Consider the following 144,179-nt stretch of genomic DNA (forward strand, 5'->3'; position numbering starts at 1 on the left):
TGATCTATTTAATTGTTAATTTATCTAGGTTATACATAAGTATAAAAGGCAGTTTGTGTTTTTCATGATTGATTTCTGATTATTCTCAAAAGTTTTGTAGGGGTTTAATGCGCAATGTCTTTTATATATATATATATATTATCATTTTATGTTTTATTTGCAGATGTAATTTGAGTTGATTTTAGATTCATTATGCTTCTATGGGATAGGATTTATTAAAATAGTTGTAATTAAAATAATTTAGTTGTTTAATTACTGTTTTTGCAACTAGAGATACAGACGTCTCTATATCTTGAAACTGAATTTTATTAGTTTAACTTTGCATTTCTGATTATTCTCAAAAGTTTTGTATGGGTTTAATGCGCACTGTCTTTTATATATATATATATATATATTATCATTTTATGTTTTATTTGCAGATGTAATTTGAGTTGATTTTAGATTCATTATGCTTCTATGGGATAGGATTTATTAAAATAGTTGTAATTAAAATAATTTAGTTGTTTAATTACTGTTTTTGCAACTAGAGATACAGACGTCTCTATATCTTGAAACTGAATTTTATTAGTTTAACTTTGCATTTTTAGATTAATATTGCATTTATGTTTTTAAAATAATTTAAGCTTAAATAAGATCTCCTTTGGGAGTGAATTTTTAAGTGGCTAAAGGAGTCATAAAATCCGTCAGGGGCAGCTATCCCAAATAGCTTGGGTTATTAAAGAACCCCAGACCAGGTTGCTCCCTATTGTTGTTGACAAGTGGGTCACATATGCCAGCCAATAGTGCCAAAATATCTTTTATGGTTATTGTTATTCATGTATGAATTTTGGTCATAAGGTTGTAGATTGTAGAGCCTATATTAGAAATTTTCAAATCAGAAATAAAAGTAAATAATGAATCTTTTCAGTCAATAAGATATAGAAATAGGATATTTGTAAATCCACACAAGAATGATTCTAGATATAGAAATCATTTTGCCCTTAATTTGATTATACCGAATGTTATAACTATCATAATTATGGACATAAAGCAACAAATTGTAGAACCAGTAAAATCATATAGCTTCTCATATCAAGCAAGCACAAGAAGAACCCAAGACATGGAAGAAGAAAAAGGCAGAAAGGAAAGAAAAATGTGGCATTGTCTTATATGCCCAAAACCAAGGCAACCATTGGTATGTGGACAGTGGATGCTTCAAACATATGATTGGTGATAAGAGTAAATTCTTATCACTATGAGAAGATAAGACAAGTAGCATTACCTTTGGGACTAATGCTCCAAGAAAGATCATAGGCAAACGTGCAATTAGCCTGGACAATGGGAGAGGCAAGGCTAGTAATGTTATTTTTGTGGATTGACTAAAACACAATTTGTTAAGTGTGATTTAAATGTGTGATCAAGGGTATGATGTTACTTTTCACTCAAAAGGTTGTGAGACAAAGATAGCAAACACAAGCAAGGTAGTAGCAAAGGTTGTGAGAACTTCGAATAATGTGGACATACTCAATGAAGAAAACAAGAAGTGTTATTTGGGGAAACTTGATGAGAATTGGTTGTGGCACAGAAGTTTGAGACACATAAAATTTGATCATATAGTGAAACTCGGCAAAAAGCAAGTTGTAAGGGACTTGCCAAAGATTTCAAATCCAAGCAATACAATTTGCAAATCATATCAAATTCGAAAACAAATTTGAGTACCCTTTAAGACCAAGGAAAACTCATGAACCAGACCTCTATAGCTAGTTCATATAGACTTATTTGGACCTTCAAGAATTGAAACCCCTAGTGGATAACGATGTTTTACCTTGATTATTAATGATTATACTAGGTTAAATTGGGTTTCATTTTTAAAAGAGAAATCTTAAGCATTTGATAAGTTCAAAGTTTTCAAAGCCCTTGTTGAAAACAAAACAGATTGTAATTGAAATGCCTAAGGTCTGATAGAGGTGGGAAGTTTACCTCAAGAGAGTTTGATGATTTTTGTGAAGAACATGGAATAAGAAGACAATTCTCAATTGCAAACACCCCACAACAAAATAGTGTGGTGGAGAGGTAAAACATATCAGAACAATAAATGGCACACCTTTTGGGCTGAAGTTGTTCATACAACATTTCATATTTTAAACAAAGCACAACTCAAGCCAAATAGTGACAAGACTCCCTACAAGTTGTGGTATGGAAAACCAACCTCAATCAAGCACTTCAAAATTATTGGCACTAAGTGCTACATCAAGATGAATGATGACAATTTGGGTAAATTTGATGTCAACGTTGATGGGGGCATATTTCTATGATATCCAACTAAGAGCAAAGGTTATAGATGTTATAGAAAACGATTATATGAAATTTTTGATAGCATTGATGTGAAGGTCGATGAAACTTTACCTTTCAAAGAGAAACAACCAAGATATATCAATCCAACTAACCAAATCAGCAATGAGAATGAGGATGAATAGCATGAGTAATTATAAGTAGAAGAAAAAGAAGAGGCAACGTACTCTCACTCAAAAACTCCTTCAAGGTATGTACAAAAGAATCATCCCGAAAACCAAATTGTTGGTAATAAGGAAGTAGGAGTTCAAACTAGAAGAAAGTTGATAGGTACTTCTAGTCCAGCACACATTACAAACTCAAAAAAAATTAGTGAAATCCCTCTCTTCTCTACCAAAGAACCCCATTATCCACCATTGTGCAAAATTTTATAGGGATAATTAGCTCACTAGGAGTAGTTGGAAGGCTAAGCATCTCCAACTCTTCAACATACCAACTCCAATGCTCTTCCTATCATATTTTTGTTAGCAATGTTCTATTCCATGGTTCCTTTGTTCTAGAATGTTCTAAAGTTGGAATGTTGGGTTGAAACACTTCCATAGGGTAAATATTGACTTTATATTCAAAATTTTAACTTTACAAGTACATTGGAGGAAAAGAGTTGAGGGGCCTCTCTTTGGGTCATCTTCAACGGTACAAAAAGAATCATAAGCACAAAGAGAGAGATTTTGATATTTTGAATAATTAGGTAATGGTTTGTTAAGCACCCAATGACCATATATCTTGTATATCAAAGTCATAGGATTAAAGGGCTAAGAAATTGAAGTGGAATATTCAATTGGTAGGGGGCACTAATTAGCTAAAAGCTTAGACATAGGTGAGAGAGTACGAGAAGCAAATCAAGGCAACAAGAATCCATTAAAGTGCAAGTCTTCACGCTAATGTCAATCACTCTTTGTGTAATATCTTTAAAATTGTGTGCATACAAAATTGGAAAATGTAATTATACTTATGAGTGAGGAATTATATACATGTTTATTCATAAATGAAACCGTAAATCCTTGAGTAAGAAATTTAAATCAAGATCCAGCACAAGTTAAAACGACTTATATGGGAAATGACAAAAGGTTTTTGAATTCTACTTACCTAACTAATTAGTGCAAAAAGATTTAAAGAGAGGGAATTTATTGTAATGTTGAGAAGCAATTTTGTTTACAAATCATATGAGAATTGACAATGGACACTAAGGAATCAACACATTTGAATGCAACATGCAACTCCAAAGGTGACATATTGTTGACAAAGATGCACTAGAGGTTAATTAACCATTTATTATGGACACGAGGAGAATGAGGCTTTTCATTTTGAACTCTAAAGATTTTAAATATAAGAGAGCCTTTAAAGAGCTTATGGCTTTTGGGAATATGTAATGCAAGTTGATCAAGAACAAGAAACTCCTAATAATAGCCTGGTTATTGTGAGTAAAATGTACAATTAACAATTGCAACAAAAAAATTTATTAGGCACTTACAGATATGTTTGTAGTCGCAATAACATCACATGATCTTCTCTAATACGTTAATTTGAAGAGTTTATTATACCAAGGATAGACATGATATCATATTTTCAAATCTAATGCACTCAATTTTTAAATGGGACACATTGAACCAATTGCTTCAATCATCATATTGGTAGTTTCTTGTACTTCTAACTACTTAAAACTATAAGTTTGCATTTTATAATTTATTTTCTACATTGATCAAATATTGTTTAGAACTACTAGGTTTTTCTGAGTTTTTTTTTTAAGATATTAAATACTCATTATGATCTAACTTAATTTAATATCTTAATTTTAAAGATTGTAGTATAATTTAAGATATTGGTCATACATTATATAATTTAATTACATAATTGTACTAAGAGATGCTCTACAACTCATTATGGGGAAGATGTTGTAGTCATTGTAAATGAGTATAAACATTTAAATGTTAGCTCAATACGGAAGAGATGTTGTAGTGTATCAAAATAAATAATAATAAAAATAATAAACCAATTTGTCATATTGTACTTTGTTTTTATTTATAAAATTACAAACAATATTTTCAAAAACAAATAGATAAATAAATTCATAAAATGCATATCACATTAAAATAAATTTAAAAAATAATGATCCATATACGTAAAATTGATAAAATGCATATCCCATTAAAATAAATCTAAATATTAATAATTCATGTACGTAATCATGATATTTTAGAACAAGCAATAAATATATAAAAACTTGGTAAATTTATTTAATAAATGTATCATTAAATAAAAAAAATTATAAAATTATAAATATAGAAATGAGAAATATATATAGAATATTAGTAGTTATAAATTCCCCAGATGAAGTGCACATGCATTGAGAAGGTGGGGACATGGTGGCATCATCCCACCAACCCACACATCAGTAGCATGTGGCAACACACCCTCATAGTGTTCCTCATTATGACATACAATATACATGTGAAGTTGCTTCAATCTACAACCTGGTAGTTTTGTTTGGCATTCGTTACAAAGTTTAGTGAATTGATGGATGGGAAACTCAAGTAGGTTCTTAACAGGAATTCAAGGTAGATTGTACTATTCTCAAGGGCAAGCCAAACCATCATTGTCTCTTCATCCACTTGGAATTCATTAAGCTACATTCAATGGGATTTTACCCATGGATGTTGGCCTTGGGGGAGGGAACCACTTCATTTTTCCTAGTTCGCGATGGAGAACAACTATATAACTTAGGGCATGAGAGGTTTCTAACTCCTGGGAATTTTTATCTTTTTCATTCTTAGTTGTCAGAGACAGACATTTATCCCCCTCGTTTCAACCTAGTTTGATGGAGTTTCAGTTGGTAACACTGGAGAGCCTCCTGAAAGTGTAGGCAAGAAAAATCGACCTAGCCAGGTTGTTTCCTTAGCCCTCATTGTGGTCTGCATCCCCTTTCAACACTTCTATCCTCTCATGGATTCATGTATCTGACCCTGGAGGAATCTACCTTATCCTCTCAACTAGTAAACACCTCAAGCCATTCATAGCCTTCTAGGGAAGCTGCCTCCATGGCCTGGTTGATCAAGGTGGCCTAGGTATGCTCTATTTTTCCTATTCTGCGTTTTCAATCCTAACATTTTATTTGCACTAGAAGCTACCATCATCGTTGCCTCAAAAAACCCTAACACTCTTGTTCCTCTCATAATGTGTTGGCTTCTGGGGTAGTGTCAGAGCTCCACAACCACTCTAGCATTCCTTGTTTTCAATCCTGAGTTTTTCTTTGCACCAGAAGTTGTGATCATCATTGCCTCAAACAACCTTGACGCTCTTTCTCCTCTCATAGTGTGTTGGCTTTTGAGGAAGCGTCGAAGCTCCACCACCACTCTAGCATTCCTCGCTTGGCACTCCTCTTGCTTCGCTCAAACTTTTGGCTCCAACACTCTAACCTGTCATTGATTGCAAGGGTCATCCACTCAACTCATAACCTTTTTCTTCATCTGGTTTCTCATCATGCCCAAGCAACGAGTGTGCAGGAGCATCACCTATTACCAAGAATGAGACTGCTCCAGAGCTAAGATATGAGCTAAAATCTTGGCCACAATGTACAAATTTTTTACTCCCAATCCAGTTCAGGAAGAAATTACAGGTGTAAAGGGAACTAACCAGTCAAAGATAAACACTTATGGAAACAGAGGTTCTTGTGGGAATGATAGACTTGGATCCTGACGTGGGTCAGGATAGACATCGTTATAATTAATACATGTACACCATGGGCATCTACTGGCATTTTAAGTTCACCTTGGGTAGAGTGGTTGTAGACAATAATGAAATCAAGGAAGATATTATTTTGGCCCTAAATCAAATACAGTGTCATATGATAGCAATGAATCACTAGCACGAGAGCCTGGAGAAGCACATGGGCATACCTCTTGATCCTAGTTTCTCCCCAAGCAACAACAAGGAACCCATCCCTATTGAAGCTATTAATTCGAATAAATCAACCTAAATGTCTCTTTGTTTATTTTCATTTAGTTTTTTTAAGATTTCAATTAAATAGTTTTCTAGTTGGGAATGGCCCTAGTGGCCTAACAGTTAGAATCTATGTTTTGTTTTTTATAACTTTGAACATTCTCTTATCTTTTGATATATTTTGAAACAATCGAAGTTTTGTATCTAGTCTGGTTTCCCCAGTGGAAGACCAGAACAGGCTTAAATAGCCATAGATGTACACCTCTAATTTCATGAAATGAAAGTTTACTTCGCAAACAAAAAATAGTATCTATAAATTAACATCCATTTGACCACATAAATTAAAATAATGATTCATGTTTGTAACTATTATATTTCAAAACTTCATATTTAAATTTAATTAATAAGCATATAAAATTCAATATTTAAATATAACATTTTTTCTAAGTATAAAAAGAACAAATTATAAGAAAAATAAGTTGAAAAAATTTATAAATCATGTGAACACTATGTAATATTAGAGTTTTAATAAAATTAAAAATAAAAATATTTCTATATATAAAGACAAATTTATATAGATATAAATAATATTTAACTATACGTATTATCAAAATTTTAATATATATATATATAAGAACTAGCTTGAATCCTTCTCAACACTGGGTAGATTTGGAGTAAAGACGAATCTATGTTGATTTTATGTATTTAGCTTTAGTGTGTTGCAGAGCTAAAATGAATCTATGTTGGTTTTATGTATTTAGCTTTAGTGTGTTGCAACAACATAAGTTAAAAAAATATAATCACACAATCTTTGACAATAAATGAAAGAGTGCTCAATAAGCTCTCTCTTTTTCTGCAAAATGAACATTCTAACATCACTCCAACACCATTATTTGTGGTTTTTTCTTCTTAGTTAAGATATGTTTGAAAGTATCCTTGATGGGGGTGAACCCACTTAGCCAAAACCCATGCCTAACAGGAGAATGCCACAAGGATTGGAAATATTAAATATGTACTCCACTCCTGCCACTTATTTGTTGAAAATCAACGCATGGCACCCACTGGAACTGAGGCCTCTGAGTCGCCCCACCCAGTCCCATCACTATAAATGTGATCGCCCAGTAGGTGTTACGGGGAAGTACAAGGGTATATTTGTTTTCAGTGTCTCTCAAGCAAGAGTAATGGCATCCATAATACTAGACTGATTGGAGCAATCTCTCGGGATTTCTCACCTCACATTATTCCAATTCATTAATGAATGCATGATGACTGAATGGTTGAAAGGTTTTTAAGTGTGTTTCGGGCATGCCAAATGTCTATTCGGCGACCCAAAAATCACCACAAACACTTCCCTGGTGCTGGTAATCATGTATTCACATCTAACCTTTAAATTTGCATGGGTATCTCTCCTCAGTAGTAAATTGTTTACGACAATTGGGGTGGAAAAGGTGGTCTCACCAACTTATGTGATCTCTGGTATATACTATATACTTATCCTATTTCGTTGACTAATTGTCTCTTTTATGGTTCCTCTTTGGTCATGGTGTTTGATGTTTCAGTCAAATTAACCTTCGCATCGACTGATTTTGTTAGCTCCATAATACCTTCCGTGGGTCAATATTCTTTGTATTGTTCCTCCATAACACAAGAACGGGGTCCTCCTTCGAATTGGTGGCAGTATTGTCACCTTCGTCACTCCAAAGCTCTGAACCCACTGGTGTATCCTTTAATTGCTCTGTCTTGGTCTGTGGGGTTTGGTATCCGAGCTCCTTCTCCATCTGGTTCTAAGAGGGTGGGTTGGGTGTTGGCACTTATTGCTTCTCCCTTCCAAGTTTTTTTCCTCAAGGTTAAGTGTTCAATTTTGGCCGCGCACTCTGCCCAGGTCAAGTTTTTTAGGGCTCTCCCAGCTTCCCAATTGATTTTAACATCCTTGTTGCTAGTTACACCTAATTTCATTTACCTTCTGGGGTGATACTCTTCTTCTTTGAGGTCAGGTTCTCCCACTTCTTATTGGAGGTCTCCCCAGTCACCATTTGCATTTAGTTTTGGGTCACTCAATTCTCCTAGTTATGGGGGCCACCTCTACTTTCATGGCTCCTCGACAACGTCGGCCTAGTTGGAGGGTTGTATGGACAAGTTCCCCCCCATCCACATGCAGGCTCTTTGTTGAAGGAAATGTAACTAGGTTCGGTCTTCATAAATGTAATTTTGACATTTGTATTTATTCAAGAAAAGAGAAATTATTTTTATATTATTTGTCAATGAGTTTATTTCTCATTGAAGTAGGTCAAGCACATGTTTAAGTGCTCCTAGGAAGTAAAAACATCAATGTATTTATGTAAGACCCTTAGAGGGCATGTTACACTATGTATAAGGTTAAAGGAATACCTCCAAGACAAGTGAAAGTCCTCTCCATGCAGCAATGTCCTCCAAAAGAAGCAAAACAATGAAAATAATGAAGATATGGTGAAGTCGGCCTAAAGACAAAATGTCGGCCTAATGTCAGCCTAGAGGATGGACAGTCCTCTATATATAGAGGTTGTCCACTCCCTCATAAAGTCAACGAAGCAAGCTCTGAAATTATCGAAGAGATAAGATGAGAAAAGGAAGGAGAAGAAGTCTAAAGGGTCCCCAAAAGTGCAGTGAAGGAAGGAGAAATCTCAGCGAAGGTAGAGGATTGTTTCTAGGGCTAGAAACAGTCACACATGCGAAGAGGAGGAAATATTGTGGGTACAATAGCAGTAGTATCACAGTTAAAGTTTTGTTGGTGTTTGGGCTAGTTACTAGGCCTACAATACCTCTCACGTCAAGTGAAGAAGTCCCTCTCTCTATCGAAGATAAAAATATCCTTATTCTCGAAGGGAACCATCCACACGTGGGAAAATTAGGGTTGTTGTACAGTCACTTTAGTGTGAAGACATATCTCAAGAAGTATCTTGTTGAATCAAGAGAAGGGTGTCTCCTTAAGTAGAGAACATCTCTAAGAGAAGAAGAAACATATCTCATCAAGAAGCTCACATAAGCAAGGTCTATCTCTAGACAAGCAGCAAAGAAGGAGGACAAAGTGCTGGGGAGCAAAGTGTCGGAAGGAGGAATTCTATGTGCTGGGGATTAAATTACATAATAGAGGAAGGACTTGACTTGTGCTTGGAGGACATTCTAGTCCAGGGTCTAGGGTTTGGCATTGATCAATAATAAGCTTCAATAAGAGAAACTTATTGAAGGTTTTTCCTCTCTGAGAGAGGTTTTGGCCCTAGCAGAGAGCCAACATCTGTGTTCTTGTCTTTATGGTTTTGGTAGCAGTTTGATTAAACACACATACTAATAAGAAGAAGATCAAGCTAAGATAATTGTAAAAGTGCTTCACAAATTGTTATCAAGTAGAGAAGAATCACAATATACATACTAGCCCTCGATTCTTCAACATGGTATCAGAGCTAAGGTGACACATCCAGGTAAGGGCATCTCAAGAACACTCATCAAGGAAGGACATCTACAAAAGTTGAAGCATCTATCCAAGAAGTCTCAATCACTTCAAGGACAAGAAGGTCTACCATCTATCATTAATCAAGGAAGACTACAAAGCAACAAGAAGAGCCTTACCCAAAGGCACCTACAAGAAGAGAATCAAAGAAGGACCTACATCAAGCTACAAGTCATCAAGAAAATCTCATCATCAAGTCAAGTCCACTTGGAGAAAGCAACTTGAAGAACATCAAGATCTAATGAAGGCAAGCCATCAAGTCTTCAAGGAGAAAGCAAGTCTACTACATCTTAAAATCTATCAACTAAGTATATGTCCCCTTCTGAATATTCATCAATGTATTTTTGCAAGGAAAGCAATAAATTGGTAGGTACCAATAACTTTCTTGCATGGAAGAAGAGGACTAATTTACTTCTCAATGATAATTAACTCCTAGAACACATCCAAGGGAATGTTACTATTCCTGCTAAGGAAAAAAGACAAGAACTAAAAGGATTATAATAGAATTCATCATGACTCTCTCGTTCCTTATGTATCCAAACTTGAAACATCAAAAGAAATCTATGATAAACTAGTAGAGCTATTCTCGGTAACCACAGCTGGAGAAGTGATATCTCTATGAAATGAATTGTACAAGATGAAGATATCAAAGGAAGGAATGGGAAGGAATAGATCCCTACTTCATGAAGATCTCTAAGATGAGGGATCAATTTCTGTTGAAAATAATACTGAGAGGGGGGGTGAATCAGTATTATCAAGTTCTTTTAACAAATCTTCCTTATTTACACTTTGAATTATTTTTGCATATCAGTACCATAAAATAATGAGCATGAACAAGAAAAACAGATAGTCACACCAAAGAACACCAGATATAAAGTGGAAACCCAATGTGGGTGAAAACCACCTGCTGCAATATGTCTCTATCTTCTTTCAAATTAAAAACTCATGTTACAATGATTTTGTACTGGTGCAGTCCTTTACCAGTACGCAGGCTGCAACCTGCAGAGAGCTACAACTCTCTATCGTTTTCCAGTCTCTCCTGGAAGGGAGCTACAACCCCCTACTTCTTTTCTTTCAAGGACCACTTTTCATAAATTTTCAAACTGGATCCAACAACAACATTGAAGCTCATAATCAAACAACCTTCTGAATCACCCAATCACCAGATTCATACATATACAATGATATTATGAGAGTTATCAACCAGATCTAGTACATAAAGATAAGTCATTAATCATGATGTTATCTGAACTCAATACCAGTAACCAAACATCAGTTATGCACCCAAAACCCTGCAGAATAGTCAAAGGCAGTTAAAACAAATTTTAAGCAGGGATCGCAACTTCACTGGTATAGATCTGCGGATATCTGTACTACCTCCGCACCTGCGCCTTCTGTGGCGCCGCGACCACCGCACCTGCGCCTTCTGTGGCGCCGCAACCACCGCACCTGCGCCTTCTGTGGCGCCTCCGCACTGCGCCTTCTGTGGCGCCTCTGTGGCATCTCCACACTGCACCTTCTGTGGCGCCTCCGCACTGCGCCTTCTGTGGCGCCTCTGTGGCGTCTCCACACTGCGCCTTCTATGGCGCCTCTGTGGCGTCTCTGCACTGCGCCTTCTGTGGCGCCTCCGCACTACGCCTTCTGTGGTGCCTCCGCACTTCCGCAGCTGCAGTGCTCGAGAGATCACCCTTCACAGATTCGCTTTCAACTTCCCTTTCATAGATCAAACTTTTAAAACAATAACCCAATATTTCAGATCTTAAGATATTCGATTTGCAAGAATGAATTAGCCAAGTGATCTCCTTTGCTTTATATAGGCAAGCTTCTTCCTAAAATCATGGATCAATACCATAGATAACCAATACAAGGGGCCCAAAAACATGGGGCTCAATAATACCAAGGACTAACCACCATGGACCAAAGGTAAGTTCTCCAACATATACACACTTTTGACGAGGTACCATGGTCCAAAACCATAGGTTCAAATACCAAGGACTAACTACCATGGACCAAAGGTAAGTTCTCCAACATGAAAGTGCGTGAACTTTTTCTCTACATGAAATAAACTTTTCTCTACATAAAATAAACTTTTCTCTGCATAAAAGTGCGTGAACTTTTCTCTACATGAAATAAACTTTTCTCTGCATATAAGTGCGTGAACTTTTCTCTACATAGAATAAGTTTTTCTCTGCATATAAGTGCGTGAACTTTTCTGCACTATAATTTATCATCTGAGATGAGTGGGTTGCCATCAAGTACAACATATGTATCATAAAGCCATACCAGAATCATAATGCCAACAATCTCCCCCTTTGGACTTGATGGCAACCTCAAGATCTTCAGCTCATTCTCCCCCTTTGACATCAAGGGCAAAGGGTTATGCTCCCCCTAAGAGCATGCTCCCCCTGAATATGAACCAGATCTGTAAAGAAGAAACATAATCCACCAAACACCATAAATGACCATGAAAGAGATAGAGACATATTGCAGTAATATTCAGATCAGCATCCATGATCGCCTTCTGTACATCCTCCATAATGCCAACAATGCATTATAAGCTCCCCCTGAACCAGTGCTATTTGATCTTCAACCAATCCGCAACCCAGCACATGTACGCATATTCCCATACAACCAACAATCAGAAGAGATTCAACAACAAGATGATGCATCAACAACCCCCAGCTTTTGCCTGAGGTATTCAAAAGTCTCCCTGGGCAATGGTTTGGTGAATATATCAGCAACTTGTTCCTTAGAAGGAACATACTCCAACTTGACCTTCTGTTCAAGCACTTGTTCCCGAAGAAAATGATACTTGATTGGTATGTGCTTGGTTTTTGAATGCATGACTGGGTTCTTTGAGATGCTGATTGCACTTGTGTTATCACATAAGATGGAGATAGGTGGTGTACAAGTGATTTAAAAATCCTGCAAGGTCTGCATCATCCAAAGGAGTTGAGTGCAGCAAGATGCAGCAGCAACATATTCTGCTTCAGCTGTAGATAAGGCAATCGAACTCTGTTTCTTGCTGAACCAAGATACTAGTTTGGAACCCATAAAGAATGTGCCACCACTTGTGCTCTTCCTGTCATCCACGCTTCCGGCCCAATCGGCATCTGTATAAGCATGAAGTGTGAGATTTGTATCTCTAGGATACCATAAACCATAATTTTGAGTCCCTTGAAGATATTTGAAAATTCTCTTCACTGCCTGAAGATGAGTCTCCTTCGGATTTGCCTGAAATCTTCCAACTATTCCAACTGCATGCATGATGTCCGGTCGGGTACCTGTCAGATAAAGTAGACTTCCAATCATAGATCTGTAGGTTGGTTGATGTACTGCTGTAGATTCATCATTTGCACTGAGGCTACATCCTGTGACCATGGGTGTACATACTGGTTTTGCATCTTCCATGCCATATTTCTTCAAAATCTGTTTGAGATACTTGGTTTGAGACAAAAATATTCCTCCTTCCTTTTGTTGGATTTGCAAACCAAGGAAATATGTCAGTTCTCCCAGCAAGGACATTTCAAATTCTTTCTGCATGACCAAGGCAAAGCTTTGACTCATAGCTTCTTCATTGCTGCCAAAGATAATGTCATCTACATACACAACAAGTATTAGCAATTTGTCATTTTCAACTTTTATATAAAGATTGCTATCTGCTGATCCTTTTGAAAAACCTTGTTGATGAAGATATTTGTCCAAACGATAGTACCAAGCCCTTGGAGCTTGTTTGAAACCATAGAGAGCCTTTTTCAATCTGCATACAAGATTTGGATCATTTCCAAGAATGAAACCATCTGGCTGCTCAATATATACTTCTTCTTCTAAGTCTCCATTCAGAAAAGCTGATTTCACGTCCATTTGAAATACTTTGAAGTTTTGAAAGCTTGAGAGAGCAAGGAACATTCGGATGGCCTCAAGTCTTGCAACAGGAGCAAAGGTTTCTTCAAAATCTATTCCTTCTTGCTGCGCATACCCTTTACAAACAAGTCTGGCCTTGTTTCTAATTACTTCTCCATTTTCATTCAATTTATTTTTGAAGACCCATTTTGTTCCTATAACATTCTTATCTTTTGGTCTAGGAACCAACTCCCAAGTGTTGTTCTTTTCGATCTGCTCAAGTTCTTCATCCATTGCTTTGACCCAACATTCATCTTTGCATGCCTCTTTCACATTTTGTGGTTCAGTGGAAAAGAGTAATGCCAAATAGCTTGAAGCTTCTGCAATTGTTCTTCTTGTTTGTACACCTGCTTCTTTCTGCCCCATAATCTGAGATTCTGGATGATTCTTCTGAACATATCTGGATGGAGTCTTCTCTTCTATTCTTGTCTGCTCCTCTGGTTCTTCTTGAGGTTCTTCTTCTTCATCATTCTGTCTTTGAGGATAGCCTTCATCTTCTTCGATGTCTTCATGATGTACTTGCCTAGGAATGTATCCCTTCTCATCAACCACTACATCAATGCTGTCAACAATTCTGCCAAGTCTTTTATTGTAGCACTTGTATGCTTTGCTATGTGGAGAATAACCAAGAAGAATGCCTTCATCTGCTCTAGGTTCAAGTTTGTCAAGTTGCTCATCAGTATTCTTAATATAACATTTGCTCCCAAAGATTTTGAAGTGCTTCACCGAAGGAGTCTCACCACACCAGAGCTCATGAGGGGTTTGAGTGCTGTTAACACAGACATTTGTTTTGTTGAGAATAACAACCGCAGCATGTGCAGCTTCACCCCAGAAATTTGCGAGAGTACCCGACTCATCAAGCATAGCACGAGCCATTTGTTGGACTGTTCTGTTCATTCTTTCCACAACTCCATTTTGCTGAGGAGTTCTAGCTGTAGAGAATTCTCTTCTTATCCCATGTTCTTCACAGAAATTGAAAAATTCAAGGTAAACTCCCCACCTCTGTCAGATCTGAGGCACTCAATTTTGTATCCTGATTCATTTTCAACCAAGGCTTTGAAGGATTTGAATTTTTCGAATGCTTCATCTTTGTGCTTCATTAGTCCTAACCAGACAAACCTGGAGAAATCGTCAATGAATAATATCAAGTATTCTTCTCCTTGAGGTGTTCTTTTTCTGAATGGACCACATGTATCTGTATGTACTAGCTCAAGAGGCATGCTAGCTGATCCTTCCTTCTCTGGAAAATTAGTTCTGGTTTGCTTTCCAAACTGACATGATTTGCATATGGTGTTGTCTGGAATTTTGATATCTGGAAGATCGCGAACTGCCTGATATTTGCATGCTTTCCTTATTTGTGAAAAGCTTAGATGCCCCAACCTCCAATGCCATAGCCAGTGTTCATCATCCTTGCTTAGATAGCATTGTTGTTGTCCTTCTTCAAATACGTATAGATTATTTGGAGTTCTTTTACCTATGATCACCGTTTTACCTGTATCAAGATCACGAACAAGACATCCATTTGTTCTAAATATCACCTCGGTTCCTTGATCACACATCTGGCTGACACTTAGAAGATTATGTTTCAATCCATCAACATACAAAACATTTCCAGCCTTGACCTTTTCTTTTAACTGAGCAGTGCCTTTTCCTTTTATAGTTGCAGGAGTATCATTTCCAAAAGAAACTTTCTTTCCCTTTTCTAGAGCAGAATAGGACTCAAGTTTTTCTTTATCACCTGTCATATGCTTCGAACATCCACTGTCAATGTACCATAGATTTTCCTGTCCCTCTGCATAGAATGCTATCCCACATCTTTCTGTTTGTGGTTCCTTTATTCTCCATGTTTTGGTGTTTGAGGCTTGTTCCTTTGTCTGTTGAAACCTGCTCCTGCATTCAGAATCTTCATGACCAAAGTTATTGCAAATAGAACATTCAACTTCATTTTCAAGAGCCGAAAAGTTGTTATAAGTCCTTTTTGTAATCCTGATCATACTTCTTTGTTTTTGAGCTTCTCTAGTCATGATTGTTTTATATGCAACACATTGAGCTGCTTTGTGACCAAAGTTATGGCAAGAGAAACATTGTCCATTAAAGAAATTTCTGCGGTTATCAAATCTACCGGCCAAATGATTGTAATTTCTATTGTCATCCATTCTTGAACTAAATTGAGAAGATTTTACCTGTGGCTGGTTGTAGCTTTTGTTCACCCTTAAAACGGATTGCCCTTGATAGTCTTTGTTTGCAATTCGTCCCTGCCTTGCCTGATGGTCTTCATTGTGCTTTTGCTCATTCCTTCTTGCTGCATCAAGATAACTTTTTGAAGTGGTTGCTTGAGAAGTTTCTCCATTATAGCCCAGACCTGTCTTGTTTAGTGGAGAACGTTGTACATTGATAATCTCATCCAAAGTTTCAGATCCTTTGACAAACTTAAGATTAATAGTTTTTGTTTTCTCAATCTCTTTTCTAAGACCAACAATTTCACCTTCTAATTTTTCAAGATGTTTTTCCTTTTCATCAATTTGAAATTGTAGAGTATCAATGATCATATTCTTTTCTTCTATACATCTCTTGAGTCTAGTAATTTCTTCAAAAAGGCTATCCACATCTATAGCATCCATATAATCATCATCTTCAAATGCCATTAACAGTTTATAGTCATTACCTTGTTCATCTTCATCACTAATCGATAGACCATCACTATCTTCATGAGTGTAGTAACTTTTCTTGTTTGCACTCTGTTTCTTGTTCCATCTAGCAGGTTCCTTTCCTTTATCCTTATAAGGACATTTTGCAGCACAATGACCTACTCTTCCACAAGCAAAACATGTAAAAGGTAACTTACCTCTGAACCTTCCAGAACCCCTTTGAAGATTTCTGACAAAATTTGATTCTTCTTCTTCTTCTTCTGGCACGTGACTTGCTTCATAGTAATCTCCTTTGCCTGAAGCCTTGAAATCCGCTTCTCTTCTGTCTGATGGACCTCCCTTTCTCATTTCATAAGCAGTTAGAATTCCATGTAGTTGAGACATGGTGAGAGTTTGTAGATTTTCTTTTTCCTCTATAGCGGACACTTTAGATTCAAACTTGGGGGACAAGGATCTTAGGACTTTTTCAACCACAATAGCCTCTTTTATTTCTTCACCCAAGTTTTTCATGCAGATAACAATTTCATCTACCCTAAGGAAATAGTTAGCCACACTTTCATCATTATACATTCTGAGATTCTCATACTGAATCCTGAAAGTTTGAAGTTTAGCACGCTTTACCTGTTCGTCTCCTTCATAGCTCGTGACAATTTTGTCCCATATTTCTTTTGCGGATTTATAGTGCATTACCTTCACGAATTCTGATTGGGATAAGCATCCCAATAGATTATTGACTGCTTTCGCATTTTTTTCATATTTCTTCTTCTCGGCCGAATCTGTAGGAGTAGCTGAAGGAAAAGTGTAGCCTGTCTCTATGATATCCCAAACTTCTGTACCAAGAGATTGAAGATAGGCAGTAACTCTTATCTTCAAATAATTGAAGTTCGTCCCATCAAAAATTGGTGGCCTGATTGATGCTTCTCTCTCGTAGTTGCTCATGATGAATGATCTACCTTCAAGTGATCAAGCTTCTCTGAAGGACCTGCTCTAATACCAATTGTTGAAAATAATACTGAGAGGGGGGGGGGTGAATCAGTATTATCAAGTTCTTTTAACAAATCTTCCTTATTTACACTTTGAATTATTTTTGCATATCAGTACCATAAAATAATGAGCATGAACAAGAAAAACAGATAGTCACACCAAAGAACACCAGATATAAGGTGGAAACCCAATGTGGGTGAAAACCACATGCTGCAATATGTCTCTATCTTCTTTCAAATTAGAAACTCCTGTTACAATGATTTTGTACTGGTGCAGTCCTTTACCAGTACGCAGGCTGCAACCTGCAGAGAGCTACAACTCTCTCTCGTTTTCCAGTCTCTCCTGGAAGGGAGCTACAACCCCCTACTTCTTTTCTTTCAAGGACCACTTTTCATAAATTTTCAAACTGGATCCAACAACAACATTGAAGCTCATAATCAAACAACCTTCTGAATCACCCAATCACCAGATCCATACATATACAATGATATTATGAGAGTTATCAACCAGATCTAGTACATAAAGATAAGTCATTAATCATGCTGTTATCTGAACTCAATACCAGTAACCAAACATCAGTTATGCACCCAAAACCCTGCAGAATAGTCAAAGGCAGTTAAAACAAATTTTAAGCAGGGATCGCAACTTCACTGGTATAGATCTGCGGATATCTGTACTACCTCCGCACCTGCGCCTTCTGTGGCGCCTCCGCACTGCGCCCTCTGTGGCGCCTCCGCACTGCGCCTTCTGTGGCGCCTCTGCACTGTGCCTTTTGTGGCGCCTCCGCACTGCGCCTTCTGTGGCGTCTCCGCACTGCGTCTTCTATGGCGCCTCCGCACTGCGCCTTCTGTGGCGCCTCCGCACTGCGCCTCTGTGGCGTCTCCGCACTGCGCCTTCTGTGGCGCCTCCGCACTGCGCCTTCTGTGGCGCCTCCGCACTGCGCCTTCTATGGCGCCTCTGTGGCGTCTCCACACTGCGCCTTCTGTGGCGCCTCTGTGGCGTCTCCGCACTGCGCCTTCTGTGGCGCCTCCGCACTTCTGCAGCTGCAGCGCTCGAGAGATCACCCTTCACAGATTCGCTTTCAACTTCCCTTTCATAGATCAAACTTTTAAAACAATAACCCAATATTTCAGATCTTAAGATATTCGATTTGCAAGAATGAATTAGCCAAGTGATCTCCTTTGCTTTATATAGGCAAGCTTCTTCCTAAAATCATGGATCAATACCATAGATAACCAATACAAGGGGCCCAAAAACATGGGGCTCAATAATACCAAGGACTAACCACCATGGACCAAAGGTAAGTTCTCCAACATATACACACTTTTGACGAGGTACCATGGTCCAAAACCATAGGTTCAAATACCAAGGACTAACTACCATGGACCAAAGGTAAGTTCTCCAACATGAAAGTGCGTGAACTTTTTCTCTACATGAAATAAACTTTTCTCTACATGAAATAAACTTTTCTCTGCATAAAAGTGCGTGAACTTTTCTCTACATGAAATAAACTTTTCTCTGCATATAAGTGCGTGAACTTTTCTCTACATAAAATAAGTTTTTCTCTGCATATAAGTGTGTGAACTTTTCTGCACTATAATTTATCGTCTAAGATGAGTGGGTTGCCATCAAGTACAACATATGTATCATAAAGCCATACCAGAATCATAATGCCAACAATTTCAAGAGATAGGGGAAGTCACGTTTGACAAAGAAATTACAATTGTAGTACTCAATGCTCTACCTGAGGATTGGGGCAACTTCACATCAAACATATATGCCAAGAAGGAAGCCACCCCACTAAGTGAAATGTGGTCTCTATGCGAGATAGAGGAAACAAGACTTAAAGCAAAGGAAGATGTGGGATCAAAGGAGCAAGCATTTTCTACCATGGCCAAGAGAAAGGGAAAATTTGGAAAATTTGGTCCATGAAGAACAAACAACAAAGATATGTCCAAAATCCAATCCTATGGATGCCAAGAATACAGACACTACAAGAGGAATTGTCCTAAACTAAAGAAGGACAACATCAACAAAAGAAAAAGGGAAGAAGCTCATGTGACTCAAGAAATGAAAGAAGACAAGAAGCAAAAGAAGGAAGACCCTCCAGATCTCTGCTATGACTAAGTCTACTTTGTTACTTAAGGTCTTCTTTCAAATTTTTGAGTAGTATAGGAGCATGTAGGAATAGAATAAAATTGCATGGCTAGAAACATCTTCTAGAATCTAGAAGCATGATGTACATAGAGTTCTAAACACTCATGTAGAAAAAGAATTTATAAATAAGAACAAAATGCATGGTTAGAAATATATTCTAGAATATAGGAGCATGGTAGATATAGCTCAAGATATTCATGTAGGAGCATACCTAGAATAGGACCTCATCCACAATGAAAGAAAATTGATTCTAGTTAAGAATCTTAGAAGGCCTCCATCATCAAAAGGAAAGAAACATTTGTAGGGTAAGGGTCTTTAAGATCCCATGATGGAATCTTCAAAAGAAGATTCATAAACAAAAGCAGATATCTCATTGGGAATCCCATTCATGGGATTCAATAAAAAGATGATATGCAGGCAAGCTAAGATGAAGCAAGAAGGGCCACACCAAGGACAACCAAATGAAGCTAAGATGATCAAAGGAGAATCAAGATGAGGTAAGTATGCATCAAAGTTTATTCATGTTATCATTTGTATATTATTGAGTCATGGGAATAACTATTCTATAACATGATCAAGTAGGAATATCTTTCACCAATGACATGATCGAAGGCATGCACTACAATGCAATGAAGGTAAACAAAAAGAAATACTCACACAAGGAGTATAAGATTGCTGACTAAGAAGCAAGTAAAGAAGAAATGTTGACTAGTCCTAGAAGCAAGCAATGAAGAAGTGCTCTCACAAGGAGCAGAAAGTGGTTGACCAATCTATCCAAGAAGAAGCAAATGAAGAAAGAGATCAAGCATGTGAAGAGAACCATGATCACAAAGAATCACTATCTGAAAAAGATCCATTGAAGACATCTCTCGAAAGAAGGCAAGACAACTCTGACTAAGAAAGGAAAAGATCAAAGGACCCTTGACACCTATGAAGGCCTTGGAGATATGAAAGGTGCAGATAATTGATTCTACTCTACGAAGATGTCATGATGAAGAATCCATCCAGCAAAAGCACCATTTAATGTTGAAGCAATATCAGGATGAAGTCATGAAGGACTACTAGATCAAAGCATGCGAACAAGCAAGTACAAAGAAGCATCTATGTGAAGAGTAGTCTAAAGCATAGACAAGATGACAAGGAATAAGCAGATAACAAGAGAAACTGATATGTGACAAGAAGGCCACTTTCCACGAAGGAAGCAATGACATGACAAAGAAGGAAGGAAAGTGATCAATGGATGGTGCCCTTCAAGAAGAAGTTCGAACAAAGACTTCATGACATCAAAGGAAGGAAGGAGATCAAGTAGCTGGAGGGCCCACAAAGAAGAAGTTGTTAATGAATGGACAAGTCCCTAACTAAGATGGAGTTATAACAAGTTCCCAATTACAAAGGAACTTGGACAAGTACCTTGTCAGAGGATACTTGGGCATGTCTTCCTCAATTGAGAGAAAGTGATAGACACAACATCCCTATCTTCATTTGGGAAGAAAGAATGGGAGGATTGGGTAATCATCTAGCTTTTGATACTCTTTGAGGATGTGTAGGGCATCCAAGGCAAGAGTAGGCAAGAGGACCGATATTCTTTGAGGGCTGGGAACCCAAGATAAGAATAGTCCTAGAAGGTCACACTCAATGAACACGCAGGTGGGAATGTACCTTGAGAGACAATGACTAAGGTGTCTATAAGTCATTGGTCTCGCCAACATTGTGCTCTGATCTATTGAGAGATAGAGTTGTCAGTCAAGCCCTTGTTGTGGAAACAACGTTGGTTATTATGATGCTATAACATACGCATTGCAAATCTGGTTTCTCTTATGTGAATTCTTCAAGATTGAAACATAGCCACACCTTGAAATGTTATATGAATACCTCCCTAGTTAAGAGGGAGTGTTGAAGGAAATGTAACTACGTTCGGTCTTCATAAATGTAATTTTGACATCTGTATTTATTCAAGAAAAGATAAATTATTTTTATATTATTTGTCAATGAGTTTCTTTCTCATTGAAGTAGGTCAAGAACATGTTTAAGTGCTTCTAGGAAGTCAAAAGCTCAATGTATTTATGTAAGACCCTTAGAGGGCATGTTACACTATGTATAAGGTCGACGGAATACCTCCAAGACAAGTGCAAGTCCTCTCCATGCAGCAATGTCCTCCAAAAGAAGAAAAATGATGAAAATAATGAAGATATGGTCAAGTCATCCTAAAGACAGAATGTCGGCCTAATGTCGACCTAGAGGAGGGACAACCCTCCATATATAGAGGTTGTCCACTCCCTCATAAAGTCAATGAAGCAAGCTCTAAAATTAGCGAAGAGATAAGCCGAGAAAAGGAAGGAGAAGCAAGTCTAAAGGGTCCCCAAAAGTGCAGCGAAGGAAGGAGGAAGCTCAGCGAAGGTAGAGGATTGTTTCTAGGGCTAGAAACAGTCACACGTGCGAAGAGAAGGAGGACAGATTGCAAGTACAACAGCAATAGTATCATAGTTCAAGTTTCGTTGGTGTTTGGGCTAGTTACTAGGCCTACAAGGCCTCTCAAGTCAAGTGAAGAAGTCCCTCTCTCTATCGAAGATAAAAAGATCCTTATTCTCCAAGGGAACCATCCACACGTGGGAAAATTAGGGCTGATGTACAGCCACTTCAGTGTGAAGACATATCTCAAGAAGTATCAAGTTGAATCAAAAGAAGGGTGTCTCCTTAAGTAGAGAACATCTCTAAGAGAAGAAGAAACACATCTCATCAAGAAGCTCACATAAGTAAGGTCTATCTCTAGACAAGCAGCAAAGAAGGAGGATGAAGCGCTGGGGAGAAAAGTGTTGGAAGGAGGAAGTCTATGTGCAGGGATTAAAGTACAGAATAGAGGAAGGACTTGACTTGTTCTTAGAGGACATCCTAGTCAAGGGTCTAGGATTTGGCATTGATCAATAAGAAGTTTCAATAAAAGAAACTTACCGAAGGGTTTTCCTCTCTAAGAGAGAGAGGTTTTGGCCCTGGCAGAGAGCCAACATTTGTCTTCTTGCCTTTATGGTTTTGGTAGCAGTTTGATGAAACACACACACTAATAATAAGAAGAAAATCAAGCTAAGATAATTGTAAAAATGCTTCAAAAATTGTTATCAAGTAGAGAAGAATCCTAATATACATACTAGCCCTTGATTCTTCAATGCTCTTTGGATGGGAATATGTGGTGAATTTTTTTTACTTCGTTCCTCCAGAAGTCAGAAGAGAGATTCTTCCACTAGAGTTGAAAGAGTTTGGAGGGAGATCTTATTTTTCTGATTTCGAAATCTTAGGACACAGGTGCAATTGGGCTCTGGATCCAGGGCATTTCAAGAAACGTCGCCTACACTTTCTTCATTCTATCAATCCGCACCAACAACTTGGCATCCTACTACAAATAGTTATAAAGGACAATCAAATCGACAATTATAAGTTGTTTGCGGGTCAGGAAGACATCAAAAGGATGCTACGAAATCTTCGCTTCAACGTTGATGATATTGATACCAGAATGGCTAGAGTGGAGAAATACATAGTCTCTAGATAGGAATGCTGAATTAGTGGAGGATCATGAGGCTCCCACTGTTATTAATGATGTGCCTTTCACTGTAGAACCCCCGATTGCTACCTCGCCTCAGCGAAACTCAACGCCACTCTCATTGATTCTCATCTCCCACTGATCTCCTTGGAATGGACTTCTCCTACAAATGATGTGATGGCGCTGGTATGGTTGGCTTAGTTTCTGTTTGCACTCTTGGCTCTTGTTGTCCTTGCTCTCACCGGCACTCCTTGTGAAAATTCGGAATCCCCAAATGACCACTGCAGCAACTGATTAAGTTTCTTCTATTTGTTAAATAATTGAACAAATTATTTACTATGTTCTATGATAAATATCAAAACCAATACACTGCAACCTTCACTATTTAAATAATATGTGGAAACAAGAACTAAGCAAGAAGGAAATAGCACACACAAGTGACATCATTGTTTTTGGACAAATGTCCCCGGAAAAATCCAATGCGGGAAAATGGGTGCAACCACTGAGGGTTTGTATTATTATGCATTAGTTTATGAATACAATCTTTGGATGCCTCACTGGCTATCCAATACAGAGAATCTAACTGGCAGAGAAATTAGTGAGAAATACCTCACACTATCACTGGCGAACCGACACTGATCCAGGCCCTGGATGGTTGGCCCCACGCTGGCTCTGCGACAGCGTACGCAGATCTGTGTCAACCTATCTGGGGTCTGCGTCACCTCTTCCATGGATCTTTTTTTGTCTGGAACTTCGTTCCTCTGGCCCTCCGATCTCACACCCCGGCTTCTGGCTCAGGAACTCGACTTCCCAGTGGAATCTCAGACTCTCTCTGAAGCTCTGCGTTGTCTCTATGTGGCACTGCGATGCCTCTTATGAATCTCTCTCTGCGTTCTCTGCAATGTATCCCCGGATAAGGAAACTCTTCAACCAGAAAACTATCTCTACCCCTCACTGCAAGAAATATCCTCGATGCCTTCTCCAGCCACTATTGCGTTGCTCTCTTGAGAAATCGATCTCTTGATCTCACTCGATGTGTCTTCCAAATGCCCGTCAAGCTTCTTCTTATAATTCTCCATTTGAGTAATCAACGGCCCAGATTAGATTCTAATCAATGGCTCGGATCATTTCGACTTGATCCTCGCCTTCTTCTAGAAGTTTCACCCTCAGTTTAATTAATACCCTTTAATTATTTTAATTTCCTAAGTTTAGACTTAGGCACGCATTAAAAATAATTAATTATTTTAATAAAATTGTCTCTAGGTGGAATTTCCCAAAACTATTTCTGGGTATTCTGGAATACATGTGTCCTAGCCTCCCTGCAAATTTTGAGGCTTAGAGCATATCCGATGCTACCAGAAATCAACACTCCCTCTTAGAAAGGAATGTGCTCTATTAATGCAACATGATGAAGCATCACCCCGACTCTGTAACATCTCCCTCTACGTTGTTGATGTCTGACATCACTGCCCACCAACCATTGCGCAAATGTTGCATCTATGCTATTGTTGGCCCTGTCACTGCGAACCCTACATCTACACTGCAACCCTCACAAATTCTAGATTTGTGTTGTTGTTGGCCCTGCCACTGCCAACACTGCATCTACACTGCAACCTTCTCCAATTTTTGTTGATACTGCAACAGCAACAGAAAAGCATCCAAAATCGTTGAACAGATGTTCGGCATGATGCATCTATCGCTAGAGTTCTGACTATTGCTAGTCTCTACGCTGACCCTTTGAAGCCTCTGCATTGTTGTTGACTCTACACTATGTGAACTGCACAACTGCCAACTGTACTCTGCGCTACTCAGTTTTTGGCGCTCCTAGCCACTGCAACTATCACTCTGGCACTCCTCTGCACTAACTGACATTGGTCCATCCTGTTGCCTCTGATATGGGCTCCCGTAGCAAGGTATTGATCTAAGATGTGGACTCCTCAAGGATCCTTCCCATATGCAGTTTTTTCGAACTATAGTACTAGATCACCCCACCTCTCCCCTGGAAGTATCTGGGAAACCATGGAAAACTCCTCCTCAATCTTTGCAGTTGCAGCCTTTGGATCATATTTCTCGTCTTTGTCCTTCTTCTTTAGAGGATAGTGTATAGTGTAGTGACCAAATTCACCACACTGGAAACATTTGATCTTCGAGACGTCCTTCTTCCACTTCTATTGCTCTTGTTGCCCCTTTGATGCAAGGGCTTTGTTCTCTTCCTCCTCCTTGGACTTGTCCCACTGCTACCACTGCCATCAAGTTCGCACTTGACTAAGTCTCGTCTCATCTCTTCTTGTTAAAGAGCAGCCCACATCCCTTCCCAATCTGACAATCTCTCTATGCCCGGGATACGTTGGACAAACACTTGCCATTCTTCTGACACTGAATTCAGGGCCAACCTCACCATCTCGGTAGGTTGAGGCGTTGATCCTACAACTGCCAACGAATCTCAGACCTCCTGAAGATTTGCTAGGAATAGATCAATGCGTTCCCCCTTCAGCATCCTTGTGGATCTCATCTTCTCCTCCAAGTACATCTTCCGCTGCTCGAAAGATCCCTGATATAACGTAGCGAAGGCATCCCACATCTCCTTGGTTGTCCCTTTGCCAGCAACGTGAGATACAACGTGATCCCTTACTCCATCGAGGATCAACTGCTTGGTCTTTGCCATTTCAGCCTTGTACTTCTTGAGTGGATCTGCATTTGCAAGTTCAGTGACCACACTATCGACATAGGCCTTGAGATTATGCTCATCCAGAAGATAGGAAATCCTAGTCTTCTAGATCACATAGTTGGATTCCTCGTCCAACCGATCTTGATCTCTCAGCCCATTAGCTAGCATCTCTGCCAACAAGATGTCGAACTACCTCCTCTCTCCTCTGTGCAGATGCTAGGATGGCCTACGCACTCCCTACGAGATTTAGTATATCTACTCCTCTTTGTTGTTGCTCATCACTTATGAAATCGAATTCCCTGGGTAGGAATTCTCTGAGGAAAAAATTCCCTCAATAGTGTCTCCTTCCTTCTTCTGATGTTTTTCTGCCCCAGCAACTGCGCCAGAAAACTGTGTCTCACCTGAATACTGCTCTATGCTAAAGCTTCTACTACGTTGCTCCCTTTGCCACTGACAAATCTCGATCTGGATATCTAACCTCTCTGTCAACTCACTCAGAGAGACTTTCCTCAAGAATTTTTCCCTCCTAGCCTGGATTGCGCAATCCCTCTGGGGATTGATTTGCTACCTATGCAGCACTTCAATCTCCCTCCTCTTCAGCGCTGGGCTCTTCCAGTCTGCACTCTAATACCATGTGAGAATTGGGAATCCCTAAATCACTACTGCATCAACTAATTAAGTTTCTTCTATTTGTTAAATAATTAAACAAATTATTCACTGTGTTCTACGGTAAATATCAAAACCAATACACTGTGACCTTCATTATTTAAATAATATGTGGAAACAAACACTGAGCAAGAAGGAAATAACACACACAAGTGACACCGTTGTTTTTGGACAAATGTCCCCGGAAAAACCCGATGCGGGAAAACTGGTGCAGCAGTGGAGGGTTTGTATTATTATGCGTTAGTTTCTAAATACAATCTTTGGATGCTTTACTGGCTATCTAATACAGAGAATCTAATTGGCAGAGAAATTAGTGAGAAATACCTCACACTATCACTGGTGAACCGACACTGATCCAGGCCCTGGATGGCTGGCCCCACGCTGGCTCTGCGGCAACCTACGCAGATCTGCATCAACCTCTCTGGGGTTTGCGTCACCTCTTCCATGGATCTTTTGTTGTCTGGAACTTCGTTCCTCTGGCCCTTCGGTCTCACACCCCGACTTCTGGCTCTGGAACTCGACTTCCCAACTGAATCTCAAACTCCCTCTAAAGCTTTGTGTTGCTTCTGCATGGCACTGCGCTGCCTCTTCTAGATCTCTCTCTGCCTTCTCTGCAATGTATCCCTGGATCAGGAAACTCTCCAACCGAAAAACTATCCATGCCCCTCACTGCAAGAAATCTCCTTGATGACTTCTCCGGCAATTGTTGCGCTGCTCTCTTGAGAAATTGATCCCTTGATCTCACTCGATGTGTTTTACAAATGCCCATCAAGCTTTTTCTTATAATCCTCCATTTGAGTAATCAATAGCGCAAATTAAATTCTAATCAATGACTCGGATCATTTCGACTTGATCCTCGTTTTCTTCTAAAAGTGCTCTCTTGAGAAATTGATCCCTTGATCTCACTCGATGTGTTTTACAAATGCCCATCAAGCTTCTTCTTATAATCCTCCATTTGAGTAATCAATAGCGCAAATTAAATTCTAATCAATGACTCGGATCATTTCGACTTGATCCTCGTTTTCTTCTAAAAGTTTCAACCCCAGTTTACTTAATACCCTTTAATTACTTTAATTTCCTAAGTTTAGACTTAGACACCCATTAAAAATAATTAATTATTTTAATAAAACTGTCTCTGAGTGTAATTTCCCAAAACGATTTTTGGGTATTCTGGAATAGGTGTCATAACCTCCCTACAAATTTTGAGGCTTAGAGCACATCCGATGCTACCAGAAATCAACACTCTTGGCTCTCGTTTTTGTTGCACTCTTGGATTGGTTTATGATGCATTCATGGCATCATCAATTTTGTAGTTCCTTGCTTCTTGTTTTTGAATACAATCATCAAGCATGCAATTCATTATTCTGTATGTGGTGACTACAGTTTTGAATAGCTATAGGGAGTCTCACTTTGATTCTTTGCTCTCAATTACAAATATTGTAACTCTCTTTTGTTTATAGTCCCTTCAACTGAATAGCATTGATATGTCTTTGTGAAGGGAGTACATGACTATAGACCAATTATCTTGAGTTGTGGACTGATCTAGTTTATTGGCAAGACAGGCTTGTCTAGAACAGCTCTCAATGTAATACTTTTTCATTATAATAAAAATCATTTGCAAGAATTCACGAAACACCAAAACAAAAAAAAGATAAGTAGAAAGTCTCTTTTTATTCACAAGGACCTAGAATATCATAATGGTATCTTTATATTTGAGTTAATACAAAAACATGTTAATTAAAAAAGTAGGAAATATATATAAACAATGAATGTGTTATTAATTTTTGAATTTCATTCAATTTTATTGAAAACCCATACTTGAACAAGTCAATAAAACACAAGTACCCGCTACGATTTAGTCTTTAGGTGAGAATTGAACTTTAATTACAAGAAAATTCTCCACTAAAAGCGAACGTGACATGAGCATTCTTTCACCGCAAAATTTATAAATTATATTTGTAGTTTTTGAAATTTTGAAATTAATAACATCAAAATTACGTAAATTGTGATGATAAAATTACAAATCACTAACATATCTTTAGATAACAAAGAAAATATTTCAAAGACTCAATTCTCTATCTTATTTCTTTTTCAAAATTTTGAAATAAAGACACATTACAATTATAACATTACCAATCACTTGCAAAGGTTACACATGAAGACATTTTGAAAAACACAAATTCAGAAGGTAAGGTATTCTTATAAGCTAAGTTTATATAGGCGAAGTAATAATAATCATTATAAGGTACTGCCATTTCTGATTTTTCAAATATTTATGGTATTGCCATTTCTGATAACATTAATCATAAAGAATCAACACTAACCATGTTTTGTTAAAAAAAATCAACTTTAATAAATTGGTATTTCCAAAATAACCTTATTTTACAAGACATTCAGAGATAATTCCATACTCATTTAGTGTTAGAAAATACCAATCTCTTCCGTTACAAGCACAACATAGCCACTCTTCAAAGCCTATATATATTTAGATTCTGGATTAATCACAACGAATTGACATTTTCAAAAACAACCACATTTTTCCAGTGATGCTAAACCTAACAACATATTCACCTAACAATGCATCTGCAAACCATTCTTCAAAGTCATATAGGATGTTTATATTCGATTTACACGAGATGCAAAAAGCTTAACAAAGAGTCAATACGACAACACTAACATAATTAAAAATTCCAATAAAATGTCTAGTATCTTTAACTTGTGGTTATTATATTATTGCTATATCCTGTGTTAAAATTCTATTTACATTTAATATTCTCCTCTCCTCTCCTCGCCCTAATCATTAAAGGGACTTTCATGCTCCTCATGGTAATCTCTTTCCATCTTCAATAAACTGTTGTTGCAAGATAATCCTCAAACATGGGTACCCCTTTCCTTGCATGATGTTGTCACAGAATCATCCTCAATTATAAGTTGTTACAAAACCATCGTCAATTATGACTATCCAAACCTTTATTTCTATGATTGACTCTAGACCAAAGGGCTTGCCCTTTCATTCTTCAAAATACATCTTTAATGTATAAAGCCCTTCCATAAAACGTTGTTGCAAGATCATCCTCGATGGGTGTCCCTTTCCTTGCATGATGTTATCGTCACAGAATCATCCTCGATTATAAAGTTGTTACAAAATCATCGTCAATTATGACTATCCAAAACTTTATTTCTATGATTGACTGACTTCATCTGGCCCAAAAGGCTTGCCCTTTCATTCTTCAAAATACATCTTTAATGTATAATGCTCTTATAAGCATATATTTACATTAGTCCACGATATCGGCAGCCCTCTCATTCAAAACAAAAAAAATACATTGTTAACCACTTATGCTCTTTTAAAAAGAGATATTTAATTGTTAAACCTCTTTTAAGGATATATTTAAATTGGCACAACATGTTCATGGTCCAGTGGCAAAGTGAAAAATTGGTTAACTGCGCATCTTAAGATCAATACTTGTCAACAACACTCTTGCAGTTCGCTAAGTTGATCATGCGTTTGTAATAGACAGTTGCTCTTATGCCCTAAAGGGCAAAATAGGCAATATCCACACAAGCTAGCATTCAATTTTTTACAGACCCTACTCTCTAACTGCGTGCTGGCCATCATTTGCAACAGGCAATTAGGCAAAATCCACAAGCTAGCGTTCAAATTTGTGTACTTTGTAGTTTCTTGTTCACGAAAAAGTTGGTCATCATTTGCGGTGGCCTGTAGTTTCTTGTTCAAGAAAGTTACCATTTGCAGTAGTCGGTCGCCTACTTGGCTATCATTTGCAGTAGCCAGTCGCTCTTATGCCTATAAAGGGCAATAGGTAATATCCACACAAGCTAGCAGTCAATAATTTTACAGATTACTATATACCGTTCCATCGTAGTTTCTTGTTCGAGAAAGTAGGCTATCTGCTCTGTATTTCGTGGTTTCCTGGTCAAGAAAGTCGGTATCTACTATGTACTTTGTAGTTTCCTGTTCAAGAAAGTTGATTATCATTTGTAGCAGCCAGTCGCTAAGTTGGCTATCATTTAGATCTTATGCCGAAAGGGAAAAATGCAATATCCACACTAACAAGCATTCAATTTTTTTACAGGCTCTACTATCTACTGCGTACTTCGTTGGTTTTTGTTCAAGGAACCCATATCTGCAACATCAGTATCACTCATTTACACATGCCATCCCAATAATGAAATTGACAAGTCCATAACATGACAAACAAATTAAAGCCAGAAATGGATTTCACATGTCCACAATACGACAAGCAAATTAATTACATTTACAAAGTGCAATCAAAGCGTTCTAATAATAATAAGCCACTTTCTAATATGAAATGTGATTACTGTCTGGACCTGCTGGCTAGTGTGGCAGGTAACATCAATATTAATGCCCGAAAATATCATCCTTTCAGAGGTTACTGTAGTTGGGCCAAATTTCGTTCATATTCTCAACATAGTGTCTACTACATAGTAATAAAAGCTTTCAATTTTAAATGGATACCAATCTATACCCAAATATCTACAATGAAATTTTATAATTTGCGGCTAATAAACTGCCAACAGTTTCAGAATGAATCTCATTCACTTTGATTTGTTTTCTAGTTTTTAACATTCACAAAACCATTTCAACCAAGCCACAACAAGAACTTCGTGTAAAATAATGGTTGGAAGAATTTAAGAGACAACCTTAACATCTCTTTTATACTTGCAACATTTCAAAGTTTTCATTATGTCAATAAAGTTCAGAACAATCCAATGTATATCCTACAACTTTAGATGCTCAGAACTAGGGTAATTACAGCGAACATCATCTAACAAGTACTCAGAAATCAAATTGAAACCCAAAAGAAATCCTGTCATTTAATAACTACCTACATTTAATCGGATGGAGCCAAGTTGACCAATCTTTGGCCCAGCCACTCAAATGAATGGACCTTTTTTCTATGCAGCTAATGCAGTGGCTGACGGCCCTACTGTGCCAGTCTTCCCATTCAACACAGTAACATTTCCTTCGCTATCCACGTCAACTATAGCTGAATCCCCCTCTTTGATCTCACCAGCAAGCATTTTTTCAGCCAGGCTATCCTCTAATAACCTCATAATTGCCCTACGGAGTGGCCTTGCGCCATAGCTGGGACTATAACCTTCATCTACAACTCGGTCTGTGAACCGCTCTGTTACTTGAAGATCAATTTCTTTTGTTTTAAGACGTTCAAAGACCTCTTTCAGCATTATATGTGCAATCTCCTTCACCTCTGTCTTTGTGAGCTGTCTAAACACAATCATCTCATCTAGTCGATTCAGGAACTCAGGTCGAAAATATTGCTTCAGCTCTTCATTGACAAGACTTTTGATCCTTGTGTAGCTGCTGTCTTTCTCATCGTAATCAAGCTGGAAACCAATTCCACGGCCTCCCTTCTCAATCACACTACTCCCGACATTAGAAGTCATGATCAAAAGGGTATTCTTAAAGTCCACAGTCCGTCCTTTACTATCTGTCAGTCTTCCATCTTCAAGAATTTGAAGCATCATATTGAAGACATCTGGATGAGCCTTTTCAATTTCATCAAAAAGGACCACTGTATAAGGGCGTCTCCTAACAGCTTCAGTTAGTTGCCCTCCTTCAGTGTAGCCTACATATCCTGGGGGTGAACCAATCAACTTGGAAACAGTGTGCCTTTCCATGAATTCACTCATATCTAGCCTTATCATTGCCTCCTCTGAACCAAAATAGTACGCAGCCAATGCCTTGGCAAGCTCCGATTTGCCAACACCTGTAGGTCCTGAGAAAATGAAGCTAGCAATTGGCCTGTTTGGATTCTTAAGGCCAACTCTTGCACGGCGAATAGCTCGACTGATAGCTTTAACTGCCTCATCTTGCCCAATGATGCGTTGGTGGAGTGTTTCTTCCATTTTCAGAAGTTTGTCAGACTCGTCAGTTGACACTTTTTCAACTGGAATGCCTGTCCATGCACATACAATTTGCTGAATATCTACCTCAGTTACTAATGGGCTAGCATCTCCTGCTTCACTCTCAGCCTTTGATTTCTCTTTTCCTTTCTCTGTTAAAGCTGAAATTTGTGCCTTAAGTTCCATCTCACGATCACGTAGCTCTCCAGCCTTTCAGCACACAACACATCCCCACCAAAAATAAAGAAGTTTATTTTGAATATAAATCACTACAAATTTCGGCAGTGATCAACTTTATAGATTTTACAAAAGATACGATGATTTAACCAAATGAGAAATTTACCAATCAAAGTAACATACCTTTTCAAAGTCCTGGCCTCGAACAGCTTCATTCTTTTCTTTTGTAATCTGTCTGAGTTCTTTGTCAAGTTCTCTAGCCTCTTCAGGAAGCTGCTTAATAGAAAATTAGCACTAGAAAGATTTAATAGACATCTAAAAATAATGTGACCTAAAGAATCCTTTTACAGAATGCAATACTATCAATTATAATGATATATGACTATGAAGGTTAAATCACCTGTGCATGGCGAAGGCGTACTCGAGAACCAGCCTCATCAATCAGATCAATTGCTTTGTCAGGAAGGAAACGATCACTGCATGAAATGTAAACAAATAAGATGCACTATACATAGCCTAATATATTTACATACACATCAGCAAACAGTAGAATCAAAGAACAAACTTTTATACTATTCCTGACATAGTTGACTAGATAAATAAAACTCTATCACCAAAATGTAGTTGTGAAAAATCACATATCCCTCATACCTCACGAACTATCAAAATGCACATGGAAACTAACACATGTGAACACTAAATGTGGAGTATATACCTGATATATTGATACGACAACTTTGCAGCAGCCACCAAAGACTCATCAGTATAACGAAGCTTGTGATGAATCTCATATCGCTCACGTAAACCTTTCAGTATCTGTATCGTCTCATCAACAGTTGGCTCTGGCACTTGTACTGGTTGGAATCTCCTCTCTAGCGCTGGGTCCTTCTCAATGTGTTTCCTGTATTCATCCAAGGTGGTGGCTCCAATACACTGCAATAATAACATTATTTATTTTTTGAAGGATAATACCCATATTAAAACATTAGAAAATCCCTGTAGCAGGATTTTTTGGTAAGTCGAGAAATAGGCAAGATAGTTATGATATCCAATTTTTCAACAATTGAATCCAGCAGAATTACCTGAAGTTCACCTCGTGCAAGAGATGGTTTCAGAATATTGGCTGCATCAATTGCACCTTCTGCTGCACCTGCTCCAATCAAAGTATGAACTTCGTCTATGAAGAGTATAATCTCATCACTCTGTTTGATTTCCTCCATCAATTTCTTCAATCTTTCTTCAAACTCTCCACGATACTTGGTACCAGCAACAAGTAACCCCATATCTAAAGTGATGACCTGGAAAAAATATGTTTGTTTTGTATCAGTAATTCCCTACTCTAGGCAGAACAAAATTGAAAGAGTTTACTGCTTCATGACCCCATCACAGCCAGAATAGTTAAGAACCTGTATGTCACATTTCAAGACATCACTCTGAATGCTAAGCATGTAAAACAAAGTTTTAAACAGTATAGCCAAGTAAACTATACCTTTTTACCCTCGATTGTCTCTGGAACATCTCCAGAAGCTATTCGCTGTGCAAGTCCCTCAGCAATAGCTGTTTTTCCTACACCAGGCTCACCAATAAGACAAGGATTATTTTTTGTACGGCGTCCCAGTATTTGAGTAACACGTTCTATTTGTGGCTGCCTTCCAACCACTGGATCAAGCTTGCCCTGAATGCAAAGCAATATGTCCGTACTTAGCAATGGCTTACACTATTAGTATATAGTAAACGAAGAACCATGCCAAATTCCAATGTGTACCTCCTCTGCCAGTTTTGTCAAATTCGTCCCATATTCCTCAAGAGTCGGCATCTTGTTGCTGCTGCTACCGCCTCCAACTCCAGCACCAACAGCTTCTGTACTTTCTCCAACCATCCGAATTACCTGTTGATAATTACAACAGCAAAGAGTACATAAATGATTGATGACGATGGAGTGAAATCTCAATCACCTCCAGGAACCAATATCATTATAGAATCCCTTCAGTTGTTCATCACCCAGGTGATAACAACATCTTTGAGAAAAATACCTGCGTACGAATATTGCTGGGGTCAGCTCCAAGATTCTCAAGCACACGAGCTGCAACACCTTCACCTTCCCTCAACAACCCTAAAAGCAAGTGCTCAGATCCTATGTAGTTGTGTCCTGCACTATTCATAAAATAATGTGATTTTAGAGAATTGAAACATTGAGAATAGCTCGCCGTTCATTAATAAATGTTGTAACAACAATTTGACAGTTTCGAGTTTCTATGTTTAGTTCCCTATGGGGCAGGCTCATATATATTCTTTCCAAGGAATATAAAGATTTTTCCTTGGAAAAGGAACAGATGAATAAAATAAAAAAAATAAAAAATAATATTGTTGTTTCAAAAATAGAGATTGTAAGGCCATAATAACAAACCAAGTTGTCGAGCTTCCTCAAGTGAAAGTTCCAACACACGCTTTGCTCTTGGAGTGAACGGAATCTCCACAGCAACAAACCCACTGCCTCTGCCAATGATTTTCTCAACCTCTACACGAGCCTCCTTGAGATTGATTCCCATGGATTTTAGGACCTTTGCTGCAATACCAGTCCCTTCACCAATAAGACCTAAGAGAATCTGCTCTGTACCTACAAAATTGTGTCCAAGGCGTCGTGCTTCCTCTTGAGCAAGCATAATTACCTTGATGGCCTTCTCAGTAAAACGCTCAAACATAGCTACAACCACCCCTCTATTGCCTCTCCCCACTGGGAGACAAACTGAAGCTGCTACTGCTGCATGAAAGTCTTTTAAAGGACTTCCAACCTTATCTATGCATGTTTCTTGGCGCAATCCAGTGAAACTTCGCATGCTAAAGGATCGTGAATGCACCTTACCAATCATCTTTGGAACTCCTTTTCCTCTTTTAGAGCTCTGAATTTGACCATACTTTGTACTGATTATTCCACCAGGAAGAATTGCAGATTGTGCTAGTGCTCCAGCCATCTTACCTAGATGAGAGAGATTGCTTAATATGCTTGATCAGGTAAAGAAATCCTGCAAAACAAACAAAATATCAGAAAGAAAGTTACGCACAACTTCGAGATTTGACAGACTGCTTTTATGTGGCATTCAACATTTTGTGTGTGTGACTATAAATATAACTACATATGTAAAAGCATTTCCTTGCCAACTCATCTGATAATGTGCACAAATTACTTGTATTTGTGTCCAAGATCGCACCTATCCTCTATAACAATGACTTACATGTAATTAATTTATGCTACCATTAATGACGTGAAAATACACACACATACCAAAACAAACAAAAAGAATTACACACACACACATATATATACCTAGACATACTAAAAGAACAATGTGGGCCCATCTACCAACTAATTTGTAGTGCTTGCAGAATTTGCACATACTACACAAAGACAAACATATACTAAACATTTGCATACATTTAGGTATTTTATCACATCATTATTTACACTGGTTTATGCTACTGTCTACTTATCAATAAGCATCTATATTTATCTATCTATCTACATGCATACTTTTTGGTAAGTAAATGACAGCTTTCAATTAAACAAGATATTCACATAATTGCATCTGCATACTTCAGAGAGTATATATGTATTTAAACTTTATTTTGGGCCTGTTTTTCTGAGTTTTTTAGCCCCTCTACCAGATACAAAAAGATGAAGTTTGACAGCCACTTTAGACTGGGATCTGAACACCCATGATTCATTATTTTCCAAAACAGATCTCCTATAACCACATATATTAGACAGGTCATTTAGACTAGTGTGATAGACAGGAGCCAAAAATAAGTAGGTGCTCCTCCAAGCCTATTTGAGAGGGCATCGTCTCAGTGGATATGAAAGGTCTGGTCAAAGTTACCAGGGTATGGATAAGGATCTGCCAGATTTTTGAAAAGCCAGGATCTGGAAATGGCAGGGAAACAGAAAGTACAAGAAAAATATAAAAATATTTTTATAATAACAGAAAAAGAAAATAGAGATAAGAATCAAAACCATTCAGGAATTGCAACAATAGAACTACAAGTTATAACCAAAAAAGGTGTTCCCATGCATATTACTATTAGCCATATGTTACCCCTCGTATTGTATGATGCCTTACATTCATGATTGTTGTCACAATCCAGTTCTTGTGATTTTCATCACATGTCAGAGGCTTGCAGTATGATATTGGTGGGACATTCAATGGACACAAGGCATTGTTACTGGTGCATATACACTCTCCTCGACACTTCTGAAATTATCAACCACTACCATCAGTGGGCGCTGAGTTGTCCTGAGGAGAGTTGTTCTTATGCACACTTGCTTGCCTATTATTGTTGTCCCCTAAAGCACGTCACCATGGTGTGATTGTTTTTCATGGATTATTAATGGTATACTATGGTTAGATGATGTGCATTGTCTTCCTAGTTGGCATCATCATCTCTTGTTTGGAGGCTTAGACATATTGTGGTTGAACTTTGACGGGTGTTTGAGGGTCCTACGTAACATTGTTGACACATTTGATTGACCCTTAGCACATTTATGGAGAGGGATACCCATCAACTAAGAGTTTTCAGCACTGAGTTGTCTTGAGGAGAGTTGTTCTTATGCACACCTGCTTACATATTAATGTTGCCCCCTAGAGCACGTCACCAAAGAAGGATTGTTTTTTGACAGTTTATTAGTGGTATATTATGGTTAGATGATGTGCATTTTCTTCTTAGTTGGCATCATCATCTCTTGTTTGGAGGCTTGCACATGTGGCGTTTGAGGCTCATACATATCATTGTTCATGCATTTGATTGACCTTTAGTTGTACTAAGGATTTCCCAAAGTGTTATTGGTTAATCCTTGCTACTTGATGTGATGGATTGATTACTTGGTATCTTTTGCATGATTTCCTAACATTTCACTTGGATTAGTGATGCATTATTTTTATTCGTGGAACTTGAGATTATTGATCGGATCGGATCATTATATTGTTTGCCATCCATCTCGATGCATTCAGAGTGGAAAAATTAAGGGAATCAGCACATGGGACTGTTTTTTACAGGTGGGAACCAGTTTGGCAAAACAGGGTCCGAAACCTTCCGGGAGCATTTTGAGGTATCAAACGATATTTTTTGGGGGTAAAACTTTGCCGCTTTAATGCTGCACCATTTCATGGTGTTCTACACAGAGATCTTTCCAATGGAACAAGAAGCGCTTCAATCGGACTCTGTATGCAAAAGTTATGTCACTTAGAAGTTGACCTTCCTGTTTTCACACCTATAATTCGGGAGGATGTCGTGTCAACCCCCATTATTCATGGAAAAGGGGCTAGCCACGTGTTTGTGATGTAAAAGACTCTAGAAGAGTCTATATTGTAACTGTAGTTAAGAGTTGATGTAGTCAAAATTAACCACTAGTACGCTATCGGGTTGTGTTATAACCGGGCCACTAGGAGGAAGGGGCATTTCATTCTTTCGAGAGCATTTTGTTCCATAGCTGAGCAAAGATAGCCAGGAGAGATAGGAGGTAGAGCAAACACAGAGGATTTGTGCATTGTAACAACCCACGGGCCACATGCATTACTTCTTTGTACCTACAGCCATATTTCTAGACAGAGAAAGAGAGCGAAGCGGCCTCACCTTCCAGCTGGGTTTTCTCCCGAAAGGGTTTCCCAAAGAGCATATCTTGTGTATTATGTGTGTGTGACCTTATTTTGTCGTTCTCTAATTTTGTGCATAATTTCTATTTGCATGAAAGCACTAATTACAATTAAGTTTACATACCTTAAAGTTTACTAACACTGTAATGGTGTAGAAATTCAGAATTTTAATATATAAGACATTGTTGTGACGAACTGTCTAGTGAAATATCCACGGCAATTTACGGATCATTTGGCATCAGAGCAGGTTTCTTTGGGTATTTTGTAGAGATTGCAGGGATCTAGATCAGCAGGGCCGAAAATCATAAAACCCTAATCATGGGCGACGAATCTGTAAACGAACCTCGTGATCCTGCAAACACAAGGTTTACGCAGTTGGAACAAGAAGTCGCGGATATCAACTGCAATGTAAGCCTCCTCGTTGAAGCCTTCGATAGCAAGCTGGGGATATTTGGAGAAGATGGGGGGTTCGAACGCAGAGGACAAATCAGAACGGGAATCAAAATATCGGGGAGAACGGAGAACCAATGGAAGAAAAGACCTAAAAAATATCAACCCAATTTGAGTGTCGTGAACCAATCATAGACCCTGTTTAAAATGGAAGCTAAAGTCGATATCAAGTCGTACCACGACGAGATCAACACTCTGAAGCTAAACCACTGGTTGTAGCAACTAGAAGTTTATTTCAGTGTTTATCAAATCGAGGAAGGGCAAAAGATCTCATTTGCTGGACTGAAATTAGAGGGCCATGCACTGACTTGGTGGGAGAGCCATGCAGAAACCCTGAGGTTGGAGGGAGAACCTCCAATGACTAAGTGGGAGGATTTCAAAACCCTCATTAAGTCACAGTTTTATCCCATTGGGTACATGGAGGACCAGTGGATCCGGTGGCATTACTTCAAGCAAAAATTCGGGCCAAAGCGTGCAGGAGTACACCACGAAATTCAGGAAGATGGCTATAATGTTGGGTATTTCTCCAAAGAACCCAGATGTACTCCTCAAGTATTTGGGGGGTCTGCACTGCCATCTGCATGAGCAAGTGATGTTGTTCAAGCCCAAATCGATGGACGAGGCTTGTGTACAGGCACAGTGCCTGGAGAACATAGGCTTGAAGTGAGCGCAATCAAGTGGATCGAAGCAAAAGGAGCAACAAGAAGCTTCTAAGGACGGGAAGAAGAAGCAAAAAGGACAATAGCCACAGCACACAAATGCAAAGATCCTAGCAACCACTACAACCACTACAACATTGATGGCCATACAGAGGACAAGTGTTGGAAGTTGCATCAAGAGCAAAACCCGAAGAACAAGAAGAAAAGTAACAAGAAGAATCTTGTGGCCACTGATTTGAGCAACTAAGTTGAAAGCAACTCGGATGTAGATGAGAAGACCGTTTGTACGTCAGTACAGAAGGAGGTGAATCTGAGTAGCCTTCAGCACCAGGAAGAGAAAGAGATGACCAAACTCTTCCATATAAAGGTACAGGTCAAGAAGACAAAGATTAATGCTCTATTTAACTCAGGATCGCAGGCAAATCTCATTGCAGCAGAGTTGGTCAAGAAGTTGGGGCAGGAAGTTTGTGATCATCCAAAACCCATATCCATTGGGATGGGTAAATAAGGATGCAGAGGTGAAGGTAACAAAACAGGGCAAAATAATATTTGCTATCAATGTTGATTATATTGATGAAGTATACCTGGATGTGGTTCCCCTTGATGTATGTGGAGTCGTGTTTGAGAGTCCATACATGTACATGCATGATGCAATATTCATGAGGAGAGCTAACCAGTACCGGTTCATCAAGGATGGAAAATCGTTCATCATCAATGCGCACAAAGGCAAGTCGAAAATTTCACTAGTAAGTGCCAACCAAACCAAGAAATTGATCATTTCCAACAAGAGATATGTTCTATTGTTTTTAAGAGAAAGTCAATCTAAAGAGTAGTCAATAAGATGCAATGCATCAATGGACGGGTGTACTAAGAAACAAAAACAACAATTGGAGTTGTTACAAGCATACAAGGATGTGTTTCGAAAGCCTAAAGGGTTACCACCTAGGAGAGAAATGGAGCATGAGATCCAGCAATTGTCAGACTCCCCATTGTCGAATATTGGGTGGTACAAGCAGTCTATTATAGAAGCAAGTGAGGTGAAGAAACAGTAGCAGCAACTGCTGGAACAGGGTGTCATTCAACCAAGTACATCACCATGTGGGTCACCCATCATCATTGTGCCAAAGAAGGATAGGACTTGGCAGATGTGTATAGATTACAGGGCATTGAACAAAATCACGCTCAAGAACAAATACCCCCTACCCAGGATAGATGATCTGCTAGATCAGTTGCAGCAAGCAAAGTACTTCACCAAGTTGGACTTGAAGTCTGGATATCACCAGGTTTGAATCAAAGAAGAAGATATATGGAATACCGCCTTCAAAACCAGGCAAGCTTTATATGAGTGGTTAGTCATGCCATTTGGCCTATGTAATGTACCAACTACATTTATGAGATTAATGAATGATGCATTGCACCCTTTTATAGATTCATTTGTTATTGTCTATTTGGATGATATACTAGTATATAGTGCTACCTGGGAGGAGCATATGTCACATTTGACACAGGTGCTGGAAACATTGAAGAAGCACCAACTGCTAGCAAATCTCAAGAAGTGCGAGTTTGCGCAGCAGTGTTTGGTATATCTAGGGTATGTGATCGGTGGAGGAGAACTGAAGATAGATCCTTCCATCTTGCGCAACAGTGTTTGGTATATCTAGGATATGTGATCGGTGGAGGAGAACTGAAGATAGATCCTTCCAAGATGGAGGCCATCATGAAATGGTTGGTGCCTACTAATGTTTCTGAGGTCGGGAGTTTCATTGGGGTAGCACAATACTTGAGGAAGTTCATAGCCTCATTTTCAGTGGTAACAACACTGCTCCATGCCATGACAGCAAGTGGCAAGAGTTTCCAGTAGGGAAAAGGTCAACAAAGGGCTTTCGGAGAGCTAAAGAAGAAGATCAACCAAGCAGCAGTTCTAGCATACCAAAGTTGCAGCGACCCTTTAAAGTGGACACAGATGTGAGTGGGTATGCTATGGGAGTTGTCTTTATGCAGGGAGGAAGGCCTGTATGCTACCATTCTGAAGTATTTCATGGGGCAGTCTATGCCATGGTGAAAGTTGGGAAGAAGTGGAAGCACTATCTGATGGGAAAGGAGACAGTAATCCACAAGTAAGCTACAGCACACAAGTGGATGGGGTTTTTATAGCAATTTCATTTGGTGATCAAGTATAAGAAGGGAAGCACAAACAAGTTGGTCGACATGCTTTCAAGGCCACCCACATCAAAGATCACAGCTTTGGGGACTCTTATGCACATGGAGCCATTCACCCATGATGCATACAGAGAGGCATATTCAGAAGATGAGGACTTCAAGGAGGTGTATCAGCAGTTGCAAAGTCAGAGTCATGTGCACGATGGCGATAGCATGATTGACTACCATCTCCAGTATGAGTTACTCTACGGGCTAAATAACTTGTGTTCCTAAAGGTGAGCGATTGCAGCTGATCAGAGAGGCTCACACCTCCAAGGTTGCAGGGCACTTTGGTGTAGGAAAGATCGTGGCTAACTTGCAAAGGTATGTGTATTGGCCCAAGATACAAGAGGAGGTAGCTAGGTTCATAAGAAGATGCATGCTTTGTTGTACCAACAAACCTAGCAACAGGAACCAGGGTCTATATCATCTCTTACCTATACCTACTCGTCCTTGGGAAAGCGTCTCCATGGACTTTGCGGGAGGTTTACCGACAACCAAGAAGGGACATGACTACTTATTCGTGGTAGTTGACAGGTTCAACAAGATGTGTATTCTTATGCCCTGTAAAAAGACCATCAGCGGGCAAGAAGCAGCAAACTTGTTCTTTGGACAAGTTTGGGTGCACTTTAGGATACCAAGGAGCATCATTTCTTATAGGGATACAAGATTTCTCAGTGCATTATGGACTACATTGTGGGAGAAAATGGACACAAAGTTGAAAAGATATACAACATTCCATTCATAGACAGATGGACAGACAGAAGTAGTCAATAGAACTTTGGTGCAGCTTCTGAGGGGATACAACCAGAAGCATTTGAAGACCTGGGATGAAAATCTGGTATATATACAACATTCTTACAAGAGAGCAGTCCACACTTCTACAAGAAAGTCTACATTTGAAACTTGTTTTGGGTATTTGCCACCTTCACCTTTGGATATTGCATATGGGCAGTAAGGAGGAGTGACGGAAGATCTTATAGGAGATGTTGTGAGGGTTGAAAAAATTATAGAGAAGATCAGGCAGATCCATTTACAGGGACAAGAAACACTACAGAAGTCACAACATAAATATAAGGCCAGGCATGATCAACATAGAACAGAGAAATCATTCAAGGTGGGAGACAGAGTATGGCTACAGTTGAACAAGGAGGGGTTGCAAGGGCCTGGTAAGAAAATCAAGGCCCTGAGGTATGGTCCCTTTGAGATACTGGAAAAGGTGGGTGATAATGCCTATCGACTCAGTTTACCACCGTATATGGGCATTTACTCAGTCGTGTATGTAGAGAATTTGAAACTCTATGAGCCTTCCATGCTAGATCAAGAAGAGGAACAGGTCCTACGTTCTGTGGAGGATTTGGCAGCAGATGCTTAGGCAGAGTTGACAAAAGATACAATTTGGCAGAAGAGATCCAAAACTACAAGACAGGGGTATTAAAATTTGGGTACCAGAAGACAAGTGGCTCCCTAGGGCTTTGATCTTTGGCCTAGGGAAAAGTGTCCAAATTTATTTTTTTACTTTTCTCCTAAAGTGGCTTTATAAGTGGTAAAGTCAATTTAATTTAAAAGTGACTTTATAAGTGGTAAAGTTACATTCTAATTTAAAAGTGACTATATAAGTGGTAAAGTTACATTCTAATTTAAAGGTGACTTTATTAAAGTCAATGAAGAATTAGAAAGTGAAAAAGTGACTATGGAAATAAAATGCTAGGTGGGTCTTTATTTAAGTGGGTGAGTTAAAAAATAGAAAGTGAGAATTAAATGCACATTTATTCTCATCCCTAGATCTAAATGAATCTCAGCCATTAGATCTTAGGGTAACCCAAAAGGTCATTTAGAGAATAAAAAGAGAAGAGAAGAGGAAAAGATCAATTCATTCTTTCATGAGCATTTGAGAGAAAGAGAAGAGAGAGCAAGGAGAAAATTTATGAGCAGTGAAGAAGTGAAAGAGAGCAACAAGAAAACATTTCAGCAAATCTGAGCAGCAACATTTATTGGCACGCATCCCAAGGCAAAACCGTACAGTAGAAGAAAGGCATAGATATCGAAGAAGAGGGACAGCACAAAAATAGAGAAAGAGGGACAGCAGCAAGGGCACGAATTTCAAGGCATATTTGGGCACGAATTTCGAGGCAGTCATACTGTTGAAATTCATACAATCCATACATCAAGTTCTAGGCACATTTTATGAGGCAGGTTGTACAACATTTAATGTTTTTTATTGCTAGAAAATTCTGTTTTGGTTGTTCACTGATTGGCACAATTTTCGAGGGGGAGTACAAGCACCAAAATCGAGATAAGTTGTAATTTGTGGTTGCTGGAATTTTTACTGTGTATTTCAGTTTCTCTGTAAAAACATTTTCAGAAATAAAGAAGAGCTCTCAAACTGGCTTTCCCCAAGAGTTGTAGGGGTTTTTCCACGGTCACATTGACCAAAAATCACTGTGTTATTTTCTATGTGGCTGTCATAATTTTGCTGTGTTCTATTTCTGCAATTTCAACAGTTATGAAATCTCTAAATTTGTGTTTTCAAAAAAGTCATTTCCAGATTTTAGAATTTTTTATCATGCTTGGATTTAAAACTAAATGGATGGAGTGATAAGGAAAATTGATAACCGGAGTGGGGGTTGAAATTTCTTCAAGGGGTAGCATGACCTTTGGTAGATTGGATTGAAGGGAGTTGGGACAACTTCCAGTGAAAGCTAAATGGTACACCAGAGAGAAGGTGGAGGAAAAATTTCCTCACCTCATTCAGTAGAAGCTTTTGGGGACCAAAAGCCTCCCAAAATGGGGAGTTGTGACCCGAATTGGATCATTTTGTTGTTTGTCATCCATCTCAACGCATTCAGAGTGGAAAAATTGGAGGACTCAACTCATGGGACCGTTTTTATCGTCAAGACCCAGTTTGGCAAAACGGGGTCTGAAAACTTTTGGGAGCATTTTGAGGCATCAAACGACGTTTTTTGGGGGCAAAAATTTGTCGCTTTAAAGCAGGACCATTACATGTGCTACACACATATATCTTTCCAGCGGCGCAAGAAGTGCATCAATCAAAGTCTGTATGCAAAAGTTATGCCACTCAGAAGTTGATCTTCTTATTTTCACACCTATAATTCAGAAGGATGTCGTTTCAGCCCCCCTTATTCATGGAAAAGGGGCTAGCCACGTGTTTGTGATGTAAAAAACTCTAGAAGAGTTTGTATATTGTCACTGTAGTTAAGAGTTGATGTAGACAAAATTAACCACTAGTAGGCTATCGGGTTGTATTATAACCAAGCCACTAGGGGGAAGAGGCATTCCATTCTTTCGAGAGCATTTTGTTCCATAGCTGAGCAAAGATAGCCAGGAGAGATAGGAGGTAGAGCACACAGAGAGGATCTATGCACTGTAGCAGCCCACAAGCCACGAGATTACTTCTTTGTACCTACAACCATATATCTAGATAGAGAAAGACAACGAAGCGGCCTCACCTTCCAATTGGGTTTTCTCTCAAAAGGGTTTCCCAAAGAGCATATCTTGTGTATTATGTGTGTGTGAGCTTATTTTATCGTTCTCTACTTTTCTACATATTTTCTATTCGCATGCAAGCATTAATTACAGTTAAGTTTACAAATCTTGAAGTTTAATAACACTGTAATAGTGTATAGATTCAGAATTTTAATATATATTATTATCAAATCCGTTGTGACGAACTGTCCAGTGGAATATCCACGGTAGTTTAGGGATCACTTATTATCCCTATTGCTTGAATGCCCACGAAGATATTGTAGTGTGGCATTGGTGTGGCATCATTTGAGTGTTTGAATACTTGGTGCAGTTGGGAGCTCCACATATTTGGCATCTTTTCACACATCTAGAGGCATAGGCACACATTCTTTGAGGTCGCTCCACTTGGAGAGGTGATTATAATAGTTATTTGCACATATTTGTATGGACTCCTCACAAGGGATGAGTCGGTTATCCTTGGAGAGTGCACCCCAACCAATTTCTTCTATTTTGGGCATGTATTTGGCATCTCTACATGGAATCTTCTATTTTGGGCATGTATTTGGCATCTCTACATGGAATAATTCCTTAGTTGAGGAGCACCCCAGCTGGTAGAGCTATTATTAGCATGGGATGGACACTTAAAGTGGTTAGCTTCATTATCTTGTAGAGCACTCCCCTCCTTCAAAGTATATTACACATTCTTATGAGGGCATAACTACTTGACACATTTCTCTAGGGCACATCCTTCATTGCCTATTTTATATCATTCATGCTTGGTCAGTGTGGTCCCATAGCAACTACCTTGCACATCTCTCTAGTGCACACTTCTTATGGAGGTGGTTTGTCACATCTATTGAGGAGATCTAACTATTATTAGCACACTCTTCAAGGGCACAACACTATGTCATTTGTGGAGTTGGTTGGTGCATTGAAGAGAGATATTTTTGGCATGAGTTAGATGCACATTAATGAGGCAGCATAAGCACTTTGAACTATTACTAGGGTGCACCTCCTCAAGGGCTATATTATATTATCTCACTTGATCAATGTGGTATTATTGGCATGCTTCTGAAGGGGGCACCTCTCATGGACTATTATATATTGTTTTGGCATGCTCAAAGTGTTCCCTATTATCCATCCATAATCATGGGCAATCCTAGGAGAAAATTTTCCTCCTATGATGTAGCTCGACAACCAGAAGCCCCTACTATGATCTAGAGATAGCCAGCCTTGGATGTTTCTTGCCCATTCTCCAATCAGTGCAATCATTTGTCTAGCCCACTCATCCAATGACGATGAGGTCATCTACTGTGAGAAGATACAATTAATATATGGACCAATATCCCTCAAGGAAATATATGAAGCAATAACTACAATATATTTGGGATTCTCGAGTGGATACAAGGGTGTCCATTTTTTATGGATGGAAAGACCAAATAAACCACCCACTAATTAATGCAATTGCAATGCACCCTGTTGACTCAAAATCTAGCAGGGCTTGCGAGAAGCATCACAAGGCAAGGGCTAAACCAAGATACAACAATGAGGTAGAGACCACTATCACCTCAACACTCCACCTCCTAATCTTTAGTGGACTTTAACCACAAGGGAGGCTTCTAAGTATTAGTTACTGTGAAAATTCCTAAGCTGGAATCCTTATTGCAGCGAACTGATGTTACTTCTCCTACTTGATTAAATCATACAAGTTATTCATTGTCTTCTACGGTAAATTTCGAAGTAAATACCTCTGCGGCCTTCACTTAATTTACATATATGCGGAAACAAAACACTGAGCAAGAAAGAAAAATACAACACATAGGACACAGTTATTTTTGGACAAATAGTCCTTGGAAAAACCCAATGCGGGAAAACCGGTGCAACAACTCTGAGGGTTTATTATTATGCAGGAGAAAATTCTGAGTACAATTCTAGGATGCTCAACTAGCAATCCATTACAGAGAGAATATTGAACAAAAGACTGGTGAAATGATCTCACCCTATCATTGGAGAATCAGTGACTGATCCTTCAGCTCTGGAGGCTCTACGTCACCCTCTGTGTCGCTTTTGCGCAGAATTGCGTCACCCTAGGCAGCTTATGTGTCACCCCTCCGGGGCATTACGCTTGCCTCTCTTCTGGATCCTCTTCTCGCTGAGAAATCGACTTTTCTGCCTCCCAGACTCACACCCTGGCTTCCAGCAACTGAACTTCGACTTCCCTCAGCAGGAACTCAACTTCCCCTCCCTAACTGTGTTGTCTTTGCGTCAGCACTGCATAGGCCGATGTCAGCCTTTCTCTAGACGTCTTTCTGTCCTCTCTCTGCCTTGTACTCTCCAGAAATTCCTTATCCGGATTCTCACTGCCCCTCTCTTGCAAGATCTCCTCAATTGATTTTCCTCCTGAGAACTTCTCACTTTAGAAAATCGATTTTCTCAATCTCTCTGTGTGTTTTCCAAATGACCCTCAAGCCCTTTCTTATATCTTCCTGTTGGACAACCAACAGCCTAGATTAAAACATAATCAAAGGCTCAAATCATTTTGGCTTGATCCATGGCATTTTCTAGATGTTTCACCCCTGATTAGATTAATACCCATTAATATTTTAATTTTCCCAAGTTTAGACTTAGGAACCCCATTACAAATATTAATTATTTTAATAAAATCACTTCTGGGTGGAAATTCCCAAAATGCTTTTTGGGTTCTTTGGAATACATGTGCCCATGCCTCCCTGCAAAATTTGAGGCCTTGAGCACATCCAATGCTACCCCAAATCAACAATCACCTAATAGATATTCTAAGGTATAAGCTCAAAGGTGACAGCTTTAGTAGGCCAAGGAAGGTCACTCAAACTAGGAACAAGGCTCAATCCAATAAGACAAGGAATAGTGTGCCCTCCAAGGAACCTACTAAGAATGCTTATAGCCTAGGGTTTGAACAATATGTTATACTAGTGGCACACCTAGGCATACAAGACCAAGGAAAAGGCTTGCAAGATAGGTATGATCAACAAAAAGGGATCACATGCCTTCAACAAGCCCTAAGTGGAAGCCTAAATGCTAGATTAGGGTTTCCTAGGGAAAAATTATTTAGGGTTTGTGATGTCAACACTAGGGAGGCTATTCCAACCTTGCAAAAACCAAAAGTTTTGATGCTACAAGGTCCAACCTACAAGAATAACCTCAAAACAAGGCAACACATCTACCCTAGTTGAATTCGGCCATATGCCCTAGCCCTAGCAGCTTGCCTTGGAGGGCTGAAAATTGGTTATGAAAGAGAAATAATGAAGTGTAATAATGTTTGATCATCTATGTGGAAGCCAATGCCTACTTCTTGGGTGATGGAGTCTATGGAAAAAATTACTCTAGAGATATCAAACCCTAGAAAAGAGTAATGAGGACAAACCATAGTTTTCCTCTTTCAAAACCCTAGCTAGCACTCAATACGGGGATAAAAACATGAGAAAATCTCTCTAGGAGGTTCTTAAGGTATGTTCAAGATTCTTAAATTAACGCATACAACATTCTGCCAAAAATTCATAAAAAAGATACGCAATTAGAAAAGAACATAGGAACCCTAGCAAAATATATTCCATGCAATAACTAGAAAAGATGTTCAACAATATATTACAAAACAAATAAAAACCAAAAAAAAAAACTCACAAGATATCCAAGAACAATCCATCATTATCCCAAAGTGGGGTCTCCACAACAAGGACTAGTCTCCAATAGCAAAAATATCCACAAAGATCAAATCTCCATAAAAGTAGCAAGCTACAAGAGCTAGGCTGAAATCTCTAGGAGGATTGAGGTAATCCAAAAGTGATGATGAAATGTAAGAGTGACGTGACCTTTATTTATACGATGTCTACTTCACCTAATTTTATTCTATGAAGGCCCTAAACAAGTATGATAATGAGTAAACATAAAATAATCCTTGGGTTACAAGCCAACCCACTAGCTCAATGCGCAAACATGTCAAAAAGGCCAACACGTGTGAGCTGCAAGCCTCTAAACAATGACATCATGCCCTTTTCAGGCTCCAAATCGTATATAATGGTGAGATGAAGGTTGAAGGTGTCTCCATGCATCACGATCATCCATCATTTGAGGAATATTCCTCTAATCCAACCTTAAAGCAACTTAGGGGTCCCAAATCTAGCGAAGGTGCCATCATGTTGTCTCCATGGGTCTCTAATGGTCAACGTAGTGCCTCCTCTCTCCAACATTAGGGCTCCATCGGAGGAAACAAGTCCTACCTAGTCATCTCATGGAAGACCATCCTCATATGGGCTCTGAATCATGGCCTGCAAATCAGGTAGTGCCAAGGCCAACTTAAGGCATGCTAGGTATAGTGGTACAATCATCAAGAATCCTCTGTTTTGGACCAAAGAATATCAACATCCTAGGTGTTCGTGGTATTCTGGGATGTGCATCAACTAGTCAAGTCATCATATTGCCCAATGCTCTAATGTAAGTGGGCAACGCTACATCTGTGAAGTCATCAACCTATCTTAAAGGCCTTGGTACTTATGGAGGCCCGAGCTGTTGTGGACCACCTAGCAAGACCAACTTAAACACAATTGAAAGCAACTATTCATTAGAGACTAAGATCATATAAGCTTCTAAGTGGACCAAACTTATAAGTTAAGGGCATGTTAATACTTCAAACTGGGATCACCTTCCAATATCTAACTAGACGAAGTCCCATAAAGGCATTCCCTGCCTTGGTAAGGGTGGCTAATAGTCAACCCTATTAAGTGCTTCTAACCCCAAGGGGAGGTGGCATTTCCAAGGTCAATTGTTTAATCAATAAGTGTTGGTGTCAATAAATGGCAATGGAGGGGAAATGCTTCATGGCCAAGTGCCATGGTCAATGGGACTAGCTAATGGGGGGTCCACATTCTGAGTGTGTATATGTAATGGAGGGAGCAATCGTGGAGGCATGAGTTACCCGTGCTCGGTCTGCTTATTCAACCCCTCTAGTCCGCCTTTTACTTCTTCATAATAGTTTTTTATTTTAGGTGCACAACAGAAGGGTTAGAGCTTGGTCTTTATGATGTAGCATTCAATTTTACCCCTTAAGATGAGACAGTTTATTGCTCATCAAGGTTGGGATGTGCAAGGGTTCCTTGTAATGAGATGGGACATCAAGTGCTTAGGAACCAAGTGATGGCTAATGAGGAGGGTAGAGTTCATGCTAGGCTTTTGCCCACATGCTAACTTATGTCCCAACCATATTTTGCATTTTGACTTTCGTTTTCTTTCATTGATGCCACATTATGCTTTTCCATTCTTTTAGTTGCATCATGTTTTCCCGACCCTTCTCAAGGATGTGGATAAGGAGGGTGCCAAATCCCAATGAACAAACAACAAGTTAGACCACAAGAATGGAGATGATATACATAAAGGGCTTATAATTTCATATGGAAAGTGTTAAGTATGGTGTATGGGAGAATGAACATGCTATTTCAATCCAAGATTCCCAAGTGTCCCTCCTATAACCCTAAGACCGTAAGGCAAGCCCCGCTAGACTAGGGCTAAAGATTAACCCCCTAGTAAGCTGAGAGAACAAATTTATAGTCAAGATCGAACAATTTTCCAATCACCCCTTTATCCATACTAAATGCCCAAAACAACAAGTATAAGCACCCAATTGCAAAATAATCAAAGTACCCATTGAGTAGTAGCCCACCTTCACTCAAGAGGCAATGATGAATGTTGAGAAGTGTATGGTTGATGTAGATGGAGGAGGCATATGGCATATCATCGTCAAGAGGTGGAATGTTAAGGATTGTTGGCTAACTAGTTAGTTGTCCAATGTAGGAGAAAAAATTTGTCCTAGGGGGTTACACATTTTGGTGGGTAACACACCCCCAAAGGGCAATGTTGTTCAAGGTTATCAATTGTGGAGAAATGGAGATCGAAAATTTTCAAATTTCATTTCACGCATTCTTATTAAGGTAATAAAGTCAGTGGGGCCACACAACATTGCCCAAGTCATCACAAACAAGGAACAGGTTTGTCAAACTATAAGCCTAAATATGGAGGGGCCAATATGATCACATCTTTTGGACTCCATGTGCTATACATTCATTAAACATTTTGCTTGCGAGGATGAACAAGATTGATTGAATCAACAATGTTTGAGGCAGAGGTCATCCAAATGCTCACTGCCCACCATCACATTTCCTAAGCACTATATCAGTTGTTTACAAAGTTAGCACTCATGAAAGAACCCTACATCTTTTTATTTATATTTACAAATTTTAACTATTTAATTGACCATGTCAACAAAGACTAGTGCAACTCACCTAAAGGGATTATAACCAAGCATCAATGGACATGAAATTAGCCAAATGAGTACCAACGTTAGGCACAATTGGTTGAGCTAATGCCTTGGGATTAATATTAATTTATTTAATGTCAAGTTTATCCTCATTTTATATTTTTTTATTTATTTGAATCTTATGTTTCAAAACATGTAGGTTTTTGAGACTCATTTTCCCTCCCACACTTTGGTTTGAAGAGGCTTATGGAGGTGAAAGCCATCATATTGAATGGTCACCTACAATGTTTGGGATGTGGTGTCAATTTGATTCTAATAGAGGACTACTAATAAAGAATCTCATTTTGGATGATAATTGGTGACCTATAGGCAATACATTTTAGCATTTTTAAAGCAATAATATGCTGAATCCATATTTTTTATTAGGATACACATTTCTTTGGTGAGTAATAGAGGGAGGAGTAGAGAGAACCTTTCAAATTATTTGATTCGTTTTCCCAACTATCTTATTTGGGCATATGGAGGAAATTACTATTCACTTAATATTCCTATGATTAGAAAGAATTAAATGACTAACGTAATAGAATGTTATAACAAATTCATTGTATTACAAAGTGTGCTTTCAAACGTCAATTGTACTAGATATGACCATTATTATATATCTACTTTATAACCTTCCTTTAATGGCCATGCTAGCCACAACAACTTGTCCCAAAACATAACCAACTTATCTAAACTAAACATCGTGTAGAAACTATATGTAGAAAATATTTTACTAGCATTACCGGTCAACAACAAAGTACAATGCACGACTTCTCATTCTATTGTCTTTTCTATGCACCACACACCTCTCTTTGGCACTTACCACGACACAAGATAAAGTTACTATAAAACCTATATCCAACATGGTTGGCATACCAACTTCCAAGTCATCAATCATCTAATCATCCCCTAACTCATTAGTCAAATTGGAGTTGATGATTTCAATTCATCTACCATTTATGCAAAAATTTGTTTTTCAACAAACTTACATTTTTCTTCCTATTGGTATCATAATAAATGCTTCTTGCAATACCAGCGCTTTTGAGCCTATCATCACCAATAAAGAGTTCAACCTATTCATTGCACCTCTTCTAGTTGGACTTCACAACTCTTTACATTGTCTTTGTTACTCCACCAACCAAACTAAATTCCAATGGTTGTCTTTAAAAAGTCCTACTTCACTATAGAAATAAATTTTCCTTCACCCTTTGTGAGTGCTTTCTTCCACTCATTCTTTCAACAGTATGATGTTCTAATGAGTTTACTGCAACAACAAATAAACACACTTCCATAGCTTACTTTTCTTTGAAGGTCTGTCGCTTGGCCACACTCCATTCAATTTTGGAGAATAGAGGAATTACAAGAAAGATAAAAATAGACTCTCAGAAATTATAGGATTTTATTACAATGGTATCAGTCAATACAATGGGGTTGATAGCATTTTTTTAACGAGTTTACTACAACACCAGATGAACAATATCCTAGTGCTTACCTTTCCTCATAGGTCTCCCGCTTCACCACTCCCTGTTGAATATTTTAGCACACAAGAATGATGGGAGAAAGACAAAAATGAACTCACATGAAATATATGTTTGTATTACAATGGAGTCAACTGATACAATGTGGTTGATCCCATCTATCTCACTCACTTAGATAGTTGTAACTTACAGCACCTAACTTCCTTAATAAGTAATAAGTCAACATCATTTATTGAAGTCATTATTAAACTATAATATAAGCTCCTATATTATTGAGTGTTACTTATTCTAACACCCCCCTTAACACAAAATACAGCTTTTTATTTCCCTTGAATACAAATTTCATAATAATTGAAGATTGATTGCAAATTATGAAGGACAACTTTGTTCAATCCTTAATGATGCAACATTGCACCAATTTTGAGAATTTTGTAGATGCTCAACTTTATTTTCATCACCCTCTCTTTGAAGGTAGATTTTATCACAATCTTTGTTTCACACACTGGGGAAATTCCAGCAAACTTACACTAATTTATAAAATATATTTTGAGGTTCCTAACAATGTTGATTTAATATGCTGTGTAAAAATATTTATGTTTTGTAATTGAGGATATATTCTAACAATGTGTATTTCCCCTTTTATTTGTACAAAAAAATATTTTTTGAGAGAATAAACACTTTCGAAAATAGTGTCTCTATTCCTTAAAATAGGGATTTATCTTCTATTCCTCGAAAATCAATACAGAAATTGGTGCACCCTATGCTACAATGGAGCGCCCCCCCCCCCCCCCCCCCCAAACTCAACACTTGGAGAATTCAAGAAGCACCATAGGGAGCACACTTCATGAACACTCCCTTCTATGAGTGGGCTCCCTTCCAAAAAAAATGCTCCCTACCTATTTATGGAGCACTGCTCCCCAAGTGCTCCTAGAACACTCTCGACAACTCAAAAAATGCTCCCTTCAACACTCTCATGTGAGAGGGAGAAATTGACTTTTCCTTTTGCTTGTGGGAACCAAGACAAGGTTCCAAAATCTTGGTTTAAGATTGGTTAGGGTTCTTTGATGTATTAAAACACCCTCACTCCATTTGCTCTTATCCTATAGCTCATATTACTCATCTTAGTTAGGGTTTTGAGTGGGTAGTTTGCTAGTTGTTAAGGAGCAAATATGTGAGAAATTGGAAAAGCGACTAAAGGCTACAATTTGGGAGAGCTTACAAGGGAGATTGCACATTGCCATAGTTACGTTCAAGCACCACTTGAGCACTAAAGAGGTAGGGTCTAAATGCCACTTTTGTTTGTTTTTAATTTTTTTTCCATGTGTTGTAAACTAGAATATTTACTATGTTGAATGCTTGAATGTTCTCTTCTCCTACTCTTTCTCATTTCTCCTTCCCCATCATTCTATTGTAGGCAACAAGTTATTCTCAAGATTCAAAAAGCAGCAAGTTGTTGTCAAGATTAAACAAGCACAATGTGTATGTCAATGTGGTTTGTCCTTTCGGTTCCAATTTTTATTATGATGGCGGTGTTGGGACGTTGAAATATCAATGATGATGAGGAAGAACTAGAAGTAGGTAGCACATACCATGGAAAGGAGGAAGAAATGAAAGGGGATTCATAATAAAACTAATAGTGATGATGGACAAAAACCCAAAGAGAGCTCAACCCCCATGTGGAAGTATGTGACAAAGCTAGGGGGAAGGAAATGGGGTTGGAACCACAAAATTTATATGCCCCCATCGACATACAACTTACACATGTTCATATACCTATGTCAAAAAGCATCTCTATGGGAATATGCCTTGAGATGAATGTAACACAATAGGAGACAAAAATTGTGAGCATGTGCCAATCAAAGATAGAAACAAATACAAGAAGGAAGAGGATGCCATATAAAACAAATATAAACAATCAAAAGTTGAATTTGAGAGTCAAACCTCAGGCTCATAAAGAATGTTTAGTGTTCAATCCCCATCCCCCCATACTAATGGATTCCCGTTTGTGCATTTAAAGTGTACAACAATATTAAACTTCCTTGACCCAAGGTTGTAGGGATGATGTGGATGCAAAATTTTCCAAATTTCTCTATGCATAAGGTGTACCATTCAATGTTCTTCACTTAGCCAATTCGCATGAAATGGTATGAGCCAAGCCAACAGTGGTGCCTGTTGCCACAAAATCCAGCAAGCCTTGGAGAGGGGTACCCTACAAAGCTATTACTAGACTAAGTGACAACAACGGGGTAATGGCCTCCCATTGTCACTACAACCAAAACCCCTTGCTCTCTATAAGGGATACTCTAGGTGTAAGGTCACCTATAAGGAATACTCTAGGTAGGAAGGTGGCCTTAGAGAGGGGTACCCTACAAAGCTATTACTACACTAAGTGACAACAACGGGGTAATGGCCTCCCATTGTCACTACAACCAAAACCCCTTGCTCTCCATGGACTTTCACCTATGGGAGGAGTCTCGGTGTAAGGTCACCTATAAGGGATACTCTAGGTATGAAGGTACTTGGGTGACAAAGAGGCTTCTAACCTCTAAGGGAAAGACTCAACTTAAGAACAAGGCTCCAATCAATGAATGAAGGCAATTCGTTTTCCTTAGAGAGGTCAATTTTGTATAGCACAAGACCTAGGGCTTGATTAGTAGGTTGAGAGTTGGGATGGCCAAAGGTCAAGGTAAGGAGAAAGGGTTTCCCACAATGTATTTCAACAAGGACAAGGCACATGAAACCCTCAAAAATCCCCCAAGTTGAAGCTAAAACCAAACTAGGGTTTACCCTAGGGCAAAAAGAATTATGGACGAAATTGAAGTGAATGCCTACCAAAAGGAGTGATTTTGTGGCAACCACTATCCTCTTGATGTTTAGACTCTCCAACACCAAAAATTCCTCTTCCCTAGGAATTCACACCAAGCCCTAGCTTGGTCACTTGGCCTTAAAGGGGCCAAATTAGGTCAAGAGAGAGAAAGAGAAAATTTATGGATAAAAAGTTGAGTTGGTCACTAGCAAGGAAGGCCAATGTCTAATCTTAGGGTCAATGGAGTCGATGGACTCTTAAAATTGATTTGATCTTGCAAAGGAGTAAGGATATTTTGATGCCCTAGCATCAAAAATCCTAATTATCACCTTTGTGGGGGATCAATCTTCACGTGGGAGAGCTAACATGAGATCACCAAGGGGATTGTCATTCACATATCATACTATGAGTAATGCATGCAATAATATGACCTAGTTACCATTCAATTGATATTCAACAAAATTAGGGCATAAAATTTACATTGGATCACCAACTTATTCCATACATTAGACGTCAAATAGAAATTTGCAATAAACAAGGCACTTCTAAGACAATATGCATGTACAATCCAATTCTTGATCCAAAGTGACTTCTCCAAAGACAAGAACAAATGCTTAAGACAAATTTTGTTCCATAGATCACATCTTTCCACTAGAAAAAGTGGTTGAAATCTCAAATGAGAAACAAAATGATCCTCTCCTCTATTTATATGAGGAACAATGTCTAATTAGCCTAAAAGCCCCTAAATCTCAAGTAAAATTACAATGATGCATTAGTTACAAGCCAACCCATTAGCTTAGACCAAAAATCAAATGATTTTCCCACACGTGTGAGTTGTAGGGTATAGAAAAGCTGACATCATCCATGCATTGAGCTCCATTAGGCATGTGTTGGTGCTTCTAGGTGCCAAAATTGATGTAGAAGCATCTAAAATTCGTCCTTTGAGGGTTGGCCCTCAAATCTCTGTCAATGGCTCACTGTGGTCCCAGAATCCAGTTTGGGCACCACTGGATGGTTCTCATGGGTCTCCAAATGACCATACTGGTAGTCTTCTCCTTTTAAAGCCTTTGCTATTAAAACCTAGAGCCTACCCTACTACGAATTGGTGATCGTTCTGACATTCGAGTGAGATACATCACCAATTTGCAAGACAATCCGTGTCACTTGCATGCAACTCTTGCCTGATGGCCCTCCTCGTGTGCTCCCTGCGTAGGGTTCACAGATCTAAGGGTTTGCCAAGGTTCTCAAAGCGTGGTTCATGCCAGTTCAAAAGATCTACTCGTGATCCGAGTTTTTAATCTCTGTGGGGCCTCTATTTTCCTTCAATGGAGACTCTTTCCAATGCAAACGACCTCTAGAACTGCTTTTGTGGCCAGAAAAATATTCATCAAGCACCCACAAAAAAACTACAAATGAAGAACTTCTAAGCCATTTTATTATATTTCTGCAAGCCAAATACAATAGATAGTGGAATGGTGCACCTGGGCTTGTCTCAATGGACAAGTAGGACCAAACCCAGGTAGGAAAATGGTTGAGTTGAAGGTTGCCCAGCGGCTACACCAATCTGCACTGCGCTGCCCAGAACACTGTTGCACTGCTGAATTTCAAATGACTAGAAAGTGCACTAAAACCGCCCAAAAATTTATATGCTTTTAACCCCGGACTCCTTGGCCAAAACCCAGAAAAACCCAAAAGGGAATTTGGTTGGTTTTGACTTCTATTTTCGACCCCCTTGGAGCCTCACCCCAACTATGGCTACCAAATTCGACCTACTGGAAACTACCTGAAAATCCCTCTGCAAACTCCTCCAAAATGTTGGGTTCACCCTGCTATCCAACTCCTAACTTCCCAGATGAACTCTTGGCCCGGATCAGCTGCTCCCAAACACCACGAAATTCTGCTGAGTGGCCTTTGCACTGTCCCTTTGCCCAGAAATGCGAATTGCTAGTATGTTGGCTCAGCTAGCTGAAAGCTCCAGCGAAAATGCCTGCCCAATGCTGCTACCTCAGCTCCCTGACCTCCCGACAAGCAATGAGATCCCTGCTGGTCTCAAACTCCCTCTACGTGATTCCTGGCTGCCCAGAAATACGCACTCCCCTCTCTACGCTGGTTACTGATGTGTTGTTGCCCTGGAACTCCTGAAAACTCCTATAGAACAACCTCCCTAGGGCGGGCACGGATGGTACCCCGAAGTAGAGGTTGAATCTTCCACGTAAGAGACACATGGCTAAACAGCCGGTAGACTCGCTAAACAGCAGAGTGAACAAATGTGTGTTTGTTTACAAATGTCAAAGATGATCCAAAATGAGAGTTGACCTCTCCTTGGGCCTCCTTAGCCTCATGTGGGCCCCTCCATCCACATTTTCCTCCAAGCATATCGAATGGCTAGTTCGAATTCCTCATGTGAGTGGCCCCCACATTCCACTAGCTACTAAATAAAGTCGAAATAGCCCCAAGGTCCCTAAGTCAAAGTGTGGGGTCCTCTTCCTATGTCAAAAATGTGCCAAAATTGTGTAGCTGCACCATGTTACTAATGTTTTTGAGATGGGACATGACACTAAAGGAGTATCAAATGCTTATGTTGCTCATCATAAAGGGAAGAGATCGAAGGGGCCGATGAAGAAAGTTGACATGTCCAAGAGAGAGTGCTATCAATGTCATAAGAAAGGTACTACAAAAGTGATTGTCCCGAGAATCCAAAGAATAAGAAGAGAGAAAGAGATCAAGCCAACCTTTCTATAGAAGGAGACTCAAAGAAAGTCAAGCCAGAAGAACACGAAATTAGGGACTTACATTATTAAGTCTTTTGCATATCTTGCTTTATATGATTTAGAATTTATTGGTTTTTAATATATTTTGGAAAAGACATTTTTGTATTATTTTTGTAAGTTTGTAGGTATCCCTCAAGCTTTGAAGGGAGCTCCCATCAACTACCTAAGCTAAGTATCTCATGTCTTTTCAATTTTGGGTTCATGTATTCATTTAGTTTTTGATTATATTAAAATACTAATCACCTTTCTCCCTCTGTTGTCTTGAATAGGAAAACATCAAACAAACAAAAAAGAGGATCTCTCAAGACAAGGTTAGTCAAGAATCAAAGGTATGCTTTGAACGCATTGATTAAAGGATTATTCATTTGATGATCTATTACTAACTTTGTTATGACTAGTTGTATTGAATCTTAGTGATTCTTGTTTGGGTGATTCATCTCTTGATAAATCAACCCACCCCACTCATATTCTTGATCGACTATGTAGACATGTTCTGGAAAACCCTAACCGAAGGGTATGCTAATATGAATGTTTGAAACCCTAAACTGCTTAAGGATATTGTGAAATCCTAGTTGAAGCTTTATTGATGATATCTTGTTTGGGATTTTGGTATGATCAGGAAATCCTGACTTGTTATGATTGAGTGATAAGGTCTAAAGTCTTGGAACCTTTGAAATTTTGGTAATATTTTGGTAATATAGGGTTTGCTACGTTTATACATTGGAACCCTAACTCATTGGGGTTTGGTGGAATGTGCAAGAAAGACCCTTACTATCTTAGAAATGAATTCCTTGGTATGTGTGTGTTTGTCTGATCAAACCCTAGTATAATCCAGATGGTTGTGTGTCTAACTCTTATTGATATTTGTGAAGTTGGGTTTAACTAACACATGAGATAAAATGTCTTTGCATGATGATGAAATCTAGGCATGTATAGATGTGTCCTTTTTTGGTTGAAAAACCCTAGCTTGGTCTAGATTGGATATATATTGATGTTGTTGGACCTATGATATGCTTATGTATGAATGATTATGAATTCCATGTGTGTTGACCTACTTATTGATGGTTATAAGTCTTAGGACTTAATGGAAGTCCTTGTTTTAGGATTTAATGGAAGCCCTTGTCTGAAATTCTAGGATGATGATATTTGGAAATCTAGGGTTTTGTAGCTACACCCTAGTGAAGTTAAATTGTCTAATATATGTGATATAACAATCTGAAATCTATTTAAATGATTGTTGGAAAATGAAAATCTAGGGTTTTGCAGTGAAATCCTAGTAGTGACATTATCTAATGTGTGAAATGTAACAATCTGAGATCTACCTATTTAATGGTTGTTGAGATTGTGGAATTCTAAAGTTTTTGGAGTTAAACCTTAGTCAAAGAAAAATCTCTAAAATATGATGATTTGAGATCTGTGTAAGATTGATTGTGAAATTGGAATTCTAGAGTTTTGGAGTTAAACCTTAAGTCGAAGTAGAAATCTTTGATAGATTATGACTATGATAATTTGAGTATTGTGAAGAGATTATTGAAATTTGAATTTTTGGTTGGGTCTGATGATTGCTCGGAAATCTAGGGTTTGCAACTAACACTAGTGGTAGCAAGTCATGATAGTGACTGATTGACAATTGATTGAAAAATTCTAGGGGTTGGAATTAACCCTAGTGGAAGTTGGTCAGATTAATGACTAAGTTGTGATTGTCACTGATTGATTCTTTTGTATGAAATCTAGGATTTGTATGAAATCCTAGTGAGAAGTCTAACATATGTATTCTGAAAGGTTATTAGATGCTTTGTAGATCTATGTTTGTGTAAATTGTTTCTAGGGTTTTCTATATGTTGTAGTAAGGTATGTCATACCTTTGGAAGATACATTGAAACCGTAGATGGAATGAGAAAGTGTATTGAAGTAGTCTAGGGTGTGTGACAAAAGTCCCTAGCAAATGTAGAGTATGTGTCTCTTGTTTGTAATTGAGTTTGGGTATCTGATATGTATAAAGATGAAATTCTTCCGTGATCCTGATATGGCTAACATCATGTTTCTATAGATTTGGGTGTACTTGTTATTTAAGTTGTGCGGGTACACAATCTTCAATATGGTGAAGATGCTTAGTGATGTGATAAGCATGATGGGGATGATAATAACTCTGATGATTTTCCGATGTCGAAAAGAAGAAGTTGATGTCCCGGAGGAAGCATGCATAAAAGAGATTTCCCTAAGATTAAGAGGGAGTCTGGATAAAGAGGTGCTTCCTGATTGAGAGGGAGGGCATAGCTTGGTATTGATTGAAGAATGATGTTTGGAGGATATATTGTTGCGTGAGAAGTAGGAAAGGAAAAGTATATTATTCAGGAATCTTCTGTCAGAGATTCAGTTGATAATCCTACTATGAAAAGTTGAGAAGCAACATCTAGTTGTCTGGAAGACCTCGGAGGTTTGTATTTGATTATGTACATGTGAAAATATATTATTAATTGGGGTTGTGTTTTGTACAAGTGAATCTCTCGAAGGATTTGATAGCATGTTGGTTACCAATCAGTTTGATTGGGAGATATTGGCCATTCTTGATCTGTTGGATCAAGGGGCGTTGAGGTACTGCGAGTGAAGCATTGCCTGGGCAGACATATGGCTGACACTTTGTGTTGATGTCTGGGTCCCGAAGTTGGAAAGGTGGTGTTGGTTTTAGATAACTAGCTGAATTTTTTTTGGGTTGTTGGTTAGCAAGTAAGCCTAAGGATACCTAAAGGCGCTAAATGCTTGAGTCCACCTTAGTCCCACCTGGATAGATTACCCTGGTCAGGAATCTAGTCCATGGCAGTACGGTGCCTAAACTATTGAGTGACTGTTTGGATAGATTGCATTGCGGTGCCTAAAGTTCTTCATGTTTCATATAGTTTGAGATCTTCCTTTGTATATGTACATTATGAATACCTCCCTAGTTAAGAGGGAGTGTTGGAAAATGTAACTATGTTCGGTCTTTAATAATATACTTGAATCATTACGTAATGTACTTGTCAAAAGAATAAAGGGAAGAAATTTGATTATTATTATTGTGACTTATTAAAGCATTGGTTTCATGCTTGGGTCACCAGGTTTTAGGTCAAAGTCCACATTAAGGACTTCTAGGATTTATTCCAAGTCTATAGAATTATTGTACATTTAAAGAGACCCTTCTTGGGCTTTTGAATCATGTAAAAAGGTTAAGTATTGAGTCAAATATGAATTATGGAACCTCCACACCATGTCAGCCTAAGGGAAGATCAAGTCGGCCAAAGACCCTATTCGACCCCACAAGAAGCCTATAAAAGGAAGGACATCAAATTCATATGGAGCATCAATCTCTCATCAAGTTTGAATTCTCTTAGCTGGGCAGAAGTGCGAAAATATCTTGTTACTGGGCAGAAGTGTGAAAATATCTTGTGGTTGGGCAGAAGTGCGAAGTTCTCTTGTAGCGCATGCAATCTCTGCCCGTGGAGCATCGGGAGGACTTGGGTCGCTCTGGAACACAAATAAGTTTTCATTAATCTCTGAGTCCCTAAATACCCATTGGATTTTTTTTAAATGCAGCATTTAGAATCAAAGGAGATTATTTGTCTGTTCAATGTTTATGCTCCTAACAATGCAGGTGAGAAAAAAAACCGCTGGGACTCCATCAAAATTCTGGCAGATCTAGAAAATCTGGAAAACATAATCATAGCCGAAGATCTAAATCTCACCCTCCTCGCAGCAGAAAAAAGAGGAGGGAGCATAGTCAGAGATCCGGCAAGAGAATGGGCAGAAGACCTCATGCAAGACTGGGATCTGCTAGATATAAAGCCAGTCACAGGCACGTTCACATGGTCAAATAAGAGAGTTGGACCGGGGCATATAGCGGCAAGACTTGATAGATTTTTTGTTCAAAGTTCTTTCCTGCTTCTTGGTTTAGAGACTAGAATGTGTATTCTCCATAGTAGTGTTTCAGATCACAAGCCCATCAGCCTAGAACTGTTGACTACTAAGGATCTGGGGCCTATCCCTTTTAGATTTAGCTCTCTATGGACTAAAGAGACAGACTTCATGCAAAAGGTCAGAGATTGCTGGAAAGAGCCAGTCAAGGGTTCTCCTTTCTTTGTTTGGGAGGAAAAACTTCACAGAGTAAAAGCGATGCTGAAAGGTTGGGTTAAGACCTTTGCCAATCCCGTTGTGGACAAATTAAAAAAAATAAATAAATAAATAAAAAAAAAAAATCAAAGCGAACTAGAAAAGTAGCACCTCCACCTAGAAGTTGCCAAAATCACCAAAGAAGAGTTGGACAAGGAATCTCAGCTACAACAAAAATTCCATAAGGCTTGTCTAGCAGAAGAAGAATTCTGGAGGCTCAAGTCAAGGAGTCTATGGCTCAAAGCTGGTGACCGAAATTCTTCCTTTTTCCACAAGCAGGCTCAAGCCAGGAAATGCCGCAATTCTATATCAGAAATTAAAAAAGATAACTGCACTTTAAAAGAATTTGCCAGCATTAAGAGGGCAGCTTCAAATCACTTTGAGAAGATGTATAGTGAAGGCGTGGAGACTAGCCAAAACGACAATCTGCTAGATGTTGTCCCCAACCTCATCACTGCTAAAATGAACCAGGCTCTTGAAGACAAAATCACCAAAAACGAAGTTAGGGAAGCCCTCTTTGCAATGGAACCCGACAAAGCCCCGGGTCCAGATGGATTCACGCCCAGATTTCTCCAGACATGTTGGCAGATAGTTGAGAAGGAGCTCTTTAAAATGATCCAGAAGTCCCAAGAGTGTCAGAAAATCGGAGGCTGCACAAACTCAGCATTCCTCGCCCTCATCCCTAAAGAAAAAGGTGCTAACTCATTTAATAGATTTCGTCCTATATCCTTATGTAACATTGGATATAAAGTGATTACCAAGGTTATAGCAAACAGATTGAAGAAAATCCTCCCCAAAATCATCCCGGAGAATCAAGGTGGATTTATACATGGCAGGCAGCTAGTAGATAATTTCATCCTGGTCCAAGAGGCGATTCATTCCAGTCTTCGTCGAAAAGAAAAAGGTATGGTCATTAAACTCGATCTAGCTAATGCATTTGATCGTGTAAGACATAGATTTTTGTTTGATGTTTTGCACAAACTTGGCTTTGGTCAAAATTTTATCAAGTGGATCAGAGCTTGTATTTCCGAACCCTGGATTGCACCTTTAGTGAATGGCAGGGCTGCTGACTTCTTCAAAGCATCTAGAGGGCTGAGGCAGGGGTGCCCCCTCTCACCCCTCCTCTTTGTGCTGCAGGCCTCTGTCCTCAGTTTCTATTTAAACAAGAAGCAACAAGACCAAGATATAGTTGGCCTGTGCATAGCAAGAGGGGTTAAGAGCATCAACCACGCCCTCTTCACAGATGATACCTTGTTACTAGGGGCTGCAACTCAACTGTCTGCAAGCAAATTCAAAGAAGTGCTGGAAGATTACTGTCAAGCATCGGGCAGTGAACTAAACAGGGGTAAGTGTCATGTTTACTGCTGGAATATCTCAGCTGCTGCTGCAAGTTCCATAGCCAGATGTCTAGGCTTTGCAGCTTCAGCATCCTGGACCTCCTTTAAATACCTTGGGCTGCCCATCTTTCATAAGAGGGCTATGAGCAAGGATTGGCATCCCCAGATAGAAAAATTCAAAGCAAAAATGCAGGCCTGGGGATCCTCCTGGCTCAACATTGCCGGAAAATCAGTGCTCATCAAATCTGTGCTAAGCAGCCTGCCGCTATTTCAATTCTCTGTTCTTTTGGCGCCGGTGGGAATCATTAAGAGGATGGAGGAGCTAATCAGGAAATTTCTCTGGAAAGGAGGCAAACATAATGAGAAGAGAATTTCTCTGGTTAATTGGGAAATAGTCTCCAGACCGCTACAGGAGGGAGGATTAAACTATAAAAATCTAAGCACACAGAATTTAGCAATGGGAGCCAAACTGATTTGGAAGATCATAGCTCCAAAGCCAGGATGGGTTCAACTGGTGCTGTGGAGGAAATATTTCAGAGGTCAGAGACTTCGGTGCCTGGAGCAACCCAAAGACCAAATCAGATCCCCCCTCAGCACTCTAATTATTAAAATTGGCCCGCTAATAAGAGACAATGCCTACTGGATACCAGGAAATGGCAAACACATCAGGATATGGGATGATAGCATAATGAACAGGCCTCCACTGGTGAGCTCGAATCTTAGGAACGAGCTGAAGGTATGGATGGATGAAGCCAATTTAAAAACGCTCTGGGACATATCGAATTGGTGTGGAGACAGCTGGTCAAACTAGAAAACGCCCAACGTGCCATCTACATGGCAGTCAGATTATGATACGCTGTTGAAGATGCTACATGGGGCGGCTCCACTGCACGCAAGAAGAAAAGACTCGAGAGGTTGGGGACCGAAGCAGATTGGGTATTCGGTGGCTCAAGGCTATGCCAAAATCATGGAGAGACCTCACGTGCCTCCTAATCCGGCGCCCTGGACTGGTATTTGGAATTTCCCTACCATTCCAAAGATCGATTTTTTCTGCTGGCTGCTATGCCACCAAAAAATCCTAACAGATGATAGGCTTCAGAAAAGGGGATTTCTAGGGCCATCAAGATGCACACTATGCAAAGAAAGTCTGGAATCTGCTCTTCACCTTTCACTGGAGTGCAATTTCACAGGTCTAATCTGGCATGAACTCCTTGGATCATCGAAATTTATGCCCACCTTCCCCCACTCTGTCCTAGATTTGTTTGCTGGGTGGCTGGCCAGGTATCCAGGCCCAAGTCCAAAAAACAAGATAGTCAAAGCAGCATGGACCGCTCTGCCCAAATTCATCAGCTGGCAAATCTAGTTGGAGAGGAACAGAAGGATCTTCAGAGATAAGGAATAGAACTACAAGCTAGTAGCAAATACAGTGAAAGGTCAGTTAAATGAGTGGCTAAGAGCGATGACACAAATCTAAGACAACAGGATATTGAGTTTGGAGCAGCCCTCAACCTCAATTTCCAAAAATCGAAAATCTCAACTATATGTCTCAAAGATTGGCAAATCAGGAAAAACAAAGAAGAATTTCAATCTTGGTTGTCCAAGCAAACACTCCCCTCTCTTTTCTTTGACAGGGCAGCCAAGAAAAATCCAAGAATGGCTGGAGCAGGAGGACTAATTATAAATCCAGAAGAATCTATACACAAATTTGCATGGGGACTGGGCCACTCCTCAAGCATACAAGCTGAAGTCATGGCTCTGTTTCAAGGGATCAAAACGCTTAAAGAACTGGGGCACACAGAAGCAATTGTTTTCGGCGATTCCCAAGTCATCATCAATGCAATGGTGACCAACACAAATTTAGCAGATCTTCGACTTGCAAGGACAATTACAAGAATTAAAGGCATGACAAAGCTCCTAAAACTGGAATTCTTTCATATCCTGAGAAACAACAACAAAGAAGCAGATGTAGAGGCAAATAAGGCAGCCCAGCTAGGTGCTGGAACTATTCTCAGAGATAATGAAATCTCTTGGGAACCAATTCCCTAAATTTTCTATGTTTTTCTGTCTTTTGTTAAATCAGTTTGTATGCATTCATAAGCTTGGGAAATCAGCAGCAAGAGTTCATGTGAAAAATTGTAAAAAGAGGCGATTCACAAGCATATGTGCCATGTTCAGCTGGTTGGAGAGATGCCAAGAAACCAATTTCACCTTTTGTAACCGAAATTATGGCTTTTTGCCAGATACTTAATGAAATCCCATAACCGTTTTTGTAAAAAAAAATTATCAAGATCAAGAAAATCTTTACTGCCTTTTTTATTTTCCAACACGAATAGCCCTAATGACGTTGACTTCTTCACTGCCAGGCCAACTTAGTCTTGGAGGGGTATTTTAACACTTTATGACTCAAAATAAATTCTTCAACTAGTTACAAGATGCCCAATAGGGTCTATTACATATGACATAACTTCTTTGCCTCCATGACTTTTTGACAATCCCTAGAAGCACACAATGGGTGCTTTGGCCTAGAACAATTTAACTTTGAGCATGAAACCCCATGATTTACAAAATAACAATAATATTTTTTCTTTCTCTTTTTTACATCAAATACATAAAATCAATAGTACATAGAATATTATGAAGACCAAACCTAGTTACACATTTCAACAGTTAGTTGGTCTCTTGTTGTTGATGGATTTGCTGCGTAGAAGGAGAGTTTGACTTGGCATCTAGAAGGTTGAAGTCTTTATGTGGTCATAGGTCTTGGATATCTCACTTTGATCCAATTCTATAAGAAGAGAGTTTTTTCTGGGTTTTGCCCTTGGAGCAGTTTTCCCCTGGCTTGGAGCCTATATCTTGTGTTCTTTTTGTTCTTGTGATCTTTATGTTTTTATGACTGATGCTTGTTTGATGAAGAAGAACATAATAAAATTAATAAGAAGCCAACAACTCTCACAAGCAATTATTGAAGAAAGAGAAATATAACCTAATTTGCAAGCCTCCTGATTTCTTAACACCAAAAACATTGAGTGCACCTATATCTAAATAAATGAAGCCCCAATTTACTCATTACTTGTGCATTTGTGTCAGATTTGACCATTTTGAGTCTAATATCTCTCCAATTCATCAAGTTGCATTTGGATTCTTTGTTCTCTACTACTCAAATGAAAATGGTAGATTTAGTTTCTACTCTACTGGAATTATACTTGTGCATATTTTTTAGATACCTTTGTTTTGGATCACATTTGTTATGGTAATCAAAAAAAATAATCCTCAAAGTGAGTCTATTTTGAATCATCAGTGGTTAAACCACTCTTTATCAAGCTATGGCTTCTCTATGTGAACTCATCCTTTTCTTCTTGGATGGGGCAATGCAACAAATCAGACTTTATTCTTCATAACTCTTCTCTTCTTCAAATTCATAATGGAAATGTCAATGTCTTTTCACATGGTTGTTAATGGCTCTCACAAATTTTCATGACCCACACTTGATGTGTTTCTCTTCTGGTGTAACAACTCTCAACTTTGCTAAAGTGTGCAATTGGAATGTGGGTATCTCATATGGGTGCTTTGTGCTGCAATAAAAGTCTAAGTGAGCTCTTCTTCATCTCATTTTACTTTCTACTATTATTTTAATATTCCCTCCAAAGAAATATATCAACCTCTTGTTTGTACGAGTCTTCACTTAAAAAATCATATCACTATTTAAGTTAAGGCATTGAAAAATGAAAAACTTGTCTTAATTATATGTTTGATTTTTCTTTGTCCCTCTTCTCAAACTCTTTTTTTTTAATTGAATCCATGCTCCTTTCAAACTTGAGAATCAATGCCTACTCTTGAAAATTCACCAAGGTACATATATTCCTATGAAGTGGTTCTTCCTTTCACTATGCCTTCAAACTTTTGATTCAAGGACTCTAGAATCAATATCATGCTCCAATACCATGTTGGATTTTTGAAAACGCATGAAACACAAGAGAAAATTAAAAATAGACTCACATAAAATATATGTCTTGATACAATGGGGTTGATCCCATTTTATTTCATAAATTCATTCACTTAGGCAATTGTGCTTCCCAACTTCATCACTAAGTAATGACTTAACGCCATTTATCAAAGTCATTATAATTTATTACACTATAACATAGGACTACTACATTATGAGTGTTACTTACTGTAGCACTCCCCTCTTAGTTGAGGAAGCTCCTCCAACCACAAATCATCCAACATATTGTAGTCCCACTTAGATCTTATTTTCTCTATCATACCCTCAAAATTAGAACTTATATTACTGTGGCTTGGGGCATTTTTAGCCTCATCCTCACTACACTCTCCATGCACACCATCTCCCGATCACTATCTCTCAACCTACACTTGTTTACCATGCAACTTGTCTAATTTTTCAACCTGAAAACAGCCACTATTTGAGAATTTATTATCATATTTCAGATCTGACTTAGACTGAAAAATCATTTTAATTATATCCACAATCACAACAAATTCGACTGTTACCTTGTTAGGAGTCACATAAGCAACCTATAAGCCTCATGTTGATCACTATATCCAGCAAATGTTAACTTCTTACATTTAGCATCTAACCTGGTTCTCTTCTCTTTCAAATTGAAACATAAACAACAGATACAAAAACTTTGAGGTGATTGAACAATGACCCTTTCATCATAACCAAGCCTCTTTTAGGGTCTGTCACATCCCCATTTTGACCCCCCATAATTAAATGTGTAATTAATTATGCTAATTATTGTAACTTCTACATAGATAATTAATTATGATGCCACGATGATCTAGACATAGTAAAGTTGTAAATTATATCCTTCAGTTAATAAGAAAATACCCGCAGCTCACAGAGGCACAAGCACATATAGGGGCCATGATACCATGAGTGGGGATCAGTGAGGGGGACAAAAAGAGGTTCAATATGCCTAATGATTCCTAGACACCTTAGCCAAATTATTTTGTGATTTTGAGAATTATCCTCCATTTACCCTTGATGACTTGACAAGCCAATCATTGAATGCAATTGGTGGAAGGGCCACCTTCCACATTTATGAGTAATGGGCTGAGTACTATGAGGATGGGAATGATGAAAGAAGAATGGTCAAATCACATTCTAGAAACCTCTCCCACGACCTTGGAAATTGTGCCCACCATTGAAGTGGAAACATTTCATGAGAAAAGGGGGATGGATGAGATAGCAAGGAGTAGAGCCACACGTGGTTGTAGGAGCAGCGGGGAAGGTCATGTGCATGAACAGGGACACGCATGACTGGGTGAGAGGCAAACTTTTCATGTAGAAAAGGAGAATTGTGAGCTGGGAAACGAGCTGAGCCAAATGCAATGTTAAACAAGTTGTTGTTAGAAAATCAGAAAGACAGAATGATTTTCTTTATATTGATAATTATTTGTGATAAGAATATGTTTTCTTATGTTCGTCTTTTATCTTTTAGTTCATCAAGCAATTACCAAAATAAAAGCACAAAGATCACAGACACCAGATTTAGGCAGACAGCCAGGGGAAAACCCCTATCTAGGGTAAAACCCAATCAACAACTCTTCCTTAATGATTTCACAAGATAATCCAAGACTTCTTGACCTAAACACAGACTTCCTCCACACCAAGTCAGCCCTTTCTTCCTTCTGTAGATGATAACCATTTCAGCAACAACTTCGACTTGGCAACAACAACTTTGACTTAGCAGCAACAACTTCAATCTAGCAGTTAGCCCAGCAACAACTTCGACCTAGCAGTTAGCCCAGCAACAACTTCGACCCAGCAGTTAGCCTAGCAACAACTTCGATTTTGATCTTTCCAACACGTCTCCTTCTCTTCTTGGAATTTCGCACTTTTTTTGCCTCCTCCTTAGATATCAAACTTTTGTGGGAGAGTATATTCCAAATGAATTCGAACTGCTTCAATATATAGTCTTCTAGTGAGGTTCAATTACCTTGTTTGAGGCCGACTTGGTGTGGAGGTGACAAATGACTTATTTGACTCAATAATAAATCGTTTTACATGATTCAAAAGCCCAAGAAGGGTCTCTTTAAATGGACAATGACTCTAATGACTTAGAATAAAGCCTAAAAGTCCTCAATGGGGACTTTGACCTAAAACATGATGACCCAAGCATGAAACTCATGCTTTAATAAGTCATAATAATAATAATAAATAAATTTGTTTTTCATTCTTTTGATAAATACATTTCATTGTGACTCAAATAAAATTTAAGAAGACTGAACCTAGTTACATTCTTCAACAGTTGTAAACTCCTTCATTCAAACCAGAAATCACAATTTACACTTGGAGAGTTGCCATTAGTCCATAATTGTTGGGAGTTACCCAAATTTTCCCTAGTGGTATCATGGTCTAGCTAGGGGTGACTAGTTGTATAAGGACTAGTGCAACTGAGCTTTACGATTGGGTGGAAAATCACTCAATCAATTTACTGGGAAGCTTTGGTTCATATAAGTTCCTCTATTATGCATTGAAATTTATATACAAATAAGTTGAATAGTGAATTTATGCTTGAAATGGTGTAAGATGTGTCATTAGCTTTGGAATTGCTTGAAAAGAATAAGTGTTTCATATTTGAGTTTTCTATCAGATATATTTCTGATTGAAGGAACAACATGGGGTGCCAATTGAATTGGAAATGATAAAGTAATGATAGTTCTTGAAGGAAGATGCAGTAGGGAATAAGTTATTTGTTCATTGCATTTAGGTTTTAAGTGTAAATTCCCAAGTCTGCACTTCATGAGATGTTATCCTAGATAGCAATATAATATGTTTCCCGTGAGAACAATAATCTCATCTATGTGATAGAAAAGATAAGATATTTAGGTTTTAAGTGTAAATTCCCAAGTCTGCACTTCATGAGATGTTATCCTAGATAGCAATATAATATGTTTCCCATGAGAACAATAATCTAAATCTATGTGATAGAAAAGATAAGATAATTTTATTAATGTCCTCAGGTGACCACAAGAGTAGAACAATAATCTCAACCTCTGTGATAGAAAAGATAAGATAATTTTATTAATGTCCTCAGGTGACCACAAGAGTAGGTCAAAGGGACTAAGATACATCCAATGTAAATACAAGACATGTGGGACTACAAATGCGACTCCATTGTAACTTCAAAGCTAAAAAGACTAAAATATAACTAAAATAAGACTAAAATGAAATAAAGGTACAATTAGAGAATGTATAAAATCGCATGAAATGACCAAAAATGAGAAGTACGAAGTATGTCTATTGTTAGATTGTGTAACTCCAAAGAAGAGAAGGGGACCTGAAGATGACGTCAATGAAGTCAGCATCTCCTGGACCTAATCGCCAATGGCAAGGGAGGCGAGCAAGGCAATCTCTCCTTGTCTGGGTCCTCCAAACCTGTCGGAAAATCCAACTATATGATCCTAGGGGGGAGTAGAGGAGCGAGGGCTACTCCTAACATTTGAGGCCGAAAGGACGAAGTTATTGATTATTCTCGGTTGTCTTTATCTTGAACCATCCCTCTAACTCTCTGAGGATAGGTCGATTGAATTGAAGCATGGTACTGCATCTACAAGTCAATCTCAACGATACGTGTCTATCTCATAAATGGGGGTTTGTGGGGGGGTGGGGGTTGTGATGAGCCCCGATGTCTCACCCTTCTCCCATTTGCTACATACTGAGACTTTGCATATCGCTTATTGCTTCGGTCAGACAAAACAACCCGGAAGTAAGAGGTAATAGTTCTAGAAATCCCAAGGTGAGTCTAGGCATGTGAGAGTTGAGATTTGTATGCAATGATCTCCATGATAAAGAGGGCTAGGCATCTTTGATCCTGGTATCGGAAAAAAAAAAACTAAAGAGGGAGCCCCTGGAATCCCTGTAGAGGCAATGGAAGCATCCTCTAGTCTCATAGTAAACGAGGCACCTAAAGATGAGCTACCACTCAGTCTCACTCCCTTAGGCGGCCCACTTGGCAAATTTTGTCCGACTCAGGAACATCATGGTCAGTCTCAACTCTTAAGATGATGCAAGCCCACAAGCCCACACGAAGTTGCCCCAGGGGTATCATGAGGGGGTATCAATTGAATGAATGATATGTTTTCATGAAGTCAACAAATCAAATATAATGGACTTAGATGATATGTTGTAATTTCTAATTTGGATGTATAAAGTGAAAATCGTGTTCATGGCATTCAAGAGACAAGATTAACTCCCTCACTTTGGTTTCCATGGAATTCAGACTTCTAGGCCACACTAAATCATGTTTTGTTATGAGACACTGGCTCAAAGTTGTTGGAATAAACTAACATAAGAATGATTGGCATGTTTCCTAGCTATGAAAGGCTCTAGGGTTGTAATAGTACAAACATATGGCTTTCATGTTAATGGACTTAGATGATATGTTGTAATTTCTAATTTGGATGTATAAAGTGAAAATCGTGTTCATGGCATTCAGGAGACAAGATTAACTCAATCACTTTGGTTTCCATGGAATTCAGACTTCAAGGCCACACTAAATCATGTTTTGTTATGAGACACTGGCTCAAAGTTGTTGGAATAAACTAACATAAGAATGATTGGCATGTTTCCTAGCTATGAAAGGCTCTAGGGTTGTAATAGTACAAACATATGGCTTTCATGTTAGTTAGTAGCGTGATTGGATAGTTTAATTGTTAAGAATGTAGTTGAGATTGAGAGTCATACCTATTGAAGGGCAGTTAAAATCTCTATTGGAAGCCTAAAGTTGATGGCATGACTAAATTGGATGATGATTTCTATCTATAAATGATGCTTACTTGAGAACCTTATTGTAGTTTTGATCCCTTAGACTTTGGATACTAGCCTTGTGACTAAAAGTCCAAGGCCAGTTTTAGTTGCCCAAGTTTTAAGCTTACTTTATGAGTATTACCTATGAGTAATATGCAACTATAAGAGTATTACCAGTCTAGTTTTGAAGAATAGTAATCAACTTCAAGCTAGAAGAGTGAGCCAACGGTCCAACCTATCTATTATTAGGGAAGAAACTCCCTCCACTATAATAATCCTACCTTAGATATTTGAATTTACATCTATGATTTTGAGGCATTGCCATCTTGATTACATTGATGCTTTAACCTTGCATTCTATTTGTAAAAAGTATGATAGTGAATTTCTTAAGGTGCAAAGAGAATATACTCTTGAGCTTAGAATTTTGGAGAAAACTAATTTGATATGCCTAGAGTTTCAAATATAATTGTGTTGGCAAAATTTAAAGGTACCCTTTAATAATAAGGCATTGTTATTGCTCTCAAGTGATGAAGTATAGGGCTTAGAACCCAGTTTCTTGCCTTTATACAAGCAAAGGCCTCAAGAACTATTTCTACCCTTAAGGAAAACTCTTAAACTTGTAGAAAAGTTCATAGAAACTTTTGGAATTCTTTTAAGGAGAAATTTGGCAAAAAGTTCCATGGTGCACAAATATAATCTTCGTGTGATATAAGCACATATCGCACAAAGATTATCTTCGTGCAACATAGCAAAGGCCACGAAGTCAAAAGGTTTCAAACTTCGAGCTTTTTGGTAGAAAGTGGATCATCACGAGAAAGGAACTTTCTTGCAATATGACTTATCACACCACAAATTTTTAGGTGTGATACATATCGCACAACAAAAGTTTAAGATCTTGCAATAACCCAAGAGATAGAGGGAGCATTTCCCATCACAAGGAAGAATAATTTGAAAGGCATGATGTATTGCACCACAAATTTCTTGGGGTCAATAAATCACAAGGCTGAAAAATGCAAATAAGGAGCCACCACACTCAAGCCACATCACATGAAGAAAGAACCTAGGAATGTGACATGTCACACCACAAATAAGTTTGAGTGATACATCATTGATTTGAAATATTTCAAGGGTGCAACAAGAAGGAAGTAGTCAAAGGAAAAGGGGAGAGAAAGGAAAATAAAGGGGAAACTAGAAACAAGAAGGAAAGACACGAAGAAGGAGAGAGAAGATAAAGGAGAAATGATGAAGTGTCACAACAATGGAAGTTTTCATGCAACGTGGTGTATCGCACAAAAATAAACTGTGTGCAATACACCACATAAAACCAACTTTTCAAGCAATGCGACGATGGAAGGGGGAGCCCTATCGCACCAGGAAGGAAGTTCAAGATGCAACATATCACAAGTTGAAAAACTTCAAGGTGCAAAAGAAATTCCTTAGTTGTGCAATATGACACAAGCAGGAACTTTTTCCTTGATGCAATAACAAAGCGAGTGTGTTGTAGGATGAAAAAGATTCCAAATGCGACATGTTGCAAATTTAAAATCTTTGAGTGCAATGAGAAGTTTGAGAGAGGTGTGATATAGGCTATATCACCTTAGAAAAGATTTTCCAAGCTATGATGTGGCAGAGAGACTGAAAATGCCTTAGTATGTGTGAGACCCAAGGTTTATCTGTATTATGCCACATCAATTGGCACGTGTAGGGCCATGTAAGAACAATGACATGGCAGGAGGGAGAAAACCTTAACAAAAAAGGGTAAATCTTTGTGCATACAGCTTAGGTTTGAGCAAGAGTACAATCTTTGGAAAGCCCTCGACGAGTAGAATGCATCAATGGGCCCAAAGGTGACCTTAGAATCATGCCCAAGAGGAAATTTTTGAATACCCCGCCTCCTTAATGCTACCAAGGGGGTGTTGTAAAATGTAACTAGGTTTAGCCTTCATAATGACATGTAATTATGATCTTTGTAAATGATGAAATAAAAGAAATAAAATTATTTTTGTAATGCCTTGCTTCATGGGTTTCATGAGCAAGAGCTTTTTTCTAGATGGCTCCCATTGAGAGCCTTAGGATTTGTTATTAAGGTCAAAGGATTAATGTCATGTATGAAGAGCTCTTCTTGAGCATATGTAAAATGTATAAGAGTTAACCTTGTGTCTAGAAAGGACCTCCAAAAAGACAAGCACGATCCTCTTGATGTCGGCCTGCAAGATGAATTAAATAAACTTATGTCAGCTCACTTAAAATGACACATCTATTCGAATGTTAAGGTCGGCTTAATATATGGTCAAACTACTATAAATACCCAGCTGGACTCTTCGCATCAAGACAAAAAAAAATCGTATCTATCTCTGAGATTTTCACATTACAATTACAGTGAGAAGTTCAATGTTTCGGATGGGTAACAAAGTATAGAACTCGGATCCTTCTGTAGTTTCGGAGGGCAGTCACAGTAGAAGATTCTAGATACCAAGGTGAAGCATTTTGAAGGTCACAGTGAAGCATTTCGAAAGCCTGTCCACAAAACAAAATATGGATCATCTACATTTCGGTGAAAGGTACATTTGGAAGTCAACAAAGAATCATAGTCCAATGGAGATGCTATAGTTTGGTGGTATCAAGAACATTCGGAACCCTCTGCAATCACAGTGACAGCAAGTATAGACATACTACAGTTTGATGATAAAAGGAAACTACAGTTCGATAAGAAGACTATCTCGGTGTTGCCACAAGAAGAAGATCCAGTGCTAAACACAGTCTCGATAATGATGCAATTCGGATATGCTTACAATACAGTGATATTGCAGTGATGAATTTCGGATTGCTCTAGTAATGAAGCCTCAGCAGTGGAAGGAGAATCTAGAAGACAAAAGTAGAAGAGGACTCGTGTCTTGGTCTTGGAGTGGTTATTAGGTCAAGCGTATTGGTCTTGGCATTTGTCAATTGAAATCTCTATAAGAAGAATTTGTGCAGGTTTTCCTCTCAAAGAGTGAGGTTTTGGCCCTGGCAGAGAGCCAACATCTTGTGTTCTTGTCTCTTTTGTTTTGGTAACTATTTGATGAAGTAAGAAAACACACTCTAATAATAACAAGAGAAGATTGTGCTAATAAGAAAAAGTAAAAAGTACCTCACAAATAGTTATCATCATCAGAGGAATCTTATTAACCTAATTGCCCTAGATTCTTCAACATGGTATCAGAGCTAAGGTGTTGAAGTTAAAGGAAGGGCATAAAAGAGACATTCAAGGATCAAGTTTCAAGAAGGGCTTCTAAAGTTATGGTTACAGTGACACTCAAGGATTGGTTTACAGTCTCAAATGAAGAACTATCTTGAATGAGCTTACAAGAAGAATCTCGAACCTAGACTACAGTATCTCAACTCAGATTAATGCTACAGGACTGTAATTTTGGTTGGGTATTACAACAAGACAATTTAGGATAAGTACTACAGTGAGACTGATCCATATCTGAAGTTCTTGGGTAATTTCATGATAATAGTCTCAGGTACATGGCAACAGTTTCGGTGCCTCTCGCAGTCTCAGTCTATGTCATACCACAGTGATCTCAATAATCTCACAATGGCATGATCTCAACATACCAGTGATAGTCACAACCTTGGATTGAATCCTTTCTATACATAGTACAGTCTTGACAACTCGGATTCCCATAGCTTGATGATACATACTCGATGGCATATAGAAGTGGATCATCTACAGCATAGTGCTCAGAAATAGGTCTCACTATATCACAGTCATAGTTTGTATGGATAGTGCTCGATGTGGAATGAAGGTATACTAAGTGATATGTCTCGGTACTATAAGGTGGTGATCATAGCAAGTGACCTCGATGCTCTATGGTTCTACACGATGTTGCAACTTCAACAGAATGCTACAAGGTTCCATAGTCCACTTGTGTGATGTTGCAACTTCAACAGAATGCTACAAGGTTCCATAGTCCACTTGTGTGATAGCAATATAGTGCCATCTCAAGTATGTCAACAATTTGTTAATCATAAGGATCAGATGTATAAGTCGAAGTATCTTTAAGGCAAGAAGGAAAGCTTCCTATCATTGCAACAAGGATCTCATCCGGGGGAAGCATCAATGCATCCGCTTCAACCATCTTCAACATGATCAAGGTGAAGATTTCATATTCACATGTCAAGTAAGTATTTTTCATTCTTTAATCAATTTGGTAAAAAATGACTTCGTGGTTGCAAGGAGATCTATAAGTTTGATGGTTCATGAAAGGTCCTTGCATGGAATAAGGAGGATTGCCATAGTCCTCATAGATAAGTGAAGTCATTTGAACATATGAATGAAAAAGGTCTCCTTTGAATTCATAGGAAGAAACTCTTAAGGTCCTCTCACATAAACAATATTGGAGACATCAAAGAAACTGGAAGAAGAATTATGAACATTACAAGAAAAGAAAGTTCATATCATTGGAAAGGATAGGAGGAGTTGAGGAAAGGAATTCCATGGTAAGAGGGAGTAAGAAATCATTAAGATAGTCTCTCTCACTATAGGTCTCTTTATGGCTCCTAGATCCTGCATAGGTTATGTCTACAATAAGATGCAGTGCGACATCATGGAAGCATTAGAAACAAGAACTCGTGACATCATCACGAGGGTAACAAAATTCATGGGATAAGTAAGTTACCTCATTCAACTTGTGATTTCTATGCAAGATAGAAGAAGACAAGTTGAGGGCAAAAGTGTTGAGGACTCAAACATTTGCTGGAAGGAAAGGAAGTTTGGAAAATTCTGGTACTCAGAAAAGGGAAAAAGAGAATAGCTGAAATTCAATGCTATGGAAGTAAAAGATTATGTACTTTACAAGAAAGATTGTTCTTAGCTTAAAGAAGGACAATAACAAGAAGAATAGAGAAGAAGTCCATTTCACCGAAGAAATGGAGGAAGCTGAAAGAAGGAAGAACAAGGAAGTAGAAGCATTAGAAGTAAGAGCTCGTGACACCACCATAGGAAAACATGAAGGACCGCTGGAACAAAATCTATGGTAGTCAACTTTGGAAGATATAGCTCTTGGTGACCTCATTGGAAGATCAAAGGAAGAAGTCATCCAGGACAGGTCTCATCATACATCAATTTAAAAAGGGAAACATCTATTGAGTAAGGATATGCGAGATGGAATCCTCATTGGAAGGCTCACCGATCTAGAGAAGAAGCAAATGTTCATCAAGAACTCCAACTTGTGGAGTTCATGTGATGATGATATGATGACATGAGAAATGAGGTAGATCAAGGGGTTGAAGAATTATTTTTTTTTCAATCTGTTGAAAGAAGCCTAGATGACCTAAAGGTAAAATGAGGTATGTATGCTTGTATTTAATATTATAAATTCATGTTGTATGGAAATAGGTCACATGGATCACTACTTCAATCTTGAGAAGCATGACCAAGGGAAAAGGATCTCCTCCTCTGAAAGGATGCAGGAAGGCATAAGTCACACTAGATGAAATCAACGTAATATATCCTCATATGAAGTATGAGGGGTTGACTACAATTAAGGAAGCTCCTGGGAATGGAATGTGTAAGAGGAAGAGATCGCGAGTTATGCAACCATGATAAAGGCGATCAACATCCAATAGACCAAGAAGATTTGACTAGGAAACCTCCCGAAAAGATATGAAGACTGATGGAAGTCTGAAAAAGATGGAGACCCTTGACAATGGATCTCTTTGGGAGATGTGTCAACATGTATGCAAGATGTTGATACCTACAGGAAGATGTCATGATGAAAGACCATCACAAAGGTAATTTTGATTTAAGTGTTCATTTCTTATTTTTGAAAAAGTATCTAGATGGGCTTATTTAGAACTGTCAAAGGGAAGAACTAGGGATAACTTCCAAAGAGGACCATATAGAAGGATGTAAGATCCTTCCGAAAAATATGGCATGAAGAAAACAACATGACATGAAGCAAGGCAAGATGAAGATTGTTGGATCACTTTCTGATGAAAGGAATGATGACATGACTAACTCGTGGATGAAAGTGATGGATGATCTGTGCCCTATGTAGAAGCCACAAAAGGTGAAGGCTCCTGGACAAAGAAATTCATGACATCGAAGGAAGGATCTCTTCAAGCAGCTAGTCTAGGAGCTACTGTAAGTCCCTAATTAAGAGGGAGCTTGGTTACATTCCTTTACAGAAATGGGCATATCTTCCCTAGTTGAGAGGGAGAGATAGACACGACATTCTTATCTTCACTTGGGAAGAAAGAATGGAGGATTGGGTAATCATCTGGCATCCGATGCTCTTTGAGGATGTGTAGGGCATCCAAGATAAGAGTAGGCAAGAGGACCGATATTCTTTGAGGGTTGGGAACCCAAGATAAGAATAGTCCTAGAAGGTCATACTCAGTGAACACCCGGGTGGGTATGTACCTTGAGAGACAATGATGAAGGTGTCCATAGTCATTGGTCTCGCCAACATTGTGCTCTGATCTGATGAGAGATAGAGTTATCAATCAAGGCCTTGATGTGGAAACAATGTCGGTTACTATGATGCTATACAGATGGGTTACCAATCCAATTCTTCTTATGAGAAATTCTTCAAATTGAGAATGACCAAGTACCATTATGAATACCTCCCTAGTTAAGAGGGAGTGTTGTAAAATGTAACTAGGTTCGGTCTTCATAATGACATGTAATTATGATCTTTGTAAATGATGAAATAAAAAAAATAAAATTATTTTTGTAATGCCTTGCTTCATGGATTTCATGAGCAAGAGGTTTTTTCTAGATGGCTCCCATTGAGAGCCTTAGAATTTGTTATTAAGGTCAAAGGATTAATGTTATGAATGAAGATCTATTCTTGAGCATATGTAAAATGTATGAGTCAACCTAGTGTCTAGAAAAGCACTCCAAAAAGACAAGCACAGTCCTCTTGATGTCGGTTTGCAAGATGAATTAAATAAACTTATGTCGGCTCACTTATTTGAATGTTAAGGTCGGCTTAATATATGGGTCAAACTACTATAAATAGCCAGCTGGACTCTTCGCATCAAGACAAAAAAAATCATATCTATCTTCGAGATTTTTACATTACAATTATAGTAAGAAGTTCAGTGTTTTGGATGGGTAACAAAGTACAGAACTCGAATCCTTTTGTAGTTTCGAAGGGTAGTCGCAATAGAAGATTTTGAATACCACAGTGAAGCATTTCGAAAGTCTGTCCACAGAACAGAATATGGATCATCTACATTTCAGTGAAAGGTATAGTTGGAAGTCAACAAGGAATCACAGTCCAATGGAGATGCTATAGTTCGGTGGTATCAAGAAAATTCGAAACCCTCTGCAATCACAGTGATAGCAAGTATAGACATACTATAGTTTGATGATAAAAGGAAACTACAGTTCAATAAGAAGACTATCTCAGTGTTGCCACAAGAAGAAGATCCAGTGCTAAACAAAGTCTTGATAATGATGCAATTCGGATATGCTTACAATGCAGTGATGAATTTCAAATTGCTCTAGTAACAAAGCCTCGGCAGTGAAAGGAGAATCTAGAAGGCAAAAGCAGAAGAGGACTCGTGTCTTGGTCTTCACATTCGTCAATTGAAATCTCTATAAGAAGAATTTGCGCGGGTTTTCCTCTCAAAGAGTGAGAGGTTTTGGCCCTGGCAGAAAGCCAACATCTTGTGTTCTTGTCTCTTTTGTTTTGGTAACTATTTGATGAAGTAAGAAAACACACTCTAATAATAACAAGAGAAGATTGTGCTAATAAGACAAAGTAAAAGTACCTCACAAATAGTTATCATCGTCAGAGGAATCTTATTAACCTAATTGCCCTAGATTCTCAACCAGGGGTTGGGTACGTTATAAGGTGACCTCCTGCATTACTTTATAGGGCACCCATTGAGAGAATGCACAACAATATATATTGATTTTCCCAATCATTATATAGCACCACCACACACTTTGACATATATCGGAAATCTCAACAATTGTGCGATTTTTTCTTTCCCCGTTTTCATCTAGTTTCAAAGTATATAGATCAAGAAAATGCATCTAAATGGGTTCTTGCTTACAAAAATCAACAAACTTGTTAGAACTAAATGCACCTTCATTCTCTATTTAGAGGGTCTTAATGTTTGTCTAGATTTTTTTTCTCCACGACTATCTTGAAGACTTCAAATTCAATAAAAGTATCATATTTCTTTTGAGAAAATAAATCGACACTTTCCTACAAAGATCATCCACAAGCACCAAAAATTACTCTACAGTGAGTACTGAAGCTTTCCTCGTAGGATCAAACATATCACCATGAACAATTTCTAAAATACCTTTTGTTCTACAAACCTTCCCTTCATTAAAGGACAATATGTGTTCTTCTCAAAAATATCTAGCATTCCAATCACCATTCTATTTTTTGTCAGTAAGGAAACATAATAAAATTCAATACCCATGCCTTTGCTACCATAATTTTTTTAATCCTCTATTGTTGGTCACCAATGCATGTGTTTTTGCCACTTTATCAACCATAAACCTATACAACCCTTCCTCCTTAACACATGATGTGATCCTCTTATTACTCCTTTTATCAATTACAAAGCATCTTTCTTCTTGATAGATCACATCCAAAAATGGATTATGATTAGTGGTTTCACTACTAAAAGCAATTTTTAACTCAAACCAGAAATGTAAACCCTTAAATACATAATAAAACATTTACTTCACACCCTTCTACAAAGTGCTCCCTCGAATCAACAAAAATCATCATTCATAACTTAGCTTTGCCTTTCCACAAACTCAACAAAACAGTCCCTCTTTTTATCATATGCTTTGAAGCTCTAGAATCAAAGAACCACTATGTCAACTTACCTCCCATCTAATATGCCACAATAACATAGAACTCTTCTTCTTCATGTTATGCAATAACAACCACCTTCTTCCTCACTACCCATGGTTGTGTTGATCATCCCAAAACCTTTTCCTCCAATATTTCTTAACATGACCAAATTTATCACAATAATAAAACTCAACATTCTTTGTTGATAGCCTTCCTGTTTTGAAAAAATTGTTGGGACCTTGAATGTCATGCCAGTGTCCCCTGACAACATGTTTGGAATGTTGTATAGTCAGTGAAATCCCCTTGCAACAAGGAATACTCGGTGACATTCAGGCTGTGGTGTGTTGGTGATCTATGTTTCTTGTCTTATGGATGCTGTGATACTTATAAGTATTGAATTATATTATGATAACAGATTTGGCTTAGAAAACTTACATATTTCCAGTCATATTAAGATTGTGCCAGTAGCAGATTTGGTCAAAGAAACCTCTGATTGTAAGTTCCACAGTATTTTGAGAATAATAAGGGTAGGCATCAAAACACGAAATCAAGTTACAATCTGATTTTGAAAAATGTACTCTGAAGAACTCCTCTCAGAGAAAGTCATTGTAAAAACTTCAGTTTCGAAAGCGATATAGAACTTTGTTCTTGTTAAAATTATTCTCCCATTTAAATCACAATGAAAAAGTTAAATTAGCATATTCAAAGAAATCACTTGACTAGCAAGTGACAAATAACTTACATAAACTAAAACATCAATGAATACAGCCCTAGTCAAAATTATTTTGTTTTGGTTCATTTATATTCAAACTGTTGAGCTTCATAGGAAATGTTTTTATGCAATATCAACTGGCAGGTTGAAGATAAAAGAACCATAGTATTCTGGGTTCCCAGGATTATTAGGATAGCTAACACATTCCTTCCCCCCAAATTTTCACAAAAGTTTTGCCAAAGTACAATATACTTACTAAATTCGTATATAATAGACTCGTCATAGCAGTTGAAGCCAAAATTTATCCATAATTTTTAGCATATGTAGGATCAAACTCTTTAAAAGGCATGCTTAACTCATCATTTGATCCGGATTTAAACAGGAACGCAACAAATTACAGAGATAACCATATACACAAAGATGCAGCGGAAATAATACTTCATTTCATTAATGGAAAATACTGAAATATGCTTACAAACAGAAATGGCAATAAACTAGCTAGGGCGATGGTAGCTTATCTCTGAGAAGAGATGTGATGGCTACATGCCTCTGAACTGTGTTACAATGAGGCTCGAAGGCCTATTTATTGTTGAGAAACAATGGACAACCCTTAACATTCCAAAACCTAACCCTAGGAGATGAAACGCCAAACTGTGGGCCCCGTTTGGGTAAATTGGTACATCAACTTCCCGGGGTCGTAACTTTGGCATACGATCTCTGTTTGACGCGTACAATAGCTCGTTAGAAAGATCTATCCGAGCACTACCACTTTGGGAAGGGCAACATTGGTCCATGGACCCATGTTGCCCCCAGATTTCCCAAAAAACGTCGTTTAGGGCCTCAAAACGGCTCCGGAAGTTCAGGACCCGAAAAACTGCTAAAAATAGTAAGTTGTGCTACAATTAAGGAAACTGAAAATGCTGAGAAAGACAATGGTGGGGGTCCAGGTGGACTTGGCAGGTGGCCACCAATATCCACCTGGATCATTCCTCCCCCCTTAGGAAGCAATGGTCCCCATTGCGTTGAGCTCCTCCATGAGATGAGGAAACTTCTGCTGAACTTGTTCCCTGGTGAGCCACTTGCCCTGCTGAAGGAGTTGGCCCGCTTTGACAACTCGATACAGTTGGATATTCTGTTGGCGAGTGTTCTTGATCTGTGTGTCCATGATCCGATCAGTTGCAGCTTGTTCCATGCAATCTGGATTTAATTCTGTGGGTTTGAGCTGTTCTGCAATGTCGGATGTGTCTAGCAATGGTGGAAAGTATGGCCGAAGGCGGTCCACATTAAATACTGGGTGCAGGCCAAGGAATGGGGGAATGCTGAGCTCAAATGCATTGTCTCCCATAGCCTTAGTAATGGTGTAAGGACCATATCGGAGTGGTCTCAATTTCCGATAGGCTCCAGTAAGGCGTTCCTTTTGCAAATGCAACCAGACTTTGTCGCCCACCTGAAACTTGTGTGGCACCCGATGTTGATCATGTCGCTGCTTGTACTTGGCATTTGATTTCTCAAGAATGTCATGGACCTGCTGGCGAATATGTTGGATGCGCTCAATGAAGCTGGTGGCCTTATCTGTTTCGGACTGGACATGAGCTGAATTCATGTGAGTAGCTGCAAGTGGCATGGCCACATCAATGGGGCATAGTGGCTGGAATCCCAAACCCACCTGAAAAGGGCTATGGCCAGTGGAGCTGTGAAGAGCTCGGTTGTAGCTGTGCTGAACGTAGGGGAGGCTCTCGTCCCATGTGCGTGGATGCTTTGAGTTATACATGCGCAGAATGTGCACAATCATCCTATTGACAACCTCTGTCTGGCCATCAGTTTGAGGATGGAAGGCTGTGGACTTCGTGAGTTTGGTGTCCAGCATTGACCAGAGACTGGACCAAAAGGTGCTGAGGAACCGACTGTCCCGATCTGAGATGATAGACTGTGGGATCCCAAAGTGCACCCACACTCGTTCAAAGAAGAGTTTAGCAGTGGCTTCTGCTGTGATATTCTTCTTGCAGGCCATCATAATGGCCATCTTTGAGAACCTGTCGACGACCACAAAAACACAGTCATTTCCATGCTTAGTGGAAGGAAGGCCTGACATGTAATCCATGGAGATGGATTCCCAAGGTCGACTAGGGGTAGGCAACGGGGTATAGAGGCCTTGCTTCTTAATGGTCGGTTTGGCAATGGCACAGGCAGTACATGATCGGATGTACTTCCCAACATCCTGTCGAAGATTCGGCCAATAGAAATAGTTTTGCAGTACTGCCACTGTTTTCTCGACCCCGAAATGCCCAGCAGCCCGACTGTAGTGTGCTTCCCAAATCATCTTGGCACGCTCGCTTGAAGGAACACAAAGGTGACCGAGGTGGCATAATAGGGCATCCTGGAGGTGAAAATCTGCAACTTGCCGACCCTCCAAGAGTGTCTGGTATGTGTGGCCGAATTCTGGGTCGCTTTTGTAGAGAAGTGGCCAATCAGAAGTCTCGTGCCCGCAAGAGTTGAGCACGGTGGTTAGCGCCATGATCGGTGGTCGACTGAGGCAATCTGCAACATTATTGGTGCTGCCCTTTTTATACTTGATATTCAAGTGAAACTGTTGCAGGTATGTAGACCACTTCTGATGGCGATCATTCTGCAATTTCCCTTGGGTCTGTATGAACTGCAGAGGTCGGTGGTCTGTGTGGATGACCGTTTCCTTCCCCAAAATGTAATGCTTCCATTGTCGGCAGGCCTGTACAATGGAATACATCTCTTTATCATAAGTGGGGTACTTCCGGACTGTGTCTGAAAGTGTTTCACTGTGATATGCCACTGGATGTCCATGTTGAGTAAGGACTGCCCCAATAGCATAGTCAGAGGCATCTGTCTCGACCTCAAATGGTTGTTGTAAATCTGGTAACGCGAGCACTGGTGCCGTGCAGAGGCGATCCTTCAACTCCCTGAATGCCTTCTGTTGAGATTCAGACCAAAAGAATTTTGCTTTCGCCCCGCCCTTGGTGACTTGACTCAAGGGCCAAGAAATATGAGAAAATCCCAACACAAACCTGCGGTAGAAGTTGGCAAGACCTAGAAAGCTGCGGAGCTCTGTTAGAGTGGTTGGAGAGGGCCAATCCCGAATGACTTGGACCTTGGCTGGATCGACATGCACCCCCTGTTCATCAATGATGTATCCCAGATACTGAACCTCGGTCATGCCAAAAGTGCATTTCTCCAAATTGGCACATAGCTTGTGTTGCCGCAGTGTTTGGAGAACCTGTCGGATGTGGTGGAGGTGCTCTTCCCAACTCTGGCTGAAGATCAGAATGTCATCCAAGTATACTACTACAAAGGAGTTGGTGAATGGCCGCAAGATGTCATCCATTAGCCTCATAAAGGTTGCAGGAGCATTCGTCAATCCGAAAGGCATGACCAACCATTCGAAGAGGCCCTCCTTGGATTTGAAGGCAGTCTTCCACACATCTGAGGGTTCAATTGGTACCTGGTGATATCCTGACTTCAGATCGATCTTGCTGAAATATTTCGCCCCCTTTAGTTGGTCTAGGAGGTCATCAATCCGCGGGATCGGGTACCTATTACGGACAGTGATCTTGTTCAGCGCCCGATAGTCAATACAGAGTCTCCACGTCCCATCCTTCTTCTGTACCAACACTATCGGGCTCCCACAGGGCGAAGAACTCGGACGGATGTGACCTTTCTGCAGGAGCTCCTGAATCTGCCTCTTGATTTCATTGTTCTCCAGAACGGAGCGCCGATAAATTGGTCCATTGGGTAGCGGCGCACCTGGGGTCAGATCGATGGAGTGCTTGACTTGACAGTGCAGAGGAACCCCTGCCGGGGAGGTGAAGATGTCTTCGTACTCCTCCACAATCTTGTCCATCTGTAGCTGCCGTGCAGAGGGACCCCGTTTGGAGGCCGCGGCCACTGTCTTCTTCTTCCCTTGAGGGCGTATCATCAGGAAAACAAATTTCCTGGTTTTGGAAATGATCTTACTGCATTGTTTTGCAGTAATCAAAGAGATGGCGGCAGGTGGTGCTACCTCTGGTATCCTGAACAACTTATTTCCCAATGTAATAATAACAGCACGGGGCCTTGATTCATACACAGCATGTCGCTTCCACAAGTATGGTTGTCCTAGTAATACATCACAAACTTCAAGGGGAGCAATGTCACACAATACCTCATCCGTGAAGGGCTTGATGTTGTATGGAAGGCGACACTGCTGGCTCACGCGAAGATCTCGCCCTTGGTGAAGCCACCCAATGGTGTATGGTTGTGGATGTGCTGTGGTCGGTAAGCCCAACCGCTTCACGACCTCTGCCGAAATGAGGTTCTTTTGACTCCCGCTATCAACAATGAACTGTATCGGGGAGCCCTTTACCCACATCTGGGAGTGGAAGAGACGCTCCTCCTCCTCTGGATCTTCGGGTTCATTTTTCTGGATCTTTGCGGTAGCAACAGTGGCGCTGGGATCCGCATCAATGATCTGCTTCCCTTTTTCATACCCCTTATCGGGTTCTGACTCAGAGTCGGAACATGCATCTGATTCTGAAACCTTTAGCTCAGCCACCAGTGACTGCTTGGCCCGACACTCACTTGTGTTGTGAGTGGAGCTCTTATGGAACTCGCACCATTTTCCAGTGTCCTTTCTCGGCTTCGCGGCGTTGCTCTTTGCTTGCAGCTTCGGCTGGTTGTCTTGGGCTGTCCCGCCTTGGCTTTGTCCTTTGTTCTGTGGTTTAGGGGCACCTTTCCCCTGCTTTGGATTCGCAGATCCAAAGTCTCGCTTCTTTTGTTTAAACTTCTGCTCGACCTTGACGGCATACCGGTATGCTGCGCCGAGCGAGGGGATGTTTAAGAACTGTATTTCTTCCTGGATGTACTTGTGCAGGCAGCCACGGTATTTGAGTATCAAATGTTGCTCCGAATCCTTGATACCCAACTTTGTGCGAAGGGTATGGAAAAGATTGGTGAACTCCGGCACGTCTTGGTCCCTTCCCTGCCGCAGCGTGGTCCACTTTATGTATTCATCCTCATAGCTTCCGACAGGGTAGTACTGCTCCTTGATGGCATCCCGGAACGAATCCCAGGTGGGTGCGGCTGAAAATAGTGAGCCAGTACTTTCATCCTTCTGCTCGCAGTAGGTTTCCCACCAGTCCTTGACGTGGGGGGCTGCTTTGAGAAGAGCAAAAACAATCTTTTCCCGACTCGAAAATTCATGAACAGAAAAATAACCCTCTAGCAGATTTAACCATTTATCTACGGCATCGGCGTCTATCTGACCCTCGAATATGGGGATTTCAAAATTAACTTGTACCTTAAAGGGTGTGGTGTTTCCAGAGGAGCTACTGGAAGCCGATGCGCCGCTTCTGGGTAGCCGCTGAAGGATCTGCGCAAAGCTGTCCATCATCGCGTTCCGTTGTCGCTCGAGCGCTTCTTCGAGCAAGATTTTGATGGGATCTCCTGCCCCCTCGTCTTTCTTCTCGTCCGCCATGGGAGGCCGTCGGGATTTGCGAGGCTGGTCTTGCAAAGGTTCAACCAGTTCAAGCCCTAACTCCTTATATCCCGACCTTGTTGGGGACATGCAAAGAAAAACAGAGAAAAAGCAGACCGCTCTGATACCACTGATCCGGATTTAAACAGGAACGCAACAAATTACAGAGATAACCATATACACAAAGATGCAGCGGAAATAATACTTCATTTCATTAATGGAAAATACTGAAATATGCTTACAAACAGAAATGGCAATAAACTAGCTAGGGCGATGGTAGCTTATCTCTGAGAAGAGATGTGATGGCTACATGCCTCTGAACTGTGTTACAATGAGGCTCGAAGGCCTATTTATTGTTGAGAAACAATGGACAACCCTTAACATTCCAAAACCTAACCCTAGGAGATGAAACGCCAAACTGTGGGCCCCGTTTGGGTAAATTGGTACATCAACTTCCCGGGGTCGTAACTTTGGCATACGATCTCTGTTTGACGCGTACAATAGCTCGTTAGAAAGATCTATCCGAGCACTACCACTTTGGGAAGGGCAACATTGGTCCATGGACCCATGTTGCCCCCAGATTTCCCAAAAAACGTCGTCGTTTAGGGCCTCAAAACGGCTCCGGAAGTTCAGGACCCGAAAAACTGCTAAAAATAGTAAGTTGTGCTACAATTAAGGAAACTGAAAATGCTGAGAAAGACAATGGTGGGGGTCCAGGTGGACTTGGCAGGTGGCCACCAATATCCACCTGGATCATCATTACTATGCTATCATTTAATATTTTGCAGTTAAAAAGCAGTCCATAGTTCTTTGGAGTGAAACTTACCCAAAACGTTGGAATCTTCAAAAATTGACAGTCGCACTACAAAGAGCTATGGACATCATCATTACCAAGTAACTGGCTCCATTAGAACCCAACAAGAAACAAGAAAAATCAGGTAAGCTGACCTCACACCATGTGTGAGAACTCGAGTTCCTTATTGTTAGGCTCCAACTAGTGTTTCCTATTATAGCATGAATCTACAAAGACTTAACGGGTAACCTACATGGCATAACTGAGGTAAAATTTCACTTTTATCGAGTACAATAAACACAAAACAAACAAAAAAAATATTTTAGTCTATACTAGGTCATAAGACCTTATAGAACTGGAAGTTAGCAACAACCATTCCACTCATATCCAACCTTGGTTTTGCATAAAATTTCACTTCATTGCTGCTAACAAAAGCATGCAACAGTATCCATGCCAGCATTGGATAAAATCCATTACAAACTGGCATTATTTATCTGGGATACCGAATACTACCCATCTTTACAAGTACAAATGACCTAAAGAAATAAGAATTCTCCATTGCCCGTTGTGTTTCTTGCAATACCAGTGTCTTATATTTCTTACTCAGATTATAAAATGTATACCTTGCTTCTTTTGCAAATTATACCATGAACAGAAATCCATGATTTCCTCACCCAATATACCTTATGACTAACATGATTTTCCCTCTAACATAGGCATATGAAAACATCTTTGCGTAACAAAGATGACATTAAATAAGATGTCTCAAGACTCAAAATTCAAGGGAGCTTTGCATGATTTAGATAGAGATGTGCTAAAACACTGAGACAAAATTCGAAAAAGAATATGACAAGTCCTTCCCGTCCGCTGTTGAGGAATCGGGCTTAGAATAATTAAGTACTGAAAAGGATGATGTAAAGAATCAAGGAAAGGGCACAGTCCAAAAAGAGGAAGAGGGAGAAGAAACGGAAGACCAAAGGGAGACACAGTACAGGATTCTTTCGAGAACGGACAAATATACCCTAATTTACAATAATCCCAAGAAGAAGACGACATAACAATGCCAGCACTTTTTATTTCCAAAGAATGGCTCAGTTGGTTTAAATCTTTCCGTTAAGTGCAAGTCCGGGTTACCAGTTGCTATTGCGGCTGGGCGCTAATATTGTCCTCCATCTGGAAAACCAAAAAAACAGGGAAGGAGAAGGAATCCGTGGTGCGCTGACAAGGAATCGGCTTCTGAACACTTAATTGTGGGAAGATGAGAGAATTTATTTCTCAAAAAACCAAAAACAAACAAAAACAATACCAGCACTTTTTAAAGGCTAAAAAATGGTTTTAAAAAAAATAACTCGTAGGACGAGGTAAAACACCCGTAAGAAAGCTCAATATAGAGAGTTGTAATTTGAACCAATTGTAGCATCAATGGACTCGTTTGACTAATAAATTTTCTCTAGAAACCCTGTTAGAGCATAGGATATGCCAACGGCGATAGCCTGTGCTGTTTAGTGGGTTCAGTGGTCACGCTGAGTGGTGATATTCACTCACTGCGGTTCAAGTCCCAACAAGATATTTCATCCGTGTTGTGATGTATCTCGCGCGTGCAACAAGTGGGGCCAATACAAACCCTGGGCAACCTTGACGGAATAAATACCCTGAACTGCAATTAAGGTGCGACTTTGGTAGAACAGATATTGAATCTGCTTCTTAGTGAAAGGATCTTCTCTGAGTATTGTAAAAAACGGCTGCACTTCATTATAGTATTTTCAGATTTTCCAATTGACGAAGGGCGTGCTTGCCGCGCATTGCGATAATAGGAACCATCTTGAGAAAAATATAATAAGATAAATTCATAGCAAATCAACCCAACAAAAAAGGCCCGATTGCTAATTTGCTGCTACCTGAAGCAAAAATATACAAGAAGAATCCCTAAAATGCAGTCGGTGAAAGAAGGGGTTTGATCCACGGAAAAACCCTTACCCCAACGCCAATAAATGACTGCCAATGATTTCAGAAACCCAAGAGTGGCAGATACCAATCAATCAATTCATGGCTATACCAGTAATATTGAAGTTCATTACATTCTCGATAAACAGAAAAGCCGAAGATACAAATTTATCAACGCCTGAACAGAAAACCCAATAAGAAATCAAAAGATGATTAAAAGTGAATTACATCTCGGGTAGTAGATTACCTTTGCAGAAAATGGCAATCTCGGAGTATAATTCGTCACCTGGAATCCTGCCACTGCAGGGCCTTGAGATGACTATCCTCCTCCTGGTGTACTGCAGTTTTTTCCCCGAGAGGAAATTAATGGGGGTGAAGGTATGGCAGATTGTATACGATTAGTAGTTAACATTTAAGAGGCACGGGATAGATAGCATTTGGAATATGTGGACGACGTGGATGCTCAAATGTTCATATCTATATAATATCTGTCGTATTTATTTTCCAATCAAACTAAACGTTTATTCATGGCTCACGTATGTCCCAATAACCTACAATATGCGTGTCATTATATTTTTCCGCTACTACGTCTCCATAACAGGCACGCAACTATACTCTTACGACTTTTTTTATTGGAATATTAACAATACTGCAGGTTTACGACTTTTTTTATTGGAATATTAACAATGCTGCTGGAATTTTCTAGAGCTTGCATTGTTTTATGAGTTTTGGTGGGTTGGGAGTTTGATTTGAGAAAGATGGTTGAGTTAAGAGTTTAAAAAGAGTTGTGGAGGAAAGAGTATATATTTTTTGTTCTTTTCGAAAAGTGGAAACAAAAAATTATTTTAGTTTAGAATGTGAGGCTTTTAAAGACAACAGGGAAATTTAGTTTAGAATGTGAAGCCTTTAAAGACAACAGGGAAAGTTATGCAGATATTCTAGCAGCCAGCTCCGAGGATAATCTATTTAGCGAGGGGTTTGTCAAGAAGTTGGGAGCATTTATTGTGAAGCTTCACAGAAAAATGGCTGAATACATCACGCAAATGAAAAAGCAATTTACCCTGTAGGCTATTTTTAGCCTCGTGGACGTTAAAATAATTTCTTTCTTCTTCTTCTTCTATTTCACTGTGTTTTTTAGTTAATTTTAACTAAAATCTAGCAAAGATTTTTAAAAAATAAGGTTTAAGTTTTGAGATTAGAGACTTCTGTAATTCATGATTTAACTAAAGATTTTCTAGACAAACCACATAGATCTCAACATATCAAATACTTATATCAGAGATGCAACGGTAAATTTTTCAAAAGATAAATAATATAAAATAAAATGGAATGTTGTTTAAGTTGTTTAATTTGTTGAGCGGAGATTGTTGAAATTATAATGTGTAACTCTCATGTGTAACTCTTCCATCCATCATCAAAATTGAAATTGTTGAAATTATAAAATGGAACGTTGTTTAATTTGTTGAGTGGAGAGGCTCATTCTACAGCCTAGTATGATGTGTAACTCTTTCATCCATCATCAAAGTTGAAAACTGTGTTTAAGTTTTAATTTGTTGAGAGAGGCTCATTCTACAACCTAGTATGATGTGTAACTCTTCCATCCATCATCAAAATTGAAATTGTCGAAATTATAAAATGGAACGTTGTTTAATTTGTTGAGAGGAGAGACTCATTCTACAGCCTAGTATGATGTGTAACTCTTCCATCCATCATCAAAGTTGAAAACGTTGTTTAAGTTTTAATTTGTTGAGCGGAGAGGCTCATTCTACAGCTTAGTATGATGTGTAACTCTTCCATCCATCATCAAAGTTGAAATTTTGTTCGTGTCGGCCAATATATATATATATATATATATATGAAAATATTTATATATATATATATATATATATATATGAAGAAAAAAAAGAGACTAAAATTATACAAAACATTTAAATAATGTTGTCTCATAAAAAAAAAATTGCACGTGAAGAAATTGGATCATTCTACCGCCTAGTATGATGTGTAACTCTTCCATCCATCATCAAAGTTGAAATTTTGTTCGTGTCAGCCAATATATATATATATATATATATATATATATGAAAAAAAAGAGGAGACTAAAACCATACAAAACATTTAAATAATGTTGTCTCATAAAAAAAATTGCAGGTGAAGAAATTGGATCCCTCTCGGGACATGTTAGATCTGAATTTAAGATGGATCTATATTGATATTACAGTGCCTCTGTATTTAAGATGGATCTATATTGATATTACAGTGCCTCAAGGGGTTTTTAGGGTGTTGAATCCATTTATGCATTCAAAAATGTATTTTAAACAACAAAAAATCACATTCTTTCTTGAAATTGTTTTGCCAATTCCACTGAAAATTTATATTTTGTCTATAAGTTAGACTAGGCCTATATATATAATGTTGAAAAAAAATTGTTTTAGTGTTGTAAAGAATAAAATATACAATGTAGCTTATGAATAAAATATTTTAATATAAATTAATATTCACCTATAATTAAAAATATATTAATAACAAAAAAAATCAATGTAATGTGGCTGATAAAATGGCTCAATGTACATGTTATGTAATTAATTTATATAACATTCAAAAATACAATTTAAACAATAAAAAATTACACATTAACTTTTGGACTCTTATGGCGAAGGTCACAAAAAAAATAAAAAGATAGTTGATTATATTCAACACCATTTCTAATAATTTTGTATCAATTTACAAAAAATCGAAGTACATTAATTTATTTTTTTTGTAAGTCAACATTCTATTCATTCAGAAAAAGAAAAGATATGATACCTCAAAAATCATGTGGTCTCACCCTGACCGGGTTTGTTGACCAAAGTCTGTAGAAGGTGGCAAAAATACAAAAGAGATGCCAATAACAGTGTCCACAAACGAGAGGGCCATAGGCTCCAATAGACAAACAAAACATAAAGAAAACCAAAGGACATACTAAACGTCTAAGGTGATAGAAGTTGGGTTATCTGGAGCAGTTCCTAGAGGAGGCGGAGGACAGAAGTTGCACTGAACATGCCCTTCGAAGTGTGTCATCCAATTCTCCAGCTTTTCCACTTTCTCCACTAGATGGTTTTGTCCCCGCCAGATTACCACCACTCGCTCCCTGACCTAGCACTAAAAGTAATGCATGTAATCCAATGTTGCCATCAGCTCGTCATACTTTCCCTGATTGATTCGTTTTGTCGCACATACCTGATCCACCAAGGATTGGATTAGGTCTCGGTAGTTTTCCAAGCAGCAGTGTTGTAATCCCTGTGGGTCTAGGGCGTCACAGTGGCCATCATTTTGAGTTGCATGAGCTCTCTTATGCTTACCACCCCTCCAAGAGCCAAGAGTCTGAGTACTACTGCCAGTGTGGGATGTCTTCATGTCTCCAATGCCACCATTCCGAGTCAACTGCCCCCGACTCTTGCCTCCTCCTTGGGAGGTTAGGCATTGGCCACCGCAAAGTCTGCCACCTCGCCCTCCATGCGCTCTAGTCACTGCACCCCGAGCCTTTCCCACCCGTTCGCTCCCGCTTCCATACACCATGGTTTCCAATGAAAAGACCTCCTCCCTCCCTATCCTTGGATTTGCCAAGAGGATAGACCGCTCGTGTCGAGGATTAGGGCGCATCTACCGCCACCTAAGCATGCCCAATTCGAACAAGGGTGTTGCCCCGTCTGTTAAATTGAATTGTTTCCCACCCGTCCACCAGACAGAACTCAAGGTTCCCCATCTGCTCCAACGCACAACGGTAGCTCCACTGCTCCACTCGTCAGTCTGCCCAGAACAGGTTTGGGGAGAAGGTGGAAGCAGGAGTAGATTGTCCTCATCTTGCAGAACCCAGATAGAATTGTGCCAACCGTGAGATAGGGTTGTTATTCTTAGAGCCCGGGGAGTCCACTTGATCGTTGCCGCTAACACCACCTTCACATTCCCCGCCACACCAGTCACTCCACTGTACAGAGTCGACTACTAGGAGGATGACGGTCCTCCAGAAGCTTGGCACCTCCCAATCGTCGCCCTCACCATGACACTGCCATCTTTTACATAGACACTCCTTACCCCAAATGAACTAGAAATAGCATTTGCCTTCACATGGCGTCTGCCAACCCAGTCCGGCCTTGCAAGGCCCGAGAAAAACAAGGAATTGGACTCCATTGTACATAGCAAACCACAATTCCCCGAAGAAAATCAAGAAACCACCAATTCTATCGCACCTCTAACGCCTCTTTCGTCGTCGAGCAGGAGGCCAAGTATAGTTCCACTGCTAAACCTGAGCACTGAAATGAAATCCTGACACCTTCCTCATCCCGCCTATCAACCCGTTATCGCTCCACGTTCCCAACGCAACGTAAATACTCACACGCCTGAAATCTAAGGCTTATGTATGCCATTCCCTCCTTCATATAGGAAGAGGGGACCAGGAGGTATGACCCTCCCCAGCGACCCATTTGTCACTCCTCATGGGGCCCGATGGCCATGTTAGTCTCAGTTCTCATCCCCGTAGGGGGGAAATACATTAATTCTTTATATAACATTTATATTTTAATTATTTCATATTTAAAATTAAGTTTAATAGTGATATATAATAAAAATGAAATGATTTTTTCATGCTATTTTTTCTCGTTAATTTTAACAAGAATCCAGCAAATTTGACTTTTGGTTTAAACAACAAAAAATCACACATTTCTTGAAATTGTTTTCCATGTGAAAAAGTCTATTTCGTTTATAAGTTAGACTACAACGTTAAAATTAGAATAAATAATTTTTAAATTTTTAAAAATTAGGAAATATATAAAGAGATATAATTACTACAATTATATAAATTAAATGGTCGGTAAGCATAGATAAACATAATCTATGATAATAGCCCCAAGGGTTAGCTCAGTTGGTCAAAATCAGTGCCTTGCCATTGGGAGGTCACAGGGTCCATTCTTCCCGAAGCCCTTGGGGTCCCCTTCGGGGTCAACCAGCCCACAGCCAAAAAAAAAAAAAACATAATCTATGATAAGCATTAAAATGTTTAAATCATTACTAGAAATAGTATTAATTATAAAAATAATTAATATATAAGTTGAGCATATATAAGTGTGGTTCACGGGCACCGGAGTGGCCGCTACGTCCACATAGAGAAGCCGGGCAGCTCCACCCGAAGGGATCTGCCGGTCGGCCATATCAGGCCTAACCCCGAGGGCATCGAGGAGATTTGACCCCGTGACCTCCCAAACCGGGAGAGTACTAGCAACGGGAACTCGACCATTTGAGCTATCCCTCGGGGCTGTTGAGCATATATACTTAAAAAAAACATATAACAAGATTTTTAACAATGGAGATTCATAATTTGTAAATAGGGTTTGTTACAATACCATGGGAAAACACCATGACTTATAAATGTCACATGCCCAAAAAAACCTTAACGCATTTCATATTACATTTGCTCATATAACATTTTTCTTAATTAATCAATTTAATTAAAATGGTAAAAGATGCATAACTACTTTGGAAATAAATCTCAACATTTGATTTGTGAATACCACTAAAAATATTCTAGAGTACTCCATAGAGGTTAAATCCCTACCATCCACCTAATAGTTATTGATAGTTAAATTAAAATTATGGAAGCCTTATTTTAAACATAGACATGCCTATGAGTGTAAAAACGTAAATTCATGTTAATTTTAAATTTAGGAAGATCTATGAAGAGCCTAGAGGGATCAAATCTTTTTCCATCTCAAGAAATTTGATCCCTATCGGGGCTTGGTAGATTAGGAGTTAATATAGATCTAGGTTAGTTTATTTCCTCCCTTTAAATAGGTCATATTCTACATAAATACCATGGACAATACCGTAAGTTCTCATAAACCTCAATCGAGAGTTAAGATGGATCTAGGTTGGTTTAATTCCCTCTTTTAAATAGACCATATTCTACATGAATACCATAGATAATACCATAGGTTCTCATCAAACGGGACTCAAAAACAAGCAATAAGTTACCTAACTACCAAAATAAAATAAAATGGAGAAGTGTTATTTTAACATAGAGCTATTTTTATTTTTATTTCAAAATTACCTTAATTACTCAACAAAAATTAATTAAAAAATAATAATAATAACGTAGATTTTTTATTTTAACATAGGTTTTTTTTTAACGAATCAAAATGTATACCTTTCATATTGGATTTGATCTTTCTCTATGCATAATATATTTGGATCTCTCTCAACACAAAAGGAACAACACATCTACTTTATACTTGGCAATTAAATTTCTAAATGATTTAACAATAACATTTTTTTACTTTCAACTACACATACACACATATAATTTATATAAAACCTTTTATTGGAGGAAAAATTCAAATACTTATTTATCATTAATATTGAAGTATTTTTAATTAAATGTCATGTGTCAAGTTCAAGCTAAACGTTAAAGAAAATGCACATTTTCTTTATACTCAGATGTAAAAAGCACTTACATATAATCAACTTAAATCCATATGGGATGGAATCTTTCAAGGTGCAAACTTATTGTTAAACTTGAGGAAAGGTTTGCACCTCTAGAGATTTGATCCCTCTCTACACTTGATAGATTCGAAGTTAAGATGGATCTAGACTGGTTTAATTAGTAATAAATATTAATAACTAATTATTATTATTATTGTTTACTTTTATTTAATTTTTTTATGTAATTTGATTGAGTTGAAATGTTTACATAACATAACATTACAACATATCTTCCATAATGCAAGGGAGAGTGCCTCTCGACCCAATGAAATTTTAAGTGAATAGTGAAATATTTTTTGTTATTGGTATTTTTAATAAGTTTTATCTAAACTCCATGTTGGGTGCCAAATGAGGGACACATCTCCATAGTAAGTATCCACATACCATTAAAATGTATTAACTATAAGAAAGTTTTAATTGTAAGTCAAAAGATTTCATTCAAGGCAAAAGATTACATCGTTCTATACAAATTTGCAAAGTTTTACTCCTCTCACTCTTACTAGATTTGTTGGCCAGTACGAAGTTTACTGAAGTTTTTACAACAACCAAAAAACCATTGTGCTCCCCAAAATAGGAGATACCCAATAGACCAAAAAACTAGTAGTTTCAGACCGTAGACCAAAAAACCAATAGTTTCAGACCAATAGACCAAAAAACCAACAGATTCATCATAAAAGGAAGATCAAGGTTGTCCTACATCCTCCATTGATTACTTTGTACATAGTTGAGAAATGAGATAATCTCATTCCTATCATCATGCTTTTCCTTGAGAACTTGACCCAAGAGTGTCTTCAACTACCAGTGAAGGGTGATTGAGTCAATGTACTGATTTCTCCTCCCCTTAGTATGCCTTGTTAGGGTCCTATAATTTTTATAGGGTCACTTGATTATCGTTGGATTATCATATTGAGATGTTGTAAATAATATTTCATCCTCCAAATTATTATTTCCAAGAAGGGGCAAACTATGAATTTTAGGGAGATTTTTGCATATAAAGTTCAGTTCAAATCATGTTACACGTGTTCCCATCAGTGAGTGCTCAGAAGCATTTTTCCAACAATATATTTGGTGCTTCAAACCGACATACAGATCAAAAGAAAGATCAAGTTGAAGTCTGCGCCAGAAAGCAAAGAACAAAGTCTAAGTGAGAAATTATTTATTTTGAATTATTAGAATTAATTAAAAAATAAAAATAAATAAATCAAAACTCTAAAACATGAAAACGAATTTATCGCACGTGCAAAATACAAAATTCAAAGCCTATGGCCCACCCCACACTCATATATTATTTTTCCCCAATGTTAAAGGTCTGGAGATATGTGCAAATTAAAACCAAGGGTTATTAAAAGATTTCGGTGGCCCCAACCCATCCCACATTTAACCAAAGGGGGTCCCCAAAGTGGTTTTTACTTTTACCGGGTTTTACAAGTGTCATGTTTCTCTTATTTCCAACCCCCTTCTAAAACCTCATACCACCCTCCCCTCCGAAAACCATTAATTATATTGTTTTGACTTTTATAAAATGTAGCGGGAATGGAATTTCATATGATTATGAAATAAATGTTATGCGGATGGAAAGTTGAGCGAAAGAGATGAGGTGAAACAGGATTTTAAATGAATTCATAGATGGAAAACAAAGGAGTAAGGAAGTTGATCGAACATGGTCAATAAGTTCTCTCTTGTATTATTTTACGCTTTTTCGGACTTGAGAGAGAAATATACAAAAAAGAACTTGTGGAGTTTTCTTTTTGTCCCTTTTCAGACTCTCTAAACATGAAAAGGACCGAGTTATCATTGTCGTTAAACTTGTTAAAACATAAAATAGCGACAAACTTGTCCATCATGACAAGACTGAGTTTCACCTTCGCTAGACTCGTTAAAACATCACATAGTGATGGATTCACCCAAAGGGTGGAATTATACAACAAGCACATGTTATCCTCCTCAAGCTTGATAAAAAATAAAGAGGTACTGGTCAACAATCACTGGGGAAAATTGGAAAAGGGGTAAACAACTTTATGGTAGCAAGTTGCTCTTGAACATGACACTTTCACTTCATCACTGTGACTATTTGGGTTGGGTTATTTGCTTGATGGTTATCAAACCTATGGTCTATCACACCATCCATCACTTTATTTTTGGTTCAATGCTACCAATTCATTCAGACTATTTAGCTTGGGTTATCTGCTTGATGGTTATCATACCTATGGTCTATCAGACCATCTATTACTTTGGTTTTGGGTCAATACTGCCAATTCATTCAGTGTCACCGATATGTTCAAGAGAAGTCACTCAGTAAAATTCATCCTTTGCAATACTCATAAACCTTCATTTCATGACCGCCATTCTTGAACCTTGTGTCGTCAGTCACATTTCGTCTCCAAAAATCATTACACTCGTTTCGTGTTGTTGATGTGGGATACAACAAGTCCCTCCTGCAACGAGTTGCTTTTCGTCGACATCAACAAATTATCCAAGAAGTTGACTTAGAAACACCCTTTCAATACCTTCAGGCATGCATACATCAATGGCAAGTTTCTCGCTTCCGGCGATAAGTTGACATCACTGGCCTTCGACTGAAAGACTTTGTACGGTGTTCGACATCAAAACATCCATTCACACCATGCAGAATGTACTGCAGTACGTTGAGGATCATTATCATTATCGGTGATTTCTCTCGCGTCTGTTAACAACTTACCTCATTGGCTGGTAATCAGACGGTGTCTTCCCATGTTCGACTTCAGATCACATATTCACATGGTTAGACTCATACTTGAGCAAATGATTAAACAATATAGAAGACCCTGGATCTAGTTTCATCCATCCGAGCTACGATTTCAGGAAAGTACTAAATCATTTGTACAATGGCTTTACACAGATGGTCACCCTATCATGGGTCTATATCTGTAGACGAATATCTATGTACATGTAATGAAAAGTTTACATGATCCAGGTGGATATTGGTGGCCACCTGCCAAGTCCACTTGGACTCCCACCATTTTTTCTTTTAGCTTTTCATTTTCCTTAATTGTAGCACAATTTACTATTTTTAGCAGTTTTTCGGGTCCTGAATTTCCGGAGCCATTTTGAGGCCCTAAACGATGTTTTTTCGGAAAACTAGGAGCAACATGCGTCCATGGACCGATGTTTCTCTTCCCAAAGTAGTAGTTCTCGGATAGGTATTTCTAACGAGATATTGTGCGCGTCAAATGGAGATCATATGCCAAAGTTACGACCTCGGGAAGTTGATGTACCAATTTACCCAAACGGGGCCCACAGTGTGGCATTTCATCTTCTAGGGTTAGGTTTTTGGATGTTTAGGGTTTTCCATTATTTCTCAACAATAAATAGGCCTTCGAGCCTCATTATAACACAGTTCAGAGGCATGTAGCCCCAACATCTCTTCTCAAAGATAAGCTACCATCACCCTAGCTGGTTTATTTCCATTGTTGTTTGTAAGCATATTTCAGTATTTTACATTAATGAAATGAAGTATTATTTCCGTTGCATCTGTGTTTTTATGGTTATCTCTGTGATTTGTTGCGTCCCTGTTTAAATCCGGATCAATGGTATCAGAGCGGTCTGCTTTTTTTTTTTGTTTTTCTTTGCTTGTCCCCAACGAGGTCAGGATATAAGTAGTTACGACTTGAACTGGTTGAACCTTTGCAAGACCAGCCTCGCAAATCCCGACGGCCTTCCACGGTGGATGAAAAGAAAGACGAGGGGGTAGGAGATCCTATCAAAATCTTGCTCGAAGAAGCCTTAGAGCGACAAAGGTACGCGATGATGGACAACCTTGCCCAGATCCTTTAGTGGCTACCCAGGGGCGACGCATCGAATTCCAACAGCTACTCTAGAAATGCCACACAGTTTAAGGTATAAGTTAATTTTGAAATCCCTATATTTAAGGATCAGATAGACGCAGATGCCGTCGATAAATGGTTAAATCTGCTAGAGGGTTATTTTTCTGTTCATGATTTTTCCAGTCGGGAAAAGATTATTTTCGCTCTTCTCAAAGCAACCCCCACGTCAAGGACTGGTGGGAAACTTACTACGAACAGAAGGATGAAAGTACAGGCTCACTATTTTCAGCCGCACCCACTTAGGATTCATTCCGGGATGCCATCAAGGAGCAGTACTACCTTGTCGGAAGCTATGAGGATCAATACATAAAGTGGACCACATTGCGGCAGGGGAGGGACCAAGACATGCCAGAGTTTACCAATATTTTCCATACCCTTCTCACAAAGTTGGGTATCAAGGATTCAGAGTAGCATTTTGTACTCAAATATCGCGGCTTCCTACACAAGTACATCTAGGAAGAAATAAATTTCCTAAACATATCCTCGCTTAGCACGGCATACCGATATGCCATCAAGGTCGAGCAAAAGTTTAGACAGAAGAAGCTATACTTTGTATTTGCGAACTCGAAGCAAGGGAAAGGTGCCCCCAAACCATAGAACAAAGGACAAAGCCAAGGCGGGGTGGCCCAAGACAACCCGCCAAAGCTGCAAGCAAAGAACAACAGTGTGAAGCCGAAAAAGGACACAGGAAAGTGGTGTGAGTTCCATAAGAGCTCCACCCACAACACAAGTGAGTGTCAGGCCAAGCAGTCACTGGTGGCCGAGCTAAAGGTTTCAGAATCATATGCATGTTCTGAATCTAAGTAAGAACCTGACAAGGGGAATGACAAAGGGAAGCAGATTATCGATGCGGAGCGTAACACCACCACTGCCACCATGAAGATACAGAAGGAGGAACCCGAAGATCTAGAGGAGGAGGAGTGTCTCTTCCACTCCAAGATGTGGGTAAAGGGCTCCCTGCTACAATTCATTGTCGATAGCGGGAGCCAAAAGAATCTCATTTCTGCAGAGGTTGTGAAGCGGCTAGGCTTACCGAACACAGCACATCCACAATCGTACACCATCGGGTGGCTTCACCAAGGATGGGATCTTCGCGTGAGCCAACAGTGTCTCCTTCCATACAACATCAAGCCCTTCACGGATGAGGTATTATGTGACATTGCTCCCCTTGAATTTTGTGATGTATTATTAGGACAACCATACTTGTGGAAGCGACATGCTATTTATGAATCAAGGCCTCGTGCTGTATTGTTACTTTGGGAAATAAGTTTTACAGGATACCGGAGGTAGCACCACCTACCGCCATCTATTTGGTTACTGCAAAACAATGCAGTAAGCTCATTTCCAAAACTGGGAAATTTGTTTTCCCGATGATACGCCCTCAAGGAAAGAAGAAGACGGTGGCCACGACCTCCAGACAGGGCCCCTTCACACGACAACTACAAATGGACAAGGTCATGGAGGAGTACGAGGACATCTTCACCTCCCCTGCAGGGGTTCCTTTGCACTGTCAGGTCAAGCACTCCATCGATCTGACCCCAAGTGCGCCACTGCCCAATGGACCAATCTATTGGTGCTTTGTTCTAGAGAACGATGAAATCAAGAGGTAGATTCAGGAGCTACTGCAGAAAGGTCACATCCGTCCGAGTTCATCACCCCGTGGGAGCCTGATCGTGTTGGTATAGAAGAAGGATGGGACTTAGAGACTCTGTATTGACTATCGAGGGCTGAACAAGATCACTTTCCGTAATAGGTACCCGATCCTACGAATTGATGACCTCCTGGATGAACTGAAGGGGGCAAAAATATTTCAGCAAGATCGATTTGAAGTCAGGATATCACCAGGTACCAATTGAACCCTCCGATGTGTAGAAGAATGCCTTCAAAGCCAAGGAGGGCCTTTTCGAATGGTTGGTTATGCCTTTCGGATTAACGAATGCTCCTGTAGCCTTCATGAGACTAATGGATGACATCTTGTGGCCATTCACCAACTCATTTGTGGTGGTATACTTAGATGACATCCTGATCTTCAGCTAGAGTTGGGAAGAGCACCTCCACCACATTCGACAGGTTCTCCAAACACTGCGGCAACACAAGTTATGTGCCAATTTGGAGAAATGCACTTTTGGCATGACCCAGGTTTAGTATCTAGGATATATTATTGGATGAACAGGGAGTGCATGTGGATCTAGCCAAGATCCAAGTCATTCGGGATTTGCCATCTCCAACCACTCTGACAGAGCTCCGCAGCGTTCTAAGTCTTGCCAACTTCTACCGCAGGTTTGTGTTGGGATTTTCTCATATCACTTGGCCCTTGAGTCAAGTCACCAAGGGAGGAGCGAAAGCAAAATTATTTTGGTATGAATCTCAACAGAAGGCATTCACAGAGTTGAAAGATCGCCTCTGCATGACACCAGTGCTCACATTACCAGACTTGCAACAACCATTTGAGGTCGAGATAGATGCCTTTGACTATGCTATTGGGGCAGTCCTTACTCAATGCGGGCATCCAGTGGCATATCACAGTGAGACACTTTCAGATACAGTCCGGAAGTATCCCACTTATGACAAAGAGATGTATTCCGTTGTGCAGGCCTGCCAACAATGGAAGCATTACATTTTGGGGAAGGAAACGGTCATCCACACAGACCACCGACCCCTGCAGTTCCTACAGAACCAAGGGAAATTACAAAATGATCGCCATCAGAAGTGGTCCACATACCTACAACAGTTCCATTTGAATATCAAGTATAAGAAGGGCAACACCAATAATGTTGGATATTTCCTTAATGGACCACCAATCATGGCATTAACAACCGTGCTCAACTCTTGTGGGTACGAGACTTCTGATTGGCCACTTCTCTACAAAAGTGACCCTGAATTCGGCCACACATACCAGACACTCTTGGAGAGTCATCATGTTCCAGATTTTCACCTCTAGGATGCCCTGTTATGCCACCTGGGTCACCTTTGTGTTCTTTCAAGCGAGCACGCCAAGATGATTTGGGAAGCACACTACAGTCAGGCTGCTGGGCCATTCGGGGTCGAGAAAACAGTGGCAATACTGCAGAAGTATTTCTATTGGCTGAATCTTCGACAGGATGTCGGGAAGTACATTAGATCATGCACTGCCTATGCCATTGCCAAACCAACCATCAAGAAGCAAGGCCTATATACCCCGCTGCCTACCCCTAGTTGACCTTGGGAATCCATCTCCATGGATTACATGTCAGGCCTTCCTTCCACTAATCATGGAAACGACTGTGTTTTTGTGGTCGTCGAGAGGTTCTCGAAGATGGCCATTATGGGTACACTTTGGGATCCCATAGTCTATCATCTCAAATCGGGATAGCAGGTTCCTCAGTACATTTTGGTCCAGTCTCTGGTTGATCTTGGACACCAAACTCACTAAGTCCACAACCTTCCATCCTCAAATTGATGGCCAGACAGAGGTTGTCAACAGGATAATCGTACACATTCTGCGCATGTACAACTCAAAGCATCCACGCACATGGGACGAGAGCCTCCCCTATGTTCAACACAGCTACAACTGGGCTCTTCAGAGCTCGAATAACCACTACTTGGGCTTGGGATTCCAACCACTATGTCCCATTGATGTGGCCATGCTATTTGCAGCTACTCACGCAGATTCAGCTCATGTCCAATCTGAAACAGATAAGGCAACCAACTTCATTGAACACATCCAACATATTCGCCAGCAGGTCCATGACATTCTGGAGAAATCAAATTCCAAGTACAAGCAACAACATGATCAACATCGGGTGTCGCACAAGTTTCAGGTGGGCGACAAAGTCTGGTTGCATTTGCAAAAGGAACGCCTTACCGGATCCTATTGGAAACTCAGACCACTTTGATATGGTCCTTACACCATTACCAAGGCTGTGGGAGACAATGCATTTGAGCTCAGCATTCCCCCATTCCTTGGCCTGCACCCAGTGTTCAATGTGGACCGCCTTCGGCCACACTTTCCACCATTACTAGACACATCCAACATTGAAAAACAACTCACACCCACAGAGTTAAATCCAGATTACATGGAAAAATATGCAATTGATCGAATCATAGACACACAGATCAAGCACACTCACCAACAGAATATCCAACTATATCGAGTTGTCAAAGCAGGCCAACTCCTTCACTAGGGCAAGTGGCTCACCAGGGACCAAGTTCAACAGAAGTTTCCTCATCTCATGGAGGAACTCAACGCAATGGGGACCATTGCTTCCTAAGGGGGGAGGAATGATCTAGGTGGATATTGGTGGCCACTTGCCAAGTCCACTTGGACCCCCACCATTGTTTCTTTCAGCTTTTTAGTTTCCTTAATTGTAGCACAGTTTACTATTTTTAGTAGTTTTTCGGGTCGTGAACTTCCGGAGCCATTTTGAGGCCCTAAACGACATTTTTTTGGAAAAGTGGGAGAAACATGGGTCCATGGATTGATGTTGCTCTTCCTGAAGTAGTAGTTCTCAGATAGATCTTTCTAACGAGATATTGTGCACGTCAAACGAAGATCATATGCCAAAATTATGACCTCGGGCAGTTGATGTACCAATTTACCCAAACGGGGCCCACAATTTGGTGTTTCATCTTCTATGGTTAGGTTTTTGGATGTTTAGGGTTTTCCATTGTTTCTCAACAATAAATAGGCCTTCCAACCTCATTGTAACATAGTTCAGAGACATGTAGCCGCCACATTTTTCTCAGAGATAAGCTACCATCGCCCTAGCTGGTTTATTTCCATTGCTATTTGTAGCATATTTCAGTATTTCACATTAATGAATTGAAGTATTATTTCAGTTGCATCTTTGTGTTTATGGTTATCTCTGTGATTCGTTGCATTCCTGTTTAAACCTGGATCAATGGTATCAGAGCGATCTGCTTTTTCTCCGTTTTTCTTTGCATGTCCCCAATGAGGTCGGGATATAAGGAGTTAGGGCTTGAACTGGTCGAACCTTTGCAAGACCAGTCTCACAAATCCCGACGGCCACCCATGGCGGATGAAAAGAAAGATGAGGGGGCAAGAGATCCTATCAAAATCTTGCTTGAAGAATCCCTTGAGTGACAAAGGAATGCGATGATGGACAGCTTTGCCCAGATCCTTCAGCGGCTACTAAGAAGCGGCGTATCGGCTTCCAATAGCTACTATGGAAATGCCACACCGTTTAAGGTACAAGTTAATTTTGAAATCCCCATATTCGAGAGTCAGATAGATGCAGATGCCATTGATAAATGGTTAAATCTGCTAGAGGGTTATTTTTCTGTTCATGATTTTTTCAGTCGTGAAAAGATTATTTTCGCTCTTCTCAAAGCAGCCCCCCACGTCAAGGACTAGCGGGAAACCTATTGCGAATAGAAGGATGAAAGTACAGGCTCACTATTTTCAGCCGCACCCACTTGGGATTCATTCTGGGATGCCATCAAGGAGTGTACTACCCTGTCGAAAGCTATGAGGATCAATACATAAAGTGGACCACGTTGCGGCAGAGGAGGGACCAAGACGTGCCGGAGTTTACCAATATTTTCCATACCCTTCGCACAAAGTTGGGTATCAAGGATTCAAAGCAAAATTTGGTACTCAAATACTGTGGCTGCCTACACAAGTACATCTAGGAAGAAATAGAATTCCTAAACATCCCCTCACTCGGCACGGCATACCGATATGCCATCAAGGTTGAGCAAAATTTTAAACAAAAGAAGCGAGACTTTGGATCTGCGAATTCGAAGCAAGGGAAAGGTGCCCCCAAACCGCAGAAAAAAGGACAAAGTCAAGGCGGGGCAACCCAAGACAACTCGCCAAAGCTACAAGCAAAGAACAGCACCGTGAAGCTGAAAAAGGACACGGGAAAGTGGTGTGAGTTCCATAAGAGCTCCACCCACAACACAAGTGAGTGTCAGGCCAAGTAGTCACTCGGGGCCGAGCTAAAGGTTTCAGAATCAGATGCATGTTTCGAGTCTGAGTCAGAACCCAACAAGGGAACTGACAAAGGGAAGCAGATTATCGATGTGGAGCCCAACGCCATTGTTGCCACCACGAAGATACAAAAGGAGGAACCTGAAGATCCAGAGGAGGAGGAGCTTCTCTTCCACTCGCAGATGTGGGTAAAGGGTTCCCTGCTACTGTTCATTGTCGACAGCAGGAGCCAAAAGAACCTCATTTTGGCAGAGGTTGTGAAGCAACTTGGCTTACCGAACACAACACATCCACAACTGTACACCATTAGGTGGCTTCACCAAGGACGGGATCTTCACGTGAGCCAATAGTGTCGCCTTCCATACAACATCAAGCTCTTCACGGATGAGGTATTGTGTGACATTGGTCCCCTTGAAGTTTGTGATGTATTATTAGGACAACCATACTTGTGGAAACAACATGTTGTGTATGAATCAAGGTCCCGTGCTATTATTGTTACTTTGGGAAAGAAGTTGTACAAGATACTGGAGGTAGCACCGCCTACTGCCATCTCTTTGGTTACTACAAAACAATGCAGTAAGCTCATTTCCAAAACCAGGAAATTTGTTTTGCTGATGATATGCCCTCAAGGAAAGAAGAAGACGGTGACCTCCAGACAGGGCCCCTCCACATGACAACTATAGATGGACAAGGTCGTGGAGGAGTACGAGGACATCTTCACCTCCCCCGTAGGGGTTCCTCACATCATAAAGCATATCACTCGACATTATCATTTTTGACTCAATAATTTAGGGGGTAACTGTTACAAATCCATTTCGGCACATCACTCCCAACATTCAGATCAATACTATTAGGGCTCATCAAACCCTAATCTAGTTGCTACATGCCCTAGACAAGTCATCACTTTGAATTCCTCCTTCCTTGAAAGTTTATTGGCCTGAATCCCTCTAGAAATGCCTCCTTGAGGGACCAGCACAACCTTGGTCAGGGGTGAATGCGCTTAAGTGTAGGTAGGCCCATGTAAGGGTGCATTTCATTGCACCTAGGCCCACTTTGACCCGTGCTGGGCGAGATTGAGCGAAATCCTCATAGGGTTCTGGGAATATTCTTATCTTCTGGAGCCTTTTAGAAGATTCCCACACTTATCATTTCCTATGAGCTCAAAATTTGATAGGGAATGATTTAAGTAACCTCCTATCCTCTCATCCCTTCCTCCATGGAAACTAACTCTAAGTTTGGAAGGCCATTCAATACCCTCATTTATGACCAAACCACCTCTATTTTCCTATAAATTTAGCACTCATCTAAGCGATCAAGGGGCTAGACTTTGAGAATTTGTAAGGAGATACTATTGGTGTGAGGTTTGAGATTGTAAGCAAGTATTGTTATGCTGCTGGAGTGTTGTGCTTTTCATGTGATGTTGGATGGAACTCAAGCTGGAGGAGTGACATTGGATCGGACTTCATGGTTGTAACTTTTCCTTCTACTTAATAAAGCTGTTTACACCTCTTCCCATATTCTTGTCTTTATGTATGATGATTATATGTGTAAATGCTTTCGATTCCATTTGCTTATAGTAGATAGATCTCTTGCTTTGAGTGGTTTTTGTCCTATGTTTATGATTATAGGTACTTGTCAAGCGGATTAAGTTTGAGAAGGAGCGATGGGAGCCATACAAAGGGGACAAAGGGAAAGCGAAAGATAACAAGTAGGTCCCTTTCCTTATTTATCTTCTATAGAAAAAGAATAAACGCTTTAAATCTGTTGTTCTAGGTGTATCTACCCACTTAGGGAAATTGTATTTATCCATAAATGCAAAATTCCACATAACATATCTACTTCAGGTTATGTTATGAGTCTTGGATCAGGAGCTATGTCTTGTAGATCACGCAAACAATCAGTTCCAGCAGATTCCACAACAGAGGCATAATATGTGGCAGCAACTGAGACAACAAAGGAAATTGTGTGGCTTAGGAAAATTCTTGAAGATTTGTAGGTAAAACAAGTACATTCAATTCCACTCATGATTGACAACACCTCTGCAATAAATTTGACCAAGAACCCAAAGTTCCATGATCGAGTGAAGCACATCAATACAAAATACCATTTGATTCTACATCATGTTGAGGCCAATACAATCCATCTACGCCATTTTTCCACTAATGAGCAAATTGCAGACATCTTCACCAAAGCTCTTGGAAGAGAAAATTTTGAAAGATTCAGAACGATTCTTGGACTCACCAACATCCCTTCATATTAAGGGGGGAATGTTGACACCTAATCATTGGGATTGGGTGAACACTTGTAAATAATGTAAATAGTAAATAATTAAAAATGAAGAGTCATCGGGAGGTGAAGCCCAAGAGTCACTCCCTCATGTATATAACCATGAGTAATCTTAATGAATAATCACAATTCATTTGAGGAGTTACCTTCTGGCCTAACATATTTCATGGACGTAGCAATCACTGATCTCCCGGGACCATGAACCACAAAAAAAAATTAAAAGAAAATAAAGAAATAGAAAGTAAAATAAAATAAATAACATCTTATTAACTTGAGTATAAAATTTAAGATTGAGAAGGAATTTTAAATAATCACATTTCTTTAAAGTTTTCTATTGTTCATGTGTACATTGTAACTCTTCTACCTTTTGGCTTTTTTCATTGGAAACTAGTAATATTTTTTTTGGCGAAATCATGGTTTTTTTGTTATTTAAAATGTGTTCTTGAATTATGCATTCAACACCTTAAAATGGATTCAACACCTTTAAATCGACCAATTTCCACCAAACTAACCCTAGACCATAACACACGATAATTAATAGTCATACCAACTAAATAAGGACTAGCATTACTAGGAATAATGAAAGACATGCGAATACAAGATAGGAAGAAAAAAACATAAGTAATCGATCCAAAATAGACAAGAAATGATGACGAACTACTTCCTTTACCATTTGAGAGTGCATTATGTAGATTCACCTCTCTATGCCAAACTTTCACCGTATTCCTCCTCCTGTCAAACCCTGGACAAAGCACGACATTCTTAGCTCAGGAGTTGAGCATAAACACCAACGATAAGGAGGTAGACTCCTATACCTCGCACCAGACCCAACCTCCCATGTAGACCTCCAGGTTTATGACTCTCCCCACCACCCTCTGCGACCATTTAATAGTGAGATGGATCATCACATGCAAATGCATGCTTTAGGCAAGCCATGCCCCCCGCCCTTTTCCCATCACATCATCATGGTGATGGGCTCGCCCTAGGAGAACCCTTCATTCTTTGTGCCCAATGCCATCAAGGAATGCATCTCTCTCTATCTTTATATGTATATATATATATATATAGCGAAAGAGAGAGAGGATAAATGAATTTTCAACTTTAGAATGCAAGAGATATCACAACGTGTGTACTATTTTAGTTAATTTAAAATCTATCATGTATTGAAGGGGATAAAATTCCTTAAAATGTAATTACTTTTTTTTTTCAATTTCAATTTTTTTTTTCATTTCAAGGGGCTTGGTCCCTCTCCATGCATAATCGATCTAGTGTTAGACACACACACACACACCTTAGAATTACACATCTACCTTAGAATTAACAACACACTATTCAAATCACCCCCATGGTGGCTGACCATGAATCATGTTGAGGTTGCAGTCACGATCAATACATCGCTTCAGGCTTGAGGTCATGGTACGAGGTGGTGGCTAGGTTTGTGCCTCTAGGACATGTAATAAATAAACCATGCACTTGTGGCATCAACAACTATTCCAAGTACTACGGTTATTGATGGTTTGGGATCTATCTTGGTCAACCAAGTCTTGCTCCCCTATCCTTGAGGAATGACGATAATCTAGTCCTCCATTTAGTTTCATACTTAGATGAACACAAATAAAGTCAATTTAGTAAGTAATGGCCTCAGTGCCTGTATTTTTTTGTCTAAACTAGACATCCTTTTTTTCTTTGTCAAATGCTATGATCAGAGTGAATCTATGTAATCTCAAGACATTAAATATGTATTATTGGTTAGGATTCTCTTCGGGCCAACCAACAACACAAGGACATATTGTTTGTAACATTTTCTTAATATAATGATCAACTGAGCTTTTACAAAAGGAAACACACCATTCAAATGTTTTACTCTCTCTCTCTCTCTCTCTCTCTCTCTCTCTCTCTCTCTATATATATATATATATATATATATATATATATATATATATATAGAGAGAGAGAGAGAGAGAGAGAGAGAGAGAGAGAGATGTCACTTAACGTGGACATTCAAGTGTTTATATATGGTTATATTGATTTTTTTTTAATGTTACATGTCAACTCTATATTAAGTGTTCAACAAATTACACATATCTCTCATACTCCAATGCACAAAGCACTCATGAACATAATAAGATTTTTTTTTATAAAGTTGATGTACAAATATTTTACTTAAGGTGGACATTGAAATATTCTATTTATGGTGGACAATGCAATATTTTATTATTAGTATTTTTTTCAGGGTCATGTGTCAATGAGGAAGGAATTACACAATCTCCCTCACACCCAACACATCATTGAAATATTTAATCATAAGAAATTTATTAAATATGTGTGTATGTATATGTGATATTAAATTGATAGACATTCAAATATTTTATTTATGATTAATATTGATTTTATTTATTTATTTTTTAAATGTTACATTCCAACTCTATGTTAAGTACATCTCCCTTTTACTAGGATGTAAAAATTACCTATACAAATAGAATAAGACATTTTTACTTTTAAACATGTGTATGTAAAGTTGATACAAATATATATATATATATATATATATATATATTGTCGTTCAAAATGGCTTTCATTAGATGTTTAAAATAGCATAGTGTATAAAAATGCTCTCAACAGCCCACACTCCCTCATTTCAATCATACTTTTTGAGATTGGGGTCTGCAAAATACCAAGATAGAAAATTTACATACATTATTTTTGGATGGCTCTGAGGCCTTAGCATACTGTGAGAGACACAAAAAGAAACCAGAACTACTGGAAACGTATCAAGGAGGGGGATGGGGGGGCATTATAGGGGTAGCTGCAAAGTAGCCAACACAGTCATGAATGTGGAAGTCAATATCTTCCACCCGTGCCTCTAAGCCGCGAAGATGGTCGTTTGTGCAACATTGGTTGTGCTGAAGATTGTCCAACTACTTCAGAATGGTATTCTGGCTGGATTGAATGTCAGTGTGATAGGAAACATTTTCATTGTGGTCTTCATCCTTATGGTCCCCGAGAATGTCGATGTCAATTTGAATGTGCTGCAACTACTAAGCGATCGATTCCATAGAGGCAGGAGCTACTAGGTGGCCTCACGAATTAGCTGGCGAAGGAGCCTCAACATCCTCTGTTTCTTGACTAGAAGAGGTAGTAGAGGATGAATGATGGCATGGTAAAGGATGCCCAGCGTTAGCCTACTACCCCCGCCTGCGACGAGGGCGGCCCTGCTGGCGTTGAATTTGTTGTGCATGGATGGTGGCAGCTAACAACAAGGGGAGCCCGTAGAGAAAGTTGTCGAATACCTGCAAAGGAAGAAATATACTCCAGACCCATAGACCCGAGCAGGGATGAGCCACTATCCCTATACTACTACCAGGAAGGCAAGAGGGGCTACCGTTTACCCAACCCAGGTGCTAGAGTGAAACACTTATGAGACACCACCCCAAAGTCACACATGAACATAACCCCCACGCCCAAATGTTGGTCGAGAGACTATAAAGTTTTTCAGGCCAAAGGTGAGACCTGAAATCAGAGAATAAATTACCAAATGCCAAATAAAAACCCACACACCTATAAAGACCTACGATGGTCTACTCGAGCAGGAGAGGAGCTAGGAGCTAGCAAATTGATAAAAAGGGCTTATTTCCATTAGAACCAAACCGCGACTGTCTGCATACCAGGGTCCCGATGACAAACCAGGAAACTGGTGTCAATCCACTTCAAGCTACTGCAAGTGTCATCTACATTCCTCACCCAAGGCCATAGCCCCAGTGAGGCACCATAGACACAAACCAGATCCCTATAAAACTCCTTACCACCCAAACTCATTGCCCAAACTGTTGAACTGAGCCAAATCATGAACCAGGGTTCACATTTATCCTCATAGCATTTGAGGAGTGTTGTGCCAGAGGAGTAAGTATCGAGTCTTGTCATCGTCATGACATTAATATGCACGTGGATGGGAGGCAGGACCGAATGGCCGATCACATGCCATTTGTACCAATGCATGCGCACCCCCATCGGGGGAAATATATTTGATTTAAAGTGAGTATTGAAGTATATTTTGTTATCACTTTTTTTTGAAACATCATGTGTCAACTCTATTTTGAGCACAAAAATAATTACACATACATTTCATAACTAATGTAAACATATTTTTTGGACTAAGTATGAAATGTTTTGAATTTAAATTAATTTATATAAACTTAATCTAAATAAGCATATTTTCATATTTCAGATCAATTAGACCCAAATCCAACAAAAAAAAAAATATTGAAACTGTAAATTTCAGTCTTTGAGTCTATACAATCTGAGTGACGAAAGGGTTTTTTAGGGAGCTAAATCCATTCATACATTTAAAAATGAAATTTAAGCATCACCAAATTTTGGTGATAAGGATTAAAAAGTAAAATATTTAGACTTTACACATATACATATAGACATATAGTCATCATCATCAACACACATGGGAGCACACACACATATCATTATTATTATCTCACACATAGACACGTATCATCATTATCATACACACACATTTATATAAATATAGATATTTTATTAAAAAATGATATTGAAATATTTTTTTGTAAATGCCATTGAAATAGTTTTTTGACATTAATATTTCATAATAATTTGTTTTACTTTCAATATATATATATATATATATATATATATATATCTGTGTGTGTGTGTGAGAGAGAGAATGAGAACCAACATCATTATTGTTATAGATATATAGGCATTTTATATAAAGTTGATATCGAAATATTTTATTTGTGGTTAATATTGAAATATTTTGTCAAGTAAGGTTATACCGAGTGGTTAATATGGGTCATTAACTCCCTCCCCACATGTGTTCAAATCCCCCAAAATGACACACATAGCCTGTTATAGTAAGGCTGGAAGGATAGGTGTCATGTTGGAGTTTGGAATCTAGATTCCGGTTTTTGTTGATGTCTAGACGTCTCAGTCCTAGGTTGAACTATGAGTTTCCGATATATGTGGATTGAAGGGTATTTCATATATCTAGGGAGGTTGTTAGCCCCCCCTCACCATTTTATGAGGGATAAAATTTTAAGAATGGAGCTTTGACTTGTTTTGTTGTGTTTAGGGTTTCCCTAGCCACTTGTGTCATTATGCAGCCGAGTCCCTTGTCTGAAGAATCTGCATGGTGATATGTGGGAAAGTTTAATTGGTGATGGGTTTGAAGCTTTGACATCATTTAGATTCTGATTTCGGAGGATAAAAAAAGGTTGTTGAAGCCTCACTTCAAGACTGGTCTGAGGCGCCATGTCGTGTTGTTGCTTATCAAGATATACATTGTTCACAATTGTGCTATGTAAGGAAATGTAAAACCTAACTAAGAAATCGTAATGACTGTCTTAGAGGGGTATTTTACCCCTATGCCAGACAAGACATCTACCTTTCAAGCCATTGTAGCATCACTCTTCAAGAATCTCAGATGAAAGAAGAACAAACTATATTTTTCAAGAAGGTAGAAACCATTCCTTCTATGGCACTGCCTCCAAGGTTTCAATGAACTTATTTGGATTTTTCCGATTGAGCCTTAGTAGGGAAATTCACTGGACTGTGGACGTCCTCCAGATCTATGGATCAATGGCTAGACAAAATGTGGAAGCCTGTGATGAAAGGGAATATTGGCTTATTTGCCTATGGGAACAATTTCTTTGCTTTCTTGTTTGAATACAAAGAAGACAAAGATGTAATATTCATAGATGAATCATATTTGTTTGGGATGCAGGGAATGTACTTGAAAATGGTCATTGTACTTTGATCTATATGATGATATTCTAAATGCAACGCCTCTCTTGGTAAATATTCCTAGGCTTCCTCTATCATGTTGGAGCAACGACTATCTAAGAGCGATTGGGAATGGTCTGGGGAAATATTTAGACAGAGCTAAACCCAAGGGTTCTCAATTTTCTTGTGCAAATATTTATGTGGAAGTAGATATGGAGAAGGGCCTACCTATGGAGATCAACCTCACAGAGGGCGGGTGGATCCAACATCATGTTTTGGGCTACAAAAAATTTCCTTTCAAATGTTGGATATGCCATGAATATGGCCATTTCGCAAGAAATTAAAAGAAGGCTAAGCCATGAAAAGGTGAGGGAAAAACAAAAACACAATATGAACAATGAAAAACATAGAGGAAGGGGAGAAACAAAGGAAAAACAACAACATGTAAAACTTAATCAAATCATGGTAAGAATGCAACTTCAACCTCATCAAATCCTTTTGAGATTCTGCAATCACAAGAGGAAAATTAAAATGAAGTAACAAATAATGAGAACGAAAAATAAACCCCTAAGGAATAAGTGGTAAATGTTTAATAGGAGGTCAGGGAGATCCAAGAGCTAAGAAAAGGAGAAGAAGACGAGCTAGATGGGAAAAATAAAAATTCTATTCCATCACATGAAGAAGGAAATATTCTATCAATGCAGAAAGCAGTGGAAATCCCTTCATTGGTTTCAAAAAACACGTTTGAAATAATCCCAAGGAAACTAAAGGAGCCATCAGGGGAATCAGGGAAGATATTGACAAGGAACATGGCTTAGAAGAAGGAAGAAAAAGACAGTCATGAAGAGGCATATCAAAGTGGATCCCCCAGATTCAAAGACAAAGGAGGCCCATGTACAAAGCATGTAGATGAGGAAGAACCTACCAAAAGTGACAAAGGAAACATATACAACCCCTTGAAGTCAATTAAAAACATGGGTTGGATCCATTTTGGGAAAAAGGAAAAAACAACTCGTCAAGGAAAATGAGAAGTGAGTAAAAAACATATCAAGTAAGAAATGGAATGTAAATGTTTTTGGATCTTGGGGATATTTTGGAAAATATTTAGCTTGAAAGGGAACAATTTTTTTGTTTCATGGAGTACCCGTTTGAGGGTTTGGGTTGAGGCAATCTGCTCAATCTCAAACTCAGAAGGAATATTGACATCTCTGAATAAATGTAACGGTTCTGGGTCAGATCCTAGGTCTATTTTTAATATAGACCATCATATCCATTTATTTAAAAAATATATTGGAATGTTCTTATTTTTTATATGTTATGTGTCAACTTATGTCAAGCATAAAAGGAATTACACATATCCTTCATTATGCACCATAACCAAGTTAGATCCATCTTAAATATAAGTCTACCTGGCTCAGAGAGGGATCAAGTCTGCAGTTAAGATGGATCTAAGTTGATACTCTTGCATTCCATAATAGATTCCCTTGATTAAATAGTCTTCATCATAACAAATACCATAGATAAATACCATTGTCCATGCAATACCATGGGCTTGTAAACCATAATAATTTTATAGTTTAATTTAACTTTATAATTTTATAGTTAAAATTGTAATTATTAATTATATTTTCTTATTTTTTATTATTTTAATTATCAAGAGATTTGCACATTTTTTTTTATATATTTTGTTTTTGAGCAAGTCAAAATGTTTATGTTGACATTACAACATCATTGTCATACTGGGATGGAGAGTGTCTCTTGGCGCAAAAAGTGCTTATAAATATAATAAATAATTATGTTGTAAGAGATTCAAAACTAAAACAACATTTACATTCAAAAATATCTTTCATAAGTATCTTTACTTCCACATTAATGAAATGTAAAGTTCAAATTTCTCTATTTTTATATAAAAATGAATATTTTTATACATTATTAAAGAGTTGAGATTTGTGACTCTTCATTAACAAACTCAAACATTTAATTATAAAATGATATAATATCTTAGCCTCGAGGGTTAGCTTAGTTGGTCAAGTCCCCGTCGTTAAAGCACCTTTTCAATTGAGAGGTCACATGTTCAATTCTCTCGACACTCTCAGGGTCAAGCTCTGTAGTTGAGCTAGTAGGAAGTGATCATTTCGAGTATATTTTCATGGTACAAATATTTCATGGACGTAGCGATCATTGATCTCCTAGGACCATGAACCACAAAAAAAGAAGAAAATAAAATAATATAAAGAAATACAAAATAAAATAAAATAAAATAAATAATATCTTATTAACTTGAGTACAAAATTTAAGAAAGAGAAGGAATTCTCAATAATCACATTTCTTTAAAGTTTTCTATTGTTCATGTGTACATTATAACTCTTCTACCTTTTGGCTTTTTTCATTAGAAACTAGTAATATTTTTTTTGGTGAAATCATGTTTTTTTTGTTATTTAAAATGTGTTCTTGGATTATGCATTCAAAATCTTTAAAGATTCAACACCTTTAAATGGACCAATTTCCACCAAATCAACCCCAGACCATAACGCACCATAATTGACAATCATACCAACTAAATTAGGACTAGCATTACTAGGAATAATGAAAGACATGCGAAAACAAGCTAGGAAGAAAAAAGCCAACGTAATCGAGCCAAAATAGACAAGACAGGATGACAAACTACTTCCTTTACCATTTTCCAGCATTGATCCAAAATGGATTTTGGATAGACTCCTAAGTCTAAGTTTTCCTCACAGAGGAAAATGAAAGTCCAAGGAAGTTTCTAGAAATATCCCCATGGCAGAGACCTTTTTCATTATGAATCTACTGCAACTTGAATGGGCAAAAATGGACTTAGGATGCAGAAGTTATCGCAGAAAGAAGATGCCCTTTGTTCTTTGGAAAAAGAGGCAAAATCCCTTAAAATGGGCAAAAAACCCTTATAAAGGGAAATCGCATCGGACGAGGTCCAAAAGGCAGACTTAAGAGGAAAGGGGAGAAACCCCCGATTGCTGATCCCCAACATATCGGGTCAGATAGGCCTGTGTTCGATGGCGAGACCCCGGGAAATGCAATTGCGATAACTGATATCAGCGGATTGGCGTCAGCGGTGCCACGAGTAAAGGTAAGGACCCTGGGCCGATGTGATATTGCGATCGCCGATATCGGCGGATCGACATCGGCGGTGGCATGAGACAAGGGACGGACACCTGGGTCAATGCGACTTGCGATTGCGATATATCGCATCGCAGCGATGTAAAGGGGCGATAACACGCTGGACCCGATGGATTTATAAGCACGACATTATAAAATTTGAGTTCCGCCATAAATTGACTTTCCTGTGTATAAGCGCATTTTGGTGTAAAAACCGAAATACAAGGGAAAGACGCCCGAAGCGATAAAGTCGGACCCGAAGGGGAATTATAGGCGCGATTTATAAAATTTGAGTTCCAATAAAGCAGGATTATGGGTGGGCCTCAGGTGGTAAATGGTATTGGGCCGGCTCTGCCCAATCCCATACAATGAACGACACGTGGCTAGTGGAGGAGAGAGGAAAACTGCCTTTTCGGGCGAGTAACCTCCATACCCTTAAGCCGCTCGAAACCGCATGTTGACCGTTGGATCGGAGATCACCCAGATCGATGGTGGAGCTTGTGAAAGCGACCCAAGGCGGACCCGATGCGATATTAGGGCGATTTCGATATAATTTGAAGTTCGATAAAAAGGATTTTGTCGGGTTTTTGAATGTTTTCCCGTGTATTTGGGATCTCACCCAATACGTTAATGCGATGCAATATAACGCCTAATGGCAGACCCAATAGGGATTTTAGGGGTGATTGAATGGGATTTCAAGTCCAAAAATCATGCCCGATAATGTATTTTGCAGAAATTCTCTGTGTAATGGTATTTTCTCAATTTTTGATTTTTTGCCTATGAAAATGCCCCGAAACCTTTGTAACTGCTCCTGATCATCATGCCACGCTGCAAGTAGGTGTTTTTACAGGCAATGATGCATTTTGAAGCCACAGAGCCACAAAGCTAGATGGCCAGTCGAACTGACAAGGAGTAGGGAAGCCACAGAGGCGCAGAGAGATGATGATACGTAGAGAAACGGCTGGGGTAGCCGAAAAGCCAGAAAAGTACCTCAAAGAAGGCAGAAGAAAGAGAGCAGAGGGAGCGAAAAAGATAATGCGCAGAGCAGCTGAGGGAGTCTTTGGAGTCACTTGGAGGTCAAGTGAAAAGCCAGAGAGCTTAAAGTTGCAGAAAGCCAAAGCTAGAGCCAAAAAAGCCAGAGCCAAAGAGCCAGAGCTAGGGCTGAGCGCCAGAGCCAGAGCCTAGAGCCAGAAAGTTGAGAGCTTCAGAGCCAGGGGATAAGATGGTGTTCTGAACCCATTGTGTTCTGTGTAAACTAGTGGAGTTGAGCGTGGAGCTTGTAAAAGAACTTAGACCATAATCCCAGAGAGCCTAGTTGAGTTGACTAGAGCTCAAGGAGATGTAGTCCAAGAGTTTTGGGTGAAATCCATATTAAACTTGTTGCCTTATGTGTGATGCTCATTTGCTCCATTGTTTCACTGTTATATGTTTTATATTAGTTAAAGAAAATCAATTTACAACACATAAACAGTTTAAAAAAACCATAAGCATACACATTATTTTCAAGCACATATTTAATTCTGCATTGGTTAATCATAAAGACTTGGGAATATTTAAGCTTTGGAAGTGGGAGAGGTGCTTTTAAGTTAGACAAGTAGCCTAAGTGCCCCATTTTCAGATCAAACGCATTGTTTAGATTCACCTCTCTACGCCAAACTTTCAACATATTCCTCCTCCCGTCAAACCCTAGACAAAGCACAACATTCTTAGCCTAGGAGTTGAGCACAAACACCAATGATAAGGAGGTAGACTCCTAGAGCTCAGACCAGACCCAACCTCCCAAGTAGACATCCAGGTTTATGACTCTCCCCACCACCCTCTACGATCATTTAGTAGCTAGATGGATAACCACATGCAAATGTATGCCATAGGAGAGCCATGCCCCCTGCCCTTTAATTCCCATCACATCATCATGGTGATGGGCTCGCCCCAAGAGACCCCTTCATTCTTTGTGCCCAATGCCATCAAGGAATGCATCTCTCTCTCTCTCTCTCTCTATATACATATATATATATATATCTCTCTCTCTCTCTATATATATATATAGAGAGAGAGAGAGAGAGATGCATTCCTTGATGGCATTGGGCACAAAGAACGAAGCTCACCCCAAGAGACCCCTTCGTCCTTTGTGCCCAATGCCATCAAGGAATGCATCTCTCTCTCTCTTTCTCTTTGTATATATATATATATATATATAGATATATCTGTGTGTCTGTGTGTTTGTGTGTGCACACACAGACACATAGGCACACACACACTCACACACATACACAACTATATATATATATATATATATATATATATAGATATGCGTGTGTGTGTGTGTGTATAGACACACACACACACACCTTAGAATTACACTTTTACCTTAGAATTAACAACACAACATTCAAATCACCCCCACGGTGGGTGACCATGAATCATGTCTAAGGTTGTGATCGTGGTCAATACATCGCTTCAGGCTCGAGGTTGTGGCTAGGTTCGTGCCTCCAGGCCATGTAACAAAGAAACCATGCACTTGTGGCATCAACAACGATTCTAGGTACTACGTTTATTGATGGTTGGGGATATATCTTGGTCAACCAAGTCTTGCTCCCCTATCCTCGGGGAATGACGATAATCTAGTCCTCCATTCAATCTCATACTCAGATGCACACAAATAAATTCAATTTATGAAGTAATGGCCTTAGTGCCTGTATTTTTTTGTCTAAACTAGACATCCTTTTTTCTTTGTCAAATGCTATGATCAGAGTGAATCTATGTAATATCAAGGCATTAAATATGTGTTATTGGTCAGGATCCTCTATAGGCCAACCAACAACACAAGGACATATTGTTTGTAACTTTTTCTTAATATAATGATCAACTGAGCTTTTACACACAAAAGAAACAACACACCATTCAAATGTTTTAATTACTCTCTCTCTCTCTCTCTCTCTATATATATATATATATATAGAGAGAGAGAGAGAGAGAGATTTCACTTAATGTGGACATTCAAGTATTTATATATGGTTATATTGATTATTTTTTTTAATGTTACATGTCAACTCTATATTAAGCATTCTACAAATTACACACATCTCTCATACTCTAATGCACGAAGCACTAATGAACATAATAATATTTTTTTATAAAGTTGATGTAAACATATTTTACTTAAGCCGGACATTGAAATATTCTATTTATGGTGGACAATGCAATATTTTATTATTAGTATTTTTTTCAGGGTCATGTGTCAATGAAGAAGGAATTACACAATCTCCCTCACACCCAACACATCATTGACATATTAAATCATAAGAAATTTATTATATGTGTGTGTATGTATATGTGATATTAAAATAGTTGATTTGAGATAGACATTCAAATATTTTATTTAAGATTAATATTGATTTTTATTTTTTTTAAATGTTACATTCCAACTCTATGTTAAGTACCTCTCCCTATTCTAGGATGTAAAAAGCACCTATACAAATAGAATACGATATTTTTACTTTCAAACATGTGTATGTAAAGTTGATACATACATACATGTATACATACATACATACATACATACATACATACATAAATATATATATATATATATATATATATATATATATATATATATATATATATATATATATATATGTATGTATGTTTGTATGTATGTATGTATGTATGTATGTATTGTCGTTCAAAATGGCTTTCATTAGATGTTCAAAATAGCATAGCATACAAAAATTCTCTCAACAACCCCCACTCCCTCATTCCGACCAAACTTTTTGAGATTGGGGGCTGGAGAATACCAAGATAGACAATTTACATATATTATTTTTGGATGGCTCTGAGGCCTTCGCAGACTGTGAGAGACACAAAAAGAAACAAGAACTGATGGCATCGTATCAAGGAGGGGGATGGGGGATCTGCAAAGTAGCCAACACAGTCATGAATGTGGAAGTCAATATGTTCCACCCGTGCCTCTAAGCTGTGGAGATGGTCATTTATGCGACGTTCATTGTGCTGAAGGTTGTCCAACTACTCTAGAATGGTATTCTGGCTCTATTGAATTTCAATGAGATAATCAATAATTTCACTGTGGTCTTCGTACATGTGATCCCAGAGAATGCCAATGTCAATTTGTATGTGCCGCAGCTAGTTAGCGATCAATTCCATAGAGGCAAGAGCTACTAGGTGGCCTGGCTAATTAGATGGGAAAGAGCCTCAACATCCTTTGTTTCCTGAATGGAAGAGGTAGCAGAGGATGAAAGATGGCCTGGTACATGATGCCCTTCCTGGGCTTGCTGCCCACACCTGTGATGAGGGTGGCCCCACTGGTAAGGAATTATGCCGTGCATGGATGGTGGCAGCTCACAATAGGGGGATCATGTAGAGAAAGTTGTCGAATACCTGCAAAGGAAGAAATATACTCCAAACCCATTGACCCATATACCCGAGTAGGGATGAGCTACTATCCCTATACTACTACCAGGAAGGTGAGAGGGGCTCCCGTTTACCCAACCCAGGTGCTGGAGTAAAATACTTTTGAGACACCACCCCAAAGTCGCACATGCACTAACCCCCACCCCCAAATGCTAGCTGAGAGACTGTAAAGTCCTTCGGGCCAAAGGAGAGACCCAACCTCAGAGTATAAATTACCAAATGCCAAATAAAAACCCACACACCTGTAAAGACCTGCAGTGGTCCGCTCGAGCAGGAGAGGAGCTAGGAGCTGGCAGAGTGATAAAAAGGGCTTGTTTCCACCAGAAGTGACTGAGCATAACTGAACCACGATTGTCTGCATACCAAGGACTCAATGAAAAACCAAGAGAATGGTGTCAAGTCACTTCAAGCTACTACAAGTGTCATCTTCCTTCCTCACCCAAGGCCAAAGCCTCAGTGAGGCGCCATAGGCACAAACCTGGCCGCTATCAAACTCCTTACCACCCAAACTCATTGCCTAAACTATCAAATTGAGCCAAATCATGTACTGGGGTTGGAATTTATCCTCAGAGCGCTTGAGGAGGAGTGTCACGCCAGAGGAGTAAGTATCAGGTCTTGTCATCGCTGCAACGTTAATATGCGCATGGAGGGGAGGCAGACTCGGATAGCCAATTACATGCCATTTGTACCAATGCATGCACACCCCCATCAGGGGAAATACATTTGTTTTAAAGTGAATATTGAAGTATATTTTGTTATCATTTTTTTTTTTGAAATATCATGTGTCAACTCTATGTTGAGCACAAAAATAATTACACATCTATTTCATAGCTAATGTAAAAAGAATTTTTGGACTAAGTATGAATGTTTTGAATTTCAATTAATTTATATAAACTTAGTCTAAATAAGAATATTTTCATATTTTAGATCAATTAGACCCAAATCCAAAAAAAAAATATTGAAATTGTAAATTTCAGTTTTTGAGTCTATACAATCCGAGTGCCGAAAGGGTTTTTAAGGGAGCTAAATCCATTCATACATTTAAAACTGAAATTTAAGCATCAACAAATTTTAGTGATAAGGACCAAAAAGTAAAATGTTTATACTTTACACATATACATTTAGATATATAGTCATCATCATCAACACACATATCATCATTATCATACACGCACATTTATATAAATATAGATATTTTATAAAAAAATGATATTGAAATATTTTTTGTAAATGACATTGAAATAGTTTTTTGACATTAATATTTCATAATAATTTGTTTTTACATATACATATACATATACATATACATATACATATACATATACATATACATATACATATACATATACATATACATATACATATACATATACATATATATATATATATATATTAGTGTGAGAGAATGAGAACCAACATCATTATCATAATAGATATATAGACATTTTATATAAAGTTGATATCGAAATATTTTATTTGTGGTTAATATTTATATATTTTGTGAAGTAAGGTTATATCGAGTGGTTGAGATAGGTCATTAACTCCCTCTCTACCCATGTTCAAATCCCAAAAAATGACACACATAGCCCGTCATAGTAAGGCTGGAAGGATAGGTGTCATGTTGAAGTCTGGGATCAAGATTCTGGTTTTCTGTGATATCTGGACGTCTCAGTCCTAGGTTGAACTATGAATTTCTGATATAGGTGGCTTGAAGGACATTGCATATATCTAGGGAGGTTGTTAGTTCCACATCAACATTTTATGAGGGATACAATTTTAATAATGGAGCTCTGGTTTGTTTTGTTGTGGTTAGGGTTTCCCTAGCCACCTACATCATTCTGTAGCCGAGTCCCTTGTCTGAAGAATTTGTGTGGTGATATGTGGGAATGTCTAATTGGTGGTGGGTTTGAAGCTTTGACATCATTTAGATTTTCATTTTGGAGGATAAAAAAATGTTGTTGATGCCTCACTTCATGACCGGTCTGAGGTGCCATGTCATGTTGCTTGTTATTTGACATGTGTTGTTGTTGATCAAGATATACATTGTTCATAGTTGTGCTATGTAAGGAGATGTAAAGCCTAACTAAGAAATCATAATGTCTAGATTAGAGGGGGATTTTACCCCTGTGCCAGACAAGGCATCGATATTTTAAGCTCTTGTAGCATCACTCTTCAAGAATCAAGGACGAAAGAAGAACAAACTAGATTTGTTAAGAAGGCAGAAACCATTCCCTTTGTGGCACTGTCTCCAAGGTTTTAATGAGATCCTTTGCATTTTTCTAATCGGACCTTAGTAGGGAAATTCACTTGACTGTGGACGTCCCCTAGATCTATGGATCAATGGCTAGACAAAATTTGGAAGCCTGTGATGAAATGGAATATTGACTTATTTCCCTATGGGAACAATTTCTGTGCTTTCTTGTTTGAATACAAAGAAGACAAAGATGTAATATTCATAAATGATAAGTATTTGTGTGGGTTGAAAGGAATGTACCTGAATATTAGTCATTATACTTTGATCTATATGATGATATTCTGAATGCAACACCTATCTTGGTAAAGATTTCCAGATTCCATCTATCATGTTAGAGTAATGACTATCTAAGAGCGATTGGAATGGTCTAGGGAATTATCTAGACAGAGTTGAACCCAAGGGTTCTTAGTTTGCTTGTGCAAATATTTGTGTGGAAGTAGATTTGGAGAAGGGCCTACCTATGGAGATCAACCTCATAGAGGGTGGGTGGATCCAACATCATGTTTTGGGCTATGAAAAATTGCCTTTCAAATGTCAGATATGCAATGAATATGGTCATTTCACAAGAAATTACAAGAAGGCTAAATCATGAAAAGGTGAGGGAACAACAAAAACACAATAGGAACAATTAAAGACATAGAGGAAGGGGGGAAACAAAGGAAAAGCAGTAGACATGTAAAACTCAATCAAATCATGGTTAGAATGCAATTTCAACCTCATCAAATCCTTTTGAGATTCTACAATCACAAGAGGAAAATGAAAAAGAAGTAACAAATAATGACAACGAAAAATAATCCCCTAAGGAAGAAGTGGTAAATGTTCAATAGGAGGTTGAGGATATTCAAGAGCCAAGAAAAGGAGAAGAAGACAAGCTAGATGGGAAAAATAAAAACACTATTCCATCACATGGAGAAGGAACTATTCTATTAGTGCAGAAAGCAATGGAAATCCCTTCATCCAGTCCAAAAAACATGTTTGACATCATCCCAAGGAAACTAAAGGATCCATTGGGGGAATCATGGAAGATCTTGACAAGGAACATGGCTCAGAAGAAGGAAGAAAAAACAGTCATGAAGAAGCATATCAAAGTGGATCCACTAGATTCAAAGACAAAGGAGGCCCATGTACAAATCATGTAGATGAGGAAGAACCTACCGAAAGTGAGAAAGAAAACATATACGACCCCTTGAAGTCAATAAAAAACATGGGTTGGATCCTTTTTAGGAAAAGGGCAAAAACATCTCGTCAAGGAAAACGAGAAGTCAGTGAAAGACATATCGACAAGCAGTAAGAAATGGAATGTAAATGTATTTGGATCTTGGGGATATTTTGGAAAATATTAGCTTGAAAGGGAATAATTTTTTTGTCTCATGGAGTACCCATTTTGAGGGTTTGGATTGGGTCAATCTGCCCAATCTCAAACTTAGAAGGAATATTGACATCTTTGAAGAAATATAACGATTATGGGCTGGATCCCATGTTTATTTTTTAATATAGACCATCATATCCATTTCTTTAAAAAATATATTGGAATGTTTTTAATTTTTATATGTTATGTGTCAACTTATGCTAAGCACAAAAGGAATTATGCATCTCCCTCATTATGCACCATAACCAACTTAGATCCATCTTAAATCCAAATCTACCTAGCTGAAAGAGGGATCAAGTCTGTAGTGAAGATGGTTCTAAGTTGATACTCTTGGATTCCATAGTAGATTTCCTTGAGCCTTTAAATAGGCTTCATCATAACAAATACCATAGACAAATACCATTGGCCATGCAGTACCATGGGCTTGTAAATAATAATAATTTTATAGTTTAATTTAACTTTATAATTTTATAGTTAAAATTATAATTATTAATTATATTTTGTTATTTTTTCTTATTTTAATTATCGAGAGATTTGCACCTTTTATTTCTTTTAATTTTGTTTTTATATATTTTATTTTTGAGCAAGTCAAAATGTTTATGTTGACATTGCAACATCATTGTCATACTGGGATGGAGAGTGTCTCTTGGCCCAAAAAGTGCTTATAAATATAATAAAAAAATTGTTGTACGAGATTCAAAACTAAAACAACATTTACATTCAAAAATATCTTTCATAAGTATATTTACTTGCACATTAAAGAAATGTAAAGTTCAAATTTCTCTCTTTTTATATAAAAATGAATATTTTTATACATTATCAAAGAGTTGAGAATTGTGCCTCTTCATTAACAAACTCAAAACATTTAACTATGAAATGATATAATATCTTAGCCTCGAGGGTTAGCTCAGTTGGTCAAGTCCCCATCGTTAAAACACCTTTTCAATTGAGAGGTCACAGGTTCAATTCTCTCAACACTCTCGGGGTCAAGCTAAGTGGTTGAGCTAGCAGGAAGTGACCCTTTCGAGTATATTTTCCTGGTATAAATATTTCATGGACGTAGCGATCACCGATCTCTTGGGACCATGAATCACAAAAATAATTAAAAGAAAAGAAAATAAAATAAATAATATCTTATTAACTTGAGTATAAAATTAAGATTGAGAAGGAATTTTCAATAATCACATTTCTTTAAAGTTATCCATTGTTCATGTGTACATTGTAACTCTTCCACCTTTTGGCTTTTTTCATTGGAAACTAGTAATATTTTTTTTGGCGAAATCATGGTTTTTTTGTTATTTAAAAATTGTTCTTGAATTATGCGTTCAACACCTTTAAAGACCCGTACAAGACTTGGATTATGCAGATTCCATAGCTCAAACTTGTGATTTCAATGAATTCCTATTGGATTTTGGGTAAATTGATTGGAAAATATCAGTTGAAAAAAGGTGAGACTGGAGAAGATTTAGACTATGGCTTATTTATGTGTGTTTTTAACGCATGTGTAACAAGGAGTTAAAAGGGTTTTTGTTAAAAAAAATATAGTATTTTATTGAAAAAGGTTATGGTTGATGGAGTGGTTACTTATGAAACTTTTGAGTGGTATTGGACCACAAAAGAAATAAAGGGAGAGAGGAGGGATACAAGGGAAGGCTTGTCCCTTATATTTTTACATATTTATTATTATTATCATCATTAGTTTTTTTTTTTTTTTTTTTTTTTTTTTTTTTTTTTTTTGAGGAAATATTAGGGTAGATTGACTCGGAGGGATCACATCCGACCATGTTATTAGCAGAGCCTAACCTCGAGCGTGTCGAGAAGAATTGACCCATGACCTCCCATTGGCGAGGTGCTTTAGCAATGGGAAATCAACCAATTGGGCTAAACCTTGGGGCTTTTCCAAAGAAATATCCAATCAGATCCACCCGAAGGAATCACATCCTACCAAATTATCAATCGAGCCAAACCCTAAGGGCTTCAAGGAGAATTAACCCCGTGACCTTCCATGAGTGAGGTGATTTAGCGACAGGAACTCGACCAATTGAGCTAACCCTTGGGGCTGACCTTGTCCCCTACTTAATACACTTGTAATTATATATTGTATGCTTAGATTAAGCTTCATAACCTTACTCGGTGAAAATTAAGGAGCATGAGAAAAAATAATGAGCTCACAAACTTATGATGATCATGGATTTAATAACTAAAAGAAATTTCTCATCCTTGTGCAAGGTTGTCTCCCTAACTTATTTTCTGGTGAATTGGAAAAACCCTATCCCAAGGCTTGTTGGATTCCCTGCAATTTCCCACCATATATGGCCTTGAGTAATGGAGCGGTTGGCAAGGAAGGGGGGACTGAAACCCCCCCTAGATGAAGAAACAATGGTTTTTCAAGCAATTGTGGTAAATTTTATCTGCATGTTAAAGCCCCATCTACTTGTTTTGTTGAGTAACTAAATAAAATCCATATTGCTAAAATTCATCCTTCCATCACCTGGAAGAAATCTCTTGCCTTTGTTGAAAGAGGATTAGTTGGTAAATTTAAAGGGATGTGTCCTTCTCCAAACACGATTGCAACTTGGATCAATAAATATTGGAAACCAGTGTTAAAGGGAAACTTCAACACTTCCTTTGTGGGATAAGATTTTATGTTTTTCTTTTTGAGCCAAAAGAATATTGAGATCGATTTATTTGAAGTGGCCCATATTTCTTGGTGGACAAGGGTTTGTATTTCAACATATGGACTCTTGAATTCAACCTAAAGGATGGCATTCCTTTATCTATTCTAGTATGGGCACATTTGCCCCACCTTCCACTCCATTGTTGTAATGATGATGCCCCATGATGTACTATTAATTCCCTAGGGAAGTTTATTGATAAGGGAGAGCCAAATGAGAACTTGTTCTAATGTGTAAGGATCTATGTGGTGGTAAAACTTGAGAAAGGGTTGCCCAAAGTTGTAGGTATTGAAATTGATAAATGAAATACATTCAACAACTAGTTTATGAACAATTGCCTTTCAAATGCATGTCTTTCCACACGGGCAGTTCACCAAATATTGTAAAAAATAAATTCTCAACAAATAACAGTAGATGGAAAAGAAGAGAAACAACTTAGGGTACCTATACAGAAACACCCTCTGTAAATTTGGGAGAAAAATACCAAGCTTTTGAATACAAATGTGTAATTGACCTCGAAAGGGATAAATCAAGGATACAATGTGAAATAATGAGTGTGAAACAAGCCAAAGAACCCTCGACCTCTAGAATAGTCACTAACAAAAGATGATGTCCTTATTGATTAGAAAGCAAATTAGAGTCCAAAACAACACCTAAAAATTGTGTATAAGATAGAATACATTCTACTGTGGGAGAGCCCCCTTATGTCCAAATCATGGGAGAAACCTCTAAAAATCAAAATGTTAAAACCTATTGGTGGTTCTAGTGGAAATGAAGGTTTGGGAGTTCCTTTGAATGATGGAAAAGAGGATTCCTCTTTGGGTATGGAAGAAGTAGAAAAATTTAAGGATGTTTTGTTTCTACGACAAACACCCTCCAAAATTTTGCTTACACTTGAATTTTGGAGCCTCCTTGTGATTCGCTTCATGGTCTATTGATGTTTTGCTAAGTGTTCAAGTCTTCTCCTATGATTCTAACTATTGAACCCAGTTTCTTACACATGCTTAGATTTTTGATACATTTACAAGTGCACCTATTTCTAGCAATCTTAGCAGTCCATGTCTATCATTTGAAGACAAACATTATGTAGTCTTGGTAAACATTTCCTATGCAGTCCTTGGTAACAATAATTGTGCAGTATTTAGTGGCAGATATTGCGCAAGTTTTAGACATCGTGCAGTCCCTGATGACAATACTTGCGCAGTTGACAAGGACAATGAATGTGCAATCCATGTGGACAGTTAGTACACAATTTCAGTTAATAGTCTCCCTCACTCTTAGTTGCAAATATACCATCATCTGGGTGAGTTTCCCAACTGTTTCTTTTGTGCACTTTTGTTTTTGTAAGTGTCATTTTCACTTTGTGGCTATCATTTTTGCTTGCTTTCACTTTCAAGAGTGTCTCTTTTTCTTTCTTTCACTTTCAAGAGTGTCACTTTTGCTTTCTTTCACTTTCAAGAGTGTTGCTTTTGCTTTCTTTCACTTTCAAGAGTGTCGCTTTTTCTTTCTTTCACTTTCAAGAGTGTCGCTTTTGCTTTCTTTCACTTTCGAGAGTGTCGATTTTTCTTTCTTTCACTTTATTTAGCTTTTGCAAGTGTCGTTTTCACTTATTCTTACTGTTGCAAGTGTTTCTTTTGATTTTTTTCACCTTTGCATGTGTAGATTTTGCCTATCTCCCCATATCTCGTTAAAACACTTTCACGTACCACAAGAGGTAGTTCTAGCATGCTATTCTACATTATTTGATCCTATCTATCATGCAAATATGTGCTATATGTTTTCCAATAGCTTAGCACACTTTCTGGCTATAGTCAATGCTTGGTTTCAAACTTGTATTCTAAGTGTCACAGAGCTATGTTTTAACTATCACACTTAGAAATAAGTGTCGCTTTGTTGTTGTTTCAAGGTATGCATGTGGATCTTCAACATTGTGCATTCTCTTGGCTTGTGTTTGATGATATACATGTGTATGAATCTGTTTTGAAACTTGTTTATATAATGTGTTCTCTCTTGTTACATTGATCCAACACTTAGCCATTTTTGGGCTTTCTCGTGTCTTCAAACTTTGCATAGCTAAACTCGCAACTAAAGGATGAGTGCATTGTGCATTGTAAGCCAACAAGGATGTATCCCTTACCTCTTACAACTACACACTACGCCATCCTAAGGGCAACCTATTTCACAAACACATTGCACAATCTTAAACTATTGTCCCTCAATCTCTTCCCGCTTACCCTTGTAAACTGCGCCCAAGACAGAATCCTTCTTTCCTTCATTGCACATGGTATAGTTCTAGTGGATAGTGGATCCTCCTCCTAACCACTATTGAAGAGAATTGCGTACTACAAAAGCTCTCTCCCCTTCATGGTAAAGTGAGCATCCTCAAGGTACAATGACCCAACCTTATGTTACTTGCACTAGTAAAATACACAATCCCTTCACCAAGTGAGCCTTCTAATGGACAATAGGTCCACCTCTAGGTCATTGCAACCCTCAACTATGTACTACTTGGAGTATGGTCCTCAATCATTGCGTGCTACACAATTACAATGGATAGTCTTGTCTCTCTTGCTGACTAAAACCCATCACTGTGTAATACCTTGTCCTATCTTGCCTCCTACTACACATTGTATAGTTCTAGTGGATAGTGAGGCCATCCCTCAGTCCCCGTGAAGCTCAACTTCACAATTCTTGTCTACCCTTACTTGAGAACCACAGTGTGCGTCCTCAGTTAGCGAGATCATCATCCTTGTCTCATGGAATTGCCCACTGCACAAAAATTTGAAGATCCTCTCTCTATTGTGCATTGCATAGTTCCAATGGACAATATGGTAATCCCTTGGTCACTATTGAGCTCAACTCTACAGTTCCTAATGTCTCTCTCTCTTAAAACCCTTGCCCATTGTCCCATCACAGTCAACATCTTCCATGAGCAAGCAAAGTTAGAATAGGTGGTTTTTGGGTTGACATTGGCTTGTCACGAGTGGAATTCATTCGTAGGTATTATAATCTCATCATGGCAGGGTGATGCTCAAGGGAGGTTATCAAGGAGAGATTACAAGAAGGAACTTGTGAAGAAGAAGCAAAAGGAGGAGCCATCATGAAGGAGTCTTGGAATAAGATAAAGAGATGGAAATTCATGGTGGGATCGAAGGTTCCAACACTTATCTAGACCCTTTGGAGGGTGAAGATGAAGTACAAGCAAAGATATATCCAATGATGAAGTCAAAGTCATAGCAGCAAGGAGAAGAGCATGCAATTGATGAAATGAAGTATTATGTCACTATCACCAAGTCATGGCTTCTCAAAGTGTCACCACAAAAGTCATATGTTTCAATGTATTTTTCAACGTCATTCATGGAATGTAATTATGTAATTTCAAAAAATGATAAAATCTAAAATGTCTAGAAGCCCAAGGGTCCCACATGGAATATGAAAGGTCACATAGGAATTCAAAAAGTCATAATAAAAGCTCAAGAGTTATGAGGGAGGCCAAGAGTCACATGGGAAGTGGAGAGTCACTTCATTTGTTATAAATAGCCCTCATAGCTCAAGAGAAAGGACTTTGGACTTTTCACCCTTGCTTCTCTGGCTTGGCATAGGAGAGAAGATCATTCTTTGGAGGAGAAAGTGGTGACTTAATGTTCCAATATTGGGACTAGTGTTGCATCGTTGTAATCATGTATCTTGGAACTTTCATTTAATATATGAAGATCTTGGAGCCAATGCACTTTCATGCATATATCATGAATGCTTGTAAGACTATTCTTTCATTGTTTGAGGTTATGTTTACACATACTAATAGAAATGAACTATTTTTTTGACTTCAGTATGCATCTTGTTGAATGCATGTTGTTACATGATTTTATGATCATTTCTATATTGTGAATTACTTTATAGGTTAACCAATGGTTATTTCCATTATCTTGTGTGTCTCTTTTAGGATAGTACTATTACTTTTCTTCTAGAGGCTCACTGTAATTTTTTTTCCTTGTGTGAAAGTACGTTATATACATTACAATCGTATGCCTCACTATGTCAACTTGCTTGTTTCAAATATTGTTTGCATAATCTCTTATGTTGATAATTGTAGCCAAGGAAAATCCCTAAGAATAATGGTGGTCGGATCTATTATCTGGATGGAGCTCATACTCAAAATGGTGTGAGGTCTAGTTGGGACGTCGTACTGGGGAGACCCTATTTGTTGGCAGATTTCCAACATCGTCAACGAGATGTCAAATTCACCTTCCCAAATCACATATCACAAGAAGCAAAGATAAAGGACACAATTGATGAGGAGAAAGGATAGGGGGCATCAGAAGGATAACTCCCATGTAAATCTGGAACAAAAGTAGCTGAAGTTGTAAGAGAAGAACAAGTCAAAGTTCTCAACAAACCATCCCGAGAATGTTAGTTTAGATACTAAAGCACAAAATCCATCAGAAAACAAGTGCCCTTGCAAGGGGAATCTTCCACAACCCATTATGAACAATGAAATTGGTTTCATGGAATTAAAAAGGTATTGTTATTGGAACCAAATCATCTGTAGTTAAAGACAATATAAAAAAGAAACACCAAGAATAATCTTGGCAGAGGAGACTATAATGAAATTCACAAAGACTACTAGGATTGGAAAATGGCTATAGAAGCAATGTGATGGAATAGAAAAAGATTCAAGAGGTTCAAAATGAAGTTTATGAAGTTTATGAAATGATTTGGAGGTAAATCTAGAACTTTAATTTTCGACTCAACATTAAATAAACAAAATAAAAAATCTTGCAAAAAGGTCAAATTATATCTATTCTCGATGTATACATGTCATCTATGGATAAGGAGATTGTTATATCTCAAAATGTCATGCCTTGGGTTCATTAGGGAAGAACATCATATTGAAAATTGGAATGCAGAAATTGGTCCATGGAAACTTCATAAAACTAATGTTTATCACATTCAATGCTCCTCAAACACTAGCAGATAGTGTTGTTATGCCTAAAAATTCTCTTGATGACTTGACAGGGAGAGTTGAAGGGCCCAAGAACTGTCCAATTACTCTACAAAAGAGAGTTGAAGAGGCAATGTGAATGGATAAGAAAAAACAAGGTCAAATTTGATCACTTTTCAAGGATAAGGATGAAAGGACCATATAAAACATGGTCAACAAAGTGGCTAGATGCAATGTGATCACTTCTCCAGTTATCTGTTAAAGTAATTCCCTCAATGGAACAAAGGGAGGAAAGTCTATTGTAACAAAGTGCTGCCGAAATATGGATTTGTGAGCTTCCTTATGATAAGTTGCAGACATTGTGAGCCTTGACAACGAACTATGATGAAAGTTAGGACCAAGGACCAAGGATTATGGAGGATAAAATTTTTCAATTCTATGCTATAATATAAGAAATCTACTCCCTCCCCTGACAAAAAATTGTTTTTCTTCATTAATTAATGTATTTGAATTTGGTTTATTATGCTAATGCCAACGAGTGTTGCAGGAAGATGGGTTGTGTGAGTTCTTGTTTGTGTAGGAAATTTATGCAAGGAGCTTGGGAGCAAGGATATCTGGAGCACCCTTAGCTAACCACATCGATCATCCACCTCTCAATTAAAAGGTGCACTATATAATCCCTCTTCTTTTTCATTCATTTCTTTGCTTGCACATGATAGTAGGGTAAATATATTAAGGAACCTAATATTTGTGATAGGCCCTCAGAAAGCCTATGGGTATAAATTACTGTTTGGTCAATTTAGTGTGATCTAAATTGCTATTTAAAATGTCAATCCGGGGTTCGTAAACTGACGAAGTGAAGTGTACTATATGTACTAGATAACCATTTCCTTAATCTTTTGTCGTTTTTGAGTTTTTTTTAGTTTGTTTTTGGATTTATCTTTCCCTAATGTGTGATGGCGAAAATGAAAGTGAAGTATGGAGTATGGATGGTGATGGTGGTTTCTACAGTGATTTTCTCAAACTTGAAAGTGCTCAAGAAGAAAGCTTTAGAACAACTAAACTGAAATCAATTCTTAAGAGAAAGTAAATGCATCAAACAGTGAATTAATGACAATGGCCCAGTATCCTTGCTGCTGAATGAAAAGAAAGTAAAAACTGAACTTAAAGCAACTCAAACCAAAAACAAAGCAACTAATTCACACTACTTAAACTCTTCAGGTCCTTTACCCTTCAGCTCAATCTACCTTGTGGGAAGTAATCATGAATAAGTCAAGCAATATGCTATCTAAATGGCAAGAAATTAAATTGCATAAAAGAAACTAGTCACACTACTTTAACTCTTCTGGTCCTTTACCCTTCAGCTCAATCCACCTTGTGGGAAGCAACCATGAATAAGTTTAGGCAATATGATAACTAAATTGCAAGAAATTAAATTGCAGAAAGGAAACTAATCACACTACTTCAACTCTTCTGATCCTTTACCCTTCAGCTCAATCTACCTTGTGGGAAGCAATCATGAATAAGTTTAAGCAATATGATAACTAAATCACACTACAGTTAGTAATATTCTGATTTCTTGCTAATAGAGTCACTTCACTATAGAAAGAAACCATAAATTGATGAGTAGTATGATATCTAAATAACAAAAAATAAGTAAGCAAATCACAACTTGAAAAAGACAGTGCTGAAATTAAACTTCAGAAAATGAAAGTTAGCAGGAAGGACAAGATGATCTCATATGTCAATAGTTATCAAAAAGATGAAAATTTTCCCGGGATGCCTAAGAAAACAAGGTTTTAGCGCGCAGGGTCCCTCTGCCACTTCAGCCGGTCAACAAGTAGTCACACGAATAAACTCAGAAAAGTCTTCTCATATATTAAAACAACAACATATATAAAAAGTGGGGTGATAACACAACAGTTAAGAATTTACATATCCAAAAAAAAGCTTCTTTACAACGTTCATCGACGTGTTATTTATAATGAAAAGTGCTGAACTAACTAACTAGATTCTAAGCTATTGACTGTGTTGTCAAAGACACGTAGATCCCTTCAGCCGAGATCTAGCGTAACTGTCATCATGTCTATTAAATCTCCGGAGTGGTAACTGTTGAATTCAAGTTACGGGAATGATCTCCAGGTGTGCCGGTGTCTTCATGAGCTGAGGGCTATGCCACGTAAACGCTCACATGCTCAAAACAGAGACGTGCCACCGCTGAACTCCTTGGTTGGCTTTGCCTTTGACCTTCGTTGACCGTGACCTTCTATGGATGATTTGGCTGATTTGAAGGGACAAGTTCCATGTATCTGTCACCTGGAGCTTGCCCATGTGGCTCATTTCTTCATAGGACACCTGTAGCACAACTTTTAACAAAATAGCTGCGGAATCCTGTGCTGGCTGCGGAAACTGACAAGTTTCCGCAGCTGCATGAACAAAAAAACTAAACCAAACAACAGTCATAAGCATAGTCAGAAAACCATATAAAAAGCTCTTTTTAGACTATAATGCAATGATTTAACAACTGGGTGGATGAAGTAAGTGGAAAAAGAAGGCTGAGAGGGTGTATAGGAAGGTGCAGGTTTGAGGCTCAACATACCCCCACTGTGAAGGTGTTGCATGTCCTCATGCAACCAAAATTGAGTTATTTCCCTCTAATCCACATGTTCTGAGGCTTTTGCAAGGACATCTAGCCCTCTTTTCTTCTTCTTTGATGCTATCATCATCCTTGGCTTCCTGACTAGACATTTGAACTTGAGGTTAATCAATGCTCTGCTTAACTTTTTGCACTTCTTCTTTAGTTTTCTGTTTTTCTTTTGCCATAGTCCTAAATGAAGCATAGTGTTATCATGGACAATCTTGTCTACCTTACTTTGATCTTTAAGTGCTTCATTTTCCTGTATGATATGGCTATTTAGGACTTCTAACTCAAATACTTCATGTTTCAAAGACTGAACTTGTGCATCAAGTGGCAGAGAGGTACTTGGTCCTGCAGCTGATTGTTCTAAGGATTCCAGGTAGTTATATACCTCTTGCTGACTAGGATCTACCTCAGGTGTCTTTCTCGGCCTAAACTCAAAATCTGGTGGAGGAGGACTGCTCTCTCTTTCCGGCCGAAAAGGGCTTTCTTCACGTGGAGGACTTGACTCAATGCTTGGCTGGGCTGGAGATTTTTCAAGTGTCTCTTCACCTAAATCAATAAAGTGAGACTGTTTTTCTTTGGTTTTATTCCCCTTCCCTTTTAGCCTAGTGCTCCTTCTTAAGTATGAACTAGTACTCTTCTTTTGTGCACTCTGTTTTCCTTTTTGCTTTTTCTTGGCTATAGCAGCAGTTTGAAGATCTATTAATCTTTCTGACAGAGGTTGATAATCCTCTTCTATGGATTGCTCAGGGGATGGATAGACCTCTTGAATGGTTCTCTTGCCTTTTTCTTTCTTCTGTTTCTTACTTTTAACTCGGTCTTCTTCTTCTGTTTGGACAGTTTCTTGAATTTCTATTGTAGGGGAATCTTGGACTGCAATGTTTTTTTCTTTCCTCCTACTTTTCCTTGGAATTTTTGGTGGACTGCTTCCAGAGGCCTCAGACGGCTCTTGGAAGTAGTTTCTTGTTAAGAATTGCTCCCATGTATCCTTAGTTTTCTTCAACTGATCCTCAATAAGAATTTTGATGAGCCCATGATGGTAAAGATGAGGTTCAATATTGCCTACATGTTTTTGAACTGTAAAACTCATCTTTTTCAAACTTGATAGCAGAAAATGAGGCAAATTAAGAGTGTGACCGTCTATGAAATTCATCATCAGTCTGACATGATACATATACATAGAGCCAAAACGACCTTCACACGTGATAAATTTCTGGATGACTAACAGTAGACTAGACCATTCCTCTTTTAATACATGAACAGGGATGCCTCTTGTAAGTACGGTTGTATCCATACCTTGGTTTTGTAGCATGGTTCTCCATATTTGATCGTCCACACTTCTATTTTTAAACCACCTTTCACCTTCTTGAGGTAGGCCCGTGGCAGCTGCTACTATGGCCTCGGTCACTGTGAATTTCAAGTCTCCAACCTCCACTGTTTGTCCATTAAAGGACCTTGCAAAAGCTTTGGTCACCTCCTTGTTATAGCCTTTAAACTTCTGGATAAATCGTAGCCATCTGACTTTCTTCAGCAATTCCTTAACTTGAGGATAACCCTCCAAGTATTTCGGTCCTTTCGGCTCAGCTCTCAGTAATTTTCCCATCCTCTGTTTTAAATTCCACTGAGAGTTCTTCTGTGTGTGAGGGTTAAGGGAAAAAATAGCTCTGTTACAGGGTTTAGAATAAACTGTAATGACTGTAGTTAGGGTTTAGGATGACTGTAGTGACTGCAATCGGAAATAGAGAACAGTGAATGGAAATACCCGAATTACGGGAGGAACAGTGGTAAACGAGTTCATAAAATGAAATGTGGACGCATGCAAAGAGTATGGTATAAGTGGAGTATGAGTGGAGTGATAAGCGAGTGGAGTAACGACATGATTCTTTCGAGTCGGATGACTGTGTATGAGATTTTACACGTCTCAACAGACGGCTGCGGAAATTACAGCTGGGAAGAGCCGTAACACAATAGGTCACGTCTCAAGAGTACGGGTAATAACTAGAAGTGCAGTCATACTTGAATTCAAACTCGGAGTAATCATGAGATCGTTAGGGGAATGAATGCGAGGTGTGTGGAGTGATATCGCAGAATAAGAGTGATAGTGGGCTAATATATCAAATCATTGCACATAGGAGAACCTGTTATGGTTTAATGACTATACGTAATTATGACTTGAATTGTTATTTGATAAAGATTTTTTATCATACCTTTGGAAACTTTGTCAATTCTTGCTCAAGGCTTCTAACCAGTTGCTCTTCTTTGATATCTTGAAGATGCCCCATGTCTTTAGCTCAATTACACATGGATTTCATGATTATGGCACTAACAGTTGATTGTATTTTTGAAAACAGAGTGATGCTGGCTGCGGAAATCGTTTCTGGCTGCGGAAACTGCTTCTGGCTGCGGAAACGGTTCCCAGCTGCGGAAACTGAGACAACACCCCCTTGTCTGCACAAAGATAGTTAGAAAAGAACTAACTGAATGAAAATAGTCCTGAAGGGGACTTTTTATTGATGGAGTGAAATGGAATGAGTGAAATGAAGTGAAAATGAAGTGGAATGAAGTGAAATGGAGATGAAAATGAGATGGAGGTGAAGTGAAATGACAAGTGAGATGAAGTGAAGATGGAAAGAGAAGGAGAGGAGATTTTTTTGGAAAATATAGAGTGTCAGGTGTCCCTGATTTTCACTCTATATTTTCTGCATAAGACCGCCAATCTGGGATTGGTTTTCAGGCTTATACACATTTTTTTTTTTTTTCACAAAAACTGAAAGAAAAAAAGATTAGGCTGGTGGGAGAGAAGGATTCTTCTCCACCAGCCTTATTGCAGAATTCTCTTGGAACATTTTGACAAACTCCTCTTTTGAAAGTGGCTTATGATAAATTTTCAATCGGTGGCCATTCACAATAAGAGGAGTCTGAAATTCATCAATGGTCTTGATTCTTACTGCTCCATTGTTAAAGACTTTATCAATCTCATATGGCCCAAGCCAATGAGTCTGAAACTTCCCTTTGAAGTCTTTAAACTTGGAATCAAACAGTAAAGCCCAATCTCCCTCTTGAAACTTTCTCTCTTTAATATATCTGTCATGCCACTTAGCTCTTTGATGTTGAACTAGATCAGTCCTTAAAATTGCATCTTGTCTGATCTCATCTAGCTCATTCAGCTGCTCCATTCTGTGCTTTTGGGCTTCTGATAGATTCATCCCCAACTGAACTGCCATCTTGAAAGTCTTGACTTGAAACTCAATGGGGAGCATGACTTCTTTCCCATAAACAAGTTCATAGGGAGAATGTCCTGTTGTATTCCTCCATGTAGTTCTGTAGGCCCATAAGGCTTCAGGGAGCCTTTCTGCCCAATCTCTTCTGTGGAGATGAACAATTTTGGTAATGATGCTCTCAAGAACTTTGTTTGTAGATTCCACTTGACCATTTGCTTGAGGATGGTAAGGAGTAGATTTTATGTGCTTGATTTTGTATTCTTCCATCAGCTTCTCCATCAAGTTAGATGTGAATTGACTTCCCTGATCTGTCACAATTTCTCTTGGGACACCAAAACGAGTAAAAATATCCTCAAAAAGAAATTGAACAACTGAATTTTCAGTGGCAGAAGGCAATGCCTTGGCTTCTACCCATTTAGTGACATAATCAGTGCAAACCAATATATATTTATTTTGTCTAGATGGTGGATTAATGGGTCCAATGAAATCTAAAGCCCATTTTTCAAAGGGTTCGATGAGTACCTGTGGCTGTAATGGCATTTCATTTGAAAGAGTCGGTCTCCCAACTCTCTGGCAGTTGTCACACCTTCTGACATATTGTTTTGCATCTTTGAAGAGAGAAGGCCAATAATATCCTAAAGAAAGGATTTTATAGGCCGTCCTCTTGTCTGCAAAGTGTCCACCGCATGGTTCATCATGACATGCCTTGAGGATGTCAGGTATTTCATCTTCCTGAACACATCTTCTGATCACACAATCTAGCCCTGTTTTAAACAATTCATTAGAAATCCATGAATAATTTGAACTCTCCTGAATAATTTTCCTTTTCTCATTAGGAAATAAGTGTGGAGGTAGCTTCCCTATAACCAAATAGTTAGCAATATCTGCATACCAAGGAGTCTTAGTAGTTATTGCAAACAAATATTCATCTGGAAACTTATCCTCTACAGAAGAATCTTCGTTAGTATTTTGGATTCTAGACAAGAAATCAGCTACTGTATTTTGTTTCCCTGGTCTATCTAACACAATAATATTGAACTCTTGTAAAAGTAAAAGCCATCTTGTAACTCTGCCATTAGTAACAGGTTTGTTCATGAGATATCTAATTGCAGAATGATCAGTATGGACAAAAGTTTCATAGCCTGTTATATAATGTCTAAACTTGTTGATTGCATGAACAACAACTAAGAATTCTTTCTCAGTCACAGTATAATTTAACTAAGTGGGAGTCAAATTTTTACTGGTGTAGTAAATGGCATAAGGAACTAAATCCTTTTGACCCAACACAGCTCCTAGAGCTGTATCTGAAGCACCTGTAGAAATATGGAAATGAAGTTTCCAATTTGGCCCTCTCAAAATGGGTGCTTCAGATATTCTTGTTTTCAAAGTTTCAAATGCAGATTGACAATCATGATCCCACTTGAATTCACAGTCTTTTGTAAGTAATTTGAAGAGTGGAGATGCTATTTTGGTGAAGTTTTCAATAAATCTTCTATAATATCCAGTAAATCCAAGAAGACTTCTAACATCTTTTTGACAATTTGGAATAGGCAACTTGGAGATGACTTCAACTTTTGATCTATCAACTTTAATCCCATCCCCTGAAATATGATGTCCTAAAACAATCCCTTCAGTAAACATCATAAAGCATTTCTCATGACTTAATGAAAGGTTTGTTTCTTTACATCTTATAAGGACTTTTTCCAAATTCTCTAATGCCTCTTCAAATGAATTACCATAAACTGTAAAATCATCCATATAAACCTCTACACAATCATGAATTAGATCAGAAAAGATTCCTAGTACTGCCCTTTGAAATGTTGCGGGTGCATTACATAATCCAAAAGGAAGTACTCGGTAAGCAAAAGTTCTCCATGGACAAGTAAATGTGGTCTTGTCCTGATCTTCAGGTGCTACCTGAATCTGATTGTAACCACTAAAACCATCCAAAAATGAGAAATACTTTTTGCCTGCTAAAGTATCTAATACCTGATCAATAAAGGGTAAAGGAAAGTGATCCTTCAAAGTTCCTTTGTTCAATTCTCTGTAATCAATGCAAACCCTCCATTTACCATTCTTTTTAGGTACTATAACCAAAGGAGAAACCCACCGGCTATCTGAAATTGGATAAATGAAGTTTGCATTAAGTAACTTTTGGAGCTCTTCTTTCACTATCTCCCTAAGGTTTGGATTCATCCTTCTTTGAGGTTGTCTGATTGGTCTACTGTTTTCCTCAATGTAGATGTGATGAATGCAAGTCTTAGGGTCAATATCTTTCATATCGGTATACTCCCATGCAAATGCAGTAGAATGTTTTTGCAAGATTTTGGTTAGCTCTTCCTGTTGTGATTTTTCCAAGTTTTTGTTGATATTCAATGTTTTTCCTGGAAAAATCTCAATGGCGGAACTACCAAACTCTTCCATAGAGAAAAGAGACATTTGTCTAGATGATAGACACTCAATGTCAGAATCCAACTGAAATTGTGTATGGTCATATTCTGAAGATGTTTCAAAGTTTTCTAATGTGTTCAGAATTTGACTATCTTCACCGATCTCAGAAATGGTAAAGACAGGTTGTATAGTATCTTCATCATCAACCCACTCATTATCTCCTATTTCTGTAATTGCTTTTGCTGGAGGATACAGATTGAAATTCTTTGTCGAATTACCATCAGAAATATACATATCCCCAGACCTACAACTGATAAAAGCATCAGCTGTGGCTAGCCAAGGTCTTCCTAAGATGAGAGGATGTCCTCCTAGATTACTCTTGGGAGTTAAAATCATGAAATCCACTGGATATTCCCAAGAGTCTAAGGAGACTGAAATGTCTTCTAATACACCATCTGGTTTAATAATTGATCGATCTGCAAGTTGCAATAAAGTAGGTGTAAAAAGAAGATTAGGAAGTTTTAGCTGTTCCATAGTCTGTTTACTCATGATGTTGATAGCGGGCCCTAAATCAATCAAAGTATTTGGTATTTCTACCCCATAGATATGTGTTTTGACAATTGGACTACCGGGATCTACATACTTCTGCATAGTAATTTTTCCCATCATGATATCTGCAATTTTTCCTACCAGGTGGATTCTTCTTGTATCTCTTGGTTTCCTTCCTGGTCTTTTAAGACTCAACTCCTTTATTGTTTTCGCTAGAATAGGAATCTCTTTAATGGCTTGTAACAAGGGAATCTTGATACATAAATTCTTCAATTCATCTAGAAAATCATAGTCAGGCAACAAGATTTGTTTTTCCACCCCTTTGTCAATTTGTAAACTTTCAGGAAAAGGAGGTGTGGATGAAGATGCAGGTTGCTCAACTATAGGAGTTGTGGGGGTTAACTCTTTTTCTTTTTCTTTTTGAGTGCTTGGGTTTTGAAGAGATGCTTCAGAACCCTTATTGGCTTCAAGAGAATCTTCCTCGGAAATGCTTTGCTTTTGAGCATCTATAGAGGGCTTATCTAGGACTCTACCTGATCTGAGTTGTACATCATTGAGAGGAACAATCATATAGGCAGGAAATTGTTGACCTTCCATCATGTAAGCATTTTGAGGGTTTTTGTTATTGAGGTTTGACAATGGCTGAGAAGGAAGTTGATTTGACTTTTGTTGGAATGGAAGCAAGAGTTGAGAATTTGGATTCTGTTGAGAAGGTTGTTGTTGTTGTGGAAATGGCAATGATAGTTGTGGGTTTTGATTTGGAAGTTGTGGAGCTTGTTGGTTTTGAAAAGATGGAGGATATTAATAAAATTGAGCAAATCTCCCATAAGGATTTTTCATACCTTGTACCCATGATTGAAAAGGATTTTGAGGTTGGGACCAAGGTTGTTGCCAAGGATTCCAATTTGGTGGGGGTTGAAAATTCATAGAGTTGTTAAACCCTTGATTTTGTTGCCCCTGCCAAGGTCTCCTTGCAACAAAACAGAGAGACTCGATTGTATTTGGATCTTCTTGAAAGACAGCTTTGAGCCCAGGAATTGAAGGACAATCCTTGGTCTCATGATTCTCTGAACAAATTACACATGTTTCTACAACTTTTGCATCCAAGGGACATTCCCTTAGAGCATGTTTCTTTCTACACTTTGGGCAAAAGATGGCCAAAGCCTCAGCTTCTGCTTTCTGCTTATTGTGAATCTTAAGAGTGTCTAGTTGCTCACTAAGACTCCCTAAGATGTCAGTCTTGAATTCATCAAGCATGTTGCCAATCTCAGCCCTACTTACAGATCCAGTTGCAGATTTGTTTGCTCTGATGAGGAAGGATCTCTAGGCCATTTTTAAGTTTTAGATTTCCCCCTTGAGAGATGGACACATAGCTCTGCTATATCATGAAGTGGAAGTTGAGATATGTCTCCTTTTCCCATCATGTTCAAAATATCTATCCATTCATCTCTAATGGCTTTTAATAGAAGGGCTTTCAAGGTCTCCTCATCTAAGTTACTCATTTTTGCTCTTTTCAGGTTGTATTGAAATCTTTCAAGTAAATCCTCCAAGTTTTCATCTTCTCTTTGCACCATTTTGAATACCTCATCCTTGTGATTGGTGGGCATACAATAGTCCAGGTACCTATCCAAAAATGTTTGTTTCATATCATTCCAAGTCCTAATGGATTGAGTGAGTAATCCCATGAACCATTTCGAGGCTGCTCCTTTCAATGTTGAAGGAAACAGTTTGAGTTTTTGAGAGTCTTCCAGATAATCATAAGTTCGACACACGACCTCAAACTCAAATAGAAATGTTTCAGGGTCCTCATTTCTTAACCCATGGAAGTTTGGGAGGACAGATGGTGAGATGTTTTTCATTGTGGCTCAGGAGTCCTCATCGACTATAGGAAATCCGAATGAGTTTTCTCCATCCCTATTTCCCCCAATGTTACTTCTACCTCCTCCATTATTTCCTCCTCCTCCTCTACCTCTACCAAATCCATTTGCTCCTTCCTCTGTCATGGTAGTTTCCC

At 38.7% G+C, this 144,179-nt stretch overlaps 2 protein-coding genes across 2 annotated transcripts; one reads left to right on the forward strand and one right to left on the reverse strand.

Moving 5' to 3' along the window:
• Window positions 1-30,959: 30,959 nt before the first annotated feature.
• Window positions 30,960-90,620, reverse strand: LOC149203420 (chaperone protein ClpC1, chloroplastic). The gene is made up of 10 exons (XM_089403428.1): window positions 90,463-90,620; window positions 34,801-35,416; window positions 34,427-34,542; window positions 34,159-34,281; window positions 33,883-34,068; window positions 33,476-33,691; window positions 33,109-33,326; window positions 32,794-32,869; window positions 32,577-32,666; window positions 30,960-32,426 (listed from the first exon to the last, which is right to left on the reverse strand). The coding sequence occupies exons 2-10, from the start codon at window positions 35,363-35,365 to the stop codon at window positions 31,248-31,250; spliced, it is 2,769 nt and encodes a 922-aa protein (XP_089259554.1). The 5' UTR covers window positions 35,366-35,416; window positions 90,463-90,620; the 3' UTR covers window positions 30,960-31,247.
• Window positions 65,349-65,741, forward strand: LOC149203421 (uncharacterized). Its single transcript, XM_089401870.1, has one exon. The coding sequence runs from the start codon at window positions 65,349-65,351 to the stop codon at window positions 65,739-65,741; it is 393 nt and encodes a 130-aa protein (XP_089257996.1).
• Window positions 90,621-144,179: the final 53,559 nt, after the last annotated feature.

Source organism: Pinus tabuliformis, chromosome 2_1, assembly GCF_031772625.1.
Source record: "Pinus tabuliformis cultivar Carrire ecotype Pingquan chromosome 2_1, CPIR1, whole genome shotgun sequence".
NCBI lineage: Eukaryota > Viridiplantae > Streptophyta > Pinopsida > Pinales > Pinaceae > Pinus > Pinus tabuliformis.

Coding starts and splice junctions, on each gene's coding strand:
- LOC149203420 (XM_089403428.1), bottom strand. CDS start 35,365: ATGGCTGGAGCACTAGCACAATCTGCAATTCTTCCTGGTGGAATAATC. Junction 34,282..34,426: donor CCAGCAATATTCGTACGCAG/GTATTTTTCTCA, acceptor AATTATCAACAG/GTAATTCGGATGGTTGGAGA. Junction 32,667..32,793: donor TACGCCTTCGCCATGCACAG/GTGATTTAACCT, acceptor TCTATTAAGCAG/CTTCCTGAAGAGGCTAGAGA.
- LOC149203421 (XM_089401870.1), top strand. CDS start 65,349: ATGGCTGGAGCAGGAGGACTAATTATAAATCCAGAAGAATCTATACAC.